This window comes from Panicum virgatum, chromosome 9K (genome assembly GCF_016808335.1).
Source record: "Panicum virgatum strain AP13 chromosome 9K, P.virgatum_v5, whole genome shotgun sequence".
NCBI lineage: Eukaryota > Viridiplantae > Streptophyta > Magnoliopsida > Poales > Poaceae > Panicum > Panicum virgatum.
The window spans coordinates 48,503,284-48,645,639 of NC_053144.1; the positions used below are offsets into that span (position 1 = coordinate 48,503,284).

Sequence of the window (142,356 nt, forward strand, 5' to 3'; positions counted from 1 at the left end):
CTTATTTTTTGGCATGCTAGCATCACCAAAAAACAGGGGGGCATATGCTGACGACCAAAATTGACACTGGTCGAACAGACCGGTCTGACCGGTGCTTTTGAGCGATCTGACCGGTCTGGACCATGTAGCCAGTCTGGCAACACCGACCGGTCTACCTGGAATCCGAGTACAACTAGAACTCTTTGTAGATTTAGATCTGTAATAGGATTTCTTGTGGGATAAGTCCACCCCACCCTATAAATATAAAGGGTCACGGCCGATTAGGGCATCCAATCGATCAAATCAATACAACTTTTATCTTTTTATTTTTCTTTTGCCCTAGCTTTTCCAATCTACTATTTATTGTTCCTCCGTCGTCTCTACGTCGATTGAGGGCGTTCTAGGTGGCCTGCCGACCCTAGAACAATCCTACGTGCGTCTGTCCCGACGGGTCTTCCCGGGCTAACGTTCGTAGGCTTCGTCACCGATCTGCCGGTGGCGACCGGTCTGACCGCTCCAAGAGACCGGTCTGACCGGTCTACGCAGGAGGCGCTGCAGTGAGCTGCCTCCTCGCGCCGCACGTTCGAGTGCATTCGTGTGTTGATCCTGAAAGGCGTCAACAGAACCGTATTTCGAGCCCGTATGTCCCGAGGGAAAAGAAAAAAGGGAAATCAGAAACGCGTCACCAATCACCATTGACGGACGATGCCCTGACCTCTGCGTGCGGCATAGTTTCCGTTGCCGGGAGCTTGTCGGTGTCGCAGTGATGAAACAGACACGCGCAGCTGCATGCAGTGGGGCCTTGGGGGCACCGAGCGGCGGATCCATGGAGCTCCTGTGAAGCTGTGTGCATCGTACGTGTGGATACTGTCAGCAATTCAGAACATGTGGTGGCCACTGGAAAAGCTAGCGGAGAGTCATGCCTTTTTTTTTTCTTTTCATGCGACATCTGTCTATGATGAGTACTCTGTTAGGTTTCTTAGGATCTCTAGCTCAAATAGAACCACAATTAAGGATCGGTTGGATCATATCTTATCTTTTAGACCTTCCATCTCAATTTCTCTTGTTCTTAGCCTCTGTATATGAGTGTTTGGGCATGCCAGTGAAGCTTCCCGGTGGTGGCAATGGGCAGGCGATCGGGCAGCTGAACGGGATTTTAACCACTGTATTTATAGGCCCGTTGCTCATCGGAGAACCGACATCTCTTAGATCAGTTTCCACCCCCCATCAGGGTGGAACGGGATGGAAACATCACGTTCTTCTTATCTTTTGCATTTATTTTCTTCATTAATTGCTTTACTGTACATTCACTGTTAATCTTACTGTTTAAGCTTTACAAATCATCATCTAACATTCTCCCCCTTGATCGTAAGGCTTAAACTTATAAGTCCATTTTTCAACAAAATGACGTACCAAGACAAAAGCATTACAATGGTGAATCACATACCATTGAACCCAGTTGCTATAGTATGCCACCTCATATCAAATGAACTTTTTTAACTTAGGAGCTCCAAAACTTATTTCTTATGCTTATACAAAACTTACGGACTCACTTTTCAAAAGATGGTACACCAGATCAATCAATCACCGCAGTCAATTAAGTACCACGAGACTAAGTGACCATGGTTCTCATTCAAAATCAAAGTGACTCCTCTTAGACTTATGGGGAGATGGGGTTATAATAGTCTCTGAGTGCAGTTGGTTTTCTTTATATATATATAATATATATACATTTATTTTTATATATTTATTCTTATGTGCATGCACCTTTTAAAAGAGGAAAGAAAACCAACATATTTCCAGAATCATAACTTGTCCCTTAGTAATAGGCTGCCTTTTATTTCTTATGCCGGCAATTTATTAGGCAAGCCTCTAAACATGATGTTCAATCTTTAGGACTTATGTCACATCACTTAATGTTTACATATTGAGCACCATAATCTTAGAACTTATTTGATGCTCAACACTTATGACATACTTAATTTGTGAAGCACCACTTAGTCTTAAAACATAGTTCATGTAGGCCTTGAATATTCATATTTGATTCTGGATTCAATCTTTCACAATGTCTTAGGTCTGGAAATACCTCTCGACATGTTACTCGATCCAAAATTGCACTTTTTCATTTAATAATTTTCAGGATAAATTGCTTAAAGCAATTTCTTATCTTTAAAATGATATGGATCAGGGACACAAATCCATATTTGACGGTGTATAATTCAAAACATGCCACAATTTAACTTGCATCTTTAATGATGCCTTTATGGAAAGTATTGGTTGAAGCCTTCCACATATGACTTTTCCCACAAGAGTGTTGATAATACTTTATGTGGAATTTTTCTTAGTATCAACACTTCTTGTAGCATGATTGTTCAAAATATTGGACTCTTTACTTGTGGGCATGTAACATAACACCTTTGCATTTATGCCAATAAGGCAAAGTGTTCTTAATTGATTTTTCCAGGGGTCCAGTCCTGGACTTATTTCCTAGATATCCCGGTCCTTTTAAGGATACTTAGGGCCTTTTATAACTTAATTAAACACATAATACTTACGTCTGCCACAACATAAGCAAATGTATTGCCCTTAATGGGAATCAACCCATTTTCTTGACAATTATCTTGGTGAACATTATTATTCAAAACTTAAGAGATATCACCAAGACAATCTTAGTATCCAGATAAAAGAAAATCTAGATTTTATATACACAATATCCCTATTGTTTAAAATTTAATTAAATAACTTATTTATCATTGTACTTATGTATCACTTATGGACTTCAATAGTTTTTCAAATGATGAGCAACGAGTGCCATCCCTTTCATTTTAAGTAGGATTGATCAAAGATCTTCATGTGGGCACAAAAGCACCACAAGGAGCTAAAGCAAGTATTCATAAGTGAGCTTAGCTAATTTTCTTTTAATTTTATTCTTCCTTGCTTTAGAGCTTCCATCTAATTCTCAACTTAGTGACATTGGTGGTGAGATTTGGTACTGAAATGGTATTTAGTTCTAAAGATAGCATATAACTCATAATAAAAATAACATTTTCAATTAGATGATACATGATAAACTTATCTTAATATTTTTGTCAATATTTAATTCTTACTTGACATAAAGAAGTGGAAAATACTTTCTTAATGAAAGTTCCACTCTCCCCTTCGAAATGTGGACTATGCAATAATACCATATTTCGAAGAACTTTCATAGCCTTTTGTTAATATATGTTTTAAGTAAAAATTCCTATTCCAACATATAAGAACAATATGAATGTATACATTGGAAATAAACATAATTTTATACTAATAGAATCTAATGACATTATCTTCTTTTTCATAAATACAATTCTTTAGAACTTAGAATTTTTCTCACTTAAAGACTCATCTCATTGTCTTATCTTTGTCTTATTTCTTTGAGCTTAATTATGCCCAGAGGCATATCACATTATCTTATCCTTATTGATACACAATGAGGGAAATAACTCACCACTAATATCAAATGTGCTTTAATAAATACTTATCTTGGGGATAACTCCCTCTGACTCTTACATTTATCTAGAATTGAGGGATTGCTCCCCTTTATTTTGATATTTGTCCATAAGTGACTTATCTTAATATTTTCCCATTAGATATTGATGATCAATAAAATCATTAATTTCTCATCAATATCCTCAGTATTGAACTTTTTTAATGGGAACTACACCTCTTATGACACTTGTATGTGCCATCTTAGTTATGATCTTAACAACTAATGAGGTGCAGGTACTTCACTTTTGATTGTGGTATTTAAAACAACTTTATTAGAAACTAACGACTTAATTAATGCTTATCATCAATAGGGATAATTCATAAGTTTGATTTTGCATCCACAAACGAATGTTCTTTCCATGAGGCATAGTTACTCTCATTTAATTGCTTAGTGCCACTTATTAGTTTTAATCTTTAGAGGCATTGGACACTTTATTGAATACTTTAGCAAGCATCAGCACAAATTTCTTCTATTGAACCAGTCCAAGTCAGCTTTGGACACAAATGGAAAAGAACAACAGAATTTGGTGAACTAGTACTTATTCATCAGCTTTGGCTAGAAGAATAAGTACAAGGCACACTTAATATCATGTGCATAAAAACTTCTTTTGTTGAATCATAACCCAAATTAGCTTTGGCCAGAAGTGGATTAAGACCAACAAAAGTATTGTGGACAGGTATTTATCAATCAGCTTTGGCCAGAAGATGAATCGGAATAATAAAATTTTGCAGTCACACATTCATCAATCAGCTTTGGCCAGAATGATGAACGTATGCCACACTTAATCAGAGTGTTATTTTTTTGCAGCGGAAATTTTATTGAAAATGACCCATATGCCTTGACATAATTTCTCATTATTCATTTCAGTCAGTGTTAGCTTAATATGATAAAACTTAGTTTATGATTATGCCCACAATTGCTTAAGAGCTCGCAACTTAGTAACTCAATTAATCTTAGTGACACATGACCATAAACAACTTTGGTCAGTATATAGTCATGAGTCACAAAAGTAATCATAATCTTCGAAGTGAGAATGACATATGACTACAAACATATGACTCAATTAATCATGATATCCCGAGACTCTTTTAAGCAAATATGCATTTATTAGAGGACATTTTTATTAAAATAAACTCAATTTGTCCTCATATATTACTTTAATATTCTCATCAATATTATTTGTGGCTCAATTAAGAAAATATTCAAAAGACAACTTTAAGATTTATGTCCAAAATTGAACTCACTAAGTATGCATGGCTTAAGAATAATATACTTTATTAATAAATTAAATCATGATAATCCATGATTGTAAACAACTTTGGTTAGAATACAACCACGAATCACCATTGAAATTTTGATCTTGAATAAAAAATATCCCATTGGATTGATCCCAATCTGGGACAATTATAAGTTAAAGCCACTTAATCATTAGAATTTGTGCACCCAATCTTTATAATAAATGATTCCTTAATGGTCTTATTTATGGGATGCACATTTTTCAAACATAAGCAAAAGTATTAATGACATCAAATAAATATGGCCCATTATTTAATTTCTTAGAGGACTGGCCATTAAAAGATGTCAGTATTTGATTTTTCCCAAAAAATGGGTCTTAAGCATCATGCTTAACTTACGGACATATCAATTCTTGTGAGTAAAGCATGCTCACATAATTGATAATAATTATGGGTCATAAGATGCTTCATTATTAAGCTTCAATTCAAGTGGCACATAAGTACGTGGCAGATAACTTAATTTCATAATGAAAGCAATTCATCATCATAATTGGACCATAAACATTACAAATAATGCTTCAAATAGACTTAAAACTGAATCTAAAACTTTATTGAAAATAATCCCAATATAAATGGGGAGTATCTCATGATTTTCAATTGTAATATAAATTGTACTAAGGCAAAACATGAATATAATAAAATGCTTTAGAAATAAAGTGAAGTATTAAAACATAATGAGAATGCTTAATCATAAACATAAGGAAAATACTTAATCATTAATGGAGAAAATTTTCAAAAAGTATTGCCCAAAAAACAATATTATTTAAGTAAAAAGCCAATTATCTATGACCACATAAATTTACCATAATTTGCTTAATTTTGGCCTTACTTAAAAAGAGAATTAATTATAACACATAAAATAATAACTTCAAGTAATAGTCATAATATAAATATCATAAAAATTAAATGAACATGAGAAAATTTCATTATATAACAAAACTAATTATTATTATTCTTATCATTATTTGCTAAAGCACAATAAAATATCTTCAAAATTAAACATGAAATAATATACATACTCATAATACTTAAAAATCAAAATCATATTTATGGCCTAAAATGATATTATCTTAGCCCAAAGGCTCTTTAAAGCCCATTACTATGCAGCCCAAAGCTTTTAGGCCCAATATTATGCAGCCCAATTTATATATTTTTAATTTCCAGAGAAAATACCAATTAAATTCGGCCCATCACTCAATTCCGGCCCAGGCCGTTTTTGGCCCGGTCCACTTTGGCCACCGCCTCCCCCTTCCCGGACCCCAGGCCCAAAAACCTGGGCCTGGGCCGAGAATTCGCCGCACCCACCGGCTTCCTGCCGGCTCGAGCCACGGCCACGCGTGCGAGCCGTCGGATTAGATCCGACGGCCTGGGCCGCTCCCCCCGCCGTATAAAAAAAGCGGTCGGCCGCGCCCCCCTTAACCCTAACTTCATTTTTCTCCTCCCCTTCTCTCTCTTCACCCCGGCGACCCGAGCGAGCGAAGCAAGAGCGACGGCGGCGAGCGGCCCGGAGCGCCTCGCCGGGGCGGAGGGAGGCCACGGCGCCGCCGAGCTCCGCTCGCTGGAGGTGCGCGCCGCGAACGCGTGCGCGCAGCTCCGTCGAGCAGCGCTCGTCGGTGCCCTAAGGCACCCGCCGACCGCGCCTAGATCTGGAGTGGCGGCGACGGCGGTCAGCGGATCCAGCGAGCGGCCGGTCACCTTGGCCTCATGGTGTGCTCGAGGGGTCGGCGCCGCCGGTGCGGTGGGCCGCGAGGCCGCTCGGGACCAAGTCCCGAGCACGCGCTCACCATCAGTGACGGCCATGGCGGCGGCCATGGCGACGCCGGCCCTTCAGGTAAGCCCCCGACCTCTTCTTAAGATCTTAGGGTTAGGGTTTCCTAGTTTTGAAGATTTTTCTAGGGTTAGGGTTTCGGCAGTGGGGATTTGGGGTGTTGGCTAGGGTTAGGGTTTCGGGCTGCAAGATATGGACTTGATTTTGGCTTAATTGAACTTTACAGGGGCATGAACTTGCATGATTTAAGTGCTCAGGGTTCCAATTTGATACTAGCCTCGCTCTTGATGCCATTGTTAGGGTTTCTTAGGATCTCTAGCTCAAATAGAACCACAATTAAGGATCGGTTGGATCATACCTTGGTCTTTTAGGCCCTGTTTAGTTCCCACCCCATAAATCCCGCAAACGCAAAAAAAAAACATCACATCGAATGTTTCGACACATGCATGGAATACAAAATGAAGTCTATTTACAAAACTTTTTGCATAGATGGGCTGTAAATCGCGAGACGAATCTAATGAGCCTACTTAATCCATGATGTGCAACATTGATGCTACAGTAACCATCCGCTAATTATTAATTAATTATGGATTAATTAGCATCATTAGATTCATCTCGCGATTTTACAACCCATCTGTGAAAAAGTTTTGTAAATAGACTTCATTTAGTACTTCAAATTCGTAAGATTCCATCGCAAATTTTTTTTGCAAAACATCTAAACACGGACTTAGACCTTCCATCTCAATTTCTTCTCTTGTTCTTAGCCTTTGTATTTGAGTGTTTGGGCATGCCAGTGGAGCTTCGCCGGTGGTGGCAATGGGCAGCCGATCGGGCAAGCTGAACGGGGTTTCAACCCCTGTATTTATAGGCCCGTTGCCCATCGGAGAACCGACATCCTTTAGGTCAGTTTCCACACCCGATCAGGGTGGAAGGATTCTTCTTATCTTTTTTATTTATTTTTCATTAATTGTTTTACTATACATTCACCGTTAAACTTACTATTTAAGGTTTACAGATCATCGTCTAACATACTCTACCTTTGAAAGAGTCCTGTCCCGCGGGGAACCTGCACAGATGCCGCTGTTCCTGCGCCTTGAGACCGCCGTTCCCGGGGCGCACAAGGCGCGTCAATGGCGACGCTACCGATGGCTAGAAAATTGTGGCAGCTTGTGCTTTCGCTGTCACCTGGACCTGGACTCCAATTTCAAGGGGAGAAGGGGAAGCTAGTGCTACTAAAAGAGAAATTTTTTTAGCAGTGGCGAGTGGCCTCCATGGGTGAAACACTGCTCTCTGATCTCACCTCCAGTTCTTTTTATCTCACCTCCAGTTCTTTTTACTATACTCCATAGAACCCCTCTATTCGGCTTGTATGTTTTTTATTTCAACTTAGGGTCTGTTTAATTCATTTTGCAAAAAAAAATTGCAAATGAATCTTGGTCATTTGAAGTACTAAATGAAGTCTATTTGTAAAATTTTTTGCATAGATGAGTTGTAAATTGCGAGACGAATCTAATGATGCTAATTAATTCATATTTAATCAATAATTAGCGGATGGTTACTGTAGCGTCACTGTTGCAAATCATGGATTAATTAGGCTCATTAGATTCGTCTCGCGATTTACAGCCCATTCATGCAAAAAGTTTTGTAAATAGACTTCATTTAGTACTTCAAATTAGCAAGATTCCGTTATAAAATAATGTGTTTATGGTATTTTTGCGTGTAAACAGCTAAACAGGACCTTATTCTCTCACGTACGTAATACTATCGAATCGGTCGAAATTAGACCGGCGGAGAATAAACCGATTCGCCTCCCGTGAACCGTCTGGTCGTCTACCTATGAATGGCCTCGGACAGGTGCAGGCGCTGAGCTTACCTGGGCTGCCTGGTCCGGCCGGCGCCCCAGAGTTGGCCGTGTCAGTTCAACTACCACCAACCCCTGCGGTTTAATGCGAGAGAGCACCATCAATTCACTCACTCGCCGTCTCGCCTCGCCTTCTTTACCACCACCACCACCACCTTCCCGCGTCCAGACTCCTTCTGAGCCGCTGCCCTCCTCCCCCTCCACGCCCTGCCAGCCAGAGGCTCTTCCCTCGTCCCGGCGCCGGCGTCGCGGGGGATCAGATGGGCGCCGCGGCGCGGTCGGCATTGGCGTCGGCCGGGCGCGCGGCGAACGAGGCCGTGAGCCTGGTGGTGTTCGTGCTGCTGGACGCGCTGGAGGTGCTGCTCTGCGTCGTGTACAAGGTGGCGGACTACGTGGCGGAGGGCGCGTGGAGGCCCTGCTACTGCTCGCGCTCGTCCCCGGCGTCGGCGGCCGCGGGGGCCACGGGCAAGATCGTCGTGTCTGAGCGCGGCGGCTCCAAGGTGGTAAGCATGCTGTCGTCCACCAGGCTGCACCTCGAGGACATCTCCGACACGCTATACGCGCGCCCCTCCGTGCTCGCCTGCGCGGCGGCGTCCGCGTCGGCGTCGGCGTCCGCGGCGGTGTCCGGCGCCTCCCCGCGGCGCCCGGCGGCGGGGGTCGCCGTGCACTCCGCCATCGTGCAGATGCTGCGGGGCAAGATCGGCGCCGGCGCCGGCGGCAAGCACCGCCCGTACCCGTCGCCGCGGTGGTCCGACTGCCACTGCGCCAACTGCAACCCCGCGGACACGGGCCGCCTCTTCGTCCACGTCGAGGCGCCGCCGCAAGGTGCAGGTACGTACGGCGTCGCCGATCTTGTTCCTGTCACCGTCGTTCCGTTTGTTTCTGAACAAATCAAATAATAATAAATGCAGGCGGCGGCGCGGCGCCGGAGGAGGACGTGCTGTTCATCCACGGGTTCATCTCGTCGTCGGGGTTCTGGACGGAGACGGTGCTCCCGCACGTGAGCCCCGCGGCGCGGTCCCGGCGGCGGCTGTTCGCCGTGGACCTGCTCGGGTTCGGGCGCAGCCCCAAGCCTGCGGACTCGCTCTACACGCTGCGGGAGCACGTGGAGATGATCGAGCGCTCCGTCATCGAGCGCCACGGGGTGCGCTCCTTCCACATCGTCGCGCACTCGCTCGGCTCCATCCTCGCGCTCGCGCTCGCCGTCAAGTACCCCGCCGCGGTCAGGTCGCTCACCCTCGTCGCGCCGGTACGTCCGCTACCTCGCGCTCGCTCGATCAGCTCGCACATATTATATATATTATATATATATTATGTGTATATATATAGGAATTTTCCTATATATATATAGCGGTCACTGATATGATCGCGTCGCGCGCAGCCTTACTTCCCGGTGCCGCGCGGCGAGGTGGGGACGCAGTACGTGCTCCGGACGGTGGCGCCGCGGCGGGTGTGGCCGCCGATCGCGTTCGGCGCCTCGGTGGCGTGCTGGTACGAGCACCTCAGCCGCACCGTCAGCATCGTGCTCTGCAAGCACCACCGCCTCTGGGAGCTCGCCTTCCGCGTCTTCACCCTCTACAGGTAGGTTACCAATTGTCAATCCACTGTACTTCCTCCTCCTTTCTTCTCCTCCTGCTGGGAAAGAAAAGACCTTTTGGGGCAACAAACCTTTTTCCATTCTTCAGTAGAAACGAAGAACGGCCACGGAAATTGGTGAAATTAGGTCAGCGACCGGCTCAACAACATTTCCTTGCATCCTCCACCCAAGGGTTTTGCGGACTGGTTTGTGGTACGCCGGTTGGCCATCTTCTTCCATTGGTTGGTTGGATTTGCAGAAAACCAACGGGGATAGGATCTCATCGCATCGCATCGCATCGATAGGATAGGATCTCGACACAGGGTACTCGTACTCCACTCCACTCTCTTGGTACTCCAGCATTTAGGAGCGCCGGGTGGGGCCCGGCCTGCATCGCACTGCGACGATGTGATCAATGTAGGAGAGTTTAATAGGGGGCATAGGAATGAGTTGACCTGGGTCAGCCGCTGGGGTGCTCGGTGCAGCGGCCGGCGCCCATCCGCCGGTCCACTGCCGGGTGGCCAGGCACTCAAGCTGCAGTGCTACACTTGCCCAACTGACCAACCCCCAGCTACTCGGCCGATCCCACTAAAATTTTCAAAGAAGAAAGGAAAACAGAGCAAGCCGTTCGTTTCAATCATTGTGTTCGGCTGGCTGGTGTAGGTGGCTGGTATTGATTTTCTGTGAGAGAAAAGTACTGCTGTCTGGTGCTGGTTGGCTGGTGCTGGTTTTGTGTGAGAGAGAAATATTATTAGCTGGATGCAGTGAAGATGAAGCGAACAGAGTGAATGCAGACGAACAATAGATGCCTTTCGTGAGAAGGGTGCGCCATGGCATTAATGCCTAAAGTTATTGTGTGTAGCCACTCGTTCTTGTTAGCAGGATAAGCTTGCCCATTTAGCAGCATCAGAAGAAAAGGAAATTTCCATCAACTTTTCCGACACCCTAGGTTCCAAGATTTGGTGAAGGGTACCCCCAAAGGGGTGTACACAGTTATTCATCTTTCTGCATGTTCATATGATGCAGCAGCCAGCGGGGCGCATCAACAATAATTTGATACTGTACAAAACAAGCTAGGCAGGGTCTGTTTTGGGAGGGACGGTTTATAATTTTTTGTTTTTGCTAATAACCAACCGTTCGTCGTGCTGCGACGGGCAGGGTCCGGACCTACCTGATGGACGGCTTCTTCTGCCACACCCACATCGCGTCGTGGCACACCCTCCACAACATCATCTGCGGCAGCGCCGGCAAGATCGACAAGTGCCTGGAGGTCGTCCGGGACCAGCTCACCTGCGACGTCACCGTCTACCACGGCGGGGACGACGAGCTCCTCCCCGTGCAGTGCAGCCACGCGGTGAAGGCCAAGGTCCCGCGCGCCCAGGTCAGGGTCATCGACGGCAAGGACCACGTCACCATCGTCGTCGGCCGGCAGAAGGACCTGGCCAGGGAGCTCGAGGAGATCTGGGACAGGAGACGGTGAGGATTATTGCTGGGTAAATTCAAGTTTATAGGAAGGATGAAACAATCACAGGGAGTGTTAAGAACGCACCTCAGAATCAGGTTAGCAAAAGGGGCAGTCTTGGAAGAACCATGGCATGGCTGCAAACTAGCAACAAGGTTTCTGGATGGAGGCGACAGGAAGTGTAAGGGCAGAAGGGCTCGAGAGAATTGTGAAGTTTACCTAATTACATTTTACCTTTTTCCTTTCTTTTCCTCCCCCATTGTATTTTCTTCTCGTTCTCAAGTTTTCATATTGAAGGCTGAGAAAAATTCTTGCCTGGTGCTGTGTATAATTATGATAAATGACGACTTGTTTCGGCTGTAATCCATGAACAGAATGCGACATGATCCAATTTGTTGAGCTTGCACCTTCGCCCCGCTGGTTCTCTTCGCCGTACGTTCCTGTGCTTCATGAGATAAAGCATTATTAGTATTGTAATCGACAATGAAAATATAATTGTCGGCGTTCCGACCCGTGGGGCCTGAATCCCAACTAGTAAATGCTGCGTGTTTCCTCGTCTCAGATGATGATGCAAGAGGCAATCACAGTAACGCACGGTTTTATCCTGGTTCCGGCCGCGGGGCCGTACGTCCAGCAAAGGGGGTGTGCGAGGGCACTGTATTATCTTGCACCCGAAGTGCTCGCAGTAGGGGACACAAGCGAGGCGAGAGAGGGAGAGAAGCTCCCAAGTCTCTGCTAGAGGTGGAGTTGGTTGAGATGAGTGCCCAGTCGTGCTGAGAGTCCTCTGAAGGGGAGTTCAGAGAACTTACTTCCAACCTTTGATTGGAGAGAGTCGATCAGCCCCTCCAAAAGGAAGCCCACCCTCTCCTTTTATAGTTGTAAGGAGGGGCGGCGTACATGAGTGTAGGGGCGCGGAAGTCGTCGTTTTCCCCTGAATCGCGGGTACAGTGGTCGAGCACTGTAGGAAGTGTACTGTGGGAAGGCGACGCACGTCGCCGTCATCCTGGGCTCCGTCCTTGGTCTCGTGGAGATGGCGGCGGCCGTCCTGCAGAGTCCCAGCGGTAGTAATGGCGTGGGACGGTCCCGGACCCCCTGGTCGGGGTGCGAGCGTGCGCACTAGAAGGTCCGGGGGCGCGTGGAAGTCCCGGACCCCACAAGAGGGAGGTCCGGGACCGTCCGCGCATGCGGAGTGCCCCTCCCGGAAGGGCACGTGACATCGCCAGATCCCCTCCCCAGGGGGAGGTGTGTTCGGATGGTTGATGTCGGCGTGACAGTAACGGGGGCGGCGCCAACTTGTCTTGTACCGCGTTGAATGCTCCACAGTGCTGCTATAGCGGCTGGGGTGGCAGAGCGGTGCCCGGGGTCAGTGGACGGGACGCCGGTCACATCCACTGCGGGAGCGGCAGTCTGACGCCGCCCGTCCTTTGAGCCGTGGCGGAGTAGCTGACCTTTAATGCCTTTGTACGGCGGTCGGTTGGGCGGCGGGGCCACTTGTCCCTTGTGCCGAGAGATGGCCTCGAGCGAGGCGGAGATTGGCCACCCGCTCGAGGGCAGGTCCGCTGTCCTCGAGCGAGGCGGAGACTGGCCACCCGCTCGAGGGCAGGTCCGCTGTCCTCGAGCGAGGCGGAAATGCGATTGCGCGGTCGAGGGTCCGAGGGGAGCCCTCGAGCGAGGCGGAGATGAGTGACCCGCCCGAGGGTAGATTCGCTACCCTCGAGCGGGGCGGAGATTGTTCGGTGGGCCTGAGAGGGGTGCGAACGGGCCACATGCTGGGCTTCTTTGAGTCCTTTCCTCTCTTCCAGATTTGGAAGGAGGCCGGGGGCCTTTGTGGGCCCAGTTGCCTTAACATGTGTTTGTGTTTTCGAAAGTGGTTTTAGTACTCCAATTAGGGTGTCCCTAATTGTGGCACCCGACAGTAGCCCCCGAGGCTTTGGTCGAGTCATGGGATTCGTCCTAAGGGTAATTCGGCGGTTTCTCTCTCGACGTGTTTAGTCAAAGTCGCGCACCTGCTGGGCGCGCCTGAGCGCGGGCCCGGCGGGTGCGACAACACGCCGGTCGGGATAGTACGCCCGTGGGGGGTGTACTTCGAGGTGCGCGCCTCTTTGTTTGTTTGTTTGAAGGACAAGACGTGTCCGCGCACTGAGGGGGGCCAGGGCGACGGTGGCACCCGCTGCTTGGCAGCTGGTGCTCCCATCGTGCTGTCCCGTCTGTAGGGCCTTGGCCCCAGCGTTCCTGGTTGCTTTACGGCGCGCCGTTCGAGGGCATCCGGCCAGGGCCGATGCTGCACCGCTTAGCATCCAGGGACTCAGCTCCGCTTTATTTCGTTCGGTCGTGTCTCGGCGCAGGGACCGAGGACATCCTTTGCTCGTGGAGCGCCGCTTTGTCACGGGCGATACAAGCCTCCGCTCTTCGGAAAGCTCGAAGCTTTGTGCCCGGCACAGCTATAAATAGGGGTCGTGGGATTTCCCTTCTTCTCCAGCCTTCCGACTCTTTCTTCCAGCATTGCCTAAATCTTGTAATGTTTCCATTGCCTTTTTGCGACCGGCCCCCAGATGGGGTGGCCTGGCTTTTTTAAGCTTTTGGCGCTAGAAGAATGCTTGCGAGCGGTTGGGGAAGACCGGAGTGGGCGTGCGCACCATCCCTCAGCTTCAGTGGGATCAGCGGAAGAGCATTGGGCCCGTGGGATCCTGCTCCTGCGATGTCCCCTAGCCTGAAGGGGGATGGAGACGCCTGACCGGGGCGCTGGCGCTAGGAGATGCAAGCACTAGAATCGCTGAAATAGAACTAGAAGAACTGAAGACGAATTTCTGATCTCTTGCATGTTCGATGCTTCCCCTGCTGCCCACCATCCTACCGAAGAACCTACTCGATGAAAAGGGATCCAAGGAACCATAGCCCATAGGGAGATTGAACACTCACTTTATTTTCATGTCGTGGCTGCCAGTGCCAGTGGTCGGTCCAACTCAAACCTGGATTTCGGGAGAGTTTCCGCGTCAACCTGCAGAGATTCAGAGCAAAGGTAAGAACGCCATACCTTGCTGTACCCTCGTCAGGCTGGAGCTGGAACGGTGTGAGAGAAAAATATTGTTGGGCTGGCTGGAGCTGGTGACTGGAGTGGTGTAATTGGAAAATACTGTTGGGCTAGAGCTGAACCTGGCTGACGAACGGAGTGATTTACCGTGTCTTAGAAATGCATTGTCGCCTCAGTGGTTCCCATAAATGGTGCATAACTACATATAAAATTATGAATGGAGCCAAGGTGCTCCCAAAAAATATACGGCATAGCAAAATCAATACACATGCGCTCTGTCCATTTGTCCAACTCCTCCCCATCAACTGTTCACCCGACTTTCCCAATCTTTACGGAGATCATAAGGAGCTGCCACAGAAGGACGACAAGTCGATAAAGATAAACGGTACACAGTATCCCAACTGGGCCGCAGCTTGCTGTACTTGCGCAGAGTTATTGCAGTTTACAGCTGCCTCTGCCTGCTCAACAGAACGGCTTATTCTAAGCTGTGTTTGGTTAGGGTTGTAAAAAATTTGATGGAAATTTTTTACAACTTTGATCACTAATTAGAGGTATTAAATTAAGTCTAATTATAAAAACATCTCCGCAATCATAGGCACTGTAGCAATATTGTACCTAATGAGGTCTTTGACCGCATAATTTGATGAAGATTAGAGTATGGTCACTGTAGCATTACTGTATCTAATCATGTATTAATTATGTTCATTAGATTCGGCTCGCAAATTTGCATCCATCTCTAAAAAAAAGTTTTACAAATAGACTACATTTAGTACTCCATGCATACAAGATTATCTTTTCGCGAAATTTTTACTGTTACGATCAACACGGCCCAAACAGCAAACAAATCTCCGATCTATCACACTTCGTAATGGCACTGTCTCCACCAACTTAATTTACAGTGTAATCAGTGGTCAAAGCTGGCAGCCATGCAAGATCTCTAACGTGCTACAGTGAGATGAAGCCTGCTCATCTCTTAATATGATTCGCGCACCAAAAGAAGCCCAGCCAGCGCGGCCACGTCGCCTGCAATTCCCATCCATCGGATCGGGCTCGCGAACGGTCCAGATCGTCTGTTTTCCAAAAATTTTCTCGAACGGCCTCGAACTTTAGTGAAATTAACCCGCAGTCCTCGACACGGCCGCCGCCCCGCCCCCCGGTCCCGCACCTCCGCCGCCTCAGTCCCGCATCGCCGCGGTGAGGCGGATCTCGTCCTCAAGCGGCGGGCGGAGCTTTCTCCCCGCCGCCCTCTGCTCCCCCCCCCCTAACAGCTCGCGCGAGCCGGGCGCCGACGGGCTTCCAGCGTCTTCTTGCACTTCGCGGTCGCCGCCCAGGCCAGCACCCAACCCCGGCCGGTCAGGAAGCGCCCACTGCTCTCATCCCCGGCCCCCGGCGAGCGGCAGCCGCCCTCGGCCTCCGCCCCCAGCCAGCGGCCGCCGCCCTCGGCGGCCGCCAACTACTGTCGCTTGCAACTGCCGGGCGCCGGCTCCCAAGAGCGCGCGACGCCTACCCCCAGCTAGCGACCGCTCCGGCCGCCGGCCATAGACCGCGCCACACCGCCCGCCCGCCTCGCAGCACCTGCGGCGACCCTCCTCCGCGCGCTCGCTCCGGTCAATCCCCGCGCCTCCGCTCGGCGTGCCTCCTGCTCCTGGCCACGCTGCGCCACGCCGGCGCTGGTGCGGGCTGCGCCGCCCACGCCACCGGGGCTCGGCGTGCTCCTGCTCCTGGCCACGCTGCGCCACACCGGCGCTGGTGCGGGCTGCGTCGCCCACGCCACCGGGGCTGGCCGCGCCGACCACACGCCAGATGGGCTGGCCGCACCACGCCGCGCCGCGCCCGCGCTACCTGGCGACCCCAGCTAGCGGCCGCCGCCCTCGGCGGCCGCCAACGACTGGCGCTCGCGACTGCCGGGCGCCGGATCCACATGCCACCGGAGAGGGGGAGATCATCTTGCTGGTGCTCAGTTTTGAATCTTGGGATGCACACAATCTGTTTGACTAAATGCTTCAGGTTGGAGACGATCACGGTGGCTCCAGTGCTGGGGATCGCAAGAGCTCCTTGGCATTTCGTTAAGGTCAGCACACTGCTCGCTTGATTTTTTTCAACTATTACAATGGCTAGTATTTTTTTTCAGCATGTAAAGGTTTATGCGCGATCTTCCTGATATGTTCCTGGTAGAGCTATTCCCTATATTCCTACGGGTAAGCCAATCAACGATTCACAGATACTATATGCTAATTCTACAGGCAATCTGCACACAGTGTCACGTAGGTGTTTGTTGGAATGCTTGTCTGAGGATTGCATTACATTAAGGTCAATTAAAATTTGGAATAGGACAGAGCGAGTTTGTAGCCTTGCCACATCTACCATTATATTTCAGCTCCCAGCATCTCGAACTTCATTAAGTTTGTCGGATACTGAACTGAATTTCCTTTGCATTAAGGCATGCTAGACTGTTCCATTTACAATAATGAAGCAATCCGATTCTGTGCATTGATTATTCCGTACTTAGTCTAATATAATTTATTTATACTATCCATATCCAATTTCAGTCGTGTACTTTTCTTGTATGGGCTGAATGCCATGGAATGGTCACCAATTCACCACTATGCAGCAAAAGGACTGATCACGTTGAGCTATACTGATTAACTTGACATTCTCTGCAGATTTTTGTGTGCACAAACACTGAATTAGGATATGAGCCAGTACCACAATTCTTTCAGAAGTGTGGCATTATCGCAACTCAAATTAATTAACTACAATCTAAAAAAGAGAACTGCCCAGTAGTAGCCTAAGTTTATGCCCAGTGTCCAGCTTCAGGCTAAAAACAGCAGCAACATTTTCAACTGCATATAGCACAGCTCCTGATAAATAAAAGATAATATAAACAGAGATGTCAAATCAAGCAGGTAAATAAGTCTATATGCTCTCTTACAGATAAAACGGAATGTGTTATAATCGTTCAATAAATGATCACCGCAGAGATTTTAAGGACTTCTAATTTGTTGACACAAAGTTACAGAAGTGTGTAATTTTACATGAGAAAAGCACACAAGGATTGCCTTCTTTAGTCATAGACTCTGCATAAATGCACAGACCTTGTTGTGTTGTCCATGAGGAAGGAGTGGGGAACAGGAGCCGGCGCCACAAGTTTCACATGTTATATGGCTCAATGTTAGTCCATTGCTATAACAAAATGTGGTCACTCAACTTATATAATAGGACAGATTAATACATCTTATACTCCAAAAATACTCTTTTGAGCAATGGTCGTCTTCTTGGCCTCTCCAGTGATTATTGTTCCTGCAGATTGTAAAATCTACCTATAAATCTTCCTGTCAAACCCGAAACAGTTCGCATCACAAAGTATATGTGCATTATGCTAAAGATAAATCTGTACCGATGCTGTTAAGATGACCACAGTTAACCCAAAATTAATGTTGGCACTTATCTGAAACAATTACAATTCTTATAACTTTGAATCTTACATTCATTTTCAGAACATGGGCTGAGAATGACAATACAAACAAAAGGAATTTTAAAGACTTCGACAATAATCAGCATGTACAATATATATCTTTGTCCTAAGTTGTTTCTATACAATGAACTATACAAAATATCGTGCCATGTATCACTTATTGTTTGCTTGCTTACACATAGGACTCGAATGGTAGTAGCGATGATGACAAATTGACAATACCCCTTTGAAACAAACTAAAACAACACGCTCATAAGGGAAGATCAACCAGTAAGGTATGCACACATTCACTAACCTGTCCACAATCTATGCTACATATTATTACTAGTATATGAAAGATATCACAATTTTATTAAACAAAAATTTAATTATTTCATCACAGGCTATCTCAATCTATGATTCTCCCTTCAAGATGTTCATTCAATTCAATCTTGTTGTTGCCATGTATTTTATTCATTAGTTCGAAACTATGTTTCTAGCACCATATTTTATCTTTATCAACAACCTGTTCTAGATTCAAAACATGAGATTGACTTTAATTCATTTTTTAAAAATGCTTCACAATGTAAAAACTACATATCAAGTGGATTGCTTTTGAACAGGAGCTAGCACCAGCTATGTCTACATATGAACAAATAGAAACTATCTTTTGTTGTATATGACGCCTCTGAGAAGAATGGTTAGACGAGCTGGAACTAATATCAACAATGTGAAAAAAAGGTGGATCTTTTGTTATAAATACTCCCTAGAGGATCAGTTTCCACCTCATCTGTTCTCGCTTTTGGACAGAAACTATCTTTTGTTGTATATAACAGCTCTAAGAACAATAGTCAGAGCAGAAGATCCTCACCCTTTTATTATAAATATTACATATTGCCAATCCTACCGTTTCTGGAACTGATATCAGCAATGTCTCAAAAAAAGGTGGAATTTTTGCTGTAAAATACTTTTTTAGTACTCTTGAGAATGCTGAAAAGATCATCTTAAAAAAGATGCTCATTAGTAACTGCCGATCCACTTGAATATATCAACTAAATACACAGTGCACAATTCAATTGCATGTTCCATGATAACATGACCACACACTGGCCAACCTCAGTACGGCGCAGCAAAGCTGCGCCAAAGATTCTAGTTCAATACAAGTGCTGCCCATTTGAGGCGTTCCATCAATCCTCCCGTGCCCACCACCCCAAGCAAGCAGCGGACCACGGCACTGGACGGTGGCCACGTGTGCGATCTAGGGTTCCTCCCTGCTATTCAAGAACTGCCTGGACAAAGCAGGCCAGCGCAAGAAACAAACAAGCAATGCTGTAGCCATGCCTCAGCTCGGCTAGGCTTGTTGGGAATTGGGGATGGTCAAAATTGAGATCCGTTCATGCCACTTGCAGCACCTACTATACATGCCAAACCAGTCATGGATTGATTTTGCATCCTGCACAATAGTTCAGACGGCAATGATATCAGTTACAGAAGGAAAAATCATTTGGATTGGACCTGGTGCTTGGAAGGTATACCTGGACTCCTATGCATCTATGCAAGGAGTGGAGTGAAATGAAGCCCTGTTGAAGGCATCTCCTGGATATCTCTAGTCCCACCAGGTATTTAATCAGTGAAGAGCACACAGGATGCACGGGAAAAGGCAGAAGTTACCACAGTAACAAAGAATAATACAAGAAGAGAAATGAAACATCTACCTGCAGAATAATTACAAGTGAAAATTCACTGGACAAAACCCAGATACCGGATCTGAAACCGGAGACAAGTAATTAGTATATCAGATACACGAGGGGAACAGAAAGTTTAAGGAAAACGTCAAAACTTTAAAGAATGGTATGGAAACACACTGGCATAGCTTATATTGATAAACATACAAACAAATATGTAGTTAGAAGTTAAAACAAAAAGCTCATGTAGTTACTTAAACCTGCTGCATGGTATTGTAAACATCCTGAACTTGCAGATCTGAAGTACCGAGCCTTGTTGCACATATGATATTCAAGAGAGGAGATAGTAATGCTCTATCGTGAGCTCCAGGCAAAGAATACAGAAGAATAGAAACATATGGCTCACAATATTAAGGAATCCACCAAATATGTTGGAACACCATGGCAGTGTATCCCCCTTGAGTCATACAATCATCATACGGAAACATACAAACATATGGAGAAGGGCAAAAATCAACCAGAGAACTTGGGGGGGGGGGGGGGCATCTTTTTTTTTTTGCAATCATTTAGCATTCAATAATCATCAATGAGCCACATTATAAGCAGCGAAGGATATACAAAGGGCTGCAAAGCTCAACCTTCTCTGCCAATGCAGCCTTTCTAACCCGACCAACTATAAGTTAAACCCTGTTAGAAACTGCAAAAGAACTGTACAACAAATAGAGAAGAAGAGGATCTACTTTGGTGTAAGTTAACTCTGAACAACGAACAGGATTAATCTGCTAGGGTGGACTGAACTACCGCCATGTAAGGCACAAGAGCCCACATTGCATATGAGACCACGCTGAATCCTAGATCTCTATATGCCACTTCATCAAGCCACAGAAACTCAACTTGGCATCCAAGCTACTGCATGCACAACATGCTTGTCGAGTGCACAGAGGTCTAAGCCTTTGGCTGACCTATAGCTACGATAATGGAAAGATGCCTAACTAAATACAAAAGTAAATGTGCTGATCTGGTCAATGCTTTTCTGGGCCACCCTGATAGTCTGGGTATTAGGTACCCTGCTGATCTTGTTGGCAGCACTGGTGAACCATGCCAATTTCCGAGCTGAGGTCTTAGTTCATTTGGATTGGAGCACGATCACTGAGTGAGAGCTTGGTGTTTTAAAAGAGCTTCCTTTGCACACAACACCACTGCGAATGTGAACCTTATGGTTTGGCAGGTTTGTTAACCACATGCAAATGCCTGTCAAGCATCTTGTCCACAAAGGATTCAATCTGCATTGATGGTAAACAACCGTGAGTTAAAACACATAACATTATTCCAATTAAGTAAAAGAATTATCAGATGAGACTATTAAGGCGTAGAATGGCTCCTGCCGTCAGAATCCCAAGCCATCAGATAGAAATCAACAGAATAATAACATCATTGGTTTGGTTGAGAGCTATGCAGTATTATAAGGTAGGGTCTGGAAAAAAGTATAAAACTTGGGTAAGAAGTGAACATTGCTGCACCTTATTTTTCCTTTTAACATCAAGAAACTCATGAGTGGTCATCAATTTCTCTCCTTCCGAGCATGTCTCGATTATCTGTTGGGCAGAGAAACAGAGACACTGTGAGTCTCGTTACTATAATATTAATGACCTAATTCACCAGGCAACAGTAAATATATCACAGAAGGATGATGGAAATAACATGATAAGAAAAACGAGCAACATATGCAGCTCTACATGGAAAATAAACATTTTAAAGTATGAACTAACTACCATAAAACAACTGCAAAACAGAGTATGAAGTTACATTTTCAAGTTGATAATCCAATAAAAAGATACAGGATATAATACCTTGTTAACAGCTTTCCGCATGATTGTTTTGTACCCCTCGCGATCAATCTTTTTTCCTCTGTATAATGGCATCAGCAGCGAGGCTATGAAATTCACAAGACCCTGTTTTATATGCTCCACGCCTCTTGATTGCCGTTCAGATGCAGGTTTGCTGTCGGCACCCTGTGAGGCAGAGCTACGGCATGCCTGCTTCTGACTAGTTGAATCTTCTTCGTCAGGTATGCGTATCCGACTGTAAAACTCTTTATCAGCTTCCATTGCCTGTGCTTGCCACCTCTCTATGGCTAGAGGATCCTTCACACCATCAATGCAGATTGTATCAGTATCCACCCATGCCCGACCGTCTAAAATACCAATGTCTGTAGAATGATGCCTAGTATTTGCCAGGCAAGATTTCTCGTTTGAGTGGCTCCTCTGTGTGCCATTATCACCAGACATTTTCAAGCTGTCCACATCAGCGCAGTTAGCATTGTCAGGTGAGTTCTTAGCTTTGCCATTCTTGGAACCATTTTCTGATATGCACTCAAGTCTCCCAAAATTATCCTTCAGTGCTTTTTTTCTTGTATCAGATTCATCCAAATGGTGATCACGCATCGCAAAAGTATGAAATGACGGTATCTTTGGAAGCTCACGAGGCACATTTATCTCTGCCTCTACAGATGCATATGCCTATGAAACACACAAAAAACATACATGAGTAAGGAGTTGGACAATTTTCATTTTTTTAGAACACCGCAAAAGTTTATTTATTTTGGACTAACATCACCAACTAGAATATTTCATCTACCACTCTGATTCTAATTGGAGCCTTAATTACCATAATTGGCAATTGGCTGCCTTAAATTTTATCAAATTTCTATTTTTTGTTTAATCTAAAGTCAGAGTCAAAACTGTTTACAAGTTTGAAAATTCTAAGCCTAAGATTCCACGTTTCGATTTTTAAAGTTTCCATCAGATGTTCGATCACACGTGATCAGTGGCAAGTAGTTTTGCTCTAAGCATTGCACAATACAAGGTATGTCCCAAATACGTGCACAAAATAAGGTCATCAATTTTTAACGAAAACATGGAAAGGACCATAGGCTTCTTGGAAGTACCGCAAAGAAAAACTTCACTCAGTGATAAATAAAAAGAAAGAAGAGCAACAGGTTATAGATAAGGAAAAAATTGAAAATGTCTTGATATTTTGCATTCACAACTATAGTTTGCAGAAAAATATATGCCCTAGATTTTGCAATAAAAGAAATAAAGCTTAAACTAGAAAAATTATGTGCAGATTTTGCAATAGATGAAAAAGCTTAAAGTAGCACAAAATTTCCAAATCTGCAGTGCCAGGTAATGAAATTATGACAATATAGAGAGGCATATAACAAGCTTTCTCAGTTTTTTGTGAATAACAATCATATGAGAGCTGATCAGGATGCTCAATGGTGAAGATTAAAACATAGCTAATTGGGGGAAGAAAAAAGTTGATCAAAAGAAAACTTTAGTCACAGACCTGTGCAGCTGCTATGGCAGCAGCTCGAGCAGCCTCAGCAGCAGCAATTGCAGCAGCTTCTTCCTCAGACATAGGAATGCCATGCTCCACCTTAGATTCATTACAATGTTGTTGCTTTTGGGAAAACGAGTTGTCATCGGACCTTCCAACAGTCCCAGTTTCCAATTTTCTTTCCTTGTTCTCAAAGTTCTTGCTTGCCTTTGGTGGTGAGTGACTACTTGTGAATCTTGCACGCTGGCGCTGGGAAGCTACTTTATTATTGTCCGAAGATTCATTTGGTACACGTAAGCCAGGCTTTCCTGATTGCAAATCCTTACTCAATTCAATTGACGGTGTTCGACGCAGCAATTTGAGTCCACCATTGCTGGCCTTTTCTTTACGAAAAACTTCAATCCAAACACTGACCAATTGACGAGCTATAGCACGAATATCTCGGCTTGTGTGCACACAAACCTTTTCTTTAACAGTCCTCCCAATTCCTGCATGAAGTTTAAAGAGAAGAATCAGGTTTTGTCACCAGGCTGCAATAGCAAATAATTTATACAAGCATCTATAGGCGCACTAACTACAACAGACAGAGATCAATTCAGTAGTGCACACATATAGTAATAGGTATTTGCTTATTTGTTTTCCTTTTCATCAACCTAGTGAATGAACAACCATTATATAAAAGTAAAACAGGAAGGGGTTTGCTAAACTGGCAAGGTAAATTAAATTCCTAAGAATAAGAATGTAATAACCCAATAACTACAGCAGACAGATCAATTCAGTAGTGCACATATATAGTAATAGGTATTTGATTATTTGTTTTCCTTTTCATCAACCAAATGAAGGAACAACCATTATATAAATTAAAATAGGAAGGGGGTTTGCTAAACTGGCAAGGTAAATTCTTAAGAATACGAATGTAATAACCCAATAAGCTTGGCAGGATTCACAAGGTAAATTAGATCATTGAATTTAAAGGGATCTGGAACTTTGTATATACCTGACAAGCGCACAGCTACCAGATCAGTGGAAACAAGCACAAGCAAGCGAACACAGTGCCGCAGTAGTTGAGTAGCATTTTTCCCAAGTGAATCCTGCCAAATTTAGATTGCAAACATGAAGATTTTTTAATATAGGAAAAGTACTGGTACTATAATTGCTTAAAGAAATAACTCGTTAACCAACTTACAAGTATCCAAGAGTTCAGTTTGCTTAGTCCTTCTTTAGACCCAGCAAATGATTTAAGAACATCTGTAGGAAGCTTCAATAACTCCTTAGCCAAATGTAGGCGCCCTGATGTTGTCTTTGCACTGAAGAACATTTCTTGCAGTAAAGATTCCTTGCTAACAATTGGATACGTCAAATCAGATGAGGTTTTACTTAGAGCAGTAGAAAGTTCATATGCTTCAAGTCTATTTGACATGTCTCTAACTTCATTTCTTTCACTGTCTGACTGCATTTGGTAAGTTTGTAGAGCTTCTACCTCAGCTATATAGTCATTTCTGGTGTTTACTAGGTCAATGATGCGAACAGCTTCTCGCAAACCACTCAAAATTGCACCACCAACAGTATCTGGATGCTCTTTGCATGTTGCCTCACCAGCAAAAAATAAACAATTTGCAACTGGCCTTCCGAGAATGTCATAATCTCGCCCTGATGCTCCAACTGCAACATAAGAGTAAGCACCTCTACTAAAGGGATCAAGGCCCCAATTTGTCACAACAGATGCAACTGGATCAGGTACAGAAGCATCCCTAAAGAGCTTTCGGAGAACCACCATAGCATTGTTAACATGAACATCAGAACTGATGCTTTGCCCATCTATAGCAGCCTTCCCAACAAGTAAAGCTATCAGAACTGGTGCCCCAACAGTCTTTCTGAGGTTCCAAAACATAAAGCACTGTCCTCTTAAATCTGTTTCTTCTGCAGTTGCACCAAAGTAATCCACACTATCATCCCAAAATACCTCAGGGAACTCCAACACTATTTTGTTTAGAACACCAAACCCAAGCTTGTTTATAGAAGATAGTTTCCAATCTGGCAAGGAGGGCGTAAATTTAATTGTCTGTGCTTTCAAGCAACCAAGAGGAACAGTGATTAACACAGCATCTCCAATAAATTCGTTGCCATTTGAGGTGGAAACCTTGACATGTTTCCCATCCTTAAAGCTAGCCCCCAACTCATCAGATCCATACAGTACTTCAGTTACAACATGATTTAACCTAATATCAAGTCCTTTTGCAAGGCTGCACAGAACATTGTCATAGCCGCCTTTTATCATGCAATGAGGACCACCGAATCCTCCATATACATCATCCTGGTTCCAGTATGGAAGGGATACAGATTTTAGCGTTGCAGCACAACCATACTCTAAATGTGCAAAGTGCCAGTTCATAACCCTTCTCTCAAGAGGACTGAGGACATCGACCTTATCATTCTTCCCACAATGAGCTATCTCCTTTTCTGTTGAAGCACTTTTGGAAATGTCTATAGCTCCATCATTTGTAAAACTTTTCAAGTGATCATCAGCTGCACGATGCTTCCTAAGAGCATACTCCAGACCATCCTCAAGGGATAAACCAACTGCACTGTCACCATTTTGCGCAAACAGCAGTGCCATCTCCTCACAAAGGCCATTATATTCGGCTTCTAATTCGTTATCCAGTGCATCAGGAACCTTGTTACCAGTTACTACATCATACAGAGGGCAAGCACTATTCAACATAATAAGTTCAAGACCAAGCTGAGAACAGATCAAAGAGGATGGATCAGCTCGTCTTTCAGTAGCTATATCAGCCTCCACTCCTGTAATAATGCTAGCACCCAAATCTACAGGAACCGAAAGTGACGTGCGATCTGTATAAACACGACCACCAATCCTATCTCGTGCCTCAAGAACAGTGATCGAAAAACCTTGGCGTTGCAAATGGCGAGCCGCAGTTAAACCAGCAGGGCCAGCTCCCACAATGATTATCCTTTTGCGATATGCACCTGGTTCAACCGTATCACTTTGATGGTTGTTTCCACAAGTTTCAATTTCTGATGCTTCTGGTTGGTGAGAGACTTCAACTTTTCCAACAGAAGTGTCCAGATATGACCTGCCTTGTATATCCAAATTGCTGGATGGCAATGATGCATCTCTACCTTCAGTTGATACACCGAGATTCTTTTCTTCAGTTGGCTGTTCTTCAGACTTCAAGTGAGGTAGCAACTCCAAAGCATCACAGTCAACAGCGGGACAATCCTTGTCATTTGATGCTTCTACTAAAGAACACTCGGTATTTTTAACACATTCAGTTCTGCAGCATTCAATGCCTGTGCCATACTCAAAATCCCCGTTCTGGAGTGGTACAGAGACAATATCATCTTGAATGCTTACTGATTCAATTTTATGTGATTCATTTAGCTTGGGTACTTCCACAACTTCAGAAGGAGTGCCGTGCTCTTTTGCCACCTTATCCGATGCAATTCCAGCATTTATGTAGCCCTGAAATTCATGAAGTATGGTGTGTTATCATTCAGGTACTCTTTTGCAATTAAGAAAAACATACTGACTAAAAGAACAAGCTGATTGCGTGTAAAGGAAATGAATGCTCAAGTGTGATAGTTGTTTTTGGTTTGGAGCTACCCGGCGTGTGGCGTTGTAGTAAACTTATTGCTTTCCTCTTAATGAAACACATGCTCAGGCACGTTCTCGAATAAAGTAAAAGGAAAAGGAGTGTTCAATGGTTCAGAAGGTCATTGAGCAAGTCATCAAAAGAGGTCGGATAGGTGCAGCTATCCTAGGTGGAAGTTGACAGCTTAATCTGGTAAGGCCATATTTTGGAAAGTAATGAAACCTGTGTTATGAAGCCTGACCAAAGAGTAACGGTGACTCAACTTACATTTTGGTCTAAGAACAAATACACATCACGAATAAGTGCTTGACGTGGCAACTCATCTTTCAAAGGAAAGACGGAAACACCAAATTCTGCAAGATTCAATAAATGTTTAACATCCTTGCTCCAGCGACTTAGTATCATATTCCTGGAATGCAAAAAGAAACAGACAGAAAAACAATGATGCAGGGTTAATTCCACCAAAATTTGATATTAAGATGGTAAAAAGAAAATCAGGGTGCAAATAGCACAAAAGTATAACCTACCTGCACTCTAGGTACTCCTGAAGGCCGCCCTTGTGCTTCAAGACTTCCTTGAACTTTATCTTCTCAATTGGTGTAACAGCCTTTGCCTTCAGGCCAGCACGTACTGCAGCAACACCATTATCACCTCCACCCTTTGAGGTTTTAATTTTATCTTTTGATTTTACTGATTGGTCCGCAAAGCCAGCTGAGGGGTTCGAGAACAGCCCCTGCTCTTGCATTAGAGTTTCCCAATCAACATCACCCTCATATGCCATGTCACCATGTTTGCGTTTTTTGGAACTTCGTGTAACACGTTTCACCTTTGATGTGTTATCCGTGCCTTCATAATCCAAGGGCACTTCCACATCAGTCATATCCACATCATTTGCAGGTGCTGGCATGTCATGCGAAGAACAGGAATCGTTGGACCCCAAAACAGCCAGCTCACCGAAATTTCGCTCTGTAAGAACAGCTGCATTTGGTTCAATACTTTCTGTTGTTTCAGCTGGTTTACTATCAGCATCAACAGATGATAATGCCTCTTTTCGTCGAACAGGTTTCCGGGGTACCGGTTTCGGTTTTAGACCAGTTTTCCTTCTTATGATTGATGTTGGTGACTTGCCTTGAGAACAATCCACATCATCACTGCTGTCCTTCCCTAGTGTTTGAGAACATGTGTGTGCATCAGAAACACCAACATTGATTGTGTTCGCGGCAGTGCAAGATGTTTTTTCAGCAAGCTTTCCTGAAGAAGGTTTCAACCCAGGGTGATTGCTTGCCCAAGCTGAGATTTCAACGTGATGAGTAGCCCCATTGGAAGGGTTCCTAGATCCATCCTTCAGTACTTTGCTGGCTTCCGCATCTTGCAGAAGCGTTTCTCCTAATGATCGGTGGCATAATCCATCATCTGCAGCCTTCTCTTTCATAAGAGACTTATCTTCCAGGTCAGGAGAAACAGAAGATAATGCTCCCAATGTTTGGTGAGGACCAACCGTATTGTGTCCAGTAGACTTGCTACCATTTGCCTTGGCCTTTGCCTTTCGGGGTAATGAGGCTTTCCGATCCTGCACAGCAGCATTCTTCATCTCCTCCTTTGTGCGTCGCCTTCTCCTTTTAGTGCCCTTGGAAACTATATCTGGAACCAAAGCAGATCCCTTGTCAAGACCTTCGTTGTCATGTTGACAAGAAACTTCAACACCTTCTGCCTCCTTCTCTGAGACCTGCCGAGACTTCCGACCAGATCTCGTAAACAGCACGGACAATGAGTCTTCCAACCCCACATCATCCACATGCTGAGCGCCATCCCCAGCAATTTCAACATCCCCCAATTTTACGACACTCAGATTGCTCTCCTCAACATCATTACCTGTATGAACACCACCCTGCACATCTTCCTGTTGAACCAATATTTGCACCTCAGCTCCACACTCAGCCACTGCACCGAAATCATTACCATCCTTGCCCTTCCTCTGCTTCAACTTCTTCCTTATGATAGCCAAGGTATCATCCATGTCCCCTGGCCACACACCCTCCCCTCAGCCACCACGAGCTCCACAAGGAGAGGACTTCACTTGGGTCATGGGGGTTCAGTTGAACCCCCAAAATTCTTGGAAAACTGACCACACCCTCACCATAAACAGGTATGAGCAGGTGCTATCTTGTCAACTAATACCGAGATGAAAAACCTAATCGAACCATGGATTGATGGATTGTGTAAGTAGGGCATCAGGGGGCAAGCAAATCAAAAACCAGCTCAATGGAGAACACAAAAAAAAAACCCTTAGACCAGAGGAATTCATCGAGACAAGAAGGGATTACTCACCAAAACCAGAAGGAAATCAGTTCCCTCGCCCTGATGGATCTCCACCCCACACTACGAGAGAGAACCAGCCCTGCAGCAGTGGTAGCGGAGGAAGAGAGGTGGGAGGAAAATCCTGCGCAGAGAGACAGAGAAAACGATAGAGTAAGCGCCCGGCGGCGTTGTGCTCGGCGACGCGCCGCAGGAAGCTAAAGCCTCGTGCGACGTCTAGGGCTGGGAGGCACATACACGGGGTTTCGGCGGGTCGGTAAGGTCCTATTCCACCCCACCGGCAGAAAGATTCGTGCGGGCACCGGGCGAGGCAGCTGCGGCGGCGGCGCAGGCGAGGTCGGCCGCGACGGGGAGGGCCGGATGTTTTTTGCTCGGAGAGGGGACGGGGACGGGGACGGAGGCGGGGTGTGAGTCGGGAGGAGAGGGGGGATTAATACGGTTTTATGCTGGGCTGGCTGTTTTGGTTTTTCACCAATTCTGTGTGCAAACATTAGCTGTTTTCTATAAATTCTACCAACGTTCAAATGAAACATGTGTCTGATTTTGTATGTATTGGAATCGTATAGAAATTTCTAGACATGGCTTGAAAAAAAATTATTACTGGCACGTGTATTTCTACTAGAAAATCATTTTCTAAGTGTATGGTAATTCATGTGTGAAAATTCAAAAAAAAAATATTAGCATCATGTTTCAAATGTTACAAGGATATCTTTTTTCCTTGTGAAGAGTGTCGTCTAAGATTGCTTAGAATAATATTTCGGTGGAAGATGTTGATTGAGCGTGTTTAACTAGTTTTGCATGGGCATGTAGTAAAGCGCGGGAAAAGACGGGTGATAAGTGTAACAGCTAGTGGTTAAATATGTTAATCCAATAACCAACATACACTAACTTATAAAACAAGTTGATTGGGGTTTTATAGTATCACGGAAAAATTTAATGCTCACCAAAAAGACATGCGTAAACGACAAAAAGATAAATAAACGAGCAATCTAGTGACGACATCAGTGTAGGTGGCAAGTAGAAAAAGTTAGTAGCTAAAGTTTGTTAAATTTCATAGTAAACGTACACTAAGTTATAAAATACAAATGTCCTAAGCAATAGTCATAAATGGTACGTTGAAAGCAACCGAAAAATGGTATATCGACACTTACCAAAAATCGGATAAAATTGCAAGAGAATGAGTGCTAATCTAACTAACTTTAAGGCTATATTTTATTGCAAAAGTATTGCACGGCATAACATTACGAGGGTTGCCGACCAACACGTGACATTAGGTCAAATAATCATGAATTCCCTTTTTCCTTTATTGTAATATGTTTTGTTTGTCATAGCCAAAAACGGCCAAGATCTTATACATATCTATATATATATACTTATTTGTTAGGCATAGTGCATTTTACCAAAGATACCCTAGGACATCTTATGCCTAATTTGTACAGATAATATTCTATTAAAGAAAATCACAATAAAACCTCATAATTCTCTTCTGGACCACAAGCATCACAACCGCATATCCATCACCATCAATCTTGCCATCGATGTAGAGAGGAAACATTATGCAGTGAATCACTGCACAAAACACATTGGACATTATTTAGTAGTAATTTGTTCTATATATTGGATATCATTTTGTTTTCACGAGTATTATGTTGGGTACGTAGAAACACATACACACACAAGGGTTGCTTGTGTCTTCCATGATTTTTAAAAATCTATTTACATTGCTATGGTGGAGGAGATGAACGGCAAAAATTAATGATCAATCCAGCTACTAATAGTAAACACTATGTATAGATTTTTTTTAAGGTGTCAATTACGTGGAAGGTTGCTTCACTGAACCGAAGGATGTTAATGTGAATACAATTTTTGTTCACAATGTCATCTAGGAGTGAAGACTTGAAATTAAGGAGCGGATTATCTTGTAACTCAATGAAAGGCGCAATATGTTAAAGTGCCAAAAAAAGATATATAGCAGTAAATAATTACCTAGAAACTATGTGAGAGGCACAATATGAGGTAGTACCAAAAAAATGTATCATATACCATGGTCAGCTCATTAATGTTGAGCTACTTGATTCGCAAAACCACCCAAATCAAATCTTTGTGAGGAGATATATGCACATTGATGTGGGGGGTGGGGGGTGGGGGAGAGCCTTCGTTCAGTTGTTTTGAGATACAATTCATAGCCATAATATTTTGTCTCCATGTAGTATATATTTAGAAAGAATACTAATTAATAACTACATACAGATATGCTATAGCCTATAGCTATAGCCGTTACTCCTTAATGGCAGTACATCACAGAAAACTTTTTTCTCTCTTTTTTTCCCTTCATCTTGCCATATTTATAGCTCCATCTGGAGCCTTTTTTTTTCTTTGAGATGTAGAGCCTTTTTTCAATAAAAAGAGGGTTGGTAGCATGAAAAACTCTTAGTCCGAGGAAAATACCAAAGCTCTCAACTTCTTTCTCGGAGATGACCCGATGCAAATAAAAAATTATTACTTATGTACATAAATTTGTTTTTCTAAAAGAAAGCGAGTAAGTGAAAAGGTGAAAAATTACATTCTTTGGCTTGCATTCCAGAGAGCGAAAATTACATGGAAGAGAACAAATTTCCATTTTAGATGTAGATCTCACCCCCTTGAGGATACAGCAAACAAAGGCTATGTGGCCGGACTGGCCCATCTACACCTCCAGAGTCTTCTTCGGCCCTTCGTGTAATTGGGCTTTAATTGGGCATAATGGTGCCAGTACTCCCAGGGCGTCGTCATCCTCAACGCCCTCGTCAAACTCGCGCACTCCCGGTCAGGTCTCCGGCCAGAGTTTGGAGCTTGAAGACTTTGGTCGATACAGCGGCTGCAAAAGCAGCTCGAGTCGCGCCGCAACGCCGTGCCCAGCTAGCCTTTTCAATCACGCACGATTGGATCGTGTCTGCCCGTGGCCAAACTCGTGGCAGGAAGTTGGCTGCGCTCAAAACATAAGTAGGAGTACATAATAGTTCCAACAGAGGGTGATCTCGGGAGGATAGAAAATAAAACCTTAATAACAAACCTACTCCTGAAACTGGTGGCCCAGGAACTCCATTATTCCATTACAAACTTAGCAACCAACACAGCTGATAGCTATATTGGTATTCAGTGTCACAGTATAGACTGATGAGGTTTTTGCCGCCTGCAAAGTTCCAGCTCTTGCCATCTACATTTTTTTTGGATTAATGCCACAATGCCCAGCTAACTGAAGCGAGTCCAACCACATGAAGAAAAACTTTCCTCCAGAAAATCAAACAACCCAGAAAATAATATTTCACTTCATACAAGACTCCTAGTGGAACATCCCACTTTTTATATCATTTTAAATACTACCAAACTTTTGGACCTTTTTGAATTTTTAGACCTTTTTATTTTACTACATAGAAAAATTAAAAGCATTTTCTTAATCTAAACTTGCATGAAAACCTAAACCTTTTTTTGCATATTGTATATCCATAAACTCGAATCCTACCCCCCAATATCAAAACTCTATTTGAATTTACTAATCCCAAAATAAAAAATTCTTCCCATCCAACCCGCTACAATTACTAATCCTTCCCATCCAACCTGCTACAATTTAAATAGTTTCCCTTTTGGCCCCAAAATTCAATCTGGTCCAAAAACCTTCATGCCCCTTGCTCCTTTCATCTAATTCTGCCCAATTTACCACCACTAGCCCAACTCGGCTCACTTCTCTTTTCTCCTCATGTCTACTCCAACACTACCTCGCCACGGTCCAGCTAGCCGCACATCCCTAACGACCTCCCTTTCACCCTCCTCCGTCATCCTATCCTACTATCATCACTCCTCAATCCTCCAATCCCCAAAGTAAAAACACCACATGCTCCTTCACCATCCTTGTTCACTTCCATCTCGCCATATCCGCACCTGCGCTTGATGATGCGTACGGTGCCAAAATCCTCCCCTCTCATGCACGCCTACACTAAGTACATTCACTAACAGACGGTTCTTCTATAAAATAAGAATCAGAGACGGACCATCCATTGGTAAGCTTTACCCACAGACTGTCCATTGGTACGTAATATTGCACTTTTGCCGACTGACTTCCGTCATTAATTTGATGTTGTGTTGTAGTGTACACACCGCAACTATACCTAATCATGGGCCATCCGACCCGACAAGCCGGACCTAACCCGAATCCACTAATATGTGGGTCGAGCTTTGGCTGAAATTTACGATCCGTAACAAAAAATTGCCCCATGCCAATCTCAAAACCCCCAACATGAACCAAAAATTGTACATAAAAATCAGGTTTAACCTGACCCATACCCAAAGTTGACCTGACCCGACCACATGGCAGATCAGGCCAGGGTTAAAAAATCCAGCCCAATGGTCGGCTTAGGCTGGGTTCGGGCTGCAGAAAAAATTAATAGCTTTTTATCACCCGACCCGATCCGACCCACAATCAGGTCTACCTTGAGGCGAACATGGCAGACCCACAATTATTCCTACCCCTCGAGCCTTGTAGTTGAAGGTGGCGAAGGCGATGCAATCGAAGCCAAAGTAAATGGAAAGCTCCTTGAGGCTTCATAACTATTTTAGCTACAATGCTAAACGGAGATGCTGACAAACCTTTACCACTGATGATGAAAACAGTTCCCATCGTATCATATCTTCACCTCAGTGTCCCTGTTTGGCCGATTGGTCCATTTCCCTCCTGTCGGTACCCCAGGACTGGGATACCCCCTCTTGCTGTGTCAAGGCAAGGGCCTTGTAGTTATCCTTGACTGCGTCCAAATAGCCGGACCCCTGCGGTCCGGAGTCCTGTTCCCCCGACAACGGTCCTGGACCTGTCTCACGGCTGGGAAAGGTCCAGGAACACCGCGTGTCCCGGAAGAGGCAGGCGCTCAGCCCGAACAGCCGGGGCTCCGGACCTCCCATGGAGTCCGGACCCCCGCGGAAGTCCCGGACCCCTCATAGGGTCCCGGACCACCTGTATAGTAACCGGACCCCTCACTAAGGGAAGAAATCAACACCCCGCCTCGAGGGGGTCCTGAGCCGACACGTGTCTACAAGCACAGACACGTATAAAAGGTCGCTTGGTCTCCATACTAAGCCTTACCCACCACTGCATTCATTGCGGTAGGTGGACGTCCACATTGATGTAGCAGAAGCCGAGGCGATTCTTTGACCAGGGGACACTATTGATCGCGTATTACCAAGATAGTGGAGCTGCTGGCGCCGCCCACACCGCGCCTGCCAGACTGCCACAACAGATGGATACGACGGCTCGGCTTCGCCCATTATGACGCCTACATAATAGCCTCCACAGGTCACGCCGCAAGCTACGTTCTGCCAACGGGCACCTTGCTGACGCGACCAGAGAAGACCTCCCTTCGTCAGAGAGTGAGCAGGGCATGAAAGCATATTGGAGGAAAGATTCGCTACCACTGTAGCCGTTTCATTACTCTACGCAGTACGCTGCACAGTCACATTGGGCCCACCTATCGGGGCATCAACGTCCTATGTATCCGCACCCCTTGGTCTATAAAAGGGGGGCGACCGCTAGAAGAAAACTCAGGCTGGGTGAAAGCCAAGACCCGGCAGAGGATAGGTTCATACACAACCAAGAACAAAACTTCTCCCAGTGGATGTAGGGTATTACGCTCCGGCGGCCTGAACCACTCTAAATCGTGTGTTCTTGTGTGCTTGTCCCAAAGCTAGATCAGCCCAATCGGCAAAGTACTTCCCCGAGTCCTCCCTCACTGGGAATAGGCGGGTGCGCTCCGCCACCCGGCTGTGGGTACCCTAGAAATCCCGCAACATTTGGCGCCGTCCGTGGGGAGTCAGGCGCTGGTTGGATCTTCGGGCTTCTGGGGCCGTGTTCATCCTCTGCAACGACGAACGAGAAGATGAAGGAAGGCAGGGCGTCACCCACTCCGCGTGCCGTGGCACTGGGGCACCAACGCCCACGGTGCGGTGGCGCACGGCAGCGGCATCTGTTTTGCGTCGCCACGGCAACACCTCAGAGCCGGCGCGGCAGCGCACAGCGGAGGCGCCGCTGGGCGCTGCTACCCCTACGTCGACTCAAGGGAGCCTGGAGCCGACGGCTATCCCGGAGGAAGTTGACCGTGTCGTCGTGTCGTCTCCGGCACCGCCCCGGCTCTTGGTGCTGCTGCAGACAGGACCCCGCCACCAGGCGCGAGCACCAAGGACAAGCCGGCGAACGACCGCCCTTCCCCACACTCCGTGCTCGTCCACACGAGCACACATTTTCCCACTGCGCCAGGGCGGAAAGCCAGCTCCTGCCGCAGCAGGGGGTGGGCGGCTGGCTCCCGGGGCGGACTGCGGCGGCAGGGGGCCTCTACCATTCAAAGCCAAAGAATTTGTCTCATGCTACCTAAGCATATGACAGCTCTTAGGCAAGGAGTGACCCCCCGAGCTCCCGAGGTGATGCTAGATGATGCAGTTCAGGCACATCTAGGGCGCCTTCGCCTCCGACGACTATGAAGAATTCAGGAGTGGCCATGCCACTTCCAACCGGAGAAGAACACGCTGTATAGCATGCAGCCGTAGGTTACTCCTAAGAAAAGATTAAGAGAGTTCATCCTTTGTAATAACGTGGCGCCTACGTGTGTGTCCAGAGCGGTCGAGGTCTGACCTTGTAAACCCGACCTCTGGCCCTATCACACAAACAGGCAAAAAGCGGTCCGGAGCGGTGGAGATCCGACCTCGTAAACCCGACCTCTGATGTATACCGTGATAACCACAATAATAAAGGAGATTTATTTTCTTAGTCTTGTCTCGTCTCCACCCTGATTACATTCATTCGTTCTGGTTGGCTATTTCTTGGTTAACCGTCGCTTCCCCCCAAACAGAGTCTTTTCTTTTGTTGCTAGCAACCCAAGTTAAGTTGCCGGCTTGAAGTCAGGTGAAGACGCCCCTTCTAGCTGGAAGGCAGTCCGGACCCCTAAGGACCTGCTCTGGAGAAGTGGTACTCGTATCCTGGGGTAAAGGAGCTCCGTGTAGCTTAGCCTGGTAATGTACCCTAAGTTCACGTACTTCACTAACCTGTTACAAGTACTCTAGTATCCGAGACTGCTGTCTTTAGGGGTCCCGGGCTCCCTTCTAGTATAAGGCTTGGTTTCTTGCACCTTACTGAAGGGTCCGGTGACATTTTTTCTTGGTTTCGTCAGCAATAACTCAAGCCCGCTCCGGCGGAGACCGCTCGCCACGGTCGACTCAAGTCCACTCCGGTGGTCCGCTCCGGCGGAGACCGCTCGCCACGGTCGACTCAAGTCCACTCCGGTGGCCGGCTCCGGCGGAGACCGCTCGCCACGGTCACTCAAGTCCACTCCGGTGGCCGGCTCCGGCGGAGACCGCTCGCCACGGTCACTCAAGTCCACTCCGGTGGCCCGCTCCGGCGGAGACCGCTCGCCACGGTCGACTCAAGTCCACTCCGGTGGCCCGCTCCGGCGGAGACCGCTCGCCACGGTCGACTCAAGTCCACTCCGGTGGCCCGCTCCGGCGGAGACCGCTCGCCACGGTCGACTCAAGTCCACTCCGGTGGCCCGCTCCGGCGGAGACCGCTCGCCACGGTCGACTCAAGTCCACTCCGGTGGCCCGCTCCGGCGGAGACCGCTCGCCACGATCGACTCAAGTCCACTCCGGTGGCCCGCTCCGGCGGAGACCGCTCGCCACGGTCACTCAAGTCCACTCCGGTGGCCCGCTCCGGCGGAGACCGCTCGCCACGGTCGACTCAAGTCCACTCCGGTGGCCCGCTCCGGCGGAGACCGCTCGTCACGGTCACAAGAGCCAGGTCCGGGAAGTAGTGCTTACTCCCTGAGCGATCTAAAGTCTGTGTAGTCGCCTAGCTTGGTTCCGTACCCTAAGCCTACACCTTCGTCGCCATGTGGAGAGCACTCTAGTACCTAAACCTGGCAACAGGTGTACCGGCCTCAGGGGTCCGGGACACCCGCTCTCTCCATGAGCACACCAACGCAATCAAATTGCGTAGAAACACATCACGATAGTGGCCCCACCCGCGGGTTCGTACCTCTCCCGAGGTGGGCCCGGGGGCCACTGTCGGTACCCCAGGACTGGGGTACCCCCTCTTGCTGTGTCAAGGCAAGGGCCTTGTAGTTATCCTTGACTGCGTCCAAACAGCCGGACCCCTGCGGTCCGGAGTCCTGTTCCCCCGACAACGGTCCCGGACCTGTCTCACGGCTGGGAAAGGTCCAGGAACACCGCGTGTCCCGGAAGAGGCAGGCGCTCAGCCTGAACAGCCGGGGCTCCGGACCTCCCGTGGAGTCCGGACCCCCGCGGAAGTCCCGGACCCCTCATAGGGAAGAAATCGACACCCCGCCTCGAGGGGGTCCGGAGCCGACACGTGTCTACAAGCACAGACACGTATAAAAGGTCGCTTGGTCTCCATACTAAGCCTTACCCACCACTGCATTCATTGCGGTAGGTGGACGTCCGCATTGATGTAGCAGAAGCCGAGGCGATTCTTTGACCAGGGGACACTATTGATCGCGTATTACCAAGATAGTGGAGCTGCTGGCGCCGCCCACGCCGCGCCTGCCAGTCTGCCACAACAGATGGATACGACGGCTCGGCTTCGCCCATTATGACGCCTACATAATAGCCTCCACAGGTCACGCCGCAAGCTACGTTCTCCCAACGGGCACCTTGCTGACGCAACCAGAGAAGACCTCCCTTCGTCAGAGAGTGAGCAGGGCATGGAAGCATATTGGAGGAAAGATTCGCTACCACTGTAGCCGTTTCATTACTCTACGCAGTACGCTGCACAGTCACGTTGGGCCCACCTGTCGGGGCATCAACGTCCTATGTATCCGCACCCCTTGGTCTATAAAAGGGGGGCGACCGCTAGAAGAAAACTCAGGCTGGGTGAAAGCCAAGACCCGGCAGATGATAGGTTCATACACAACCAAAAACAAAACTTCTCCTAGTGGATGTAGGGTATTACGCTCCGGTGGCCTGAACCACTCTAAATCGTGTGTTCTTGTGTGCTTGTCCCAAAGTTAGATCAGCCCAATCGCCAAAGTACTTCCCCGAGTCCTCCCTCACTGGGAATAGGCGGGTGCGCTCCGCCACCCGACTGTGGGTACCCTAGAAATCCCGCAACACCTCCTGACTTGCATTGTTGTAAGTAGGCAAACAAAAAAAAACCCAAGTAAGCTTGTCACTTTTTGTTTCTTTCTAAATCTAAGTTCAGTGTAGGAATAATGTAGGAATAATTTCCAATTCATGAAAAAGAGGTTCAGTGAAAAAGAAACACACGAAACGGGGTGACAAAAATGCTCCGGCGACATTCGTGATTACAATTTGTGAAACTATATATATCGTATCTTACATATATACGCATCACCATTATAGGCACGGGAACGGCGATGACGATGGACGAGGCTACGGCCATCGCCGGTGATCCCCCAGACAACGCAAGCACGCGAAACGAAAACGACCGGCGGACGCGACAACGAATGCCAAGTTCAGCTACACGAATATACAATATACATGTATATATGTATAGTGTGCAGTGTGCTGCTGCCACCTATGGTTCCTGCTGGCCGGCAAACCTCGCCGCGTTCCTGTGTAGGCACGCGGGGTCGGCCACGGAGCCCAGCAGCCCGGCCTCCTCGTGCCGGGCGGCGCCGTCCAGGAGCAGCAGCGCCACCATGTCCGTCGCGTCCTGATCACTGTTGTCCACGGCGTGCGCCGCCGCCCCCAGCGGCGGCGCCTTGCCGCAATAGTACTCCTGCTGCTGCTGCAAGCCCTGCCCGGCGGCGGCGGCGTGGTCCTCGTCAGGAGGGATGAGCTGGGACGCGACGAACCTGTCGAGCGCCCTCCAGTCCGTGGCCGCCGCGGGATCCCCCTCGCCGTCGGCGGCCGAGGCCCGGTGGCGGCTCATCTCCTGGTTCGGCAGCGGCGGCGGGCTCTCGAGCTGCGGGAGCTCCGCGAGGCGGCTGGAGTAGTGCAGGAGGGCACAGCTGGCTGCGGAGGCGGCGGCGGCGCCGCCGCCGTCCAGCTCGGGGGACTCTTGCTTGAAGCGCGCCGCGCCGGCGAGGACGGGGTCGTGGTAGTAGGGGTAGCTCGGGTCCCATGCGCCGGCGACGCCCCGCGGCGGGTGCATGGCGCGCTTCTTGAACGCTCGGCACACCACCCACCCTTCTTCCTGCATAATGAACACAACAAGCTTGCTTGCTTCAGAAATACTTGTCGATAGTGGTCCTTTCAACTAGCTAGGCGGGTGCAGCAACTTGACGAGCAAAAACATAATCCAATTTCGGGAGAGAGAGAAAAAAACTCTTCCGACTGCATATTTTGTATCGCCACTGCATTCTCTGAATTGTTACATATTATATGCTAGCCTCGTCAATTATTTCTGTTTCTGCGAAAACATTCTTGCAACTTCAAACAAAAAAAAAATCTTGCTCGTTCATGATTGGGCCAAATCTTTTAACAGGTCTGAAATCCCAGCCCAACATAGCCTAACATGAGCAATTTGTAAATGGGCTGGCTAGAATCTGCAGCCCAACATAGCCTGGAAAGCCCAACAGCCCATCCTAGGAGCAATTTGTGAGAGAACCAAGTTAGCTTTCCCCGGCCGAGCCGGCCGGCATCCCCGCGCCCTGCTGCTGATCTCGTCGCCGCCGGCGAACAGTGGCGTCGGCCAGCGCTGGAAAGCCACATGCGCAGAGCAGCAGAAGACTAACTAGGATGCAGGGCATGATAGCATGGACATGAACGAACGAACTCATGAAAAAGAGAGAGAGACGGGGATTGGAAAGGGAGCAGAATTGAATTGAAGGATCGGAGCTTAGCTAATCCCAGGAGCGGATGAGGGCTAGGGAGGTCTTGCCTGAGGCGCGGCGTTCTCGTCGGTCTCGAGGCGGTACTCGTGCATGATCCAGTCGGTCTTGCGGCCGTTGGGCGCCCTCCCGGTGTAGAAGACGAGCGTCTTCCGCATGCCGATGAGCCCGCCGCCGTGCCCGTGCTTGCTGTCGCGCACCGCCTTGTCCCGCCCCGTCGCCTTCCAGAACCCCGTCAACGTCGCCCGGTTCGTCCGCGTCCCCGTCGGGTACTTGCGGTCCTTGTAGCTGAAGAAGTACCAGTCGCTCTGCTCCTCGTACCCGATCTTGCAGTGCTCTTCGATCGATAGATGAGCATATATTCAGATGCATAGTGGATCAGATATTCAGATGCATGCAAATAAGCTGACGAGCGAGTGATGAGCACCTTGGAGATCCCATGGCTCGATGCGGTACAGGTCGACGTCGCGGATGACGTCGAGGTCGATCTTCTGCGAGGCCACCTTCTTCCGGAGGTAGTAGCCGACGAGCTCCTCGTCGGTGGGGTGGAACCTAAACCCTGGAGGCACGCATGACTCCATGATCACCAGCAGCACGTCAATTCAGCCAATCAGCCTGCATCAAATTCAGCAGCTCCTCAATGTATCTCACTCTTTCCAATCGGCCGGAGATAACGAAACAATTGCTCCAATCTTTCCAATCTACAGTACTCCTACTATGAGCTACGCATCATGCATGCATTGCAGGCCAGCATTTTTTTTTATACGATCAGCTAATAAGCTGCAGTTTTGAGAAACCAGACAGAACGAGACACGATACTGCTAGCTTGACTACTGGTGGGCTATGAAGGAAAGTATGCAAATGCAAGATGTGTGTGCAGATAGAATGATAGATGGGCATGTATGTATGGGTTTCCAGTGCTTTTGAAAAAGTTTAACGCAGGCACCATGCTGGGGTAGGTCTCCAGGTCAGTCAGTACGGTGAAGCCTGGGCATTATTAGTATAGTACAGGGTACGGTAAAGCCTGGGCAGCAGGCCGGGCCAAAACACAGCAATATTGCAGGCAGGGAATGATGGTGTCGAGGTCACGATCAGGAGCATATTGGGCGCCGTCAGCAGGGAATGATAGCTGCCACAGTGACATGGACCAGCCACCAGGGCACAGTAAAGTTTAAGCAGAAACCAATGTTATCTCCCAGTCTTAGATCTGTCAGTGGAGCTGATACCAATGTTTAAACAAGGTGTTTCAGATCAAAGCTTTCTGCAAAGAAGTGCAGTTCACCTTAAAAAGAAGGGACATGCTAGGAATGTACTAGTATATATAGCAGCAAATTAAGTAGTACGCTATTCCAGATTTTGCAATTGTTTGCATATATCTGTATACATAAAAAAAGAAGAAGTTGGATTACGTTGGTGCAAAACCAATGACGTTAGCAATGCGCCATGCAGAGAGCATGCGTGCTTGTTGTGGGGATGCATGCATATGAGTGAGGAAAAAAAGTAATGGAGATGAGCAGCAGACGGGAAAGATGTCTTTTGGATGATCAGGCTTGCTGCATGCCTGCACCGGAGACTGGAGGGGCTAGAAGGCCAGGGCACAACGATTGGCTCCTTGCACGGCCTCTGACCGATCTGTCCCTTTGTCTAGGAATTCCATGGCAAAGCTCTGGTTCTTTCACTTGTGGCCCCTCGAGGGATGCACAACTAACTTGTTGCAGGTCTATTCCATAGCCCATACTGCTTCAAGCCTTGTATGTATGTGGCAGATAAGACAGACATATAAAGACTCCATATGTGCATGCCAAGGTGAAAACTCTCAAAGGGGATTTAGTTGGCACCAAAAGTTTTTTTTCTTCAAAAAAAGCCATCAAAAGCTTCAATCAAGGAAAAATTTCTCGGCGAGAATTTTCCGAAAAAACCGAAAATCCTGTTTCTCGGCGGGGTCCGGTTTTTTTACTTATCGCCCGAAATTTTCGGCCCTTTTGAATCTCCGCCCAAACCAAATTGGTGCAGCCAAATATCAGGCCACCCCGCTACCTCATAACACTAAATCCTATTCATATTCCATTCCCCATCTCTCTTGGTCCCTCCATGACTTCATAGGAAGCCATGGCGATAGCGGTGGCCATATTAAACAGACTGTTTGTTGTGGCAAGAAAGTCATATTTATATGCATTGTTGTATCTTGTTTATACTATTAGATTGTTTGGAAATAATCTAGGTTACTTCCTGCATAAATTGAGAATTTTTTTCTAAATTTCATTCGAAATCACAATGGCAAATCCAATAATTTTCTGAGAAATCCGATAAACACGTTTCTCGCTGACCTCCGGTTTTTTTTCCTTACCGGTAAGGAAAACCTTGGCTTCAATACGAGTAATAAGGCAATAGCATCCGCACCAATTTCAAGCACTTTTCTCTCTACCTTCCTTGTTCCCTGCCTCTCTCCTCCTCGGGACACATCACCATTGCTGCCGCTTCCATACGTGCTCATGACCTCCTAATGTCGCCTCCATCCTTCTTGACCAACTTCTCTCACAACCTCTCATTGGCACTTCCTGCAAATAACCTCCATTTACCAGTGTTGTGTCTCACACCCATATATGTCCACCCCCATCTCATTAGTGGCCAAGGTTGATTCTCCAAGGTAACAAATGATAGATCTGGATCGGAATAGCAAGCACAAGCAGTGGCAGATGTTTAATTTTTAAAGACGAAGGGATCGATAAAAAGATTTAGGAAGTACCCCAATATTTGGGATCGGAAGAGGTTTCACTAACAACTCTACAACACAATGTTGTCCTGCACCAGGCATTGGCAGCATATGGTGACTACCATCTTGTTGACTTTCCATCTTTCCCTCTAAGATAGTTCTCCTTGCTTGTTTGGCTAGCGCTATGCCACATAAAAATGAGCCTACACATTTTGCAAATGTTTCCAATAATGTGGCTTGAAGCTAGATGCACTCAAATTTGATTGCTCGACCATTGTAAATGGTAAAACAAGGTTACAAGAAAAAAGGGATCAAAAGGAAAGGAAAGCAAATATATACTTCATCATTGCTCAGAAAACTGTATATCTAATTATTAAGGTAAAAATCATCATTTGTATCGAATGTGGAAAGTCACTCAATAAAAAAAGAGCATTATTTAGAAAAAAAACATGATTCTAAGAAGTTCTTACTGCTCACTGGACATATAGATGCAAAAGATCTAGTTTTTTGGTCAAATCATCATGGGATTTATTCAATCACATATGAGTTTATTAATGTATCATTTAAGCGGACACCAATTTGATTACTTTGGAATTTTGGATCAGAAAGAATTATAGGACCCAGTCATCTACGCAAGCAAGAGAACCTAACATTTTTAGCAACATATTAGTGCTTGGGACTTAATGGTGTCTTGAAGCATATTGTATTTTAGGAGTTATATTTTTCTTTTTCATAAATAACTATACTAGACTTCGAGATATCTTTGATGTACATATACTAACACAAACATCAAGGGAATCAGATTAATTGGTATTGAAAAAAAAAACTTCTTTGTGTTCATATGCATCCAATCAGTATGCGATCAATAAGAGAAATGCAAAAAGAAAGGAGTCCAAGATGAATTTAAGTACAACGTTCTTATCAATCATCTCAACTGCAGAAAGGTTGCAATAAATATTGAACAGCATATTGAAGATCTTCCATTCTCATAGCCGGTGAAAGAATTTTGTTTTTTTTTGAAAAAAAAGAGAGAACTCTGAATCTCTGATATGTATGGCAAACAGATGCACGCATACAGCCCTGAAAACAACTGCAAGAACGATACTTTTCAAAAGTGGGGAAATGCAAGAGCAGATAAAATCAAACATGGATCCTGCTACTTCTCCAAATTCATCAGCATCAGCCACAAGTACTAGCTAGTATCTTCAACTCACCTAGTCACCTCAGAGGGTCAATTATTCTACACCACAGGGACTAAAATTTTTCTTCTTCAGAGGTTGGGGGCATGAGAAGAGAGGCCGGGAGAGCACTCTGTGAGAGAGGAGAGGGAGTGTGTGAGGCTGTGAGCCTGTTTTAGAAAGGTGGAGGAGGAGAAGCAAAGGAGACGAGAAAGGTGGCTGGTGTTAAAAAAGGGTGGGGAGGCTCTCTTTCCTTCGCGCGTGGGTTGGAGGAATGAAGCCCCATGGGCCCTAGGGGACCCTTTTGGCCACCAAGCTGATGTCACATTGTCTTCCCGGCAGGCCTCTTCTTTCCATTGATATTTCCACTCCCCAGTCTTCATTGATAAGTCACACAACACTGCTATTGCAATTCTATAAGTGGTTGTCAAGAAACTGTGTAGGACGCGTGCTCCTGATCGATATATAGAATGCTTTTCGAGAACTACCAACACTGCATATTGAAGACCGACTATAATTCATGGATCGGTGATGGTTTCTGCTAAGTAGTGCTCCTATATATAACGCTGCCTCTTTAGGACGACAGCTATCTAGCTGCTACTGCTACTGCTACTGCTACTGCTACTGCTAGCCAATTCATTCATCATCAGTGAAGTGAATGAAGTTTGGGAGCCCGTATCAAGTAGGTCTTGAGTTCTTACAGTGACGCAGATAATGAAAAGCGATTGAAATTGAGGAATCAAGTTACCATTGTGTCTTAATTATTTTCTCATTTCTATGTGCAATTTTCTCATTACCAATCTTAAGCTAGCTATAGCTAGGGGATTAATAATCCTGCATAGTTCCATGTGCTGCCATTGCTGTATATATATCTCTCTCTGCTAAAATACAAGTAAACTTTTCAGACAATCATGATGAGATCAAAAGCACAGACGGCTTAAGAACAACTGTTGCAGTCTTAATCACTCAAGTCATCTCACTGTAGTTGCTTTTTGAAACTTACTGCACGACCACTCCACTAATAGGTAGCTTTGTACACCAGAATCCAACTATAACTACCGGTATAATGACCATGTAAAGGAACAAAAAGCTACGGGAGGAAATAATGTACATGGAATAGTATGACATGATTAAGGATGATTGCTAGAAACAATACATTACTGACCAAATTCTTATGCAACACAACGCCATGCACCGTTCCCCAAAAAAAATTGGAACCGAATGAAACTCTGAATTGAATCGATTTGCAAACTGTACTTGTGTTCATAGGTTGATTGCCAGCCGAGACACATGTAGTAGACTTCTTTTTTGGATCTCGAGACATCCAGAATTATCTTATCTATTCCTGGTAGAATCAACTAATATGGGCTGCAAGTGGAAATTTTATGCAAACTGAAAGGTGTATATGCATGTCACCAGCACTCAACACACCGGACGGAGACGACTCAGCAGTGCACTGCCGACTATCCGCCGGGCGTGCCTCTCACTCTTGTGGCCTTTTTCTGCTCACAACGACTGCTAGTACGTAGCTCTCGATCGGCCAGTCTCCAGCTGCTGCTGCTAATGATCGTGCATCCTCCAGACAATTTTCACGCGCACTGATCCCAAGGCCTACTGCTTTACGCGCGCGGACACGGACGCACACACTACTGGAGCGCGGCGACACTAATTACCCTCTGATCGCTTTTCTTATCCAGGCGACACCGCTCGCTAGCTTAATGATGAAGATGCAGTGCCAGGTCTGTACTTCAGTCAAGTGTGCGCGAGCACTGAACAACATGTGTCGTTTACACTACGCGGACTGCAATAGTTTCCAGGGAACGGAATGAAGCCTGACGAGCAATGAGGCAGTCTATCCCTTTAGATAATGAAAAAAAAAAGACTCTGCGCATCAAACTAAAGATGTATATGCCTATATGGTGGCCGAGCGAGCTTTTGTACTCAGTTAGCAGGCTACGAACTGTGAGCTTGGACGCATGTCTTCTGAACAAAACCAGCTTTTATCTTAGTCGTGTACTCCGTACTCGTGTTTCCAGTTCCAGGTCCACTACCCCCGCCCGGATCCATCTCTGATCTTGGAACATCATGTACTGCCATGGGACTCGTGGTAGTGATCGATCGAGCACGTACCGCAAGTCAAATGCTTTGTACTCAATTAGAATGAGTGATTTGATTGGGGTCCAGCTTCCATATAGCCAATCGATCGGGCACATACACTGAATATAATTGATCCAGGTCCTGATGAAGCCCACTAACTACGTGGCGTCGTGTCAGTATAATTCGATGATGCGATGGCGCCGGTGAGATGAGGTGACTACACAGACGCGAAAGGGCCGAGCTGAACCTCTACGTGTAATGGGGTCTTGGTGCTCTCCCCATTTCAGCGTGTTTCATGCCACTGCCAATTTGCCATGCACGGGGTCTATTTCAGGCTTCAGACATCATGCATCGACGCTTTACGTCGCTGATCGTGGGCTCGTGGTCGCAACTCGCAATGAGATGGTGCCTGTGAGTACATGCACCGATAGATGGGTACGGCGGCGGTGATGCTGGCTGCTAGCTAGCTGCAATCAGCGTGCCGATGCAGAGTGGTGGGGCGGCGGCCGATCCGATCCGGCGGGGGCATACGGACGTCGACGCCCGGCGCTCTCGCCGGGCCCGTGCGCATCCCCGATCCGGCCGGCAGCGGTCGCGCGGGTTCTAGAGCCAGGCGCGCGCGGCATCGCTCCGGGCGCCCGGCCGGCGCCCGTAGGCCCCGCGCGCACGCCCACCACCGCCCCCGTCCGGTCGACCGGCGGCGCACTGAGCGGCCGCCCCCCGGGCTGCTTGGCCAATGCGCCCGCCCGGCCGGCGCGCCGACCCAGCACCGGCGGTTACTTAGCTTGTGCCCGCGGGATACAGCGTCGTCGGCGTATGCGCAACCGGGCGGGTTAACCACGGCAAGCAACAGCTCGATCGATCCCTTTCCCTCGATCCATTATTCCCTGGAAAATGGATGCCCTTTTCAGCTCCCGTCCCCTTTGCATTGTGTTGTTCGGCGCGGAAAGGTACGGGCGCGTGGCGAGCGATCTTGCCGCTGCCGGCACAGGGAAGAAGATCCTTGGCGTAAGCGGCAAAAAGGCTACGAGCCACGCCCGGGAGCCTGCAGCTCCGTGCTGTATGCGCGCGCACCATATGGAGCGCCCATGGCAGGAGTAACGGTGCGCTCTCACCTTTCCCCGGAACAAAAAGTTGCAAGCTTTAGCATGCCGATCGATCGGCCGTCGGCAGCTAGCGCGAGATTCCGTGCTTGGTTGATACTACAAGCATGACAGGGCATCCCACGGTGGTGGAGCGCCATGAGATTGTTCTTGTTGCTTACGTCGGTGACACTCCTCGTTAGATCGAGCTCGTGGCCTATTGTTGATCCATTGCTAGCTGCTCCTTGGCATAGGCACACCAGAGGCGATCGAGCGAGCGAGAGAAGGCTGCTGTCACGCCGGCCAGGGGCCGGTGGTCCAATGCAAGAGATCTAGCTAGCTACTGTACAGTGTACATCGCATCGATCGTTTCGTCACTAGCGCTATGGCACACTCAATTTTGGGCATGGATAGCTAGTAGGTTGGTAGGAGGGACTAGGGAGGCGGCCGGATGGGCGGATGGCACACACCACGTTGGCCGTCGAAGAAAAAAGGCACGCACGGAAACACGCGTGCGCGTACAGGTGGCGCAGCAAGTATAGCCGCAGGCGGCCCGATAGCGTACCATGATTGTATACGCGGCTTGTCGCGCACTCTTGTGACACCATGTGAGCCTCAGAGCACGCAGCACGGCAGCAGGGTTCCTTCCTCCTTTTCCTATCCCTACCGCCTGTTCCGTGCGTGCACGGTGGCGCCGCCGCGCCGCCGATCATCTCCGGGCCGGCCGCCGGCGGCCGGCCGGCGATGCCGAATGATAGCTCGATCGGCAAGGGTGGCCGTCCATACATCCGCGGCCACGGTCGCGTACTTTCATCTGCCGATCGACGACGCCACGGGTACGTACGTCTCCTTGACCCGCCGCCGGAGGGGAGCTTTATTTGGTGCGAGCACGGCCGCCGCCGGCGGCCGCCGTCCAGCGATAGATATGATTTGAGCTAGCCCCCGCGTGCGGGCCGATGCGCGGTAGCGTGTGTGGTTATTTGCCCTGCCAGACCGACTCGATCGTTCACCTTTTGACGGCAGGGATTGTATGGCTCGCCGGTTGCCACCACTGCGGCTAGCAGCGATCGTTCACAGGGCAATCTCCAATCTAGTTGGTGGTGGAAAGCATTCTCGCCGGTGGCACGCACGCTCTGCTTTCTTCCCCGCGACTCCTCCTCGCGGCAATTATTCGTGATGCGCAACCTGTGGCGTGCTGCCCTTTTCACCGCTCCCTCTACCTGAGTCGAGTGCTTAGGAAGTCAGTCATCAGGAGCTAAGATGCAGCACGAGAGAAAGAAAAAGGGTTAGATTCATGGGCTATCAAGATGAGAAAAGGGATTGCGCCTCCCTCCACGTGACCGGCCCATGGTGAGCTTTGCTTCGGCATCCTTCGGCCTGTGGGCTGAAGCCTATTTATTTTTCTCTCAAAACACGAACTGGCCCACGCGGCTCACCGTTCGTTCCGCGCCCGGAACACGGCCCGTGAACAGCCCACTTTTTGGTTCCGCACAATTAAAAACCCGCACGCGTTTTGCAACGAAGAACCGCGAATGTTAGCAGTAACGCGCGCGACTGTCAGAATTTTTTTTAGCACAATACCTGCTGTCACATAAGTGCGTGGGCGCGCTAAATGCGCTGATTTTATTTTGGGAATACATCAGATGCAAACCAATTTTTTCGTGCAAATCATGTAAGCTTCAATCTGAGCTATCGAATCAACATTCAAGGGGAGGGGCGCAGGAGGTGGGAGGAGATTTGAAAAAGTATAATTACCCAATTCAAAGGTGGACGGTTAAGTGTAAAATTACCCAATCCCCTATGCCCCTTGGATGTTGATTCGGTGGCTCAGATTGAAATTTGCACGATTTATACCAAAAAAATTAGTTTGCACTTGATATATTCCCTTTTATCTTATGTGGTCTGCTGCTACGGCCCATGTGCGTAGCTGGCCGTTTGTTATTTGTCTGTTTGGCTAGCTGGCCCTATTCCTCTTTTAGTTCTATGTTTTATTTTCTATTTCTTCCTTCTATTTCGTTTTCTATTTGTTCATAGTTTTTTATTCTTCTTTATACTTCTGTGTTTTCCATGGTCTCTTTTTATCTCTTCACTTTTAATCTTGATGTATTCTTTCTTTTCTTCTTACTTAGTGTCCTTTATATTTCTTCATACTTTTCTTGTCCTTTTTCTTCCATTTCAAATTCTTATTCTCTTATTCTTATTTTCATCTATCCACTTATTTTATTATTCTAATTTCATTCTTTCCTTATTTCACACACTAAAATCTATAGATTTACTCTTTTCATAGGTTATATATATTATATGCTCGTGTCTCCTCGGATCTAACAGACACATTTTGTTCCAATAAAACAATTTATTTCAGTGGGACAATTTTTCGTTCCAATTGTAAGATTGGATCCCATTGAACAAATTCTAATATTTGTTCTGATGGAACAATTTGTTTCAATGGTACTATTAGTTTCAATTGAACAAATACTAATATTTGTTCCAATAGTACTGTTGGATGCAACAAATTCAAATAACAAATTATAAAATTGGTTCCATTGTAACAAATTTTACATTTGTTCCAATGAAAATTTTTATTCTTTTCTGTGACGCAATAATTTTTTTTTGTTCCAGGTTAGGCTGTACGTTTTGGTTGCTGTCACGTTTTTTTTTTATCATGTACTAATTCATCTAAGAGAAATATGAGCTTGGGGGCCTGCGGCCCGAAAAGAACGAAACAAATTATCAGCCCAACAAAATTAATTGTCGTGAATTAGCACCGAACAGCTTCTACTATCAGTCTCATCGCAGTAGCGCATGTTACGTGTATTGAAAGAGAAGGAAAATCAATATGATCTGTTTGAAAAATGATTTTGCGAAACACCGTGAACTGGTACAGAACTCTAGTCTAGATATATAAGAGCTCGGTTTAGATTCTTGTCATATATCTCTCCGTACTCCTGTCATTTCTTTGGTCTCTGCACTCCCATCAAAGAAACATTGCTTCACGTAAATGGCAAGGCCAACGTAGATGGAAACACGCACCAACAATCCTTTAAGCCTACAGACAGATGCATTTTTACATACAATAAATAAATCATCAGTACATACATGCATGTAGTAGATCGATCAGAGATCTAGTCGTAGCTTAGAAGAGAATTTGTCTCCAAATTTAAACAAAGCAGTGTGTGTCTATATATATATATATATGTTTTGCTTGATCGATCTGTTACTAGCAGTAGTACTTGTATTTGAGTGTGGTTGAATTTAAACAAACAAGGTGCTGCAACAAACGCATCCGCCTATCAAGGATATTGCTTACCTCGTAAAGTGTCAGGAAGCCACACTGTCTTTGCAAGAAACATGGCCTTATTAGACCATTATTTGTGATTTTGGTGTTTGAGTGACAACATAATTAATAAAACTAACAAGTTTGTGAGATTATATTTGTAGGATTTTTAGGTCTCATGGATATATAATCCAACATGTCCAATCTACCGCTGAGACGCCAAGTTCAATCCATCGTCAAGACGCCATATCCAATCCACCGCCGAGACACCAAAGTATAGAATATTTTTTAGGTGTCCAAATGATCACCGCGACGAATTGGACAAAGGGATGCAGAGATAGCTGGCCCAGTTTAACCGACGACCCTACACCGTTTAAACCGGCCGGCATCGGATAGACTGACACAAAAGCATCAGTGCAATTGGACAGTGCGCATTAAGACTAAACGAAGAAAGTCAGTAGCACCGGTTGAACCGACGGTGCAACAAGGAGCGTCGGTGCATTCACTTAGTTATTGCCCAAAGAGCATGGCAAACGACCAGAGCCGAATCTTTAACACCGGTTAAACCGACAGATCACTTAGAGGTGTCGGTGCATTGATCGGATCATTATCCAGAGAGCATGCAAGAGTGCAGATGAGAAGTTGTTCAGGACCGGTTAAACCGATCCTGAATGCGTCGGTTAAACCGACGGTCGGCACGTCTGCAGCAAGCGCCTGTTAGAAAGCGCAACGGCTTCCTCAGAGCTCAGTGTGACTGGTTTAATCGATGGTCTGGCACCGGAAGAACCGACGCCCACGCAGAAAAATGCTCAACGGCTACAAAAGGCTACTTCAAATTTGTGGGCTATATATATGCCATCCCCCGACTATTTGAAATTTGCTGGAGTTCCAAGACATCACACCCATACCCAAAAACACCTCCAAGCCATCCAAGAGTTTAGTGATCACATATTTAGTCCTTAGCACATCTTTGAGAGTGTTAGTGTCAGGTTAGCTCTTAAGTGAGTGAGAGAATAAGGTGTTGTTGCCTTGTGGATGGTTCTATAGTGAACAAAATCTTGTATCTCGGTGTGCCAGGCTCCTTGGAGTCTAAGTGGCTCGCCGGCACGTCTTCGACCCTCCGGCTTGGTGTGGAGCGGTGTCAACGACATTGTGCGGGGTACATGGAGACCCCATCCTGCATGGGCAAGCTCCTTAGTGGAAAACGGGATCAAAGTGACCGTGATTGTGTTCACAGAAGAGACTTGATTACCGGGAAGCGATACTCTTGATTGAGTGCTTGAACAACGTGGATGTAAGAGAGACTTAGTGTCAAACCGAATCACGGGATAAATCCTCATCCCTATTTTACGTTTTCGCATTTCATATTGTAATATTTGTCCCTTTACTTTCATAGAGTAGTGACTTGATAGGATTAGCTATAGGAGTATAGGTTATTAAACTCTTTTGGGATGAGGGTTTTACACTAGACGAATCATAGTTGTACATTTAGATAACATGTTTTAGTTTAAATTTTGTGCAAACTAGACGAGTCATAGGTTAAGGTTTTTAAGTTGCATAATTCACTTCCTTTCCCTCTTAGGCTTGAGCGTCCAATCACCTTTTGTCATGCTTGTACCTGCTGCATCTGCAGCAGGTACAAATGAGAAATCAACCGCTTGGTGCGCCTCGAGGAGCTCTCTGTGTCGAATCGGTCTATGATCTGTGTGGACTGTGGACACAATCTGCATCTTCCCAAGTAAACCAATGCAAAGTACAAGACTGAATATTTTCTTCAATCTAAAAAGAAAAACCAATGCAAAGTAGTGTCACCTGGATGCTGAAGATTGTTCAAGAAGGTAACTGCAGTGATGAGGTAGATAGAATGCTAGATCATCCTTATGAAGACACAGGATGATCAAAAATGCATGCAAGGCGGGTGTCAAGAATCTGACTGGTATCGATCTCAAAAAAAAAAAGGACCTGACTGGCTAGTATCTGCAAGCCGACAGTTGTGGGAAACTGAAGTAGGTGTATGGGTCAGTTGGTTTCGGTGACGACGTATGTTAGCTGTTCATCAGTCGGCAATAAGATAGGAAAGAGGTGACAGGCTGAGGAAGAATAAACGGACTGCCAAATTTGTCCAGTGTTATAGTAAATCAGTTGGGGGCAAAGAACCTACCTCAACTTTGCATTTTGCCAAGTAAACCAATACAAATTACAGTGTGGTAGTTTTCTGAGCAAGTGTGCTGCAAAACTGTAGTATGAAGATGAAGCAACGCTAAACTCAATTGGCAAATCATGACCCCTGTGTATTCCTATTTGATGGCAAAAACGCAATGCCAAACAACTCCTCTACCTGTATTATTCGCATTCAATGGCAAAAAGGGTTAAGAAAAAAAACAATGGGAACAAGGACTCAAGGAAACAAAACAAAATAAAACAACACAAATCTAGCTGCAGAGAAGCAGCAGGGTTCACAACACACACCCCCAACCCTCATGTGCACGCAGGCCTTGAAAAAGAATCCCCCACCCCACAAACTAAACAAACTTTCAGAACCAGAACACAGAAAGGCCTTTCAGCATAAGCAATCAGGAACACAGACCTCTCCATGCAAAGACAGAAAAAGCAGGCACCGAACATAAGCAATCAGCACTATGAAAATGATCACAATAACATGGTACTCAAGGCAGTTTAAGAACCACATTCAGCATGCCATACGATGAAACCGTTTGCTCAAGTGATGTCTGAGATGTCAAATCCATCTCTACCGTATAACACCCAATAGTTTGTCGTAATCACATTAGTTTCAACTAATGGGAATGTTCATGTTCAGCGAGGCTTAGCTGCTACTGGATCTGCCTGCTCTCTAATAGGAGCTGCCAATGCTCTTCTCATTCTCTTTGGTGACTGGTGAGAAGAAGCCCCATGTGTGGAATTCTTTTTGATGAGGGGGGCTGCGAAACATCAGAGCAGCAAGATTCAGGCCTTCGAGCACAGCAGATTGATCAAGAAACAAGCGATATGTAATACTTGAAATCAAGCTAGAGGTCTAAACGAGAATAGCAGGGGCTATGACTTGTCAACAAACCGCTTATAGATCACTACTACTACTACAGCAAACTCCAGCGACTTATAACCTGTTAGATCACTGCTACTAGCACTGCAATACTATGTCAGTACCGTGATCAATTACTTTTTCACAGTGAAGATAAATTAGAGGATCACAACTTCTTTACTACAAGGTCTATCACCTCTTCCAAATGAATGTTCACAAATTAACCAGGATACTGTATGAGCCGAGTCACCAATCACTCTTAGCAAGTTCGAGTCACAAGAGTTATCATTGCATAGTTCAATCAAATTAACTACAAATTTGCAGTATAAGAGTAAGAGTAGTTCGCCTTACCTAAAACCAAATACCGAAGAATCTTAGAATGGTCAGGACATCTCTGTTTTAAGAATAGCTTGATCAGCCAATGTCTAACAATGTAATAAGAATAACAAAAATACAAGGGTATAGAACTCACATCTTGCGCCCGAATACAACAAAAGTTCCCCAAGACGGTTTCTGTTTTAGTTGGTCTGAAAGCTCAGCAAGTTTCTCCACGTGCTCTAGTACCTTCTCCTGGGTCTTGGCATACAAATCCTGCTTCCGCTCGAACCGAGAAATGCCCTAAACATCAGAAAAGGCACTTAAGTTTCAAGTAAATCCGAAAGCATAATCTAAAACAGGAAATAGCAGATTCACACCTCCATGATTTGGAAATGTAGGGATGCACCAAATCTTTTTTGGTAAGCTCCCCGGAACATTAACTCTTCCTCTGAGTTTAATAGCATCTCATTCATCAAATTGATCACATAACGAACATCCTACGAAAAGCAATTTGTGAACAACTCTTCTTTGGTAAGCGCTTCCCTGAACATCATCAGACTTAAGTTTTTGCGTATTGCGTAATGCGTACCGGGGGCTTGACTTCTTCACCGAAGCCTGCTGTGCCTGTAGGCATGTGACGGGAGCTCCACGGGTAGCCGACGCGGGACCCGGCGATGAGAGTCGCACGGGCAGCAGAAGCTCCAATCGGATCATGCAGCGAGGATGGGTCGGGGCAGGTGCTGATGTCGGCTGCGATGCGTGCGGCTGCGGCCGTCGGTACCACCAGCGGCGAGGAGGAAGCGAAGTGCGGCGGCAGCGGGGAGCAGGACGGAGGGTAGAGCTGGCCGTACCTCTCGCCCGGCCGTACAGCCGCCGCGGTATCGCCGCGCAGCATGTCTCGGATACTCATCTCACTGGGCTCCCATGGCGGAAGGAGAATCTCATCCCACGGCGCCAGCAGAAATTCTGGGGAGGCCAAGTCGACACCGAATCCCACGGCCGCGATGGCCTCGGAGCCCAGCGCGTCGGAGGAGCACAAGTAGTCGTCCTCGCCCGAATGGGTCGCCGCGGGGGAGGCGATGCGCGGTGGCGCAAGCGTCGCGGGATCCGACGCGCCCCCGTGCTGAGGACGAAGGGCGCGGGAGGTGGCGGCCCTCGACGCGCAGGCGGCGGCGTGTTCGGCCGCGCGCTGAGCGGCCGCGGCGTGGTCGGCCGCGCGCAGAGCCGCGCGCATTGCAGCGGACGCGTGGGCGGTGTGCGCAGAGCCCAAGGCCGCGCGGTCGAGCAACAAGCGGCCCGTGGAGGAGGAGGCGGCGAGCGCAGCGGCCGCTGCCTTGGGCAGGTAGGGGGCCAGGGCTTCTAGAAGCCCCGCCATCCCCGCGTCCGTGAGAGCTCTTCGCAAGCGCGAGCGGAGGGAGGGACTGGGGAGACGAGAAGGGGGGAACGATTTGGATTTGGGGGGAAGACGAGACGGGACGGGGGGATTTGTCTGGCACGGCCCGTTCCGTTGGGTTTTGTGGGTCCCACACTCCCACGCGCGGGGGAAGCAAAATTCGGTTAGTTTGTGGGTCCCGCGAGACGAAATCGTGATCAACGAGAGAGTGGAGTTCATCTTTTTTTTAAAAAACAGACACCAAATTTGTAGAAAAAACAAATTAGTAGCACCGTATTAGCTTCATTGTTAAATCCACCATGAAATATGTTTTGACGTTGCATGTTTTTTTTTGTCCAGCACGAAAAAAAGTTACATATAAATTTTTGGACAAACAAAAAAAATACAAATTCTTTTGCCAGCTACAGTAAAAAATTTGTCCACCATGAAATATGACATGCATGTATAATCAAACGCAAGCATAAGCTTTTGTTACGATAATCAAGGTCTCTATATATAGGTATGCCCTCTGAAGGGTCTAAGACTCTTAAGTGCTCTCGCTCTTCGCCTTGTCCTCTTGACTCGCACCAAAGAATTGTTTTTTCACGAAAACGGCAATGCCGATGAAGAAAAGACCACGCACCAACACTTTTCTACGCCTGCAAACAAATCAAACATGCGTAATCAGTATGATGCGCTAAAAAGAGAATTATTAGGATGTGTGTGTGTGTGTTTTGATAAGTTACCTGTCACGCTTGATATTCTCTCGCATCACATCTTCGATTCGCTTTAAACTAATAAGCTGTTTTTCAGAGATTTGGTCTAATTTGTCGAAGTTCTTGGAGATCCGTTCTAGTACGGTTGCTGGCGACCGAATGATCTGCAACACGTGAAGTTTGGTTTTATTAGAATTCTGATGTACAACCGTTAGTGCAGATTGTTGTGCATGGTATGTAGGTACATATTAAGGCTGTACCCCAACGCATGTGTTTATTTCTTTTCAAATTTAGTAGCTGCTACTCTTTATTCCAAAATACAGGTCATTTTAGTTCTATCTGAGCCAAACTTCTTTAATTTTTACCAAATATATTAACATTTGTAATACCAACTAAACCCACTAATAATACACATATAAGTAGTGGATTTAATTAGCAAAAATGATTTAATTCGTGTAGGCGTTGGCACAATTTTCCATAAAATCAGTCACAGATTGATAAGTTTGACTTAATAAAAAAACTAAAACAATCTCCATTAATTGAGATGGAAGCAGTATCTATCATGGGTATGCATACTACCGTCAGGGGAGAAACGCTAAGTTTGCAATCTAGCTATTAATTAAGGTTCTACCAATTATCACATACGTAGGGAATGTTTGGTTGGAAGCCACCCATTACCACATGCAAAGTACTTTCGCCACGGAACAGTATTTTTTGAGGCAGAGGAAACGGCCGCCGCAGACCTGTGGTGAGCCACACCGTGGCGTGGTGACCAATGGTCGTAAACCAAACATCCCCTTAGTTTTATAAAACTAGGAATACATCATTTACATGGGTACTCCCCCCATTCCAGATTATCTGTTATTTTGATTTTTTTTCATACACATAATTTTAATTATGTATCCAGATGTAGCATTTATCTAGTAGATGTATTGTAAAAAATATGAATCTTGAAAAATCGTAACGACTTATAATTTGAAACGTGGAGAGTATATATGTTTCAAGTACATCGTTGATTTTTTGTGGTAGATGGCTAAACGGTCATCTGTTGGGAAATTAAAGCAAACATTCTAAAGATCATGCATAAGTAGAAGAGGCCGGGCGCATGAACGAGCGCGACACAACAAAGCATCAAAGAGGAAGAAATCGATCGGCTACGGACCTTGTTCACCTCGGCCTTGATGACGACGCCGTCGGAGCTGTAGAGCCGGCGCGGGGTAATGTTCTCCACCGGCGGCGACCGGCTCATCATCTGGGGCTGCTTCCCGAGGAGCGCGTGCGGGAACGACGAGGAAGGTCGCCGGAGCGCGCGGCCGGCCAACCGGCGGAGCACCGCCGCCGCAGCCATGCTTACTGCTGCCCTTGCCAGATAATGTAGCAAGGCGCGCTCGTTTTTGGGACGGGACGCGACGCGACGCGAGACGAGACGAGACGAGCCGACGACGACTTTACTTTGGCTTGGCCGTCTTCCTTGCGCTTCAATCTGGGGGGCCAGCCATCTCGTGAATAAATAGGAGCCTCCTTGGGCCGTCAAACTCGATCGGAGTCGTGACGGGATCGGGATCGGGATCGGGGTCGGGGTCGGATAACGTCGTCATTACGTATCCGATCAGATCGAGTGGTTTGGTTAGCGCGTCCTGGCTGCGGGTGGCTCCTCTCGGGTCTCGGCCGTCTGATCGATCTGGTGGCGAATGGAACACCGGGCGATCGAGCAGGTGGCGAACGGAACGGAACGCCGGTTGGAGAACTATATCATCTCGATGCACTGCCAGAAAAAAGAAAAGGCGCCAAAGGAATGATGGAGCAACAAATGATCTATCTGAGCTGCCATATGAAATTCAGATACTTTAATCTCTACCTCCAGCACATGCCATACGAGGTACCACATCTGCTTAAGAGACCTCAAAAATGGCAAATCATCGTCAAAATATAACAACAGCAATGCCAAATTTCAGGAGGTTTTGTTTGTGAGACTTTTACCTATATATTCTTATGTTAAGTGCTCTTGACCTCTATATCTCTATTTTTTCAGTTGCACATGTATGTCCTACCGCCCACTTATCTTTACCCATATACACTTTTGGACGGAATTAACACTAACGGTGGCTAACGGAGATGGAAAAAGACAATTTTGCCCTTATGTAGAGGTGTTGCATTGAAAAGTTTTTATCCTGTATATCCTTATGAAAACTGATGTTAACCTGTGTACCTTGGGAGGTTTTAAACAGTTAGAGTCTGAGGTCACTGCCGGTCCATTTTTTTGTTTTTAATTTCAGATCTAATAAAAATAAAAAAACTCTAACCATAAATAAATAAAAAAAGGAAATCAGCCCGTGAGGTCCCGCAGCTCCTCCGGGTCGCAGAGCAGCGGCGGCAGCGCCTGTGGCGTGGCCAGCGCGGCCTCGAGGATCGCCGCGCCCTGCTCCCGCAGCGCACGCGCCGCCTTGAGCTGCTGCTCGGTCAGCCCCGCGACGGGGCCCGCGGGGAGGAAGAGGTACTGCACCAGGCGGACCACGTAGAGCTGCCGCCGTCGTGGCGCTCCTTGATGGACGCCAGCTCGTCCTGCGCCTCCTGCACGCGCCGCAGCCACGCGCGCACGGGGTCCGACGTGGCGGCGCGCAGGCAGGCGCGCGGCGAGCGGCGCGCGGAGGGGGCGGCGCTGCGGCGGCCCAGATCTGGGCAGAGCTGGTCCGGAGGAGGCGAAAGGCGGCGGCAGAGGGCGGCGGCGTCGGTGCGGGAGGTCGGGCCGATCCGACGGGGAGGGGAAGGCAAAGGGCACATAGGCAATATGGTCATTTCCATTGCTCAGACCCACCAGTCAGGTCTTTCCATCCATCATCTACTAATGGAATCTGGACGGAAGGGTACAGAGGTAAAAATAAGTTGGCGGTAGGACATACAGGTGCGACTGAAAAAAATAATGGTGTGAAAGTCAAAAGCACTAAACATAAGAATATACAGATAAAAGTCTTTTTTTTTTCTACAAGTGTTTACGGACATTATTTAGTGATCGAGGCTCACTGCATGCTGCTGGCTTCACCAGCTCCTGAACACAGATCACTGGCTGTCACTCTGATCTTCCGTTTGATCGATGAGTACCTGCAACACTTAGACAAGAAGCAAGATATCAACAGATTGTCTCGAGAAAAAAACCAAAGAGCATAGCTAGAATATGTATATATGGCATCAACGTATCTCCTAAGCATTTTAATTATCGTCGCAAACAAAAATAGATGAGTCGCTGCAAACCTGCAACAATTCAAATACGCACTGAATAAATAAAAAAAATGCAACCACGGCATTTGTTCATCCAAACAAAATATGGGCAGAACTGAGAAATCAATATTCCAAGATGCAAAACCAGTCAGCACGTTTCCCCCGAAATTGCTGAAGATCTCTGTTACGTGGGTTGGAGCAGGGCTGGATATCGAGCCAGTTGGCTCGGCTCGGCTCTACTCGTGGAGGACGGGAGGCAGATCACAGCCAGCGATCGGGCGGACGACTGGACGAGGACGAGCCCGTCCAAATGTTGAACTGTAACATCCGCCTTCTTTTAGCTCGCGAGCCAGCTTTTAGGAATGGTAAGATTTTCTAACGATCCCAGCCGAGTCAATAATGATCGAGTCGTGCCGTGCCGAGCAAGCTATGCCACGAGTTTCTTTATCCAGTTCTAATTGGAGCCATGCTGCCCATGCAGCAACTCTAGTCTGAACTGTTTAAGTACTCAGACTCCAGATCTAACTTAAAGTTTGCAATCAAAGCATCAAAAAGTTCAAAATACAAATTCAGAAGAAATATTAAAAAACACAGACCTCTTTGATTTGCAGGTCCATCGCCTCTTTGAAAAGCCCAACTTTCTTTTACAGAACCTTCAGTATGTACCTCCACTGATCATACTGAAAGTTTTGATATTCGAGGTAATTTCCAATGTTAGCAGCACTCTGAAAACAATACAGCACATGGAAATTGGCACTAAGCATACATGTTTGAGAAATTGAGCATAAAACCAAAAGCAAACTAATTAACTTCATTAGAGCTAACAAGGAGAGCAAATGTTTTCGCATTGTTAGTTCCATACTCACATATTGATGACGAACATTAATTAAGCAACATAATTGGACTTACAGTAATATGATAAAACTTCTCATGAAAGGCCTGTTTCAGCCTCCTCTCGTTCACTGTGGTTAATTCCACTTCATTCAGCAGCCTAAGAAGATCACAGACATCCTGCAAAGACACGAAGTTAGTTAGGCAGTGAGAAAGATGTTTTAACATGCTAAATTTGATGGTCAAGTTAGCTCATTGAGACATTAACTCATTTATGCTACATCTGCTAATACACACGGCGGTAAGATAACTAGCAGCTATGATGAAGAGAGAAGTTTGTAGCTAAATGTACACGAGTTGCCGGATCTACTGAAGTTTGCAGCCATGGCCTCTTTGTACACAAATTGTTGATAATTGATGCTAATACATACTGCTAGCTGGCTGTGGCTGGTAGCTGATGCTGGTTTGGTGTGAAAGAAAAATGTTGTTGGCTGGTTACAGCCGAACAGAGTGATTGTGTATTTTTTTTATAGAAAAAACAACATAAAAAAGTACAGGGAATAAATAATCTTATGGCCATCAATCCTTATCACGAGATAGCACTGATGTTTATAGTGATTCATATTTTTTGAAATAAAGATTGAGAACAATTGAATGTTTTTAAATTTAGCTTGAATATTAATTTAATTTAATTTATTTTAATATATTGTTGGAATAAAATCTAACTAAATCACATGCGTGTCGCACGTGCGTCTATGCTAGTTTTAGAAAAGCTCTTGGAAATGTTTTTATAAAGAAAAATGTTAACATTTTCTTTCCATCCGCACTATTTTCTCTTCCATTGTAGTAACCTTTTAGCATAATATAGCTTTCTAAAAAAATATCTTATCTTCTTCGTACGAGATCTGTTTTAAATTCCGATTGCACTGTTGTATTCTACGTGATAAGACGATTAAAACTAGATCTCACTTGCATATATTTTAAAGATGTTTTGTACTGGTAGCAAGTTGCTATATGTTATACACATAAATTGACACAAACCAGAATGTTCCGTACACATGAGTTGCCACACATATGAAATATAAGTTGCCACATATATAAGATAAAAGTTGGCATAAAAAATATTTATAAATTATCATAAAAATAAAGTTGCCAAAAAAAACTTAATCGATTATAAACATAATTTGCCACAAAACAAAATCTGTCATATAGATAAGTTGTCACAAACACAAAATGTCATACACATAAGTAATAGAAAAGAGAATTAGTATCAAACTCACAAGTTTATATATAAATTATCATAAAAATAAAGTTGTCACATATATAAAAAAAAGTTCCACAAAAATAGAATCTATTATGCACATGAGTTGCCACATATATAAGATAGCACATATATAAGATAATAGTTATTAAAAATATTTATAAGTTGTTACAAAATAAAATTGGCACAAAGCATGATTTGTTATGAACACAAGTTGCCACAAAAATAGAAATCGGTTATATACATAAGGTGCCACAAACATAATATGTCATACACATAAGTATTAATAAAAAGAGTAAGTTGTCATACGCATGAGTTTATATACAAATTGCTGCAACAATAATTTTTTCACACATGTAAAATAAAAGTTGCCATAAAAATAATATCTATTATACATACCAGTTACTGCAAATAGAATTGATGTTACACTTATACGCATGAGTTGATACAAAATAACAGTTGCTATACACTTAAGATGTCACTACATTAATATAATATACACATAAGTTGCTACATAAAAAAGAGCAAGTCATCATATAATTTGTTACTTGCGTAAAACACAGTTAAAACATATGCCAGTGGATCTAATTTTGTTCATCTCGTCGCTTAGAACACATTGGTGCAATCGATTTTCGAAACGGAGGTAATATGAAGTAGATAAAATATTTTTTTTAGCTAGCTTCATCGAGAAAAATTCTATTCCTCCTCACCCACGCGTGGGCATGCAAAATGTGACAGCCGTGGGCACATGGGATTTTGGGCCGCGAATGCCAGAATTGGGCCGGCGCGCGGTCGCGCACTCGCGCTGACACGTCGCTTACATTTTTTCCATTCCTCCTCACCCACGCGTGGGCATGCAAAATGTGATAGGAGCACAGTATTCTGGGCCGTGGGCGCATGGGACTCTGGGCTGCGGATGGCAGAATTGGGCCGGCGTGCTGACGGGCGACCAGGCGTCGCTTAGATTTTTCCTTTTATAAAAGCTTGGTTCCTCACGTGGTCGCGATTGAAGTAAACCGGGCCTTGGAATCTCGGCCCATAATCTTATTAGCGCTCCTGCCGCCGAAGCCTTCTGCGATCGATTGAATTGAACTCACACGCGCTATTCCTAACAGGCCCCCGATGAACAACCCATGATGAATGACACATCCCTTGCAAAAAAGAAAAAAAGAATGACACCGATCCTTTTGGCCGGCACACACGGGCACATCACCCCAGAGTCGCCCCGACGCTGCCACGGCAGCGTGCCACGCCATGTGGTTCTCCTAAACCACCAACGGCGAACTTGCCGAGTGCCGACCCGCCAGGCGCCCACGGGCACCGACCGCCGCGCTCCGTCCCGCCCGCGGCGAGCAAGCGCCCGGAGGCCGATCGAGGCACCAGGTCCCCCGTCACGGGTCACGTCCGTGCATCCCCTCCACGTACGCCGGGTCGCCGTCCTCCATGTGAGGCGGGGACGCTGGGGCGGGCGGACGGGCTCGACGGCCGGGCCGGCGGGGACTCGAGGTGCTCGCGCACCGAATGCCACATGACTCCGTGCGCGCCCCGCGCCCCCTCGGCCGAACATATGGCGGAGCTCAGTTCGCAGCGGGCAGTGGACGACGCGCACCGGCTCGGCCTCGGTCTGGTCTGGTCATCTGGCGCGAGCCCGCTTTGATTTGTGGCGGCGAGTCAGACCGCTCCGCGCGCGCGCGTCGCTGTCGCGCACCCTGCCTGTTGTTTTGGGCTCGAGCCCTGAGCTTAGCATCAGGTGTTATTCAGGTCCACAAATTTCTAAAATACACGTCTAAACCTCTAAACTTGCTAATTAGTTCACGTGAGATCCAAATTACCGTTAAACTTGTTAAACCACCGGCATGTCAAATTGGTTGGGTGTTGACGTGGACCTGACATGTGGAGCCCACACATCAGATCCACCTCCTTCCTCTATATCTCGCATATATCTCCTGCTCGAGCATGGAGGAGACTAGTGACGAGCGAGTCGCACGGCCATGGCCTCGCCGGCACGGGCACGATGCCGCACGGCGGCGGCAAGGTTGCGGCGGATGAGGCGCCAGTTTTCTGCCTCTTCCTTTTCCTCCCTTCTTCCTCCTCAGGCAGAATCGGTCGAGCGTAGCGAAATTCGCCTCACTCCTTCAATCGATTTCAAATCGCCTCCACTCACCCTTGCGCGGCACCCCAAGCACCTCCCCGTCGCCGTCCATGGCCTATTGGGCTGGGGGCTGAAGGTCCCCGCCTCGCCATCGCTGCCGCCCTCCACCGTCGACCCCTCTCTCTGACCATCCTCCTCTCCCACCGAATCGCAGCCCTCCTCGCTGTGCGCTGTCCCTACACCGGGCCGCCGGGCACTCCGATCGCGGCCCCGCCCTGTCGGAGCGCTGTCTGGACTCGCGATGGTGTTGTGTAGATGGGGCCGAGCCCGCGGCACGAGCGAACGACGGTGACAGTGGTGGACATGCACACACAGGGGGCGAGCCCGCGGCTCGACGGACGGGCTCGACGGACGGCGGCAGCGGCCGAGCGCCGGCCTGAGCAAACAACGGTGGGAGATCCAAGCGAGAGATGGAGGACGGAGGTGGATCCGACATGTGGGCCCCACATGTCAGGTTCACATCAACACCGAGTCAGCTTGACATGCTGAAGTTTAAGAAGGATAACGGTAACTTGGACATCACGTGAACTAATTAGCAAGTTGGGGATACAGATGTGAATTTTGGAAATTTGGAGACCCGAATAACATCTGCTGCCAAGTTTATGAGCCGGCGGTTCATTTTAGTCTTTGGGCTCGCTGCGAAGGGACCTGGGCGGCATCGGTCGCTCCACCATTCGCGGGGCGGGGGCGGGGGCGGGGGCGAGGCCGCATCACGCCGACCCGTTGTCCGTGGCGATCCAGCTGGGGCGAAGCACGCGCCCGGGCGGACGATGCTCGGGGGGGCATGGCAGCATATGCAGGGGCCTCGGTTTGTCCCGGTCCGCGCCGGCCCGGGCCGGTATCCATCGCCGTCACGTCACGAGACTTTTCGGATCGTACCCAGCCCAGCTGCTGATCCGCTTGGGCTCCTGTCCCAGGCTCTCCCAGCGTCACGAGGCCACCAGGTCGCTACGTGTTCGTGCCAAGAATTAAGCTCCGGTTAGGGTCTTGTAAGCTACTCCAGTCGCACGGCATCATTGTGCATCGAGAGCGCGCGGACAGAGTGCTGCCTGTGTCCGCGCCCGCCCCCCGCGTGCATGGGCTCCACACGGTTTCCCAAAGGCCAAAGGCGCCCTTTTCTCCCGGTGGCGGCCCTGCCTTTTCCAACGATGGAAGAGTACCTGTGCTCCTTACCTGCGCTGCCCAGAATCCTGCGTCGCTCCGTTTCCCGGCGGCTCCTGATCCGCTGCATGTGGCTTGCACGGTAGGGGTATGCTGCGCACGGTGTGAATGCCTGAATGGTGGCCGAACTGCCGGAGCAAGGAGGCATTCTGGCCTTCTGGGTACAGATTCCCGTTGCTACCTGCCTGCTGTTTGGCCTGGCTTTTGTAGCCGGGTTCCTTTTAGTCACAGCCGTCCGATGCCGGATGCTTGTATTTCCGGCGGCGTGCTAATTGCCTAATAATAATAATAATAATGATGATGATGATGATGATGATGATGATGATGATGATGATGATGATGATGATGATGATGATGATGATGATGATGATGATGATGATGATGGAGCAAAGCTTAGAGCACCGACGGCACGTGACCTGTCGCTCAAGAGACTCGGAGAATACTGAGACTGGCAGGCTAGCCGACTATGAAAAGCGGGAACAGGATGCAATCCGTGTTGTGCAATGAATTGGACCATTGGAGGAGGCCTTAGGCTCATTCAGTTTTCCCGAGGAGCAGCACTTGGTAGTAACACACACAGGGGAAAGGAGCACGAACAGCTTACGAGCGAGAGACAGCAATCCCTGTCCCCAGTGGGAGTCCTGGTGGTTGAAAGCTAGCTTGTCTCAGCATGTTAATGGCCAAGTGGTCGATCAGATCCCGCTGGCGCTTCAGAGGTTCAGAAGCAAGGCTCGTGAGACGCCCACCGACAGTGTACTATCCCAGTCAACGACTCCGGCGCGCCGGCCGTTGCAAAAATATACTACGGCCTTGTTTAGTTGCCTTCAAAATTTCAAAATTTCAAAATTTTACAAAATTTCTATCACATCGAATGTTTCAACGCATGCATAAAGTATTAAATGTAGCTAAATAAAATAATTAATTACAAAGTTTGTCTATAATTTGCGAGACGAATTTTTTAAGCCTAATTAACCCATGACGGAATAATAATTATCAAATACAAATAAAAGTAATATAATATTTTACACCAAAAAATTTAAGCATCTAAAAAGGGCCTACATGGCATAGTAGCACTGCAATGATGGCAAACATGGCTGGTCTTTCTTTCCGACATGTCACCGTGGGCTTCCCTGTGCAGGATCGCTACAGTCTCGCATTACCATCAAGCTCAGGTTTTTACCTTTTGGCCCCTGAGATGGCAGCTCGCTGTGAAGCACTTGCCCAAGGGCATGTACAATGGCCATTAATACGTCGTCTTTATACAGTTAATTGTGATTAGCGAGGCTCATTAATACTGATTTGGGACCGAACCGCGCGGTACCGCCGTCTCGCGAGACGACGGCACCGGCTCGTGCTCCGATGGCTTACGGCCCGCTAGACTCGCGTTGTATGACGCCGCCTCTACTTGCCGACGGCGCCTGCGATCCGATGCGGGAGCCCTGCGGTTCCCCAGCAGCGCGCCAAAATCCATCTATGGCGGCAAAACGGTTGATGCCAAGAAGCCCATGACAGCGCTGCAGGTGGGAAGCCATGGCACACCTGCATCACCTTGCCCCCACACTGACCGCTGCTGGGCCGGCCCGCTCCCTCCGCCGCGCCCGTTAGAGCTGGACCCATGCCGCGGCGCACGCCAGATCCGGATCCAGGACGCTGCCGCGCGCCTTGCCGCCACCGCGCCGCGAGAGGCATGATAGTTGGAGAGAGAGCGCGAGAGAGATGGGAGGAAGATGGTCGCCACCGCCAACACCAAGCCGCCCGCGCTGGGCCAGCTTTGTCGCCGCCCGCGCTGGGCCAGCTTTGTCGCCGCCCGCTCCTTGTGCTGAGAGAGAACGACAGAATGAGAGATGAGATGCAGAGAGGTCTGCTAAGAGAGATGAGACTCAGAGATCTAGAGAGATCGACAGACACGGTCAGGGATATTTTGGTATTTTATAATTTGATCCTTGGTATTTTCAAAAATCAACCCAAATGAGATTGTATTGTGTCCTACTGCATACAACATATAACAAGCAACAATATGGCACACAAAAATAAATTGTATGATTGATCACTATGTGTTTATGTGTCCATGCATGTATTAAATACCTAATAGATACACTAACAGGCATCCTATTATACAAGTTGTCAATTTTATTATCTTTGTGTGATATTCTAGACACTTATAGACAGTAGTTATCTACACCATTGTACATGGCCTAATGAACATCCTCTGATGAGGGGCGTGCGATCCAGTCAAGCGGCACGTTTCCTCCCCGGGCGAGCAGACCGAAGATGATGCTGCGGCTGCCGGCGCCCGGCGGATTCCCGGAAAGACATGGGGGGCCCTCTGAACTCAACCCCCACGCCACGCTGCCAAAAGGCTCTCCCTCTATCTTCCCCTCCAGCGCTCGGCGGCCAGCAATTAAATACCACCCTTCAAATCGCGTACAAGCACCGCGCGACACAAACCCCGATCGGGCAGCACCGCCACAGCCACCGCATCCTCACGAGCCACCTCGCTCGCCACACGATCGGGTCGGCGGCGGCCGCCACAGCCCACAGGCCAGCATGAGCACCGCGAACGGGAACGGGCTGGCGGCGCACCACCACCACGTCCAGGCGCCGATGCCGCCTCCGCCGCCGCCGCACCAGAAGCAGCGGCCGGGGCTGCCGCCGACGCCCCCGCCCTCCGCGCCCGGCTCCCACTCCCTGCACCACGCCGGCGCGTGCGTGGACGACGGCTCCTCGGCGCAGGCGCGCAGGGCGCACCGCCGGTCCCGCAGCGACGTCGCGTTCGGCTACTTCCAGCCGCCGCCGCCGCCGTCGCCGACGCCCAAGGCGGAGGCCGGCGGCTGGGGCCTCGCCGGCGGCGCCGCCGCGGGCGAAGACCTGCTCAATGCGTACATGAGCATGGAGAGCATGGACGGGCTCAACAACAACTCCGACGGGGACAGCCGCGGGAGCAGCGGCATGCGCACCAACGGCGCCGACAGCAGCGAGAACGAGTCCGAGGACTACGGCGGCGGCGGCGGAGACAGCCAGTTCCTTCTCTGGGCCGACGCCGGCAGGAAGAAGAGGAATGCCGCCGGCGAGCCCGCGCTGCCGCCGCCGGCGCGGCACGCGAGGAGCTTGTCCATGGACAGCCTCATGGGGAAGCTCAGCTTCTCCGCCAATGGGGAGCCCGGCAGATTCAGCCTCGAGTTCGGCGGCGGCGAGTTCACCCCCGCCGAGATGAAGCGGATTATGGCCGACGAGAAGCTCGCCGAGATGGCGCTCGCCGACCCCAAGCGCGTCAAGAGGTAGCCTCCGTTCCAAACACCCAAATTACTACTATCCCCTACCATAAAAGCCCGGATCCTCACATTACCGCCGGATCCTTCCATATACTCTTGCCACAGATGAAAAATAAGTTGATCACAATGTAACTCATCAAATTCATCGTTCTTGTTGTTCGCGCGCGCTGCAGGGTGCTCGCCAACAGGCAGTCTGCGGCGCGGTCCAAGGAGCGGCGGATGCGGTACATCGCCGAGCTGGAGCAGAAGGTGCAGATCCTGCAGACGGAGGCCACGACCCTATCCGCGCAGCTCACTCTACTGCAGGTTTGAGCACATTCCTACAGCGTTTTCAGACAGCGTTCTTGCTCGGTTTCAAAAAGAATCCATGACCTTTAGTCGTCTCAACTCCGTTCTCTTTTCGCGGGCAAGATGCAATTTCAAGTATTTTTGGTGACTACAATATTTTGTATGGGCCAAATGGAGTAGATTTTTTTAACTTTAAGTACACATCTAGCGCCATAGATAAACCTCTGAAGAGTAGTTTTGGTTCTATATATAAGTGGCTACAGCGTGAGTTCCGTATTGATCCGGAGACACATGTGATGACCGTCCAGTCTCTTATTAATTGGGAGGTAGAAAGTTATTTATGGAAATTGATGATGATACACAGCACTGATGACTGGCAGAAGTACATGCAAGCAGCTCTAGAGCGTGGGTGACCTCTGGCCATTCTTGTTCAAACCCGGGAGAAGACACAAAATGAAATCCAACATGGTGCAGATCAAGCAACTCCGAGTATTCGAAGAGAGACCAACTATATTGAGCAAGATGAGTCAGAAGAGATAGAGAACCAAAACATCGGACCACAGGGCCTTGCTGGTGAGGGAGAGATGATACATAGCATTGTGGACGAGATGGAGGTAAAAGACCAAACCGCAATGGAGATGGAAGAATATGAGGGCTCATCTGATGACGAGCAGTACTCATTGCCAAAAGAGTGGAAGGAGCATGATTTTGGCAATCATGTCGTAGAAGACGTACGAAATCAGGAGTGAGAGTACAGAGGGGATGAGGTAGTGCAAGGTGCAACATATCCAAACATTGAAGCCGTAAAAGATGCTGTGAGACTATGAGCAATATCATTGAAACGAGAATTTAGAGTCGTAAAGTCTGGCAGTAAAAAATATGAGGTGAAGTGTGTGAATGATGGATGACCATGGCGAGTACATGCATTCAAGGGAAAATGGAAGTCGAACTGGAAATGTTCCATTGTAACAGAGCACACTTGTTTGCTGTCAGAAGTTCTTCCCTCGCATCGCAATATATCATGCGACTTTGTTGCAAAGCAAATATATGGGTTGATTATGGACAACCTAAATTATGAGCCAAAAATGATTCTTCGACACATTGAAAAGACTTACCAGTACACAATTAGTTATTTGAAGGCATGGCGGGCTAAACAAAGGGTGTTCGAGATGCGGTTCGGCACATACGAGGCATCATATGATAAACTAACTCGTATGTTATCCTAGGTTGCTGCTAGAAATCCTGGAAGCTTTTATGACACATACCTCGTACCAGCCATGACTAGGGGGCAAAGCATTCTGCAACGAGCCTTCATTTGCCTAGGTGCCTGTATTAGGGCATTTCAGTGTTGTCTTCCGGTGATCTGTATTGATGGCACATTTCTGACTGGAAGGTATAAATGTCAGATAATCACCGCAATCGGGGTAGATTGCAACAACCAAATAGTTCCGCTCGCATTTGCATTTGTTGAGAATGAGAACTTAGACAGTTGGTATTGGTTCTTGAACGAGTGAAGGTTCATGTTGTTGCTGCACGTCCAGATGTGTGCCTTATTAGTGATAGGCATGCAGGTCTGCTACAATCAATACTGAAATTGCAACGTGGAACTCCGACAACGCCTCCATTGTGGCCCGATGTACAAAACAGGTGGTGCATTAGACATATAGGTGCAAACTTTTATGACCACTTCAAGAACAAGGATCTTAAGAACATATTTAAGAGGTTGTGCACCCAAAATCAACAGAGAAAATTCAATGCATTATGGCAGATGCTTGATCAGTTGACTGCAGAGCTAGTGAAGGTAAGGGCATCAGGAACAAGCACGAGTCAGGCTGCAGAGGCTAGGGATTCAATTGCGAAGCCATTTTCACACTGGATTCGAGGTGCACCTAAGGAGAAATGGTCATTCCTTTATGATACCAACGGAATACGGTATGATATTCAGACAACGAACCATGCAGAGTGTTTCAATATGGTTATGTGTTTTTGTCGTGTCTTTACTCTTGTGGAAATTGTTGAGTTCATCATGTATGGGTGCATGAAGTATTTCAGAGAGCGTTATATGGCTGCAAGTATAAACATCAGCAACCCCCAAATTCAGTTTTGCACAATGCAATAGAAGATTGAAAAGGCCAAACTGCACCGCGTCATATCGACAGGTACAATGTATCATAGATTTGATGTTCTATGCAAGGATAGAACTGGTCGTGGTATCCGTAGAGATAGGGTGGTACATGAGAGTTTTATTACAGTAGATGGCAAAGCCTTTTGCTCCTGCATGAAGCCTAAGTTATAGATTATGGCATGAAATCATCTAGGTCGTCATCCCAGTTGACAGATGGTGGTGCTGCAGGTGGTGTAGTATGTGTGGCAGAACCGCCTAAATTATCCCGGCTCAAGTGCGCAGGCCATCACCATAAAGGCAACATTAGCTTAAACGCACTTCAAACGGAACAATTTTTGGTCTGTCGGGTAACGTCCCGATACAACCACCGATTCTCGGATCGAACAAGCATACCCCGCACGAAGGCGAGTTCAGAGATATTACAACCACAATTTTACAACACAGGCATAGTAAAGATTACAAACCAGTTCAAATGATTATTACAAAACCAACTTAAGTAAAATAGTTATACAAGCCATAAGTGTAAAGCTTCAGGGTTTAAACAGCGGAAGATAAAACACGACGGCTACAACACGTCGCAAAAAGGATACCAGGCTAGCCCAAGCATGGCATCACTCGTCATAGTCATTGCCGGCCGAAGACGTATCCCACTCTACGGACCAGCCAGGAGGCAACGAGCAAGGATAGGTCAAACTAGCGATCTGATCCTCAAAACTCATACCTGAAAAGGGTTTCAACAGCAAGGCTGAGTATTCTAATACTCAGCAAGACTTAACCGTCAATGGGTATAAGTAGCCCACCTTAGCTAGACTATGCAAGGCTTTGTGAGGCTCTGGTTTTCTTTTGCTGAAAAGCAATAAAGAGTATGTCCTTACTTTCAAGTTTTAGCTTTCAAGATTCTAGTTGATTAACCATTCTATGTAAGCAACTACTATCCAATCATGGTAGAAATCTAAACAAACATCAAGATTGATTAAAGTATTGTTGCTCTTCTTACTCTGTGTGGCAAAGAGATTAAGCAGTCTCATTTCATCGTGAGAGGCGGACGATTCTGAATCGAAATTCAACCTTGCAAGGAAAACCTAACACACACGTTTGGAACACCGTCGGGTCGTTTCCAAACAACCGTTTGCCTTTCTTTCCGGCTCGTGGATAGGAACACTCTCCCCGACTACAGGGCTCCAAGGTCCACCCGTGCCCGGTCCACCCTTGTCCCTAGAAGTCGTAGTGTTGCGCAACATAATATAAAACCTATCTCTAAGAGAGAGTGTCAGGTATATCCACTCCCCGGTCCAATCGGTTACTAGGCTTACCGTGTACCATATTTACGGCATGTGGCTAGTACGTTCAAAAACTTAACCAGCGCTACCACACACCGCGACCTTAGCAAGTTCATCAACACAGACGGGGTCTCTCATAAAGTCATGCTGTCGAACATAACCCCGTCCGTCGTCCTTATATTGATAACAGAAAGTAAACAAGTAATTCCTATAAAGCTCGCGAGTGACAGGCAATCACTCGAGTTTTACCGGTCCTATAAGCTTAGCAATTATTCGAACTCAGGTCTAGTGTTCAGTACATAGGTTCCTAGGATTATGCATCTAGGTTTCAATTCAAATCCTAAAAACTGTAAGTGCACAAGTAAGTAATACAGTAAATGATAATAGTTTGAAATATAGGTTATGTCCGGGGCTTGCGTTCTCGGTAGTTGCTAACTATTTCAGCTCTAGGCTCTTCCGAACTTTGGTCCGGGGCTTCAGTTAGTTCAGCAGTGTTTACTTGAGCTTCGAGATCACCTCCGTCAGATTCCGGAATCAGCTCGTACGTCCCGTCCGATAAGGCCGTCGTGTCTATATGTAATGCAAGAACAACATTATAAATACACACATGGGCAATCGTTTATAGAGTAGTTAAATAACAAATTTAACTACACAAGGCATCATGATCAACAGCACAAGCAAGTTATACTAACTTCATTAACAAGTGGGGGTTGATTCCCATAGCACTTAACTCAAGGTTTGCTAATTAAATAAACAACTTAGATCACAAATAGCAATAAATCTAGCAAAAATTACCCTAAACAGAACATGAACAGACTAAGCTATCCTACAAAAATCATGCCAATACATGTAGCCATTTAATCACAATAAATCATTCATGCAGATAACACCTAGAGCAAGATTGAATTACACAGACTAAAATATAGCAAAGTAGAAACTCAATATTTAACAGGAGATCTACACAGTGAGTATCTAGCTACTGTGAATTTTTCATGATTTTACCTACGCAGAATTAATTCTGAGAAAATAAACAAAACAGACATCAGTTTAGCAAGATTAAATTTTAGCTCCTGTTATATTGATGAACTAAAGCTCAAACTTCCTAGACAAGCTAATATACTCCAGATGAACACTCAGGAATAATTTCAGGATTTATCAAGAACAGAAACTATTTATCATAAATAAAGTCTAATAAACAAGGATTAAATCAAATAAATAGCTACACAAGATAACTAATCATGAAATTTTTATATCAAAGCTAGTGTTACATAAGTAAACTTCCATAAAAGTTTCACTACAAGACATGGCTTTATGCAGTAGTTAAGAAAAAGATGAAAACAACTAACATTTATGTACTAGAAACACAAATCAAAATCTACAGCAAAAACTTGCAACTAAAGCCTAACATATTATGGTTCTACTGCATAGAGCTCTTCAAGAGGATTCCAAAACATCAAGATTTGCTATTTTACGAATTTTCTACAAATTGATATTGAATTTCAAAGATCACAGCAAACTATTACAAACAAGTCCTTAGAGCACTATTCCTCTGAGTCACTGACTACGCAGATAACCTCCTGGGGTTTTTCAAATTCAAACACCGACGTTCCTGGCCGGGTCAGAGAGGGGAGGCGGGGTTTGACCGGCCGTTTCCCGGCTAGGGGGTCGCCGGCGGCGAGGGGAAACAGGAGTGGGGGCTAAAGGAGTCCAAGGCGCACCTCTGGGTGCTTGGAATCGAGGCTAGGGTGGTCGGAGATGGGGTGTCGACGGCGAGCGGCGGCTTGCGGGCTCGGAGCACGGCGGCGGGGTAGCTCCGGTGGGGTTCGGGCGAGGGGAAGTGGCCTGGGAGTTGCGCGAGGACGAGGCGCGGCTAAAGGTGGGGGCTGTAGGGGTGGAGCGGGCCTGCAGTGGCGGCTCCGCGGCGAGGTGAGCTCGCCGGGGTTCAATCGGGGCGGCGGCGGTGTTCTGCGGTGTGGGAGCGAGGAGAGGGCAAGAGAGCGAGGGGAATGGGTCTCTGGGGTTCCCTTATTGCCCGGGCGCGCGTGAGGAGAGGGCGGCGGGCTCTGCCCGTGGCTGTCCACGGCGGCGTCGCGGTGGCGGCCGCCGGGGTGGTTCTGGAAGCGGCGGGGATGCGTGGCACGGCCGAGGAGCTCCAGCGCGAGGCAACAGGAGGGGGAGGAGGTCGTCCGCGACGCGTGGGTGCCAGCGCGCGGCGAATTAATGGCCGGAATGGCCGGGAAGGCGTCGGCGGCGAGAACAGAGCAGGGAGGTGGGAGATGGTGATAAGGGCGATTCTGCAATTACCAAGAATTCCAGGGACTAAACTATAAACCAGTGATAACTTTTAAACCAAAGCTCAAATGGAAAAGTGCCCAACATGAAAGTTGTTCAGATTTTCAAGATCTACAACTTTGATGTTGTGCAAAAATTTATTTGACCAAAGATTCAAGAGCTAAAATTCAAAACATAGAAAGGAATTTGAATTCTAGGAATTTTGTCTTTTTCAAAGCAAATTCACTTCAAACATAGACTTAAAAGTAAATTTTGCTGCCATGCATTAAATGCATTGAAATTTTGCAAAAACACCCTCCACAAAAGCTATAACCAGAATTAACTAAAGAAAAGACCCTGCATAAAATCATAACTACACATATAGCCTTTTATAATTACAAAAAGATCCTTTTTAAGCAATTCAAGCACATGATGCATATCAAACATACACAATTACTGTGCAGACACCTATTTAATTACTGTGCAGACACCCGGGGTGTTACAGCCTTCCCCCCCTAAAAGGAATCTCGTCCCGAGATTACAGGATGAAAAAGGATGTAATGACTTGGTACCTGGATTGGTTCTAAGAAAGTCGGGAAAGTTTCTTTGGAGAAAATTTTCAGTTTCCCAAGTAGCTTCTTCTACAGTATGCTGATTCCACTAGATTTTGTACATTTTAACTTTCTCCCTTCTAGTACTTCTTTCTTTGGTGTCAAGAATCTTGATCGGATACTCCTTATAAGATAGATCGGATTCAATCTCGATATCTTGTGGTTCAAGGATCTCAGTAGGTACCCTGGTACACTTCCGGAGTTGTGATACATGAAAGACATCATGAATGGCAGCCAACTGAGATGGAAGACGAAGTCGGTAGGCAACGGGTCCACAAGTTTCGATAATTTCAAATGGTCCGATGTATCGGGGTGCTAATTTCCCTTTTACGCCAAAGCGTTGAACACCTTTAGTAGGAGATACTCGCAAATATACGAAGTCCCCTACCTCGAATTGTAAAGGATCTCTTCTTTTGTCTGCATAACTTTTCTGTCTTGATTGAGCCGCTTTAAGATTAACCTGGATAACTTTGACTTTCTCCTCTGCCTCAGATACTAAATCTGGCCCAAAAATTTTGCGTTCTCCAGCTTGTGACCAATTCAAAGGAGTTCGACACCTTCGACCGTATAATACTTCAAATGGTGCCATTTGCAAGCTGGATTGATAACTGTTATTATATGAAAACTCTGCCAGTGCTAGGCACTTAACCCAGTTTTTGCCATATTGAATAGTACATGCCCTCAACATGTCTTCAAGGATTTGATTGATTCGTTCAGTTTGCCCATCTGTTTGTGGATGATAAGCTGAACTACGAATCAATTTTGTTCCAAGGGATTCCTGCATTTGCTCCCAGAAACGTGCTATAAACTGAGGCCCACGATCAGAAATAATCGTCTTTGGAATTCCATGTAAACGAACAATCTGATCGAGATAAATCTCTGCGTACCTCTTGGCAGAATAAGTGGTGTGTACTGGAATAAAATGAGCGGTCTTGGTGAGCCTATCAACGATTACCCAAACAGAATCATGCTTATGAGGAGTAGTGGGTAAACCAACGATAAAATCCATACTGATGTCCTCCCATTTCCAGGATGGAATGGGTAAAGGTTGGAGAGTACCAGCTACTTTCAAGTGACTAGCCTTAACTCTTTGACAAACATCACATTCAGAAACATATCTGGCGATCTCTCTTTTCATTCGAGTCCACCAGAAATTTTGTTTGAGATCATGGTACATCTTGGTACCACCGGGATGAATCAAAAACTTCGATAGATGTGCTTCATCAAGGATTTGCTTTCTAAGCTGATGATCCTTAGGTACCACCAGTCGAGATTCAAACCATAGAACTCCTCTATGATCCACTCGGAAACATTTATACTTTGCTTCACCTTGTGATAATTTTTCCTTGATGATCTTGATACCCTCATCATGTAATTGCCCCATGATGATGCTATCATGAAGTGTAGGCTCAAGGGATATATGGTTCAAACTTCCTTGAGGTACCATTTCTAGGTTTAACTTCATCATTTCCTGGCATAGAGTTTCATTGAATGGTTCTACAGATAGACAATGGCATTGTGACTTGCGGCTGAGTGCATCCGCAACCACATTAGCCTTTCCTGGATGATAGTGCACTTCTAGATCATAATCCTTTATCAACTCTAGCCAGCGTCTCTGCCTCATGTTGAGATCAGCTTGAGTGAAGATATATTTGAGGCTCTTATGGTCAGTGTAAATATTACAGTGAGTTCCCATAAGATGATGTCTCCAAATCTTAAGAGCGTGAATGACAGCTGCTAACTCCAGATCATGGGTTGGATAATTCTTCTCATGATTCTGGAGAGCTCTTGATGCATAAGAAATAACCCGGTTGTCCTGCATAAGCACACAACCAAGTCCCGTACCCGAAGCATCACAATAGACATCAAAAGGTTTGGTACTGTCCGGTGTAGCCAATACTGGAGCAGTAGTTAATCGTGCTTTGAGAGTTTGGAAAGCTTCTTCACACTTATCATTCCAAACAAACTTCACTCCCTTCTTCAATAACTCTGTCATAGACTTGGCTATTCTGGAGAAATCAGTAATGAACTGACGATAATATCCAGCTAAACCAAGAAAACTGCGAATTTGATGAACTGAAATAGGAGATTCCCAATCCATCACTTCTTGTACTTTAGTTGGATCAACAGATATACCATCACTGGAGATAGTGTGGCCTAAGAATTTCACACTGTCCAACCAAAATTCACACTTGGAGAATTTGGCATAAAGATGATGATCTCGTAATCGTTGAAGAACGATACGCAAATGCTCAGCATGATCTTCTTCATTTTTGGAGTAGATCAAAATATCGTCAATGAATACCACGACGAATTTATCCAGCTCCGGCATGAAGACTGAATTCATCAAGTACATAAAATATGCTGGGGCGTTGGTAAGACCAAAAGACATAACCAGATATTCATATAGTCCATATCTGGTAGAGAAAGCAGTCTTTGGAATATCACAAGGCCTGATCTTTATTTGATGGTAGCCAGAACGAAGATCAATCTTAGAGAAAACCTTAGCTCCAGCTAACTGGTCAAACAGAATATCAATGCGGGGAAGAGGATACTTATTTTTAATAGTGACCGCATTGAGTGGTCGATAGTCAACACATAGCCTCAAGCTGTTGTCCTTCTTCTTCACAAACAGGGCTGGACATCCCCAGGGTGAAGAACTTGGACGTATAAAGCCTTTGTCAAGAAGGTCTTGGAGTTGGACTTTCAATTCTGCTAACTCATTTGGAGGCATTCGGTACGACCTCTTAGAAATAGGGGCGGTACCGGGTTGAAGCTCAATAACAAACTCGATATCTCTATCAGGGGGCATTCCAGGCAAATCATCTGGAAATACATCCGCATACTCCCACACAACAGGGATATCTTCAAGTTTAATTTCTTTTGTGGCATAGGCACAAGAGTTGAAACACTCTCGTTGTGGTAGATAGAGTATGGTGGCTCCTTGATATGGTGAATCTATCTCAATAGCTCGAGAAGAGATATCTAACAGTACTTTATGTTTAGTCATCCAATCGATGCCCAAAATAACATCCATGCCTTCTAAATTCAACAAAATCAAATATGTCTTTATCATTTTGCTACCCAACTTAAGGGGTACATGTGTAGTGATTTGATTGGAAGCTATCTTCCCACCAGGAGTTATTATCACAAAAGATCCCTTAGTATGACAAAAGTCCACTCCTAATCTTGCTCCAAATTTGGCACTTATAAAACTATGCGTTGCACCAGAATCAAATAATATGACTGCGGGTTTATTGTGGATAGAGAAAGTACCCGTCATAACTGGTGCTCCTGCTGGAAGGTCTGCAAGAGTAGTGAAATTAACTCGCCCTTGCCGGACTTGCACCATTTGCCTCTTGCCCTTGCCCTTGTTGTTGTTGTTGTTGTTGTTGTTCTGATTGGAGTTTTGCCCTGGATTATTCCTTCTGGGCTGCGGACAATTTTTGGCAAAATGAGAAGTACTGCCGCAGTTGAAACATCGATTATTACTATTCCCACTATTGAACTGTGGAGCATTCGGCCTCGGGCTAAATTGCTGCTGTTGCTGCTGCTGTTGCTATTGCTGAGGCACTGGAGGTCTGAATCCTCCTTGTTGCTGAGGCGGCCTAAAGACAAACCTACCCACTGGGGTATTTCTTTGTGGAGGCCTAGGTGGAGTATTTTGCACCAGGCGATACCTCGGTGGCTGGGCACTCGAGGGTCCCGTTGGTGCCTTCCGCTTTTTCTCAGCACGATGTGCAGCAATACAATCTTCCTGTGTAATGGCCATATTAACCAGCTCATTATAGGTATTGGGCTGAACCAAGTTTAAACGTTCCTTGAGCTTAGTATTGAGGCCACGACGGAAACGATCACGTTTCTTGGCATCAGTATCAGCATGATGGCCCGCATACTGGCACAGATGATTGAAGGTCTGTGCATATTGTAGAACAGTGCGGTTTCCCTGATCTAGAGCCAAGAATTCATTCAGCTTTCTTTCAATTAGTCCATCCGGAATATGATGTGATCTGAATGCAGTTCTGAATTCCTCCCAAGATATGATATGTTCAGCAGGCTGCATTGCACAATAATTATCCCACCATATACGTGCAGGACCGCGAAGCTGTTGGGCGGCAAAGGGGGCCTTGTTTGCATCAACACACGGTACTGCTAACAAAGCAAACTTGGAATTGATTGTACGGAGCCAAGCATCAGCGTCCAGTGGGTCATCAGCTTTGCTGAAAAGTGGAGGTTGGGTACCAAAGAATTCCTGGTAACCCGCTGGTTGTGCCTCCCGCCCTCCATACTGTTGGCGTGGTTGATTTTGTTGCCCTTGGACTAGCTGGCGAAGCAACTCTGTTTGCATGGCCATTAACTCGGCCAGATTCGACGGGGGTGGCGGTGGTTGCTGAGATCCACTGCCAGCTTCACAACCGAAACCATCAGGCGTTCCGCGAGTATGACCAACCATCTGTAATTATGGAAGACATCCATTAGATACATATTTCTCGCTTCCAAAATCAATGGTACGTGCAATGATCATACATTGGATAAAACAAAATCAGCAAAATTTAACTAGATGTGGTGTAGCACAATATGCACAACACATAACTGTGCAACCCACAAAAATCAAAACTGGTCAGCCGTTAGATAGCTTCATGCTCCATCGTATAGAGACTCAATGCTGAGAGCAAAGGGTAAAGAAAAATAATCTATCTAATCGCTCTTCATCGCTATGTGCTATGCTATATATCAACAGAGATCATAGAAGTGATTGGACTAAAATTTAGTCTCACAGATTAATAGGCTAAAAATTTGATGAGCACACATGCCGCAAAATTTTTGCAACATCTTGTATTCATCAAACGGCGTGAACATGCACAAATGAAGAGATTGGGTAAGTAGGAAGATCCTGATTTCCAAACTGGTAGTCGCTACTTATATTACATCCAAAGCAGCATTTTTCTTACAACCTAACCTCACTCACACTTACCACATATAATACAACAAGTGGTATTCATCCCTAGGGCTATCTTTCAACATCTCTTTACTATGTACAAGCTACAACAAGAGAAAACACGAACTATCTAGGACTAGTCTAAGGCGCCTAGAAGTCGTCGAGGTTGCCCACCGAAGAGGCACTGCCGGAAGAAGAGTCGTCCGGCTGAGGGTTAGGCTCAACAAGTGCGTGCTCTGAATCTAGATCAGAAACTCCCTCCATCTCCTCGGGGTCCTCATCTGCTGCTGCAGGCTCAGCTGGAGCATCTAGTTGCCCCTGAAGCACACCAATATGGGCTAAAGCATCATCCCAATCTGCTTGCAGCTCATTCACCTGCGCCTGAAGGAAACCGATAACTGTGTTGCGTTGCTCTAACTCAGCACCATGCTCCATAGCCTGATGCTCATACTGTGCAATGGTATTATCCCTCCCAGCAACGGCATCCTGAAGTCCCTCAATCTGAATATCCCTCAAACGAAGGCCTCGCTGAAAACTTTGGGCCAAGTCTATCACCTGGTCCATGTGTCGCTGCTGAAGTATCTGGTAGTGAGACTGAGCATTCATATATCTGACTACTGCCTCGATAGTCTCATCCGCTACATCTCCAATCAAGTCCCCAAAGTGTGTGACCCTGAACAGCCACTCTGCATTGCCAGCACTGACTGCTGGAAACAAACCAATAGGATATGCTGCTACCTCCTCGGGATGGTGCTCACAAAAAGTGGTGATAGCGTTGAGAGCTGCTTTCTCAAAAGCATCCACAAGACGGTACCCAATCACCTCAATCTCAATCGGTGGCCACTCCAAGGTGGGGTGCTGAGGAATGGTCATTTTAACTCTGTTCTTCTTAATTCCATCCTCCGAAAACTGACGTCCAGTGTACTGGGGTGGATCTGGGTAGTGGAAGATACGAAGTGAATCCCAAAGAATCCTCGGAAAACCCTCCCAGTACAGACAATCGGTATGAGCATTTCCCTCCTCATCCCAAAAGACCTGGGAACAAGTCGCCATCTGAATCAAAAATGATTCAAATGTGAGTAATGTGATTACCTCAAGACTTCTCAAATAAAGCTTTAAGAAGACTGCGGAAAAACAAATACGATTCTAAGTCAAAAGATAATATGGTTCCAAACTCAAAGAATAATAAACCACAATCGTTACTGGTTCATCATTTGAGATTCTAAGGAATGAAAAGATCCTTACGACAACAAGATGGGGCTTAGGATGAAGGCACGACTTAAAACAAGCATGCTCCTAAAATCGAAATTTTATTCACTCATGATTTAAGCACACTACACTTATCTATTAGGATTCATACTAGAAATTCCTTAACAAGATTATGTAACAACTTCAAATATTATGAACCAATCAAACATCAACCAGATATGTATGCACGTCCTGACCGTCCTCACAAGATAAACAAATGCCAACTATCGTTGGGCTTACGTAGTTAGCACGGTGGTATACATAAATACGGCTCTCCCTATATAGCTAGTCGATACATTCTAACCGTTCTTATCTTATCGAATCGTGGTTAGTGTACCTGCATAAGATTGACAGAACATATATATATATATATCCAATGAACCTTTCATGCCAGCACTCATGAAAGCGTCCCCAAATATTACCGCTCACTATAGAAGCGGCAGCCATACAATTTCCGCCGTATGGCCAACGTTAACATACGCTACTCAGAGACGTATTCACAAGTTCCTTTACTCCCAATATAGTCGACCGAGATCGATATATTGGCAGCAGCTCAAGTAGGCCACTGCTTGAGCGCAGCGTTCGGTTCGCATCGACGACGGGAAGGTCAGACTCCCTCAGCTGACTGAGCACACTTTACTTCCAATATAATCAACTAATAGTCGGTATATTGGAAGCACCTCAAGTAAGCCACTGCTTGAGGGCAGCGTTCGGCTCGCATCACCGACGGGAAGGTCAGACTCCCTCAGCTGACTGAGGATCCTTAACATCTTACCTCACGTAGGTGCGTCGTTACAAGAATTAAGAGTTGCTTGTGAGTATGGTTTAACAAAATGTAAATTGCTGGAAGTCAGATAACATAAACCATACATAAATAACCACCTAGTAATTCCCATAAATTTCCTAGGACTTTACGTTCTATGCACAACTCTTAACGAATCCAACGTAGTTTTCCGAAATTCTTTATGGTTCCAATTTTATACGGAAAATGGTTTTTAAGGTTCCAACACCTCTGATGTACGCTTGCAGCTCTGATACCAGCTGTGGCAGAACCGCCTAAATTATCCCGGCTCAAGTGCGCAGGCCATCACCATAAAGGCAACATTAGCTTAAACGCACTTCAAACGGAACAATTTTTGGTCTGTCGGGTAACGTCCCGATACAACCACCGATTCTCGGATCGAACAAGCATACCCCACACGAAGGCGAGTTCAGAGATATTACAACCACAATTTTACAACACAGGCATAGTAAAGATTACAAACCAGTTCAAATAATTATTACAAAACCAACTTAAGTAAAATAGTTATACAAGCCATAAGTGTAAAGCTTCAGGGTTTAAACAGCGGAAGATAAAACACGACGGCTACAACACGTCGCAAAAAGGATACCAGGCTAGCCCAAGCATGGCATCACTCGTCATAGTCATTGCCGGCCGAAGACGTATCCCACTCTACGGACCAGCCAGGAGGCAACGAGCAAGGATAGGTCAAACTAGCGATCTGATCCTCAAAACTCATACCTGAAAAGGGTTTCAACAGCAAGGCTGAGTATTCTAATACTCAGCAAGACTTAACCGTCAATGGGTATAAGTAGCCCACCTTAGCTAGACTATGCAAGGCTTTGTGAGGCTCTGGTTTTCTTTTGCTGAAAAGCAATAAAGAGTATGTCCTTACTTTCAAGTTTTAGCTTTCAAGATTCTAGTTGATTAACCATTCTATGTAAGCAACTACTATCCAATCATGGTAGAAATCTAAACAAACATCAAGATTGATTAAAGTATTGTTGCTCTTCTTACTCTGTGTGGCAAAGAGATTAAGCAGTCTCATTTCATCGTGAGAGGCGGACGATTCTGAATCGAAATTCAACCTTGCAAGGAAAACCTAACACACACGTTTGGAACACCGTCGGGTCGTTTCCAAACAACCGTTTGCCTTTCTTTCCGGCTCGTGGATAGGAACACTCTCCCCGACTACAGGGCTCCAAGGTCCACCCGTGCCCGGTCCACCCTTGTCCCTAGAAGTCGTAGTGTTGCGCAACATAATATAAAACCTATCTCTAAGAGAGAGTGTCAGGTATATCCACTCCCCGGTCCAATCGGTTACTAGGCTTACCGCGTACCATATTTACGGCATGTGGCTAGTACGTTCAAAAACTTAACCAGCGCTACCACACACCGCGACCTTAGCAAGTTCATCAACACAGACGGGGTCTCTCATAAAGTCATGCTGTCGAACATAACCCCGTCCGTCGTTCTTATATTGATAACAGAAAGTAAACAAGTAATTCCTATAAAGCTCGCGAGTGACAGGCAATCACTCGAGTTTTACCGGTCCTATAAGCTTAGCAATTATTCGAACTCAGGTCTAGTGTTCAGTACATAGGTTCCTAGGATTATGCATCTAGGTTTCAATTCAAATCCTAAAAACTGTAAGTGCACAAGTAAGTAATACAGTAAATGATAATAGTTTGAAATATAGGTTATGTCCGGGGCTTGCCTTCTCGGTAGTTGCTAACTATTTCAGCTCTAGGCTCTTCCGAACTTTGGTCCGGGGCTTCAGTTAGTTCAGCAGTGTTTACTTGAGCTTCGAGATCACCTCCGTCAGATTCCGGAATCAGCTCGTACGTCCCGTCCGATAAAGCCGTCGTGTCTATATGTAATGCAAGAACAACATTATAAATACACACATGGGCAATCGTTTATAGAGTAGTTAAATAACAAATTTAACTACACAAGGCATCATGATCAACAGCACAAGCAAGTTATACTAACTTCATTAACAAGTGGGGGTTGATTCCCATAGCACTTAACTCAAGGTTTGCTAATTAAATAAACAACTTAGATCACAAATAGCAATAAATCTAGCAAAAATTACCCTAAACAGAACATGAACAGACTAAGCTACCCTACAAAAATCATGCCAATACATGTAGCCATTTAATCACAATAAATCATTCATGCAGATAACACCTAGAGCAAGATTGAATTACACAGACTAAAATATAGCAAAGTAGAAACTCAATATTTAACAGGAGATCTACACAGTGAGTATCTAGCTACTGTGAATTTTTCATGATTTTACCTACGCAGAATTAATTCCGAGAAAATAAACAAAACAGACATCAGTTTAGCAAGATTAAATTTTAGCTCCTGTTCTAGTGATGAACTAAAGCTCAAACTTCCTAGACAAGCTAAGATACTCCAGATGAACACTCAGGAATAATTTCAGGATTTATCAAGAAAAGAAACTATTTATCATAAATAAAGTCTAATAAACAAGGATTAAATCAAATAAATAGCTACACAAGAGAACTAATCATGAAATTTTTATAGCAAAGCTAGTGTTACATAAGTAAACTTCCATAAAAGTTTCACTACAAGACATGGCTTTATGCAGTAGTTAAGAAAAAGATGAAAACAACTAACATTTATGTACTAGAAACACAAATCAAAATCTACAGCAAAAACTTGCAACTAAAGCCTAACATATTATGATTCTACTGCATAGAGCTCTTCAAGAGGATTCCAAAACATCAAGATTTGCTATTTTACGAATTTTCTACAAATTGATATTGAATTTCAAAGATCACAGCAAACTATTACAAACAAGTCCTTAGAGCACTATTCCTCTGAGTCACTGACTACGCAGATAACCTCCTGGGGTTTTTCAAATTCAAACACCGACGTCCCTGGCCGGGTCAGAGAGGGGAGGCGGGGTTTGACCGGCCGTTTCCCGGCGAGGGGGTCGCCGGCGGCGAGGGGAAACAGGAGTGGGGGCTAAAGGAGTCCAAGGCGCACCTCTGGGTGCTTGGAATCGAGGCTAGGGTGGTCGGAGATGGGGTGTCGACGGCGAGCGGCGGCTTGCGGGCTCGGAGCACGGCGGCGGGGTAGCTCCGGTGGGGTTCGGGCGAGGGGAAGTGGCCTGGGAGTTGCGCGAGGACGAGGCGCGGCTAAAGGTGGGGGCTGTAGGGGTGGAGCGGGCCTGCAGTGGCGGCTCCGCGGCGAGGTGAGCTCGCCGGGGTTCAATCGGGGCGGCGGCGGTGTTCTGCGGTGTGGGAGCGAGGAGAGGGCAAGAGAGCGAGGGGAATGGGTCTCTGGGGTTCCCTTATTGCCCGGGCGCGCGTGAGGAGAGGGCGGCGGGCTCTGCCCGCGGCTGTCCACGGCGGCGTCGCGGTGGCGGCCGCCGGGGTGGTTCTGGAAGCGGCGGGGATGCGTGGCACGGCCGAGGAGCTCCAGCGCGAGGCAACAGGAGGGGGAGGAGGTCGTCCGCGACGCGTGGGTGCCAGCGCGCGGCGAATTAATGGCCGGAATGGCCGGGAAGGCGGCGGCGGCGGCGCTGTCGGTGGCGTCGGCGGCGAGAACAGAGCAGGGAGGTGGGAGATGGTGATAAGGGCGATTTTGCAATTACCAAGAATTCCAGGGACTAAACTGTAAACCAGTAATAACTTTTAAACCAAAGCTCAAATGGAAAAGTGCCCAACATGAAAGTTGTTCAGCTTTTCAAGATCTACAACTTTGATGTTGTGCAAAAATTTATTTGACCAAAGATTCAAGAGCTAAAATTCAAAACATAGAAAGGAATTTGAATTCTAGGAATTTTGTCTTTTTCAAAGCAAATTCACTTCAAACATAGACTTAAAAGTAAATTTTGCTGCCATGCATTAAATGCATTGAAATTTTGCAAAAACACCCTCCACAAAAGCTATAACCAGAATTAACTAAAGAAAAGACCCTGCATAAAATCATAATTACACATATAGCTTGGGTGACAGGGGTCCTGTCGCCCCCTGGGACGGGCGACCGGGGGCTATTTTCGAAATTTTTCAAAACGGACATATATTTTTGAAATTTTTATTTTTTTAAATACAAAAAAGAAAAAGAGGCTCCTTCGGCCTGTGTGCTGAAGCTTATTTATTTTTCTCTCAAAACACGAAATGGCCCACGCGGCTGACCGTTCGTTCCGCGCCCGGAACACAGCCCGTGAACAGCCCACTTTTCCGTTCCGCACAATTAAAAACCCGCACGCGTTTTGCAACGATGAACCGCGAATGTTAGCAGTAACGCGCGCGACTGTCAGAATTTTTTTAGCACAATACCTGCTGTCACATAAGTGCGTGGGCGCGCTAAATGGGCTGATTTTATTTTGGGCTGATTTTATTTTGGGAACATATCAGATGCAAACCAATCTTTCCGTGCAAATCATGTAAGCTTCAATCTGAGCCATCGAATCAACATTCAAGGGGAGGGGCACAGGGGGTGGGAGGGGATTTGAAAAAGTATGATTACCTAATTCAAAGGTGGACGGTTAAGTGTAAAATTATCCAATCCCCTATGCCCCTTGGATGTTGATTCTGTTTTTCAGATTGAAATTTGCACGATTTGCACCAAAAAAATTATTTTGCACTTGATATATTCCCTTTTATCTTATGTGGTCTGCTGCTACGGCCCATGTGCGTAGCTGGCCGTTTGTTATTTGTCTGTTTGGCTAGCTGGCCCTATTCCTCTTTTAGTTCTATGTTTTATTTTCTATTTCTTCCTTCTATTTTGTTTTCTATTTGTTCATAGTTCTTTATTCTTCTTTATACTTCTGTGTTTTCCATGCTCTTTTTTTATCTCTTCACTTTTAATCTTGATGTATTCTTTCTTTTCTTCTTACTTAGTATCCTTTATATTTCTTCATACTTTTCTTGTCCTTTTTCTTCCATTTCAAATTCTTATTCTCTTATTTTTTTTGTTCCATTATTCTTATTTTCGTCTATCCACTTATTTTATTATTCTAATTTCATTCTTTCCTTATTTCACACACTAAAATCTAAAGATTTACTCTTTTCATAGGTTATATATATTATATGCTCCACATGTGATGATTTCACGTGTCTCCTCGGATCTAACAGACACATTTTGTTCCAATAAAACAATTTATTTCAGTGGGACAATTTTTCGTTCCAATAGTAAGATTGGATCCCATTGAACGAATTCTAATATTTGTTCTGATGGAACAATTTGTTTCAATGGTACTATTAGTTTCAATTGAACAAATACTAATATTTAGTCCAATAGTACTGTTGGATGCAACAAATTCAAATAACAAATTATAAAATTGGTTCCATTGTAACAAATTTTACATTTGTTCCAATGAAAATTTTTATTCTTTTCTGTGACGCAATAAAATATTTTTGTTCCAGGTTAGGCTGTACGTTTTGGTTGCTGTCACGTTTTTTTTATCATGTACTAATTCATCTAAGAGAAATATGAGCTTGGGGGCCTGCGGCCCGAAAAGAACGAAACAAATTATCAGCCCAACAAAATTAATTGTCGTGAATTAGCACCGAACAGCTTCTACTATCAGTCTCATCGCAGTAGCGCATGTTACTGCTAATCAGACCCAAATCCCTAGCGCCTATGGAATTTTGCAAAGTTAGTTAAAGCAAACTCATGCTTACTGATTCTGTAATTTTCAGACTTCTTTATGATGCTCGCGGTTAGCAAGCAGTTCTGAAATGAAGTTACCGTCTTTTAGGTTTTACTCAGAAAAGCAAATGAAATCAGCACGTGTATTGAAAGAGAAGGAAAATCAATATGATCTGTTTGAAAAATGATTTTACGAAACACCGTGAACTGGTACAGAACTCTAGTCTAGATATATAAGAGCTCGGTTTAGATTCTTGTCATATATCTCTCCGTACTCCTGTCATTTCTTTGGTCTCTGCACTCCCATCAAAGAAACATTGCTTCACGTAAATGGCAAGGCCAACGTAGATGGAAACACGCACCAACAATCCTTTAAGCCTACAGACAGATGCATTTTTTACATACAATAAATAAATCATCAGTACATACATGCATGTAGTAGATCGATCGATCAGAGATCTAGTCGTAGCTTAGAAGAGAATTTGTCTCCAAATTTAAACAAAGCAGTGTGTGTCTATATATATATGTGTGTGTGTGTGTGTGTTTTGCTTGATCGATCTGTTACGAGCAGTAGTACTTAATATAATCATACCTGTCATACTTGATCTTGTCTTGTACAAGGTGCTGCAACAAACGCGTCCGCCTATCAAGGATATTGCTTACCTCGTAAAGTGTCAGGAAGCCACGTTGTCTTTGCAAGAAACATGGCCTTATTAGACTATTATTTGTGATTTTGGTGTTTGAGTAACAACATAATTAATGAAACTAACAAGTTTGTGAGATTACATTTATAGGATTTTTAGGTCTCATGGATATATAATCCAACATGTCCAATCTACCACTGAGACGCCAAGTTCAATCCACCGTCAAGACGCCAAGTTCAATCCACCGTCAAGACGCCATATCCAATCCACCGCCGAGACACCAAAGTATAGAATATTTTTTAGGTGTCCAAATGATCGCCGCGACGAATTGGACAAAGGGATGCAGAGATAGCTGGCCCGGTTTAACCGACGACCCTACACCGGTTAAACCGGCCGGCATCGGATAGACTGACACAAAAGCACAGTGCAATTGGACAGTGCGCGTGAAGACTAAACGAAGAAAGTCAGTAGCACCGGTTGAACCGACGGTGCAACAAGGAGCGTCGGTGCATTCACTTAGTTATTGCCCAAAGAGCATGTCAAACGACTAGAGCCGAGTCTTTAACACCGGTTAAACCGACAGGTCACTTAGAGGTGTTGGTGCATTGATCGGATCATTATCCAGAGAGCATGCAAGAGTGCAGATGAGAAGTTGTTCAGGACCGGTTAAACCGATCCTGAATGCGTCGGTTAAACCGACGGTCGGCACGTCTGCAGCAAGCGCCTGTCAGAAAGCGCAACGGCTTCCTCAGAGCTCAGTGTGACTGGTTTAATCGATGGTCTGGCACCGGAAGAACCGACGCCCACATAGAAAAATGCTCAACGGCTACAAAAGGCTACTTCAAATTTGTGGGCTATATATATGCCATCCGCCGACTATTTGAAATTTGCTGGAGTTCCAAGACATCACACCCATACCCAAAAACACCTCCAAGCCATCCAAGAGTTTAGTGATCACATATTTAATTCTTAGCACATCTTTGAGAGTGTTAGTGTCAGGTTAGCTCTTAAGTGAGTGAGAGAATAAGGTGTAGTTGCCTTGTGGATGGTTCTATAGTGAACAAAATCTTGGGCAGGTAGGAGGAGGCGGCGGCGAGCGCAGCGGCCGCTGCCTTGGGCAGGTAGGGGGCCAGGGCTTCTAGAAGCCCCGCCATCCCCGCGTCCGTGAGAGCTCTTCGCAAGCGCGAGCGGAGGGAACGATTTGGATTTGGGGGGAAGACGAGACGGGACGGGGGGTCTTGTCTGGCACGGCCCGTTCCGTTGGGTTTTGTGGGTCCCACACTCCCACGCGCGGGGGAAGCAAAATTCGGTTAGTTTGTGGGTCCCGTGAGACGAAATCGTGATCAACGAGAGAGTGGAGTTCATCTTTTTTTAAAAAAAACAGACACCAAATTTGTAGAAAAAAATAAATTAGTAGCACCGTATTAGCTTCATTGTTAAATCCACCATGAAATATGTTTTGACGTTGCATGTTTTTTTTGTCCAACACGAAAAAAAGTTACATATAAATTTTTGGACAAACAAAAAAAATACAAATTCTTGTGCCAGCTACAGTAAATTTTTTTTGGTCCACCATGAAATATGACATGCATGTATAATCAAACGCAAGCATAATAATCAAGGTCTCTATATATAGGTATGCCCTCTGGAGGGTCTAAGACTCTAAGTGCTCTCGCTCATCGCCTTGTCCTCTTGACTCGCACCAAAGAATTGTTTTTTCACGAAAACGGCAATGCCGATGAAGAAAAGACCACGCACTAACACTTTTCTACGCCTGCAAACAAATCAAACATGCGTAATCAGTATGATGCGCTAAAAAGAGAATTATTAGGATGTGTGTGTGTGTGTGTGTGTGTGTGTGTGTGTTTTGATAAGTTACCTGTCACGCTTGATATTCTCTCGCATCACATCTTCGAGTCGCTTTAAACTAATAAGCTGTTTATCATAGATTTGGTCTAATTTGTCGAAGTTCTTGGAGATCCGTTCTAGTACGGTTGCTGGCGACCGAATGATCTGCAACACGTGATGTTTGGTTTTATTAGAATTCTGATGTACAACCGTTAGTGCAGATTGTTGTGCATGGTATGTAGGTACATATTAAGGCTGTATCCCAACGCATGTGTTTATTTCTTTTCAAATTTAGTAGCTGCTACTCTTTATTCCAAAATACAGGTCATTTTAGTTCTATCTGAGCCAAACTTCTTTAATTTTTACCAAATATATTAACATTTGTAATACCAACTAAACCCACTAATAATACACATATAAGTAGTGGATTTAATTAGCAAAAATGATTTAATTCGTGTAGGCGTTGGCACAATTTTCCATAAAATCAGTCACAGATTGATAAGTTTGACTTAATAAAAAAACTAAAACAATCTCCATTAATTGAGATGGAAGCAGTATCTATCATGGGTATGCATACTACCGTCAGGGGAGAAACGCTAAGTTTGCAATCTAGCTATTAATTAAGGTTATACCAATCATCACATACGTAGGGAATGTTTGGTTGGAAGCCACCCATTGCCACATGCAAAGTACTTTCGCCACGGAACATTATTTTTTGAGGCGGAGGAAACGGCCGCCGCAGACCTGTGGTGAGCCACACTGTGGCGTGGCGACCAATGGTCGTAAACCAAACATCCCCGTAGTTTTATAAAACTAGGAATACATCATTTACATGGGTACTCCCCCCATTCCAGATTATCTATTATTTTGAATTTTTTTCATACACATAATTTTAATTATGTATCCAGATGTAGCATTTATCTAGTAGATGTATTGTAAAAAATATGAATCTTGAAAAATCGTAACGACTTATAATTTGAAACGTGGAGATTATATATGCTTCAAGTACATCGTTGATTTTTTGTGGTAGATGGCTAAACGGTCATCTGTTGGGAAATTAAAGCAAACATTCTAATAAGTTGGCGGTAGGACATACAGGTGCGACTGAAAAAAATAATGGTGTGAAAGTCAAAAGCACTAAACATAAGAATATACAGATAAAAGTCTTTTTTTTTGTCTACAAGTGTTTACGGACATTATTTAGTGATCGAGGCTCACTGCATGCTGCTGGCTTCACCAGCTCCTGAACACAGATCACTGGCTGTCACTCTGATCTTCCGTTTGATCGATGAGTACCTGCAACACTTAGACAAGAAGCAAGATATCAACAGATGGTCTCGAGAAATAAACCAAAGAGCATAGCTAGAATATGTATATATGGCATCAACGTATCTCCTAAGCATTTTAATTATCGTCGCAAACAAAAATAGATGAGTCGCTGCAAACCTGCAACAATTCAAATACGCACTGAATAAATTAAAAAAAATGCAACCACGGCATTTGTTCATCCAAACAAAACATGGGCAGAACTGAGAAATCAATATTCCAAGATGCAAAACCAGTCAGCACGTTTCCCCCGAAATTGCTGAAGATCTCGTTACGTGGGTTGGAGCAGGGCTGGATATCGAGCCAGTTGGCTCGGCTCGGCTCTACACGTGGAGGACGGGAGGCAGGCCATAGCCAGCGATCGGGCGGACGACTGGACGAGGACGAGCCTGTCCAAATGTTGAACTGTAACATCCGCCTTCTTTTAGCTCGCGAGCCAGCGTTAAGGAATGGTAAGATTTTCTAACGATCCCAGCCGAGTCAATAATGATCGAGTCGTGCCGTGCCGAGCAAGCTATGCTACGAGTTTCTTTATCCAGTTCTAATTGGAGCCATGCTGCCCATGCAGCAACTCTAGTCTGAACTGTTTAAGTACTCAGGCTCCAGATCTAACTTAAAGTTTGCAATCAAAGCATCAAAAGTTCAAAATACAAATTCAGAAGAAATATTAAAAAACACAGACCTCTTTGATTTGCAGGTCCATCGCCTCTTTGAAAAGCCCAACTTTCTTTTACAGAACCTTCGGTATGTACCTCCACTGATCATACTGAAATTTTTGATATTCGAGGTAATTTCCAATGTTAGCAGCACTCTGAAAACAATACAGCACATGGAAATTGGCACTAAGCATACATATTTGAGAATTTGAGCATAAAACCAAAAGCAAACTAATTAACTTCATTAGAGTTAACAAGGAGAGCAAATGTTTTCGCATTGTTAGTTCCATACTCACATATTGATGACGAACATTAAGCAACATAATTGGACTTACAGTAATATGATAAAACTTCTCATGAAAGGCCTGTTTCAGCCTCCTCTCGTCCACTGTGGTTAATTCCACTTCATTCAGCAGCCTAAGAAGATCACAGACATCCTGCAAAGACACGAAGTTAGTTAGGCAGTGATAAAGATGTTTTAACATGCTAAATTTGATGGTCAAGTTAGCTCATTGAGACATTAACTCATTTATGCTACATCTGCTAATACACACGGCGGTAAGATAACTAGCAGCTATGATGAAGAGAGAAGTTTGTAGCTAAATGTACACGAGTTGCCGGATCTACTGAAGTTTGCAGCCATGGCCTCTTTGTACACAAATTGTTGATAATTGATGCTAATACATACTGCTGGCTGGCTGTGGCTGGTAGCTGATACTGGTTTGGTGTGGAAGAAAAATGCTATTGGCTGGTTGCAGCCGAACAGAGTGATTGTGTATTTTTTTATAGAAAAAACAACATAAAAAGTACAGGGAATAAATAATCTTATGGCCATCAATCCTTATCACGAGATTGCACTGATGTTTATAGTGATTCATATTTTTTGAAATAAAGATTGAGAACAATTGAATGTTTTTAAATTTAGCTTGAATATTAATTTAATTTAATTTAATTTAATATATTGTTGGAATAAAATCTAACTAAATCACATACGTGTCGCACGTGCATCTATGCTAGTTTTAGAAAAGCTCTTGGAGATGTTTTTATAAAGAAAAACGTTAACCTTTTCTTTCCATCCGCACTGTTTTCTCTTCCATTGCAGTAACCTTTTAGCATAATATAGCTTTCTAAAAAAATATCTTATCTTCTTCGTACGAGCTCTGTTTTAAATTCCGATTGCACTGTTGTATTCTACGTGATAAGACGATTAAAACTAGATCTCACTTGCATATATTTTAAAAATGTTTTGCACTGGTAGCAAGTTGCTATATGTTATACACATAAGTTGACACAAACCAGAATGTTCCGTACACATGAGTTGCCACACATATAAAATATAAGTCGCCACATATATAAGATAAAAGTTGGCATAAAAAATATTTATAAATTATCATAAAATAAAGTTGCCTAAAAAAACTTAATCGATTATAAACATAATTTGCCACAAACAAAGTCTGTCATATAGATAAGTTGTCACAAACACAAAATGTCATACACATAAGTAATAGAAAAGAGAATTAGTATCAAACTCACAAGTTTATATATAAATTATCATAAAAATAAAGTTGTCACATATATAAAAAAAGTTTCACAAAAATAGAATCTATTATGCACATGAGTTGCCACATATATAAGATAGCACATATATAAGATAATAGTTATTAAAAATATTTATAAGTTGTTACAAAATAAAATTGGCACAAAGCATGATTTGTTATGAACACAAGTTGCCACAAAAATAGAAATCGGTTATATACATAAGGTGCCACAAACATAATATGTCATACACATAAGTATTAATAAAAAAGAGTAAGTTGTCATACGCATGAGTTTATATACAAATTGCTGCAACAATAAATTTTTTCACACATGTAAAATAAAAGTTGCCATAAAAATAATATCTATTATACATACCAGTTACTGCAAATAGAATCGATGTTACACTTATACGCATGAGTTGATACAAAATAACAGTTGCTATACACTTAAGTTGTCACTACATTAATATAATATACACATAAGTTGCTACATAAAAGAGAGCAAGTCATCATATAATTTGCTACTTGCGTAAAAACACAGTTAAAACATATGCCAGTGGATCTAGTTTTGTTCATGTCGTCGCTTAGAACATATTGGTGCAATCGATTTTCGAAACGGAGGTAATATGAAGTAGATAAAATATTTTTTTAGCTAGCTTCATCAAGAAAAATTCTATTCCTCCTCACCCACGCGTGGGCATGCAAAATGTGACAGCTGTGGGCACATGGGATTTTGGGCCGCGAATGCCAGAATTGGGCCGGCGCGCGGTCGCGCACTCGCGCTGACACGTCGCTTACATTTTTTCCATTCCTCCTCACCCACGCGTGAGCATGCAAAATGTGATAGGAGCACAGTATTCTGGGCCGTGGGCGCATGGGACTCTGGGCTGCGGATGCCAGAGTTGGGCCGGCGCGCTGACGCGCGACCAGGCGTCGCTTAGATTTTTCATTTTATAAAAGCTTGGTTCCTCACGTGGTCGCGATTGAAGTAAACCGGGCCTTGGAATCTCGGCCCATAATCTTATTAGCGCTCCTGCCGCCGAAGCCTTCTGCGATCGATTGAATTGAACTCACACGCGCTATTCCTAACAGGCCCCCGATGAACAACCCATGATGAATGACACATCCCTTGCAAAAAAGAAAAAAGAATGACACCGATCCTTTTGGCCGACACACACGGGCACATCACCCCAGAGTCGCCCCGACGCTGCCACGGCAGCGCGCCACGCCATGTGGTTCTCCTAAACCACCAACGGCGAACTTGCCGAGTGCCGACCCGCCGGGCACCCACGGGCACCGACCGCCGCGCTCCGTCCCGCCCGCGGCGAGCAAGCGCCAGGAGGCCGATCGAGGCACCAGGTCCCCGTCACGGGTCACGTCCGTGCATCCCCTCCACGTACGCCGGGTCGCCGTCCTCCATGTGAGGCGGGGACGACGGGCGGGCGGACGGGCTCGACGGCTGGGCCGGCGGGGGACTCGAGGTGCTCGCGCGCCGAACGCCACGTGACTCCGTGCGCGCCCCGCGCCCCCTCGGCCGAACATATGGCGGAGCTCAGTTCGCAGCGGGCAGTGGACGACGCGCAACGGCTCGGCCTCGGTCTGGTCTGGTCATCTGGCGCGAGCCCGCCTTGATTTGTGGCGGCGAGTCAGACCGCTCTCCCGCGCGCGCGTCGCTGTCGCGCGCCCTGCCTGTTGTTTTGGGCTCGAGCCCTGAGCTTAGCAGTTCGTGTTATTCAGGTCCACAAATTTCTAAAATACACATCTAAACCCCTAAACTTGCTAATTAGTTCACGTGAGGTCCAAATTAACGTTAAACTTGTTAAACCACTGGCATGTCAAATTGGTTGGGTGTTGACGTGGACCTGACATGTGGGGCCCACACGTCAGATCCACCTCCTTTCTCTATATCTCGCATAGATCTCCTGCTCGAGCGTGGAGGAGACTAGCGACGAGCGAGTCGCACGGCCATGGCCTCGCCGGCACGGGCGCGGTGCCGCACGTCGGCGGCAAGGTTGCGGCGGATGAGGCGCCAATTTTCTGCCTCTTCCTTTTCCTCCCTTCTTCCTCCTCAGGCAGAATCGGTCGAGCATAACGAAATTCGCCTCACTCCTTCAATCGATTTCAAATCGCCTCCACTCACCCTTGCGCGGCACCCCAAGCACCTCCCCGTCGCCATCCATGGCCTATTGGCTGGGGGCTGAAGGTCCCCGCCTCGCCATCGCTGCCGCCACCAAAGCTCTGCCCCCCACCGTCGACCCCCTATCTCTGACCATCCTCCTCTCCCACCGAATCGCAGCCCTCCTCGCCGTGCACTGTCCCTACACCGGGCCGCCGGGCACTCCGATCGCGGCCCCGCCCCGTTGGAGTGCTGTCTGGACTCGCGATGGTGTTGTGTAGATGGGGCCGAGCCCGCGGCACGAGCGAACGACGGTGACAGTGGCGGACATGCACACACAGGGGGCGAGCCCGCAGCTCGACGGACGGCGGCAGCGGCCGAGCGCCGGCCTGAGCAAACAACGGTGGGAGATCCAAGCGAGAGATGGAGGACGGAGGTGGATCCGACATGTGGGCCCCACATGTCAGGTTCACATCAACACCGAGTCAGTTTGACACGTTGAAGTTTAAGAAGGGTAACGGTAACTTGGACATCACGTGAACTAATTAGCAAGTTGGGGATACAGATGTGAATTTTGGAAATTTGTAAACCCGAATAACATCTGCTGCCAAGTTTATGAGCCGGCGGTTCATTTTAGTCTTTGGGCTCGCTGCGAAGGGACCTGGGCGGCATCGGTCGCTCCACCATTCGCGGGGCGGAGGCGGGGGCGAGGCCGCGTCACGCCGACCCGTTGTCCGTGGCGATCCAGCTGGGGCGAAGCACGCGCCCGGGCGGACGATGCTCCGGGGGGGGGGGGGGGGGGGGGGGGGGGCATGGCAGCATGTGCAGGACTGCAGGGGCCTCGGTTTGTCCCGGTCCGCGCCGGCCCGGGCCGGTATCCATCGCCGTCACGTCACGAGACTTTTCGGATCGTACCCAGCCCAGCTGCTGATCCGCTTGGGCTCCTGTCCCAGGCTCTCCCAGCGTCACGAGGCCACCAGGTCGCTACGTGTTCATGCCAAGAATTAAGCTCCGGTTAGGGTCTTGTAAGCTACTCCAGTCGCACGGCATCATTGTGCATCGAGAGCGCGCGGACAGAGTGCTGCCTGTGTCCGCGCCCGTCCCCCGCGTGCATGGGCTCCACACGGTTTCCCAAAGGCCAAAGGCGCCCTTTTCTCCCGGTGGCGGCCCTGCCTTTTCCAACGATGGAAGAGTACCTGTGCTCCGTACCTGAGCTGCCCAGAATCCTGCGTCGCTCCGTTTCCCGGCGGCTCCTGATCCGCTGCATGTGGCTTGCACGGTAGGGGTATGCTGCGCACGGTGTGAATGCCTGAATGGTGGCCGAACTGCCGGAGCAAGGAGGCATTCTGGCCTTCTGGGTACAGATTCCCGTTGCTACCTGCCTGCTGTTTGGCTTGGCTTTTGTAGCCGGGCTCCTTTTAGTCACAGCCGTCCAATGCCGGATGCTTGTATTTCCGGCGGCGTGCTAATCGCTTAATAATAATAATAATAATAATAATAATAATAATAATAATAATAATAATAATAATAATAATAATAATAATAATAATAATAATAATAATAATAATAATAATGGAGCAAAGCTTAGAGCACCGACGGCACGTGACCTGTCGCTCAAGAGACTCGGAGAATACTGAGACTGGCATGCTAGCCGACTAAGCGGGAACAGGATGCAATCCGTGTTGTGCAATGAATTGGACCATTGGAGGAGGCCTTAGGCTCATTCAGTTTTCCCCGAGGAGCAGCACTTGGTAGTAACACACACAGGGGAAAGGAGCACGAACAGCTTACGAGCGAGAGACAGCAATCCCTGTCCCCAGTGGGAGTCCTGGTGGTTGAAAGCTAGCTTGTCTCAGCATATTAATGCCCAAGTGGTCGATCAGATCCCGCCGGCGCTTCAGAGGTTCAGAAGCAAGGCTCGTCAGAGACGCCCACCGCTCAACAGTGTACTATCCCAGTCAACGACTCCGGCGCGCCGGCCGTTGCAAAAATATACTACGGACTTTTAGTTGCTTTCAAAATTTTACAAAATTCCCCATCACATCGAATGTTTCAACGCATGCATAAAATATTAAATATAGCTAAATAAAATAATTAATTACACAATTTGTCTATAATTTGCGAGACGAATATTTTGAGCCTAATTAACTCATGACGGGATAATAATTATAAAATACAAACAAAAATACTATAATATTTTACACCTAAAAATTTAGGCATCTAAACAGAGCCTACATGGCATAGTAGCACTGCAATGATGGCAAACATGGCTGGTCTTTCTTTCCGACATGTCACCGTGGGCTTCCCTGTGCAGGATCGCTACAGTCTCGCATTACCATCAAGCTCAGGTTTTTACCTTTTGGCCCCTGAGACGGCAGCTCGCAACGAAGCACTTGCCTAATGAACATCCTCTGATGATGGGCGTGCGATCCAGTCAAGCGGCACGTTTCCTCCCCGGGCGAGCAGACCGAAGATGATGCTGCGGCTGCCGGCGCCCGGCGGATTCCCGGAAAGACATGGGGGGGGGGGGGGGGGGGGGCTCTGAACTCAACCCCCACGCCACGCTGCCAAAAGGCTCACCCTCTATCTTCCCCTCCAGCGCTCGGCGGCCAGCAATTAAATACCACCCTTCAAACCGCGTACAAGCACCGCGCGACACAAACCCCGATCGGGCAGCACCGCCACAGCCACCGCATCCTCACGAGCCACCTCGCTCGCCACACGGTCGGGTCGGCGGCGGCCGCCACAGCCCACAGGCCAGCATGAGCACCGCGAACGGGAACGGGCTGGCGGCAAACCACCACCACGTCCAGGCGCCGATGCCGCCTCCGCCGCCGCCGCACCAGAAGCAGCGGCCGGGGCTGCCGCCGACGCCCCCGCCCTCCGCGCCCGGCTCCCACTCCCTGCACCACGCCGGCGCGTGCGTGGACGACGGCTCCTCGGCGCAGGCGCGCAGGGCGCACCGCCGGTCCCGCAGCGACGTCGCGTTCGGCTACTTCCAGCCGCTGCCGCCGCCGTCGCCGACGCCCAAGGCGGAGGCCGGCGGCTGGGGCCTCGCCGGCGGCGCCGCCGCGGGCGAAGACCTGCTCAATGCGTACATGAGCATGGAGAGCATGGACGGGCTCAACAACAACTCCGACGGGGACAGCCGCGGGAGCAGCGGCATGCGCACCAACGGCGCCGACAGCAGCGAGAACGAGTCCGAGGACTACGGCGGCGGCGGCGGAGACAGCCAGTTCCTTCTCTGGGCCGACGCCGGCAGGAAGAAGAGGAATGCCGCCGGCGAGCCCGCGCTGCCGCCGCCGGCGCGGCACGCGAGGAGCCTGTCCATGGACAGCCTCATGGGGAAGCTCAGCTTCTCCACCAATGGGGAGCCCGGCAGATTCAGCCTCGAGTTCGGCGGCGGCGAGTTCACCCCCGCCGAGATGAAGCGGATTATGGCCGACGAGAAGCTCGCCGAGATGGCGCTCGCCGACCCCAAGCGCGTCAAGAGGTAGCCTCCGTTCCAAACACCCAAATTACTACTATCCCCTACCATAAAAGCCCGGATCCTCACATTACCGCCGGATCCTTCCATATACTCTTGCCACAAATGCAAAATAAGTTGATCACAAATTCACAATGTAACTCATCAAATTCATCGTTCTTGTTGTTCGCGCGCGCTGCAGGGTGCTCGCCAACAGGCAGTCTGCGGCGCGGTCCAAGGAGCGGCGGATGCGGTACATCGCCGAGCTGGAGCAGAAGGTGCAGATCCTGCAGACGGAGGCCACGACCCTATCCGCGCAGCTCACTCTACTGCAGGTTTGAGCACATTCCTACAGCGTTTTCAGACAGCGTTCTTGCTCGGTTTCAAAAAGAATCCATGACCTTTAGTCGTCTCAACTCCGTTCTCTTTTCGCGGGCAGCGCGACTCGGCGGGGCTCGCCACCCAGAACAACGAGCTCAAGTTCCGGCTGCAGGCCATGGAGCAGCAGGCGCAGCTGCGCGACGGTGAGAAACGATCCCGCCCTCTTTGATTGATAGTAATACTAACTGTCGACCGGAATCCAGAGTTAACTGCATGTTCAGACTTTTAGTTCAGTGTCCATTTGCTGCTTGTTCTGAATTCCCAATATGTTCACACACGGGCGTGGTGCTGGACGTGATCGCCGCGTTGGCATCTGGCGCCACGCGCAACGGCAGTTAGTCGTTGTCATGTTGCGCCGATACGCCACCAGTTCTCCTCACAGAATTTGGCTAGCCCCCCCCCCCCCCCCCCTCTCTTTTAATCCAACCATCGCTGTTCTCTGATGCTGTTAGTCGCCAGCATGTCGGATGAAACGATCAGAATGTACCCGAAAAACAAATGATCAAGTGGCGCGGCGACTCCGTCAGGCATTGGCGACGTCGCCCCGTTTTGGATTCTCGTATCAATCAAAACACCCAAGTGGTTTGTTGATGCAAAACCCGACACCGCATTGCCTAGTTCGTGTCGCGGTGCCGGTGGGCACTACCCCTGTCCCAAGAGGCCGGCCGTCTTTAGATAACACACAAGTGCCGCAATTAGTATCTTCTAAGACTGTCAACAGCAATGCTTGTTTATGCTTTCTTAATCTCGCTTTCTTGTTAATAATTAAAGAAGTCCACAGTTGCAGGAGCATCAATCAACCAGCTCATGTATGCCAACAGTGTAGCATAGTAGCACAACATGTGCGTCATGCGCTGCGAGTAAACACCTTTTTTCTGAAGAAGAAATCTAACCAGTTTGTTCTGACGACCATACCTGTTTATCTAACTGAATGAACAGCGCTGAACGAGGCACTGACGACTGAAGTCCAGCGCCTGAAGCTCGGAGACACCAGCACCTCGTCCGGCAACATGCCCCAGCAGATGCAGCAGCTCCGTTGCCAGAACCAGATGGTGGAGCTGCACAGGCAGCAGGGCGAGCAGATCCCGTTCTACCAGCTGGAGCAGCGCGAGCAGAACGGCGCGCCCAGGAACCATGACCCGAAATGAAGACGGTTCAGAAGGACATGCGTCTACATGCGCTGATCTGCTCTACCTCTACGGGGAAAAATGTTTAGTACCTTAGGTGATACGAAATTTACGCTTCCTAACCCATTTGTTTGGAAAAGTGATCCTGTTATACTAGTGTACTACTAGTTTATACTGTGTCTGTCAGGGCAAGGACCCCGTACGTTTCTGAATGTTTTCGTTCTTGCAGAACCATGATTGTTGTTGGAGTTACTGTAATGAATTGAAATTCTTTTGTAGCAGCTTCACTTCTGAATTCGTTTGAGAATTACTCACCTGTTGCATTGTAGAAATCCGACCATTTTTTTCTTAAAACTTCGCGAAGTACTGCTACTTCGTGGCCGCCTCTCCTCGTTGACTGAAAAATTGTAGACTGGTGGGCGTTGTTGTCTTGTTGATTGAGGTAAGCGGGCCCTGGGCTTGGATGGATGGCCTAGCCCAACTTGCTCGGTAAGTTCTTTATGGGCCTGTTTTGGTGCAGAAAGTTCAATTTAGTTGCTCACGAGGAAAGGCCCAACGGCCGAAATGACTGTTTCATGATTTGTGTGAGCTTAGTTCCAACTAAACTTCGCATTAATATAAAAAAACTAAATTTCACAAAAAATATATTAAGAAGTTAATTTTTTTGATTTGAGATTTATGGATTTTTTATACAGAATTAATAACCAAAGAAAGGAAGGAATAAAAAATTAAAAAAAAACGCTAGAAGGAGGGCTTGAACCTCCGACCTTGTGGTTAACAGCCACACGCTCTAACCAACTGAGCTATTCCAGCGTTGGTGTTAGCATTTAATTCTAATTCTATTTAGCAGTTCTTACTACGTTTCAAACGCCATGAAAATTTCCGTCGTTCACTTTTCTTTGGACTGCGCGGCCGGATGCGTGCCTCCCTTTATAATGTTTGACGTACTTATTACACTGAACGTGCCCACTGGCCAGTGTTCGCTGATGAGAGCGATTCGTGGTTTGAATGTGACGGGATCAGGCGTGCGTGACTGTAGCAAGTATAGGAACTAGGCAATCTGGAGAACCTGATCTGCTCGAATCACGGCGTGTCCCCGTTGTGGACAGCAGGGCCCAGCCGCCCAGGGCTTTATTGTCAAGGTTTGGAAATTCGGCGCCACGGCGCTGTGCGCTTCGATGTTCCTTCCGGACGACCCGATTGCGCCAGCACTTCCGTCACTAAAGGCTCCAAGCCCACGCCCGCATGGATTCTTTGCGGTTGTTGCGCACTAGATTTGTGAACTGAGGACTTCAGCACTCACTCGAGGGGGAACAAAAAAAAAACACAAGCAACATAAACATCGTTTGTTACAACACTAGTACTGTTGTACGTTTGTTTAGAACACAGTTTATTGAGCAATAAAGATGCTATTTACTGAGAGAGAAAAAACATGCAAGCTACGAGCAGCATAGACATACTGCAGCCCTTGTTACAACAAAAGTACTGTTGTGCATTCGTCGAGCACATACAATTTATTTATATTGAGCCAAAAAAAAAAAGGTGCAGGAACCGACTGTCCCCGGACTGACGACAGACGACGGGCCGAGCTCACTTATTCGATCCAATGGCGAGCAGGGTCTGCAGGAACGCGAGCACCTTGTCGACGTCGTCCGGCACGACGCCCCTGGCCGCGTCGGCGGCGCGGAACCGCTGCTCCCACGCGGCAAGCAGCGGCGTCCTGGCCGGGTCGATCAGCTTGCGCCCGATGATCCTGTCGATGGCCGCGAACCACCCGAGGTAGCCGCCAAGCACGACGTCGACTAGCTCGATGCCGTCGCCGCCGAAGAAGGGCTTCTCCCCCCCGGAGCACTCCCCGAGCGCGCCCTCCAGCGTCCGGAGCGCCTCGTCGGCGCGCGCCACCGCTGCCGCCCTCTCCTCCTCGTTGCGGCACCGGAACAGCATCCCCGTCCACGCGGACCCCACCTTGTCGTCGACGTAGGCCGCCCAGAACCGCGCCACCGCGCGCTCATAGGGGTCGCGCGGCAGCACGGCGGGGCCGGACCCAGCCCAGACCTCGTCGATGTACTGGATGATGACCTGGGACTCGTTCACGGGGCGGCCGCCGTGGAGGAGCACGGGGACGGTCTTGTTCACCGGGTTGGACCCGAGGAGGAGCGCGCTCTTGTTGCCGAGGTCCTCCTCGGCGTACTCGTACGCCAGGCCCTTCAGGTTCAGCACGATGCGGACGCGGATCACGAACGGGCTCGTCCACACGCCCAGCACCTTCAGGTCGCCGCCGCCCGCCATTGCTGCCTGCTCTAGCTTAGCCTGCGAGTCTGTGTGTGAGGAGATGGAACGCTGGGGCTTGGGCCTCTAGCCTTGGAGGTCGTGGTGTGCTACTCTGATCTGTCTGAAAGGGTGTCAGGCCATTGGGCCTTTTATAGACGTGAGATGCTGGCTGCTGCCATTTGCGTGGCGCCACAAGGGAAGCTTCGTTTGTGAGTTGCGACCCGGGAGTGTGTCCCGACTGAGACATGTACCTGGCCGTCTTGACAGGCATGTTCTGCTCTGCTCCGAGCAGAGTATCTTCGGTCAGGTATGGTGTCGATCGAGAATGCCGTCAGCATGGTCGTCAGTAGGAACAACGACACCTTGTTCGTCCTAAGAAAAGTAGTAGCAGCAGCCACCATGGCTTTGAGCCTTTGACGCCCTTTCGTTGACCAAGATGCTCTCCACACCACGCCTGCCTTTCCTTTGCTACAGGCAACAGCAGTTTATGCCACCAATTAGCATTTTGCTACTCGTTAGCACTGAATAAATATTAGTGATGCACTAGTGCGCAAATGGTTCATCCTTTCTGTTTAGCTTATTGTCTCAAACGCATCCTTCATTTATGATGAGGGACCTCTTCTTTCAAAAAGTAACAAGAAATGGATTAGTGTTTTTACCTTTTAGGATCCATATCCATAGGATTTAGTACAATCTTGAACTAAATGTTAAAAGCGCCTGGCTAAATCCTACGTTCCAAACATGCCATTATTTGGAGTAGGTAACCTACGACCTTCACACACCATAAAATGTTTAAGAGTCACCTCCATTTGACCATTTCCGTTACTAACCGAGCGACAGGCTTTAATATGTTCTATGATTTTTTTATTTACGAATCATAACTAAATAGAGACTCCTTTTGGTTCCTCTATGCACTGTGCACCAAATATGCTGGAAAAGAAGATAATTTTAGAACATTCCTATCAGAAAAGAAAAAAACATCTGACGTCAGTTTCGACATTGAATTATTGATGGTAATAATGGCCATTTGATCTAATTTGTTCCAAAGATACCTAGCCCCAAATAACCCATAAATCACACTTGCACACTGTTGCACGATTAACATCTAACACAATTTTAGAGCATCTCCAGCGGTTCCCCAATAAACATCTTCCAATAAAATGGTATTGGTATGTTCCAATATCACTTTCATATATTATCGGGAGAGATGATTGTTTGAGGGGATTATTGATGGTATTGGTTCCCCAAAATTTGATCTACTTATCAAATATGTCATGTGCATGTATATCTTAGGTTACATTTGTCTAATAATGAATATTGGACTTAAAAATGTTGATCAGTCGATACATGTTTGTTTGTTTGGTATTGTGCTAATGTTTGGTTTCTTACGTAAACATTATCCGTTCTCGAGCGATTTTTTTCTTATAATATCAATGCCATATTCTTTTTTGGCTATATCGTATTTGATTTCATTTTTAAGATAAAAAATGTGATACACAAATACATTTTAGTCTATTTAATTTTTTTCATTCCTACACGCAACCATCACACAGCTCTAAATAAAACAGTTGAAAGCACTTGTATATGTGTAAATCTTGGACACATGTAGTTCAACCGTAGAGGTTATTCCAAAGGATTTCCGAGCCTCGTCAGCAAATTAGGTGACCTTTTTATTTGAATCAAATGTGTAGAAATTATCGAAAAAAGGTCGATGTCTTTACATTAATTTACAACATTTCAAGAGAAGAAAGCTTTTACAAGACCAAAGAATTTTAGTAGGCCATATTTGAAACCCGATCAATTTGAGGTAATCTTATTTATCGCGATAATTAATAGCCCAGCAAAGGCAACAAATAACCAAATGGTGGATTGGTGGGTGTTCAACGCCAACCAAGATGAAGCACACCGACGGTGAACGCCGTCGTCTAGTAATTAAGCGAAGAACGCCTTCAGGAACGCGAGGACCCTGTCGACATCCTGTAGCAGGATAACCTCGGCCGCGTCGCCCGCGGCGAACCGCTCCGCCCACGCGGCCAGCAGCGGCGTCCTGGCCGCATCCAGGACCTTGACGCCGACCATCCTCTCGAACACGCCGAACCACCCCAGGTAGCCGCCGAGCACGACGTCCATGTAACCGGCGCTGTCGCCGCCGAAGTAGCGCTTCCCCCTGGAGCAGTCCCGGAACGCGCCCTGCCCTCCAGCGTCTCCAGCGCCGCGACGGCCTGCGTCGCGCCGCGCATCTTCTCGTCCATCTCGCCGGCGAACAGCATCGTGCGCCATGCGGACCCAACCTATGCATCGATGTTATTGATTTGCGGTTGCAATGGTGGGTGGATCAAATGGAGGTGAATTTGCATTGCAAGGCGCGATGCATTTGCATCGCCAAAGGTACCTTGCCGTCCACGTACGCGGCCCAGAAGCGGGCGGTGGCACGGTCGTAGGGGTCGGCGGGGAGGAGCGAAGGGCCGCCGGGGAAGGCCTCGTCGACGTAGTGCACGATGACCTGCGACTCGGCGACCGGCTTGCCGCCGTGGATGAGCACGGGCACCTTCTTGTGCACGGGGTTGGAGGCGAGGAGGAGCGGGCTCTTGTTCCGGACGTCCTCCTCGACGTACTCGTAGCGCAGGCCCTTGAGGTTGAGCGCGAGGCGCGTCCTGATGACGAACGGGCTGGTCCACAGCCCCAGCAGCTTAGCTCGCCGTCTCCCGCCATTGGCCGCAGCTCGCTCTTGCGTTCGGACTTTGGGGGCGTGCAGCTGCAGACAGGATCGACGAAGATGTATGCAGGGCGTAGCGGTGTGTGCTTGTTTGGGGATTCAGGTTGTGGTTTTGGTTCTACTGTGAGCGTAATAGTACTGTCAGGGTGTGGATGTGATCTGGGGCCTTTAATAATAATCTGTGATGGATTAAACTGTATGCGTATCCCAAGTTCCCAAGTGGCCGTCTTCATGGGAACCTTCCCAAATTGGCCACTAATTTGTGAATGATTGGAATACTAGCTATATCAGTGCCCTGACTGGCCATCTTGATGGGAAGTTGGGAACGTTCCCGGCGGCCGGTGCATGCCTTTTTGTTCGGGAGTTCAGGTGATGCAGGGGTGTTGATTGGTGCCGTCAGCATGGTCATCAGCTAATAATCAGATAGCAGCCACACCTTTTCGTCCTGAGAAAAGTAGCAGCCTGCAGAAACTGGTGTTCTTCCTCTGACCAAGGAAGACGCTCTTCGCCGCCTCAAAGGCATGCGTTCTTTATTCTGAAGGGCATTGCTCGCTTCCAATTTCTTTTCTCCGACAACAGATCATGCATGACGCGGCGCATTATTGGAGTGCCCCTGTGACCTGCGTTAGCCATCTCGATCTACGCCTGCTCGTTTCAGTCGTAAGCCGTGTAGTACGTGCATGCAGTCGTCGTGAAGAATATGTTGTTTATTTGTCCAACAAACTTTGACGATTTCTTGCCGATCGATGAAGGCAAGCAACTCCCATCCATGGGCACGTAAAGAAATGCTACGATTGGGATTTTCTTTTATGAAATATCATCTCATATATCACTTAGAGCAGACACTCAGCCGGTTCGGCATGTTTTCGTTGATGTAGAGCTGCAACAGCCCAAGCTACTCGAGTGAAGTTTATCCTAGTGCTTCCTTGCGAGAGAGAGAGAGAGAGAGAGCATGGATTAGACCTACGCATCACGTTGAAGTGATTTTTTTTGCAAAGAATAATAAAACTCAGCATGAAAAATGTTTGAGCTCTAAGCAGTGGTTGTTTTGGTGAAATCCTCAAAAAATGTTAAAATTATACTCTGCAAGTGTTCGATAAAGACTACTCCCTCTGTCCCATGAAGAGTGCAATTCTAATTTTTTCCAGACAGATTAGTGGTTGCGTGAAAAAACTTTTATGCCCTCAATTGTTTACCACATATGATTAGTTTTGACATGCAATTCAAATCTGACCATTTAATTAGGCAGGTAATTCAGATCCAATCTCTATAATTGCACTCTTTGTGGGATTTTTTTTTCAAACTCAGGTAATTGAGTATATATTGACAGCTCCAACTTAATGAAATGACCCGGACGGGTTAAGCATGCGCGCACTGGCATGTAATCATTGTAATAGAATCAAGTAGCACGTGCGCATTGGCATTGTCGTTGCAATTGAAACAAGTAATGTTACACATTTTCAACAAAATGACATGAGAACTCAAAATCCAAGAACAGAGTCTTCGAACTCAAAATCCAAGAACTCAAAGTCTGGTGTACGTCTTCCTTAAATTCAAGTTAAGGAAGACGTACATAGACCAGTACAACTACAGATACGCCATACAAGGATACATAGGACAACTGTCCCACCAAACTTACACAATGGGCTTCAAGAAAAAAAATTACATGTAGGTCCCTGGACCCTTTGCTGGCCGAAAACTCCAAAAATCTCCGTCGCCGGGCCCCAAGCACCCCGCCACCTTCCTGCAGAACAGAGGGAGCCCCAACACATGAACGTTTTGAAAACGAGCCGCAGTAGAAGAGGCCACGCCGAGAAGCCCATCAGCCGGCGCCGTGCCCCGAGCACCCCCACTCCTGGACCAGAACTCGCCGCCGGCAACGATCGCCGCTGTGGGAACCTCAAGCCGATCCAACTTCCCAGCATCCGCAATACCAACAGCCACCTCCGCACCTTCAAAGCAAAAGGCCAGCAATTCCTTCTCCCTACGCAGACAACAAGCTGCCAGCGAGCGCGCTGTAGGCTTCTATGTTCCTTCCGAACAACCCAATTGCGCCAGCACTTCCGTCACTAGGGCAAGCCCAATGCATGTGGTTCGGATGGCATTTACAAGTGGGACCCGCTGCAATTGACAATAACAATAGTCCTCCACAATGGCAAAAGCCTTCAACGGAAATAATATGGGTCCTACTGGGTCCCACTTAGTCTAAAAAAAATCAACCGCCACTGCTGGAGAAAGCCACATTGGTACCAGCACGTTAGTGCCGGTCAACTAGGAGCCGGCACTAACGTGCCTGAACAGTACCCGGCGGACACGTTAGTGCCGGCTAGACACCCCAGCCGGCACTAACGTGCCATCCCCCAACGGTCAGCACCGCAGCCACAACGATCAGAAGACATGTTAGTGCCGGCTGGGGAGCCCAGCCGGCACTAACTTGGCACGGGCAAATTAGTGCCGGTTGGTGGTTCTAGCCGGCACTAAACGTCAACACTTAGTGCCGGCTAAAACCACCAGCCGGCACTAACTTGCCCCGTATATACCAAACACTCCTTTTTCCCCAGCCCGATCAATTCATTTGGCCGAGCTCCTTCTCTCTCTCATAGCGTGTTACAGGGGAGGTGCTGCCCATTTTCACCAAAATTTGTGAGGATTTCATCCATCCAATTGCACCAAAGGTTAGTACCTTCTTCCACTCTTCTTTCACGGTGCTTATTCTTTGTTTTATAATTTCTAGATAAAGAAAATAGTGATTTTAAGGTTGTTGGCGCTCCTTAAGTACCCATTTTATTATATAATTAGGAGTGGTTTTGGTAATTTCTTCGAGATGATTCATGTACTAACCTGCCACTTGGCACCCGAACTTGACCGTTTTCGATTTTGTCTTGAATTTTGGAGCATGTTGCATTTCGGTAGGAAATTGGACATTTTCGGAGATGTTTTGACGCAGGGTCAAGAAAGAGAGAGCATCCAGAGATGATTTCGAGAGATCCATTCGAGTTAGACACAAGAGAAAGGCGACACCGGAGGCCTCATCGTCCCTCGGCGCCGCTGCAAGTTGGAGGACAGCAAGGGATCCATCCCTTGCCGGAGATTTCGTCACCATAATCGACTACGCTTCGCCAAGCTTCATGGGGTAAAGTCCTCGTTTGTTCATGGGGTTGTAAGGAGATCTTGAGTTGTAATTGCCGAATCCTTTATGAGATTGATCTATCATGATTCTTGTTAATGATGCTTTGATGCTTAATAGGTCGCGACTTGGCTTTGGGTTTGCTTTGCTCTTGCATGGTTTACATAGATTACATCAACTATCGTGTTCTTGTTGTTTGTTACCGATTATCCTCGTGTAGTGACAGTATGCGGGAGGGAAAGGTTTTGATCTTGGAACACACCTTTGGTAGATTAGATCCATTCTTTGTTGCTCGGCGATTACATCTCTAGTGATCCTAGACCCTATAGACAAATGCTCTTCATATCTTGTGCAAATACCTATCATTGCTCACTAGTCTAGATTAGATTAGATTGGTTAGATTAGATCTATTTCACACTCAATCTCTCAATATGGATCTTTTACCAACATCATTAGTGCTTAGTTAAGCATAGTAGAACGCTTGTTCCGTGGATTGATAAACCTTGGGGGAATACTCTAAGGAAAAAGCTACACGATCTGTGCGCTTGCGGTACGTAAATTGGGGCTCTAAGGAGCGGCAACAAGCTTTTCTGGCGCCGTTGCCGGGGAACAAGCGATTTTGCTACGTTTAACTTTGTATTAATTTTATTGGTTACTAACACCTAACCTTTTCCCTAGAAATTTTTTGTTTTTGTTTTTGTTTTGATTGTCTAGATGGCCCTTCTCATTCAACACATGGAGGAAGGAGAAAAATCACTAAGGGATTATGCAGGCCCGCGATCGGAGGACTTCGACATGCAAAAATCAGATTCGGTGTTGCGAGCCACCGAGTACGAGGTCAAGCCTCAAATCATCAAGATGGCGGCGGCAAACCCCTTTAGAGGAGATGAGACGGACAACCCATATAGACATATCAAGTGGTTCACAATGCTATGCAACACGGTACAACAAGACGGAGTTCCGCTAGCTTGGTTTAGATGGAATCTCTTCCCATACTCACTTGCGGAAGAAGCGAGAAGATGGTTTGCACTTGCATCCTTCGAGGTAAAAGGAAATTGGGATGACTTGATGAAGAAATTTTGCGAGCGGTTCTTTCCGTTAAGCAAGGTTCAACATATTCGGAAGCAAGTGATCAACTTCGTTCAAGGAGAAAAAGAAGGGATAGATCAAGCATGGGATAGATTCAATGGATTGATTGAACAAGGACCGAAGCTTGGATTTTCCGGTGATGTACTCTTGCATACCTTTTATTTTTTCCTAACCCCGAGTGCATGCAATTTGTTCAAATGTGTGCAGGAGGAGATCTCATAGAGAAAACACTCACGGAAGCCGCCCAACTCCTACAAAAAATAAGCAAGGGTGCAGCCATGCGAAGAGATTGGGAAAAACGATGTTCGGCAAGCCCCGAGGAAGAATCTCAAGTGCATGTGCTTGCTGGAATTTTCAGAAAAGAGACATCGGAAGTGAGGGAAGAACAACCGAAGCATGGGAAAGTCATAGAGACAAACCACGATGAAGAAGCATCAATTCGGAGTGCAACGAAAGATGACCCGGAAAAGAAAGGAAGAACCTTGGGCACCGCCAAATCGCTAAGGGAATTCGAGCAAATGGATTGGATACCAATTGACTTCCGAAGATTGTTCGACAAAGCAAGACCGCATCCAAATCAACGAGGAATGGCGAAGGTGATAGCGGAAGACTTTCCGCCGGATAATCACATGGGATATACATTTGGCAAGGAATCGGCCGGTGATATTATTCAGAAACTTTTTGAAGAAAAAGAGGAAGAGATTGACTTGGACGAAGTGCTGGAGGTCAAAAGGATCATGGGAGTGAAATCGGAATCATCACCCTACGCGCACATAGCCCAAGTATATGCAATTGGAAGCAATCAAGGCGAAGGTAATCCATCACCCACACCTCGTGTTGATTGCATGATAAACGGAGTAAAATATTGCAATGTTCTATGTGACGTTGGCGCCCATGTTAGTGTGATGAGTTCCAAGGTTTATGTTGTGCTTTTTAATGAAATACTGAATCTAGATGCTACAATCATTATATTGATCATGGGAGATGGTAGATTAATCAAACCGCTAGAAGTGATTAGAAATCTAAATGTTGCTATAGCGGATAAAGATATTCCTACCGACTTTTTTGTGATTAATGCTAGTGATGATGAACATAAAAGCATAATCCTTGGAAAACCCTTTCTCAAATTAGTAATTGCTATTCTAGATGTTGGAAAAGGAATTGCCACTTTTGATCTAGATGGAGAGAAGCACACTTTCAAATTTCATTCAAAACCGTCTCGTGCTTCACCTCTACCTCTTGATAACGAAGGGGTAGAGAGCATTTGCTTCATTGTTTCTTTCAGGGATCCTCTCCAACGCGCTTTGGAGAATGGGGACGCTCAAGATGATCAAGATGGAGAACTAGTGGAAATAATGGAAGAGTCCCCTCCCCGAGGCTCATGCATCAAGTCATTCGGGAGACGACGCCAAGGAGCAGAGAAGATAGAGAAACACCTTTCGAAGAGCCGAGGGTCGTGCTAGTTGTCTAGGGGCTTCCCTAGCCGACGTGGGAACCTTGCAAGGAAGACCACGTCGGAGTTCTAGAGCTAGGATCATCAAGATCAAGGTTGGGCCCCGGTTGTGATCTTGTGATGTACAATAATTCATGGTGAAGTTACTTGTGATTCCGAATCTTTAGCGACTATGTTCTCTCTTTCGATTTCATTATTTTCTTTGGGTTTGCTTCATCCTAGATCTATTATCGAGATAGATCGCTTAGCATGATCTTGTAGTCGTGGTGGCTAGAGGTTCATGGCAGAACTACCAAAGGGGTTCGACTTGTTTATCATGCTTCGGGGTAGCTTAGTCCAAAAGGGGGCGTCGTGACAGGGCATTGCTTTAGTAGACGGGTTATCAAAGGATTGGATTGGAGATTTTGGTTTAAAGATGCTTTTCATTGAGATTCACATCTATCTTGCTTCACTACATCTAGCTTTGAACTACAACATGTGCATGATCTAGGTGATCTAGATTGGTTATCTCTAACATTCTCTTGCTACCTTCGGTGTTTGCCGCTTTTAGTAGATTAGATTCGTTTTACACCATCTCAACACAAAGGATTCTCTATGTTAGTAGATTATTTCTTGTATCTTTGGTTCTGTGGATTGATAAACCTTGGGGGAATACTCTAAGGGAAAAGCTACACGATCCGTGCGCTTGCGGTACGTAAATTGGGGCTCTAAGGAGCGTCAACAAAGGTTGAGGAAAAATGAGCATAATTTTTCGATTTGTTCATTAATTTAAGCAAAATAGAATCGATTTGTTACTTTTTAGAGAAGGTTTACTAGATAGTTTGACTATGACACATTTAGAGTAATTTTTGTGAATTATTTCACGGGGACATGTGTATTTGTTATTATGCAAAATTTTAAGGATTTTAAGGATGAAGAAAAATGAGCATGATTTATCAATTTCATTAATTTGAGCAAGGTAGAATTGATTTATTGCTTTTTAGAGAAGGATTACTATATAGTTTGACTGTCACACATTTAGAATGATTTTTTCGAATTATTTCATGGTGACATGTGTATATGTTATTGTGCCAATTTATTTTACTATTTAGTTTAAGTTTACTAGATAGGTGGCCTATGACACATTTACATTTTTTTGAATTACTTCATAGTAACCTATTTTTAGGGATAATGAGCATGATTTTTTTAATTTGTACATAAGTTCCACAAGAAATAAGTTTCGCCGATAGTTTGTATATTCTAGTTTCTTTGGATAATTTGTGTTGGATGTTGAGACATTTATTTGTGTACGTTCTTTTAGCGACAATTATGCCAATTTAAGATATGTAGAATTGATTGTTGTTTTTATACAATAATTAATTACAGATGGACTGGCAATGGATGCACGGAAGCCAGAGCACCTCGGCGTGGATTCAGGGTTTAGATTCTTTTCTCAAGGCGGCAATGGCAAATAGGTCGCCAAAGGGTTTAATGTGTTGTCCATGCAGTGTTTGCGAAAATAAAAAGGAATTCCGGAAAAGAGATACTCTATGGAATCACCTGGCCTTGAATGGTTTCATGAGTAACTATAGCCTTTGGACCAAGCACGGCGAAGTTGGAGTCATGATGGAAGATAATGAAGAAGATGATAATGGTGATAACAATCTTCCAGATTGGGCATGGGTTCATGAAGCAGGTGGCTTTCAAGATGAACCAATGGACGAGGGTGAAGCAAATGTAGCACAAGAGGAGCCACCTAACGAGCTAGGTCAGGCGTTGCTTGATGCATAGAAAGATAGTGAGACTGTGAAGGAGGCATTAAAGTTCGAGAAGATGTTGGAGGATCACAAAAGGCCATTGTTCCCTAGTTGCAAACTGGAGCAGAAAAAGTTGGGTACCACGCTAGAGATGCTGAAATGGAAGGCAACTAATAATGTCACCGATAAGGGATTTGGTGAGCTATTAAAGATTGTAAAGGACATGCTTCCTGAGGGTAATGAACTGCCGTCAACAACATACAAAGCTAAAAAGATGGTTTGCCCTCTTGGATTGGACGTGCAGAAGATTCATGCATGTCCTAACGACTGCATCCTATATCGCGGCGAATACGAGAACTTGGAAGCTTGTCCTGTTTGCAGCGCATTGCGGTATAAGATCAGGCGAGATGATTCAGGTGATGTTGATGGGCAGCTGGTAAAGAAGAGAGTTCCCACAAAGTTAGTGTGGTACTTCCCTATTATACCACGTCTGAAGCGCTTTCTTCAAAAACAAGGATAATGCTAAGTTGATGCGTAGGCACAAAGAAGACCGTAAGAAGGATCACATGATCAGACACCCAGCAGATGGGTCCTAGTGGAGAAACCTTAACAGAGAGTATGCTCAATTTGACAACGACCCAAGAAATACAAGATTTGCTCTAAGTGTGGATGGAATGAATCCGTACAGTGAGTTTGGCAGCTCTCATAGTACATGGCCCGTGATCCTATGTATGTTCAACCTTCCTCCTTGGTTGTGCCTGAAGCGTAAGTTCATCATGATGCCGGTGCTTATAGAAGGGCCAAAAGAACCTGGCAACGATATTGATGTGTTCCTGCAATCCTTGATGGATGATCTCTTACTGCTCTGGAAAGAAGAAGGCGTACATGTGTGGGATGAGTATAAACAGGAGTCTTTCAACCTCCGAGCTTTGCTTTTTGTATGCATCTCAGCCTGCAAGCGGTCCGGTTCGACCCTCTTTTGGAGTCGATCCGCTCCTGATTTTAGCCCACGGGCCGAAGCGGTGCAGCCTTGAACAAAAGAGGGGCGTTAGGGTATCGATCCGATTGACCCCAATCGACCCTCGGGTCGACCCGACCACGCCGTCCCTTCCCTCGCGGGAGCGCCGCCCCGCCGGCCGCCGCCCTCCTTCCTCACAGCAGCGGCACCCTGCCGGCCGCCGGCCACCAGCCTCCTTCCTCGTGGCAGCATCGTTCCACCTTCCTCTCGGCAGGTGCGCTTCTCCAAGCATCGCACGGGGATCTTCAAGAAGGCCTTCGAGGTCTCGCTGCTCTGCGACGCCGAGGTCGTGCTCCTCATCTTCTCCCCCGCCGACAAGCTCTACGAGTACGCCTCCGCAAGGTCAGTTCGGCCTCCACCCCCCTGAATTAGTTACTTGCTTGCTCGTCCAATCCAATCTAATCCAACCAGTATTAGTGAGCTAGAGGCTATCCATTACCGCGTTATTCATATCTCAATCAATTGATGTCCTATAATAGGATGACAATATTTATCACACACCAGAAAGTGATTGCATTGACCTATATCAACATGTGTGCATGGTAGTGGTCAGATTATGTATACTTGACTGAGCTTCCAGTTCAGACAGACATGACCTTATTCTAAAATGAGAATAATTCATTGCATATGAATAATGGAATGTCTACACATTCCTATCTTCTCCTTTCTTTTGACCTCTCATATCCCTACAATGTTATTGAGATATTAATCCTTGTAAATGGTTTCGAATTCACATCACCTAGTTCTGGCATATCTAACCTCTAATTTGCATCGAATTGTTGTCCTGCACCTCAGCGATGGAGTCATCGCCCCCAGCTCTTGGTCTTGGATCCCATCGTCAGCAAGGGCGAAGCTTGATGGCCGGACCTTCATTGCCATTGGTATTGCCTCCGAACCATTCAGTCCCGAGTCCATCACCTCGCCGCCACAAGGAGAATGCTCAAAGCTTGGATCCCACCCCTCTCCCATCGCATGGTGATCCATGGTGAGATATCTGCACAAAACTTTCCTTCAGATGCTAAATATGTCTTTTTCCAATAGCAGTTTCTTGATGTTTGGTTGCCCTGTATACTATGACCCACTATTTGCATTATATGTTTAAATTTTCAGTTCTTTATTGCACTAACAAAAAAAACTTTTTCTTCCAAAAGGTTCTCCGGACTACCATTCAATCGTGGGAGTCCTGATCTCGCGACAGCATACTGTGGGGGGTCCCCAGAGCCTGTCATTTCACCTACAACATCTGTTGGTGAGTATGAGCTATTTATTTATATACAAGTTGCTGGCTATATCTATTTATTCATTTTTGATAGATATGAACATGTTGTGTCTTTTATTGATAGGTTTTGATGAACATATTGACATGTGTGAGGTTGAGGCTGACAATAGCCATGGCCAGTCTGAGCGGATCAATCCATCAATCCAAGCAGCAATTGATAGGGCAACAAAAAATTTCAGATCCGCTTGCTGGAAAGAATTTGAACCAATAATTGAAGATGGGGTGGTTGTGCAAGGAAGGTGCAAACATTGTGATACTCTGATGGCTGCCAAACGTGGTGCAGGCACAAGTTCTCTTCTAGCCCACTTGAGAAGATGTAAGAAACGGAGCAGGGCTCTTAGAATAGTGCAAGACTTGAGTTCTACATTGAGGTCTCCTTGTGGCAGCAGTTTGAAGGATTGGAGCTATGACCCAGATGTATCACGGAGTCAGCTTATGCGGATGATATCATTACATGAGATTTCCTTCATCTTTACAGAATATGATGGATTTAGAAATTTTGTGGCAAGTCTCAACCCATTGTTCAAAGTGCCATGCCGAACTATAGCTAGGAATGGTTGCATCAAAGCATTTCATGAGAAGAAGGTTGCACTCAAAGAAACATTGAAAGATGCAGGATGTAGGTTCTCGTTGACTACGGATATGTGGACAAGCAACCAAACACTTGGGTACATTGTTGTAACTTGTCACTTCATTGATATGGACTGGAGGTTGCAAAAAAGGATAATCAAGTTTATCGATGTGAAAACACCCCACACTGGAAATGAGCTTCTGAACAATATTCAAAACTACATTCAAGATTGGTCAATAGAAGTTAAATTATTTGCAATAACACTTGACAATGCTTCAGCAAATGGTACAATGATGGACTTGTTGAAGCATAATCTGGTGGACAAGAAATTGATACCACCAGAAGGGAAGTTGCTTCACCACCAGCGTGCGGGGCATGTCATCAATCTCATTGTCAAGGATGGACTCAAAGTTGTGGAATCTGTTGTTGAAAACATTCGTGAAAGTGTAAAGTATATTTGTTCTTCACAATCACATAAACAAATGTTCAAGGAAATAATTGTAGCAGAAGGGATTACATGCAAGAAGAAGCCTAGTCTTGACATTACCACAAGATGGAACTCAACGCTGTTGATGCTGAAAACAGCTCTGAAGTACAAAGTTGCTTTTGAGAAGTTAAAAAGTGAGGATCAAAAGTACACATATGCTCCATCCGAAGAGGAATGGGAGAAGGCTGAGGTTCTCTATAGGCTGCTGAAGGTCTTTAAGGATGCAACAGATGTCATATCTGGTACCAAATATCCCACCTCCAATCTCTATTTCCATCTGATGTGGAAGATCAAGTTAGCTTTGCAACAAGAGTACTCAGGTAAAATTGCTGAAATTGTCACAGTGTTAGAAGCAATGAGGTCAAAATTCAACAAATACTGGAATAAGTCATATATAGTGCTCTGTGTACCTGTTGTGTTTAATCCTAGGTTTAAGCTAAAATTCATTGACTTCCTTTTCAAGGAATCATTTCCAAAGAAAGCCAAGCAAAGATTTGAAAGGGTTGAGAGTCTAGTCCGTCAGTTGTTTCAATCATATTCTTCTCAAGGAAAGGAGTCCAATGCAGCTGAACAAGGAATGATCCATGGGCTGTTTGGGATCGACAGCTTAGTAGTGATCTTCAATCCCAGATGACCACGGAGCTTGATAGGTATTTGGAGGAGAACCCAATACCACGTTCTCAAGAATTTGACATTTTATAGTGGTGGATGGGTAATTCAACCAAGTATCCAATTCTAGCCTGCATAGCAAGGGATCTGCTAGTCATCCCAGCTTCTTCTGTAGCTGCAGAATATGCTTTTAGCACTAATGAAAGAATAATTAGTGACTTCCATAGCAGCTTGACTCCTGAGGCTGTAGAAGCTCTGATTTGCACCCAGGACTGGTACCGGGCAGAAGGTAAATCAACAGAGTTTTCTATGGCATCCATCAATGACTTCATAATGGGCGAGATGGTAACTGAACTGCAATAAGGTAAGCTGTGCATTACTTCTTTAAAAATGTAGCTACTGGTTTGGGCTTTGTGCTGATCATGTTTGTTTTACCTGGAATCAGTTATCTAATTGATACTTATGTTATATTCTATTCTATCTCCTTTGCATTAAGATTACCTGCAAGAAACTAGTAGTTCAGCATATCTGTTTCATAGCAAAAATCTGTAGGTACTGGTTTGAGCTTCTGGTAAAAGAAAATTAAGCTGCTGTTTTTGTTTATCTGGGATGTCTACTGGTCCCTAGCTAGTACAGCCTGCAAATTTGCTTGTGATTGCTCTCAAGAACAGAATCAGCTGATAACAGTAAGAACAGAACCAGCTCAAGATAGCATCTTAAGTTTCTAAGATAGCATCTATCTTTTTCTGATGCATTTCGTGTGTTAGCAAGTATCCTTCCAAATGTGCTGCAGATTCCATTCTCTGTATTTTCAGATGCTGCTGCTCAAAAGGTAGCAAAGAACTTGAAACAGCCTTGCCATGAGATCTATATGTCTCATTTAAATTTTGGCCATCCAGCTTGCTGTTGTTAGAAATAGTTATTGGTTCATTCTGAAACTCTCTACGAACTACTGGAGCGCAGAATGTGGCCTAAATTTTATAGAGGCACGGTGTTCTGCATCCAAGCCAGCAGACTCAAAAGCTAAAGGAATGGGTCCTGACTGAGTTCGTGTCAGGCTAGAACGGCGGTGTGGCCGTGTTCTAGGTGTCGTAGTAGGTTCAGTCAGTTGGCGCGTGTGTGTGCTCGTGTCTTGCATCTGGAGTCGAAGAGCAGCTTAGAAATACTCTGCATAATTGCAATTCAGTGCATTTATACTCTGCATTTTTTTTACCTCAAGCATTTTTTTTACATGAAACAGATTCATTTTGCAGGATTCATCCAGGATACAAAATGATTGATGCTTACGGTAATAGTGACAGGCTGAGATCGATGATGTTTATCAAACAAATATTCAGATCCATGTGGTGCCTATCATCCGTTTTGATCATTTACTGAAACAATATGTGGTGTGTTGAAAGCTTGAACTCAGTAATGTAATGATGTATTTGACTAGTGAGACTTTGAGCTCCGTTTGTACTTTGTAATCCATGTCTGAATGTTATTGCTTTGGAGGTATTTTGATTTGCAATAAGGATTTTTCTTGAGGCTGGCATGTGCTTTGGAGGTATTTGTGGCTGCTCTGCGTCATTGCCCAGCGAGCATGCATGCATGGTGGAGGGGTTCGATGCATGCACTGCGCATATGCTTTGGAGGTATTTGTGGCTGCTCTGTGTCATTGCCCAGCGAGCATGCATGCATGGTGGAGGGGTTCGATGCATGCAGTGCGGAGTGGTTCGACCCCTGGTGCACCGCGGGTCAGTGTGGTTCTTTGAATCTGAGGTGCGGGTCGATCCATAGTCCGCTTTTCACTCTAACGGGTAGAGGGGCAGCAACAGGGGCGCTCCGCTCCGCACCCTTTGCAGGCTGATATGCATCAATGATTGGCCTGCACTTGCAAAACTTTCAGGACAGTCGAACATGGGATACATGGCCTGCACCCACTGTTATGATGAAACCGATAGCATTTATTTGAAACACTGTAAGAAGTGCGTATACATGGGCCATCGCCGATTCCTTCCTACCGATCACCCCCTAAGAACCGAAGGGAAGCATTTCAAAGGAGAGCCCGAAACTCGTCCTAAGCCTCTGTTCCGTAATGGAAAGCGTGTGTTCTCGATGATCAAGGATGTGAAGGTAGTATTTGGAAAGGGTCCCAGTAGCCAACCTGTTCCGAAGGATGACTAGGGACATGTTCCAATATGGAAGAAGAAGTCTATATTGTGGAACCTACCTTATTGGCAAGTCTTACAGGTTCGCAATGCAATTGATGTGATGCATCCGTCGAAGAATCTTTGCGTCAACCTACTAGGTTTTTCTGGGAGTGTATGGTAAGTCAAAAGACACTTTGGAAGCAAGGCGCGACATGTGGATGCTAGCTGGACGACAAGGCTTGCAACCCGAGAAGAGAGACAAAGGACACCACTATTTAAAACCTGCCAGCTATAATCTGAGCAAAGAGGAGATGGAAAGTTTGTTCAATTGCTTGAACAGTATCAAGGTCCCGTCTTGGTACTCCTCAAATATACAGGGCATAATAAATGTGAAAGAGAAGAAAATCCAAAACTTGAAGTCATATGACTGCCACGTTTTGATGACACAATTACTTCCGGTTATACTGAGGGGTGTTCTACCGGAAAATGTGAGATTGGCAGTTGTAAAGCTTTGTGCGTTCATGAATGAAATTTTGCATAAAGCAATTAATCCAAATAATCTAATAAAGCTGCAGAAAGACATTGTCGAATGTCTTGTCAGCTTCGAGATGGTCTTCCCACCTTCCTTCTTCAATATTATGACACACCTTCTAGTTCATATTGTGACAGAAATAACTATCCTGGGTCCTATTTTTCTACATAATATGTTCCCTTTCGAGAGGTTCATGGCAGTATTGAAGAAGTACGTGCGTAAATGTTCTCGCCCAGAAGGATGCATTGCTAAGGGCTATGGAACAGAGGAGGTCATTGAGTTTTGCGTTGACTGTCTTCCTGATCTCAATCCGATTGGGCTCCCCATGTCACACCATGAGGGGTGACTAAAGGGAAATGACACACTAGGAAAGAAAGATAATGTGAACATCCCTTGTAGTGAATTCAGCCAAGCAAACTTCACGGTTCTTCAGAATTCATCCAAGGTGGCTCCATATATTGATGAGCACATAAATATTATACAGTCTGAAAATCCACAGAAAAATCTTGCTTGGATTACACGCCAACATATAAAAACTTTTGACGGCTGGTTCAGACGAAAATTATTGGGCAACAACAAAGTTGATCAAGAACTTCAATGGCTGGCTAGGGGACCACCAATCACCGTCCAGCAATACCAAGGGTACGAAATCAATGGGTATACATTCTACACGAGAGCTCAAGACAAAAAAAGCACCAACCAAAATAGTGGTGTCCGTATGTGTATAGTAAACAGTAATGGAGAAAAGAACAACTACTATGGTGTCATAGAGGAGATATGGGAACTTGAATATGAACCCATAGTTGTCCCTCTGTTTCGTTGCGAATGGTGGCTGGAGGAGGCATAACGAAGGACCGGTATGGGATGACCATAATTGACTTTAAAAAGATTGGACATAAAGATGAACCATTTGTTCTAGCCAAGGATGTGACACAAGTGTTCTATGTGAAGGACATGTCGAGCAAACCGAAGAAGAAGTCGGATAAGACGCCTGAAGCAGACAAGGCTGGAAATGAGCCAAAACGGCACATAGTTCTTCCAAGAAAAAGAAAAGTTGTTGGAGTTGAGGATATTTTGGACAATTCGGAAGATTATAACCAGATTGATAACCTTCCTCCATTCTCAGTTGACGTTAACCCTAGCATCCTCTTATCCAAAGAGGACATACCTTACTTACGTCGTGATCACGCTCAAGGCACTTTCGTCAAAAGGAAGATTATCAATGTTCCAGTAGATAATGATAATAAGTAGTAATTTTATATAAGTTATATATTGTATTTTCTCATTCAGTGATGTAATGTAACGCACCGTATCGTATTTATCTCAATTTTCGATACTATTTGTCCAATTAGAACACAATATCATCTTTAGATAATATTATATTTTTGCATGGTATAAATATTATTTACGTTCACTAATTTTGCATTACTAGAAGCATTGAAACATTAAATTACAAACAAATAATCAAGTAATTTGCGAATTGATTACATCATTGTATATGCTACTATTGAAAAGTTTTTTGAATATTTTTGCATGGATGAAAATGAAATGTTTTCGATTTATTACGAATAACATAAACATATACACATATAAACCCTATAAGCTACCCATAATTGATAATGGTAGCATATTTGCTAATTTATTTCGATTACTACTGTTAGTGTGTAGATATAATTAACAATATGCTAAAAAAATTTAAGATATCAATTTTTCTAATATTATTCTAATTATTAAGCCTATTACGAATAACTTTTTGTTATATTATTGCAAATATTAAAAATTTAGTGTAAAATGGAATTTGCGTTGCCAAATTTCGGTTCCCGCCAGATGGTACATGTAAGTGCCAGCTGGTATTCCAAGCCGGCACTAACTTGAGAACGTTAGTGCCGGCTAGATTTACCAGCAGGCACTAACCTGTCCATGCTGACGTCATGGGGGCTGGTTAGTGCCGGCTGATAAGGCCAGCCGGCACTAACCATGCCACTCTGCCCCCAAAAACAGAGATCCGGCCCCTTCTTCCCTCACTTCTTCGCCCTTCTTCGGATCGACGTGCATCGCTCGCGCCGCCGCCGCCCTCGTCTCATGCTCTGTCGTGCCGGCGCCGCCGCCGTCCCCGGCCGAGGCCTCGTTGCCCCGACGCCGCCTCTACCCTACGCTGCCCTGCCCCGACGCGGACCTCGTCGTCTCGCCCGCGCCGCCGCAGCCGTCCCCGGTCGCGCGTGCGTCCCCTGCCGGCCCTCGCCCGCGTGTGCCGCCGCACTCATCTCGTCCTCAGCCGCGCCACCGGCACCATACCCGGCCGTGGCCTAGTTGCCCCGACGCGTTCCCAGCGCCGCCCTGCCCCGACGCCGCCCCGTCCCGAAGCCTGCCGACCCGGCCGGACGACGCCACCGCCCTCGTCTCGTCCTCGCACATGCGCGCTGCCCCGGTCATCCCCGGCCTTCTCGGCCGGCCCCGCCGCCCGGACCTCTCGCCCGCGCCGCCGCCGCCATCCCCGGCCGCGTGTGGGCCGGCCCTCGCCCACGTGCACCGCCCGATCGAGCTCGTTACCGGCGGCCGCCCCGACGCCGCGCGTCATGCCCCCGCTGTCCCGGCCGCCCCGACGCCGTGCACCCTGCCCCCGCCATCCCGGCCGCCCCGTGCGGCTGCCCTTGACGCGCGCCCCGACCTCATCGGCTCCTCGCTCAGGTATATGTTACATATGGCTTTGTGAGTTCACTCAAATTTAATTCATAATCTTGGTATATCTGGACTATGAATTATATGTAAAATTGCAATAATCACTGATCAACATTTAGTAATTCAGTCCATATGCTAAGACAATTCAGTTCCATATATTAATCACTGAATTTGCAAGCACTTTTCATGCATATATGAAAATGAAATGATTATGCCCATTGAGTTCCATTGTTATATTACCTGCAGCAATAGAATGTACTCACATTCACATAGCACCAATGGACCTAAATCTAAGGTCAACTGTGAGTGATGCCAGTAGATGGTATGTAAATTGGGAACTCTTGTTTCGAGGTTTTGAAATTAATCCAACTGCCATATGAAATAATTTCGTGTTATGAAATAATCTTGTTTCCTCTCAATAGCTAGCAGCCCAGCAGTAACTCACAGAGAACCTGAATCCTTCAGAACTGAGAAGATGTTGAGATAGAAAACAAAGTATATTGTTTTTTTCTTTACTTACACCTGAATTGATGCTACCTGCATAACCTTCAATGCAGGTTTATTAGTTTTCTTCTTCTTCAATCTTGATAGTTTTTTTTCTTTACTTACACCTGAATTGATGCTACCTGCATAACCTTCAATGCAGGTTTATTAGTTTTCTTCTTCTTCAATCTTGATAGTGTTTTCCTTCTTTTTTGTAAGACACCAGTATCAGTTACTAGTGCAGCAGTGTAAGGACTCACTTGGAAAATTCAGTGATTTTCCTATGAGGTGAACACTAGTTGGCTTGAGCTTAAAGTATGTGCAGAATGTATTAATGTGGGTGTACTGTTGCAGTTCATCTTTTTTCCATTTGGTAATACGAAGTGCAGCCATTATCTGGCTTGATTGTACATGATTATTGAATGTTGATCAGGTTCACTATGTACATAATATTTCAGCTGCTCGAGTACTTTGAAGTATGAACCAATCAAATTTTGCTTTCACCACATAAATGGGTTGCTCGAGTGGGCTGTTGTGCAGGTCGAGTCCATTTGGTTTCACTAACTGAAATATTGATTTAGGATTTACAAGGTAACAACATCGTAGACTGCAAATTAGAGATTAGACTGCTTAGTTCTTGAGGGAATTACATACTATATAACCGAGACCTGCAAGGTTACTGAGCTTGAATGCAAGGTTGACAGGAATAAGCATGGCCAGAATTTTTAAGTTACTTTAGGTACATCTAAATGCTATGTGCATGAGAGTCAGCTATGTTGTTATAGCATAGAGTAACAGAGTACATTGTATCTGCATTTTCATTCTACTTTCTTTACCACGCTCTTTATTCAGAATATGCAAATGCTTTCTTTAATATGTTTTGCCAGGTCTGTGGTTTCATTGTATGAAGAGAATCACACATTCACAGGCACTGAGTAGACCTTTTAAATTTTTTTCCTAGCATGGAAGTGTGGGACCTTTGGACATATAAACTTGACAACTAAAATTAAATAAAGTCAACTAGAGCTATTTATTTGTTCTAGACTCTGTACCTGATAGCAAACAAGTACCTAACTGCTAAAAACAGAGATTCCTAACTATTTTCTCCAATTCAAGTCACATAAAAAAACTATTTTCTCCAATTTCACATGTATCCTAGCATTCGCACATGAATTGGAGTCTTAAAGGTGGTCTGTACCTGTGTGCCGCTAAGAAGTTTGCTCGCACCTACATACCATCGGTTTTCACCGTTCATGCCTTAGCTGCCCTGACATATGACCCCGTCCAGTGGAAATATGCATCACTAATTTCTTATGATGCACCTAAAATATACTTTGTTTTCTAAGGAGAGGCCAAACCTTTTACTGCCAAATCCCATCAATTCTTGGCTCCCTTTAATTCCTAGAAATAATCTTGTATCATGGAGCAACCTTACTTCTCCCTTGACACTACTTAAAGTTCTGGCATGCACACGTCCTGTATGTCAGAATGAAAAATAGTAATCCTTCAAATCAATCTGCATTGGTTGTATTATTCAGTGTAGGCCTTCTAGGCCACATCATCAACAAAAGACTGTGCCCATTTGTCCCTTTAATTTTGTCCCATCATCTCTCTATCGTCGAGAATACTAAATATTTATTTTATTGTTTCAGGTAGTGGAAATGGATCGTACGGACATCCATGACGACTTAATGCATGAGCTCATTCGTGGCAATACCGAGTACATTGCTCCAGAGTTTGATGAGGCCGAGAATGATGGCACCCAATTTTTAAACTTGCATTATCATGGCGACGAGTGTGAAAATACTAATAGGGAGGAAGAAGAAAATCTCAACGAAGCCGAGGTATAAAAGTTTTGTCAATATATATGTGATTAGAATTTATACATATACGCGTGGACAACTTGTATTAATTTTTAGACATTCTTTCAGGCATCAGGATCGACGAAGCCTAAACGGAAACGTGGCTCCAAGAGGAAGATGGTAGGATGTACGACCATCACGGAGATCGACGAAGCAACCGGCAAGCCACTAGCCACTGGTCAAATTAAGACGACATTTGTAAATCAATTGGGATATCTTATTAGAGAAAACGTCCCCATAAAGTATAAGTTTTGGAAGAGAAATCAAGTCTCTGATCGACCTGAAGATATCGTGCCAGATTCAGAGAAAGATTTGTTATGGAAAGAGGTGTCGTTGCACTTCAACTTTCCCCCAGGCAAAGCTGACAAAGTAAAGGGATGGGCATTTAAGAAGATGGCAATTCAGTTCGGCTCGTTCAAGAAAAAATTGGTGGCAAACTTTGTCAACAAGGGCCTCACACCAGATTTTGATAAAGTCTGGAAGAAGCAACGAGAGTGGTGGAATGAATTCGTGAACTACAAGCACAGTGCTGACAACATGGCAGCCACGATTCAAGGCAAAATGAATGCTAGCAAAAAGACAAACTTCCATAGACTTGGGCCTGGAGGTTATAAGGTTGCTGTTCTGAAATGGGAAAAGATGGAAAATAATTTAATTGCAAAAAGAATCGTACCGCAGACCTTGAGTTGGCCCAAACGAGCAAGGTATTACTTCTATGCTCATGGAGGCACACTAGACCCCGACACTGGAATGTTTGTGACTAGCGATGTACTAAGAGAGGCTGCCCAAAGACTCGACGACGCAATGAGGCGTACAGAAGAAGGAACCTTCCAGCCCAACAGAGAGAATGACGAGCTGACTTACGCTCTTGGGAATGCGGAACACACTGGACGGACCCGAGGCGTGGACGTAGTTCCATGGAAATATGGCTTTTCTGGAGATCTCGAAACCTACCGAAGGCGATGTAGAAGCAAGGCAGTAGTGGCAGAGAAGATCCGTAGCCTAAAAAACTGGATAATGTCACTTGAGGCAACAGTTGGGCAACGCTCGGACGAACCAGCTGCCAATGTGGAGATCAGCCCCCCCTCTCAGCGTCGTAGCAGTGTTGCTTCCACGTAGCACCCTAATTTGGGTGCCGACAGGCCGAGGGACTCCATTGACGACATCACCGTTAGGACCCAATGTGAGCTTCTGGTTCTTTATGGGAAAAAACTCAAAGTTTGTGCTGAGGGTTATGCGGAAGTCCAAGAAGAAGGCGGGACAATACATTGCTAGCCGATTCCTGAAGGATTCACCAGAGTCTTTGTTGACCGAATTACTGAAGAACGCTGGGAAGACATGGACCTACCGATCCCTATAGGTCCTGAAGAAACAGAACTACAACATGCCGTACACACATGGATCGCATGGCCAAAGCGCGACATAAGATTGGTGCAAGCAGCCACAGATTCCGCTCAGTGCTCAAGGCAAAGATCACCAACGCCAGCTGACAGGAATCCTAGTGTTTGTCCACCTTCTCCACCGCTTGCACGGGACCCCAGCATGGATCCGCCATCACCAGCCGCACAAAGCGAGCCCAGTTCGGCATCATCACCAGCCGCACAACAGAATCAGAGTCAGCGACAGAGGGCATACACGGTACCTTCGGTCCAGCCATCTCATAAGCAGCAAAGAAAGAAGAAAGCGAAGGCTCCAGAAGAGGAAGAGGCAGAAGAATCGTTTCAAACCTTCTTATTGAAGCGCAAGCTACTGAGGGAGGCTGCGAACAAGAAGCCAAAAATAGATCTGGTTGCAAAGGCACACTTCATTAAACACTTCATTAAAGATCCCACCAAGGAGAAAGAAAGGGAGTCGGATTATGATCGGCAGATTAGAAAGTGCTACAACAACCCTAAGAATCAGCGGATTAATGCAAAGACCGTTCCCCATCTCGGAGAGCAGTCCAAACAATCGATCCCTCCGTTGATAGTGCCGCATGAAGAATGTCCCGATGAATCAAGAGATCCATTGATCATGGCTGGGATGATATTGCAAACTGATCTAACAAGGGCTCAATTGCTTGGGGAGGCCCTACAGAATGACCGCAGCAAGAAAAAGTTTGTACTTGGTGAACCTTTGATATGTCCAGAGTTGCTACCATTCGTACCAATGAGAATGGCCGAGTTACACAAATGGTATGTCGTGCAATCTAAAGCTACTGAATTAGAAATGTTCCCAGCTCGGATTAAACATGAGCATTTCTGGTGGGGGGGGGGGGCAGATGATGTATATGTCGAGTTTGCAGCACTTTACGATTTATACCATCAAGATGCCCTTCACAAGTCCCTCATCAGTGTATGGTGCATGTAAGTATTGTCTCTCATTTCATTATTTTAGCCTTGTGTGTTGACTGATCCCCGCTTTTCTTGTGTCCCGTAGGTCAAAAATTCAAATTTGCCGAAAGAAGAACTTCCATAACGTCGGGTTCTTCGACCCCGATGTTATACATGAGCAATCAGTAGCGCAAAAGTCTGAAGACGTAGCCAATGTTATATAAGGGGATTGCGTAAGAATAGCATGTGTCCCTTCATTCTCTTGCCATACAACCATCAGTGAGTCGTTCTTCGTTAGCCTCTTTTTTTCAATCCCTTCGTATTAATAATACTATTTAATAGCTATTATCATCAATATTAATTGGTTGTGCGTATGTATATGCACAGCTTTCATTGGATATTGCTTTGTATTCGAATTGAGGAGCACAAGGTGTTGGTGTACGACTCGTTAAGGCAAGATAAATCAAAGTACCAAGATCTCATCGAGGTGGTAAATATTGTATGGAGTCGCTACATCCGCAAACATATAGGCTTGCCCATAGGTGAAATCGAGCCTCTTCGTTGGTTCACTGATTTTCCAGTATGAATATACTCTCGCTACTAATGTCATTCATAATAAACATCAGGAAAATTCTATATCGTAACCCACATTTGTACATAGTGTTGGAGACAGGACCAAGGAAATAACTTATGATGATACTACGTATGCGAGTGGATCAACTCTTTTGCAAGTGAAAAAGGGCAAATGACAGTGGAGGCATTCAATGTACGTGAGCACAATCATATCTACTCATTATTTTAATTCATTATTTTTTATTCTCATGTTTTTATCGAAAAATGTGACAGCGTTGGTGGATAAAAGAACTCATTGAAATGGCTCGGGTCAGGGCAATTCAAAAAGCTATGTGCGGATTCTTGCCTGATGAAGTCATAAATCCTAAGGGCGAATTTCATGCCGATCTCCGTACAAGCGTCGCCAAAGAAGATCCGACAATGAGGAAGCTGATACGTTACTATAGTTGATGTGCTTAATAATTTCTAATATCTCAAGTACTTTTGAACTCCTAAGTGTTCCATACATGACGAATATATATATATATATATATATATTAGTGTGATATTCGGTCCTAATATTACTGTGCAATGCAAAGAGTACGAATATGTAGTCACATATGGTAGAAATACGCATAGCCATATGTATAAAAATGAAAAAGAAAAGAAACATAAAGAAGAAAAAAACATTTAGTGCCGGCCAGTTATACCAGCCGGCACTAACCTTGTTGCCAGGAGCCGGGCGGGGTCGGGCACGTTAGTGCCGGCTGGTATATCGGACCGGCACTAATATGCGCACGTTAGTGCCGGTCAGAGTAGCCGGCATTAACGTCTGTCACGTTAGTGCCGGCCATAGGGACCAGCACTAAGCCGTCCTGTGACCGGCACCGATGTGCCTTTCTCCAGCAGTGCACCAGAAACATCTGTGAACTCTCATTCGCACGAGAAAAATCCCCATCCGCTGTTCCTCCGCCCGATCCCCGCTTCCACCGGCGGCGCTCACTTGGTTTCCACGGTGGCCATGCTAGATCCCGCAAATCCAATCCATCCCCTACCTCCACCACCCAACCTATGATTCATGGAGATCCTTCTGTTCATGGATTGCTCGTCGCCCGGGGGTATGCCCCTCTAGCACTGGCGCCATATCTCCTCCGTGGTTGGATTCATGGCGAGCCATGGCAACGACGAATCGAGGTGCCGAACTGGTACCGCATCCCTGAACAGGCGTGCACCCAACCTTGCTCCTACGGCAGATCCTTGTGGTGGAAGAGGATCCTGGGGTCTGCATCTATGACGATGGTACATGCGAACAATAGGTAAGAAAAGTTGCTTACTAGCTCTTCCATGCATCCGTTGCTTCCATTAGATAATACTCTATTCACTGATAGAAATTATACATCAGAAGACTTGGTTGAACAACTTAATTTCACGGTTGAGACAATGGTACTAGTACATGCTTCAAGTAGGAACAAGCAAATTAGATGACCTGAATAAACACTACTACAATATAGGGTTCATAACATACTAATAAACTCTAGTTTTTGTTGTGGCTGGCTACCAAATTTTTGCCATATGTGCTCCACCAAATCAGCCTTGAGACGTCGATGGATTGTTCGATCACGAATATTTGTGTCTTGCTCTAGTACCTGTGCAATCCATGGATTGGGCCTCGGGCAAGTCATGTAATTTGTGCAGATACTTGCGATTGTTCGTATGTGTTGTCATCAGGTATCTCATAGGAGTCCCTCTCATCCTCAATTATCATGTTGTGCAAAATAACACGTGCATACATAATATCAGCTAGCTGTTCTCTTTCCCAAAGTCGTGTTGGATGATGGATGATGGCCCAACGTTTTTGCAAAACCCCAAATGCATGTTCAACATCTTTTCTTGCTGATTCTTGACATTGTGCATACAATTTAGCCTTGTCATTTTGAGGTCTAGTGATCGACTTGGCAAACACAGCCCACTCTGGATAAATTCCGTCAGCTAGATAGTATCCCATGTTATGTTCTGTCCCATTGACCGTAAACTGAATGGTAGATCTTCCTTGTAGCACTTCAGTGAATAATGATGACTGTTGGCGCCTACCAGCGTCACAACTGGGAAAGCAGCGATGACGCCCGCAGACGCCAATTTAGGGTGGCAGTATTTCATGGACTGCGAATAAATCCGCAAGCGCACGGAATATCGCTGTAGCATTTTACCTGGGAGTATACCGGGGTGTCATTTATATTTCCGCAGGGAAGGCGGTGAGTGAAGAGATATAGACTAGTTGATGAACTTTATCAAGATTGGATATTCTCATGCATAAGGAGGGGTAAGATATATAATATGGTAGGAGGTAGTGTGACACACACAAACTACCCTCTGGATAAATAAATAAAAGAAAATAAAAGATGCTTTAGGCCGGGAGCAAGACAAAAGTTAGAGCTCGAGTCAACTGTGCTGGGCTAGCTATATCTATTCCATCTTATGGTTAGATCGTTAGAGATTAAACTACACAATAGTGAGACCGCTATCGAAGCAACAGGAGGAGCCCATATACCTCGGCGGCTTTATGCACCTCCTACCCCCCATACCGAACATGGAGGATTACTAGGGCTCGAACAGGGCTGTCACCACCTGCCGACTACCTCTACAAACTGTGGGTATAGTTGACATCCAGCAACTCTTAGCTAATCTAGACACCATGTCTACACTAGTAAGCGATACTCTAGTGTCCCGCGCGGAGCCCCCACCCTCCGGATGGACAGACATCACACTAGAGCAAACATACGAATACTGGAGCAGTTGATAGAGTTCTAAAGCCGATATGTTAACCATCGCAAGCACAGGGCGATCATACAATGCAAGCATTGAACAATAACACAACCAGATCAAGAAGCATATATCCGATAACTCAGAACATACTTCGAGCAGATAACGGTAACCATAGTATAATTCTATTACAAACAACTGAATATTACAAGAGAGAGAGCTAGAGATGAACCCATACCAGAACTCCCGAGCAAATCCGGCGACTGGATGACTTCTAGACTTCTCCTAAACTCCACTAAGCCTAAAGACTAAGCAAGAGGTGAGTGAGGTGAGGTGTGTGTCCTATTCTCCACCCCCCTTGCATTTATAGCAAGGAGCCACAGGTGAGAAGCTGCCAATCCTCAGCAAACCGATGTTGTGAGCCAATGAGACGTCGCCACGTAGCAAGCTTAAGGCGGTGGGGCCTACTGGCCGGTCGGCCGACCAGGCTGGTCGGCCGGCCTGCCAGTGGCGCCAACCGCCCCCAACCTCCTCTGGTGGGTTGTTCTGGGCTGCCTTGTCTGGTCCATGTTGGTCCTGGCCTGTCTTGAGTGGCTGGTCGGCCGACCGGCCAGTGGCGCCAACCGCCCCCAACCTCCTCTGGTGGGTTGTTCTGGGCTGCCTTGTCTGGTCCATGTTGGTCCTGGCCTGTCTTGAGTGGATTTGGTGTGGTTCTTGGGCAACACTTAGTCCAATTGAGCCTGAATCGCCGCTCTGATATTTTCTGTGATTTTATGTCAGGCCAAAGTGTGCTTGCAATCTGCATATTAGCTCAAAAGCACAACTTGCATTTTTCTAGAATGTGCAATGTGGTTTAGGGACTTTATTGGATAAAGATGCGTGTAAGAAATGCAAACTCTTATGATTTTCTGATCAAGTTGACGCCTAGAAATGGTCGTTAGTGAGCGTCAACAGTGACTGTTCCAAAACATTAATATCATTGTTTGAACCAGCAACACCAAAAAAGGCATGCCAAATCCATATGTCCGCAGAGGCTACAGCTTCAAGCATGATAATGGGTACACCAATATCACCATGTGTGAATTGTCCCTTCCATGCAACCGGGCAATTTTGCCCCTCCCATAGCATGCAGTCAAGACTACCCAACATGTCAGGGAATCCACGTGCCTCTCTTTGTTCAAGTAAACATTGAATATCTTGTTTGGTAGGTCTTCGAAGAAACCGCTGTCCAAATATATGCCTCACACCTTGAACAAAAATGGTCATGCACTCTATTGTTCTGCTTTCTGCCACCCCAAAGGCCTCATCCATAAGATCAGCTGGTGTACCATATGCTAACATTCGGATGGCAGCTGTACATTTCTTTTCTGCAATGGAGAATGACCAACCTTGCCAAATGCATCTCATCTTAAATGAAAATAAGGAGACCAGCTGCCTAGAGCTTCCACAATGCGCAAAAATAGATGCTTTCTCATACGAAATCTCCTACGAAATTTGTCATCGGTATACAAAGGGTTGTCAAAAAAGTATTTTGCAAACAATCAGTTGTGGTCTTCTTCATGATTTCTGTTGATGATGTACCTTCATTTGTAGCCCCTACGTCGTTTAGACGTACCAGCTTGTTGTGCTTGTAGGTGCGCTTGTAGTCGAGTTTCATTATAATTTGAGCCTCAATCTTAGCTTTAGTCTCTGTCTCCATTGGATCATTGATTTCTTCTCACATTAACTCTTCAAGGTTGTCACTAGAGTTGGAATCATCTGACTAAGTAGACTGATCTTTTGACTCGTTGGACATTTTTTCATGAGAGTGGGAAGGCTCTTGGGGTGAAGCTGAAGAAAGTGAGAGAGTGGAAAGACTCTTGGGAAGAAGCTGAAGAAAGTGAGAGTGAGTGGTGTCGCTGAACTGCATACTCTACGCCTTCCAACGGCTACATCCCAACAACTAGTTTTGCCAGGTGCTTTTGTCCGGTTTACATCAGCCAGCAAGCTTTTGCTTTTGTCAGTTTTATAGTAGGTATCCTTTTCTTTTATCAGATTTATTTCTCAGATTCACACACATATACAGTACTACATGGTAGTACTGAGTATGAATAGGTATTCAGTACCCGAGCCCAAACCCACCCCCGCCCCGCACCCGACTCGAACCTCCCTCGGCGCGCCTACCCCCACCCCCGTCCGTTCCGTCCCGTTCCCCCCGCCCGACACCCGACCTGGACCCCCGCTCGGCACACCTCCCCCAACCCCCGTCCGAGCGTCCGTGTAGATCGTGGGAGGATTCAGTTTCCGAATCAGCCTCCCGCCGGCGACCCTCTGGTGATGCGCTGCCCGGTTTCCCCCTCGCACCGTCCCGGCGAGGCCCTGCGCCGCCGGCTCCCGTGCCGTCCCGGCGAGACGTCCGCCCCGGCCACCCCCGCCTGCTCCCCGGCAAGGCGACCCTCAGGTGATGCGCTGCCCCTTCTTGTGCCGCATCGGCCCGCTGCAGACGTTTGAGCCGGGCTCCTGGTCCCCGTCGCGTCGCCCCATTGAGGCCCTGCGTCACCGGCTTGCATGTCCGTCCCTTTGCCGTGTGGTCCACAGCTCGTCCTCATCGACTAGCTCGCTGCGTTGAAGAGCAGCAGCGGTAGGTTCATACCCCTTCTTTCCTGCGGAATCCTCAAATTTGCTCGTGAGTTCCCCCTTCCGACCCCGATTGACTACAAGAGTTCGTCCTCGGTAGTGGCTCTTCCTATCCCTCCCCTTTGTCGTGGATTTCTTCAGATTAATGTGCTCTGATTCTTCCCCCCAGCGCAAAATGCCTTGTATTCCCTTCGTTGGTGCCGATGATTTGTTGCAATCTCGTAGTAGCGTGATTGGATTGGTAGAGCATTCTTGGCCATAGATTGTTGCAATCTTGTAGTAGCCTGATTCTTTTCCATGTTCCCTGTGATTACTTAGAGTCTGATTTTTCCATGTTCAGTTCCAATCTTCAGATGTTTCCTGCTCAGAGGTTGGTCCATAAGATGGCTACCAATCGAAGGAGGGTGGTCTTTGGGTGCACGTAGAATGTGTTTGAGGTTCCCCTCAGACTAGAACAGGAAGCACCACGTGCTAGTGATGCCGCACCTGTGCTGACTCATGGTCTTGCTTCGACCTGTGACTGTGAGAGGCCAATGCGTGTAACACATCAAGGCAAAAGGGAGCATGATGCAAAGGCTCGGACAAGTCTCCACAGATCGGAAGAGGAATGTTTCTGATGAAGCTGTTGGCGTATGGTGACTTCGTTGATGATCATCTTTCCCGTATGCCAAATAAATTGTAGTTCTTTTTTATAAAAAAAATTGCAGTTCTTCCCAAGGTTGAATCAGCAATCAGCAAATGTGCCTCTCTCCAATCACTGACTAGCCACATCACTACCTCAAAGAGGGAAGATGTGCAGGTATTGATAAAGTTTTTATCTTGTTTCCGATTGCAAATTCATTGTAATGATATGTTGAAAACAATAGGTGTAAGGGCATGATGCTGTGTTTTTCTCTGAACTGCTGGATAAAAGTCTGTCAGTGTGTGTGCATATAGGTAGCTGGAACATAGGGTCCCTAACGAGTAAGTTGCGAGAGCTAGTTGATGCAGTAATTAGGAGGCGTGTAAATATTCTATGCGTTCAGGAGACTAAATGGAAGGACCAGAAGACGAAGGAGGTTGAGGATACTGGCTTCAAGCTTTGGTACACGGGAGCAACTCTGGGTAGGAATGGTGTAGGCATCTTGATTGATAGGAGCCTTAAGGATGGAGTCGTAGAGGTTAGAAGGCAAGGCGACCGGATTATCCTAATCCGGTTGGTAGTTGGAGATTCGGTTTTGAATGTGATCAGTGCCTATGCCCCTCAGGTAGGCTTTAGTGAGAGCACTAAGGTGCAGTTCTGGGAAGATCTAGATAGCATGGTTAGTACCGTGCCTACCAGCGAGAAACTCTTCACAGGAGGAGATCTCAACGGCTATGTGGGTGCGACTAATGTAGGGTTCGAGCGAGTGCACGGGGGTTTTGGGTATGGTAGCAGGAGTCAAGAGGGGGAGGATGTGTTGAACTTCGCGTTAGCCTACGACTTGTTGATAGCGAATACCGTGTTTAAGAAGAGAAAATCCCATCTTGTGACGTTTCGCAGTGGACAACACTCGAGCCAGATCGACTTTATCCTTGCTAGGATGGAGGATAGACGTGATTCCTTAGATTGTAAGGTGATACCTGGGGAGTGTGTTGTCCCTCAACACAAGCTTGTGGTGGCGGACTTTCGTCTTCGGATACGTGTCCACCGGGACAAACGTGCCAAGATTGCGAGAACAAAGTTGTGGAAGCTTAGAGGGGAAGCGGCACAAGCGTTTAAGGAAAGGATGCTAGGTGAGGGGCCTTGGGAAGAAGGAGAAGACGCAGATGACATGTGCCTAAAGATGGCAACATGTGTTCGAAAGGTGGCCTCAGAGGTGTTTGGCGTGAGTAGGGGAGGCAAACAGGAGGGGAAAGACACCTAGTGGTGGAACGACGAGGTGCAAAGGGCTATTAAGGAGAAGGAGTGTTTCAAGCGCATCCACCTTGACAAGAGTGCAGCCAACATCGAGGGCTATAAATTAGCGAAGAGGGTTGCAAAGCGAGCTGTGAGTGTAGCAAAGGGTAAGGCGTATGATGACCTGTATCAGCGGCTAGCCACGAAAGAAGGGGAGAAGAACATTTATAGGTTGGCTAGGATCCGCGAGCGGAAGACAAGGGACATCAACCAAATCAAATGCATTAAGGATGTGACAGATCGACTGCTAGTGAAGGATGAGGAGATCATGGATAGATGGAAAGAGTACTTCGACAAGTTGTTTAATGGGGAGAGTGAGGGCCCTACCCTTGAGTTAGATGACTCTTTTGACGATACCAACAGACGTTTTGTGAGGAGAATTCAGGAGGTAGAGATCGGGGAGGCTTTGAAGAGGATGAAGGGAGGTAAATCGATGGGCCCTGATGGTATCCCTATTGAGGTGTGGAGATGCCTAGGAGATAGAGCAATAGTATGGTTAACTAAGCTTTTTAATCTCATTTTTCGATCAAACAAGATGCCAGAAGAATGGAGGAGAAGTATATTAGTACCTATCTTCAAAAACAAGGGCGATGTTCAAAGTTGTACTAACTACCGTGGGATTAAGCTGATGAGTCATACGATGAAGCTTTGGGAGAGGGTTATCGAGCATCGCCTAAGAAGAGTGACAAGTGTGACCCAAAATCAATTTGGGTTCATGTATGGAAGGTCAACCATGGAAGCGATTTTCTTAATACAACAATTGATGGAGAGATATAGGGAGCAGAAGAAGGACTTGCACATGGTCTTCATTGACCTTGAGAAGGCATATGACAAAGTACCGAGAAATGTCATGTGGTGGGCCTTGGAGAAGCATAAAATCCCAACTAAGTACATTACCCTCATTAAGGATATGTACAAGGATGCGACGACGTTTGTCCGGACATGTAATGGCAACACCACTGACTTTCCTATTAACATAGGCCTACACCAGGGGTCAGCATTGAGCCCTTATTTATTTGCTTTAGTGATTGATGAGGTCACAAGGGATATACAAGGTGAGATCCCTTGGTGTATGCTCTTTGCTGATGATGTGGTGCTAGTTGACAAGAGTATGGCAGGGGTTAATAGGAAGTTAGAGCTGTGGAGACGCACGTTAGAGTCGAAAGGGTTCAAACTTAGTAGGACCAAGACTGAGTACATGATGTGCGATTTCAGCGCGACTAGACATGATGGGGGAGATGTTAGTCTAGATGGGCAAATGGTGGTCCAGAAGGATACTTTTCGGTATTTAGGATCGTTGCTACAAAAGGATGGCGATATTGATGAAGATGTTAGGCATAGAATTTCAGCTGGCTGGTTGAAATGGCGGCAAGCTCCTGGCATACTTTGTGACAAGAGGGTGCCACAAAAGCTAAAAGGCAAATTCTATAGGACAGCAATTCGTACGGCGATGTTATACGGTGCTGAATGTTGGCCTACAAAAAAGCGACATGTCCAGCAACTGAGTGTAGCAGAGATGCGGATGTTGTGGTGGTTTTGCGGGCACACAAGGGGGGATAGAGTCCGGAACGAAGTTATTCGGGATAGAGTCGGGGTGGCACCAATTGAGGAGAAACTTACCCAGCATCGGCTGAGATGGTTTGGACATGTCCAACGAAGGACTCCTGAGGCGCCGGTGTGTAATGGGGTTCTTGAGCGGGTCGATAATGTAAAGAGGGGTAGAGGTAGACCTAAACTGACGTGAGATGAGTCGGTTAAGAGAGACCTTAAGGATTGAAATATCTCTAAAGAGATAGTTTTGGATAGGAGCGCTTGGAGAATAGCTATCAATGTGCCTGAACCTTGAACTTTTTTCTTTCGGGTTTCATCTCTAGTCTACTCCAACTTGCTTGGGAAAAAGGCTATGTTGTTGTTGTAGTGTGTGTGCATTCCCCAAACTGACTCTGGATCTAGCCATACTAGTTCTTTGGTTTATTTAAATCATAATTTACCATTGAATTCTAGAAGTATAAAACACATCCTATTCTACAATACCATTGTTGCACCTAGGGCTATTAGAATTGATGATCTCATTCCAAGAATCTGCAATTCTTCTATTATCTTGTCCATATAATTATTACATGATCATGTTGCTGCATTTTTATATATGTTTAACTTGTGCACTGTGATTGTATCCCCCCTGAAAGACCATTGTTGGATATCTGCAGTTGTTTACATGTAATTCTGCTCCCTCCTCATATGCAGTTTTGTATGCTTTTTATTTACCAGGTCTGCCAAAGTAAGAACACTATAAAGCGTTCTACTAGACTCAATGTCAGGTGCTTCTCACAATTCTCTAGGTTGGTCCACTGCTCACAATGGTGCTGATGCAATAGAAAGCAGGAAATTCCTTTGGTTCATGGATAAGATAAGATAAGATGAGTCCAAATGACATGAAAATCTGCATTGTATTGGCCCTGGTAAGGTCCTAATGATACACCCCGAATATCAGCATGGTTCTTGGATTGCCACATGAATAGCTAGTTCCGGGTCATTAGCTTTGTCGTGGGCTGATCTGTATAGCTAGTTCAGCTAGCTATTTTTTTATTGATTACCAGTTGTTAAGAGTATTGATCCACAATTTCATTATTTTTTTTGCCTCAGCATCCCAAATTTGTCTCGGAATGATGTGCGATTATATGCAATAGGTATATAGGTGCTGACGCTAATTTCATCAAGTTCCACATATTTCTGGTGAAAAAGGGCTATTGTTTCAACCATATTCTGCAACTGAACTGAAAATGTTTAGTTTAAGCAAAATGTCGGGAGGTTTTCTTTTGATTTTAGAAAGGATAAAATGATTTTTGCAATCTCGTAGTCAAATATGGGATTTCTTCCAATCTGCTGCACACACATGGGATTTATGCTGTCTCTGCAGGATGATGGTAACATTCAGCAGCCCACGGCTATCCCCAACCAACGAGTTATAGGAGACGAGCAGGTGCCTGATGATGTGCCGTGAAGCCCCAGACCTGTCCAGCTCCGACACGAACGCCACGTGCAGAGCACCTCCGTCCAGATTCTGGCCACTGGATATCTTCTTGCTAACTTCCAGGCGTTGAGGTAGATTTCTAACTGGTTTCCATTGTTATCAGACTGTACTTTAGCTCATGTTCATTTGTTTGGCTCTTTCATAAGATGATCCATCAAGCTGTTGTCTTCTGGGTATTTTTTTTATTGATTACTAATTAAAGTTTGGAGTAAAGAGTGGATCTAGAAAGTGTAAAATCCATAGTTTGTTGGCTGAAGGATACTTGTTCTTCATAGACCTAAATGTTTATTTCTTGGCCGAGAGATAACTATCAGATAACTAGATCTTCAATTTCTTACAAACGAATTGATGACTTTTATTTGTGAATATGACTACATGAGTTCCTGTTTAAGAATTTAGATGCACAACTTGATTTTGTTCAGAGATGTAAATGTTCATGACTAGTGGAGATTAATCACTTGTTCTATATAGTTCATTTTTCTATTCACATGTGACACTATTTGCGAAAATGTTCTCATGTTATTGTGTTCCTATTGCAGGCGGCAGTGACTAAGACGAGGTCAGAAGGAAACTGCAAGAGTGGATACACGAGCTTAGATTGCAGCGAGCTCAGCATGACATGTCTCTAACCACGAGGATAAACACTGTATCATTTTGGTGTGCACATTCATCATTTTGTTTTTTCTAAAAAAAGAATTCAGTTTACAAATGCCAATGTGTACGAGGTCAGAAGCTAGCTGAAAGAACGACTACAAGGGACAAGATGGACTTTGAGACCCATAGAGCATAAATTAGATTTATTGTTCAATTTGTATTCCTTCACTCACCTGGCAACAAATCTATTTGCAAAATACGTATGACCTGATTGTAGTACCGGCACTGCTCTATGGAATGGGAGTAAAGTACTTAATTTGTTGAGCAAAGCACCAGCACACAAGTAATAAACAATTTACACTTCAGTTCGTAAAAATGTCTTGGGAACGCAAACTCTGGTTTTTTTGGATCGGTTGGGCGCGGGCGCGTGCGGGGTGTGACGGTGGCTGTGGCTGCCTCGGCTACTGAATAATATTCAGCACCTAGGGTACCCATTAGCGAAGTCTTATATATATATATATATATATATATATATATATATATATATATATATATATATATATTATATATATATATATATATATAGGGGGCGCGTGCTAAATATGTATTTAGCGCGCCCCGCAACCAGATTGAACTCCGCGACCAGAAAACTTCCCCCGTGACCAGTAAATATGTATTTAGCGCGCCCCGCAACCAGATTGAACTCCGCGACCAGAAAACTTCCCCCGTGACCAGAAAATCGGCGTCATAACCGGAAAATGCTGAATGGGTGACGCAGGTGCCTTCCTGAACGGAAAAAGACTGTTTCCGTGACCGGAAAATGCTGAATAGATGGCGCCCGTGGCTTCCTGGACAGGAAAAACTATTCCCATGACCGGAAAATTTCTATTTTAACCGGAAAAAGTATATTTGGTAGCTAGAAAATTGGCGCCCGTGACTTCCTGGACAGGAAAACTATTCCCATGACCAGAAAATTTCTATTTTAACCGGAAAAAGTATATTTGGTAGCTACAAAATCGTTGCTTCAACCAGAACAGAGCGGACATATCATCCTCATGGCCTGAGTACTCTTACCTTGACCGGAACATATATATTGTTCAAACCAAAAGGTTGCATATGCGGTATGCCGTCCTATATCGGAAAAAAAAAGCAACTGGATAATCAAAGCTATCTCAACGACCGGAAAAGCATCAGATCTCAGTTTGTGCAATTAAAATAATTGAGTCTACTACGTAACATTATTCTTTTCGATCATATCGCAAAGCATCTAATTCCTAAAGGTGCATGGTCATCAGCATGTGCTCTGCGTCCCCATTCTGGTTTCCGGAGCTTCCCTGAGCACTCCATCTTGCGTTCTAAGAGCTCCTCTGTGTGCCATCATGCTTCTCTCAGATTGTAGAAGAATAGGAACATCTTCAGTTTCGGAGCACCAGATTGCAGCAGTGGCTACACCATTGGTATACCAGTACCTAATAAGTTGACCAACCATAAGAAATCAATTACAATTGCAATATCATACTTGTAACTTGAAATAATATAATATCAGGTTTTCACATCATTCAATATACAATTCTGTGAGACCAAAATTTTTCCAATCAAAATGTCTAAGATTTACATTCAAGATCAACTGAGAAAAATTTATCAGATAACTTGCATATTACTGAAAAGGATCAAACGTGAAATTAGCGCAAACCAACTGACATCAACTATGATGAAAATTATGGTAGATGCAAGCATGAAGTTACACAGACACCATCAAATTTACATTTGAGAACTATTGCAGACAAATGGCCAGACATGCCTAGCGGCAATTACAGATAGCTTATGTTTAGCTGCATAACCTACCTCTATCAAAATCACTGCAAGTCTGCAATGGCATTCCATCACACAATTCCTTCACACTAGCTCATATGTTTGATACAACAAACTGATTACATGGAACTGGATTTTCAGTTTTCAGTTAATAGAACAAGACATTGACACAAAAAAAACAGCAATCTGCACATATCAAGCAGCTACAGACAACATGAAATTTCAAATCCACATCCATTAATTTCACAAAGATAAAAGCACATGGGCAAGCTTGTCGGTAGCTACAGAGAGATTCATGTTTAATTGCCCATATTGCCTACGAAATTGGATCTGCTAGTGTGTCGCCCCAATCCGTACCTTTGAAGTATCTAAAAAATTTTTTGGATCTGCTAGTGTCTGACTAGCTACGAAATTGGATCTGCTAGTGTGTCGCCCCAATCCGTACCATGAGCAGAAATCAGGAGTTCAGGATAAATTGGAATTGCATGAATATATTAGATAAATATTACCACGTTGGTCTAGTTTTGATCTTCCCACCACGGATCCTAATTAACCAGTGTCGGTGCAGTAGAGGAGCACCAGACATCTGGACGGTGCGGGCGAACAAGGTAAGACAACTAGGCCACACACCCATAGTACCGTGGCTCTCCCGACCGCTCCCCCTCAATCCGCCGGCTGCCCCGGCGCCGCCGGCCCCGCTCTCCCTCTGCTGGTGCCCCGCCGCCGGGTACCACGGCCGTGGTGGCGGCGGCGGTCTGCATCCGCCACGCCCTGCCCCCGAGACGTGAACTGAAGAGATAAGATGCCTAACCTGAGAATAAAGCAGAGAATCTTCTGGTAGTTAGGGTGGGCATGGATGGGATATTCCACTATCAGTGCGCCCGAGGACTGAATGCTCACCGTGGAAAGTCCCGATGGGGATGTGCTGACGACTCAGATGAAGGAGATGCGAACAGCTCCGGCGAATGGGATGGCAACGACTCCGGAGAAGGGGATGCGATCGGCTGACCGGGGAGAAGACTCGAGCTGGGGAAGAACCGCCAGTGTCGAAGTGCGTGAGCATTGCCGGACTGGATCGACGCCTGCGCGGCGTCTTCGCGCTCGCGCGCCTCCGCCCGTCGCGTCCGAGGAAGAGGAAAGGACAGGCCTCGTGGCGGCGAATGCGGGGAGTGAGAACCGCTTCGCCGTATGAAAACAAAGGCAAAATTTGCCGCGGGACATGGTTAAAACTTTGGTTTTGCTACAGGCCATTAAAAAACGTGTCTTTGCTGGAGGACACCGAAAAATTAGATCTATTTGCTCACGGACACTGAAGGCACTAATCTATTCAATTCAATTAGGAGAGTGACGCAAAATGATAATATTGCCCTTGCTGCCTTATCCTCTCGGGCGTTTCCTTCTCCAGCCGAACCAACGCACACGGCACAAGCCTGGAGGAGCTCGCCGGCGGTCACATGTGCGGCTGGCGGCCAGGCGGAGCAGCTGCAAGAGCTCGCTACGCGGCCGGTGATGGTCCCATGCGCGGCTGAGCGGAAGGCGGTGGAGCGCGCGATGGAGCTCGGGCTCACGCCCCCTGGCAGTCAGTGGAGCGCGCGATGGAGCACCCGCCGCAGCTGTGGGGCGCTCCTGCAGTGGTTTCTCGTTCGCCGGTGGCCGCCGAAGCTCGCTTGCTCGCCGCGGGTGGGTAGCACGCGGTGGTGAAGATCCAATGCCGCACCCAAACTCAATCTGGCTGCACGGGACCCTGATTCGATCGCGTTAGACCTCGATTCAATCGGTTGGGCCTTGATTTGGGTGCAGGACCTTCAATCGCTGGGAGGGGCGCCGCCGGACTGGCGCATCGGTCCTCCCTGAACCACGGGAGAGGAGAACAGGAGAACAGGAGAGGAGAGATAAGTTAACAAGGGTAACACTGTCATTTTTCATCACTCTCCAATTAAATTGAATAGAATAGTGCCTACAATGTCTGTGAGCAAATGGGTATAGTTTTTCGGTGTCCTTCAACAAAGACACATTTTTATAATGGCTTCTAGCAAAAGCAACCTTTTAACGATGTTCTGTGGCAAATTTTGCCGAAAACAAAAGGCTCGGCGCGGTCCCCAAAAATTCCGGTCAGGATGATAATTTCCGGTCCGAAGCTTGTGTTTTCAGGTTGCTGGTGGATGGATGGTTGGACCATGGCAGGCTGGCTTGGGGCCTGACGAATCACGGTCGGACTAGGCAGACGGCCGGTGCGCTGAATAGGCTATTCAGCGCACTGGTGCTAAATAGTGTATATATATATATATATATATCCGCGATATATAGAAGAAAAATATATACTTAAAGATTCACATTACAAATAGTAGCAACCTAATATAGAATTCAAACTCGTACTACAACAATAAAATTGTAAAATAAACTTAATTTGTAGCATTAATGCTCAACAAGTTCTCTAGCTAATTGATCCAAGATATCTTCATGTCTCTTCAGATTTTTTTTCATTGTAATTAGATGTATCCTTCGCCAATAATTTGTAGTATTTCTTGTACTTTGCTACCCTTGCCGTTTCATTTTCTGATCTCGCCTTTTCTTTTTTTTTTTTTTGCTTCTGCAGCTGCCAGTGCTGCTTCCGCTGATTTTATCAAAGCGGCTGCTTTAGTTGACATAGCTTCATAAAACAGAATCATATTTTCACATGGCTTGTCCCCCAAAGGAGATGGTGAGACACATTTTGCGTTTTGCCTTGCTTTTGCTGCCTTTTGCCCCTCGGGGCGCTTCTCTTTGCACATAGTTTCCTCCTTAGTATCTTGGTTTGATGATGAAGTATATGCTCCTGATTCCGAAATCTTGTTCCCCTTGTTGTTGCTACCCTCTTCAAGGACCCTATGCCATTTTGGCTGATCTTTGAGATCTCTCCATATATACTCAAAAGTGAATGTTTTCTGTTTGTTGCGACTTTTGTACCACTCTCGGGTTTTCTCCATTATCATATCATCGGAGTACCCACACTAGTGAAGGTACTTCTATCTTTGCGACCTCTCTCTTAA

The 142,356-nt window shown here is 46.1% G+C and overlaps 7 protein-coding genes, 6 long non-coding RNA genes, 1 other non-coding gene and 1 pseudogene across 22 annotated transcripts; 7 read left to right on the forward strand and 8 right to left on the reverse strand.

Moving 5' to 3' along the window:
* The first annotated feature begins 8,470 nt into the window (after positions 1–8,470).
* On the forward strand, positions 8,471–11,875 carry LOC120651874 (probable lysophospholipase BODYGUARD 1). The gene is made up of 4 exons (XM_039929518.1): positions 8,471–9,260; positions 9,341–9,678; positions 9,811–10,010; positions 11,164–11,875. The coding sequence occupies exons 1-4, from the start codon at positions 8,690–8,692 to the stop codon at positions 11,483–11,485; spliced, it is 1,431 nt and encodes a 476-aa protein (XP_039785452.1). The 5' UTR covers positions 8,471–8,689; the 3' UTR covers positions 11,486–11,875.
* A 4,450-nt stretch (positions 11,876–16,325) lies between these two features.
* LOC120651876 lies at positions 16,326–18,808 on the forward strand. Of its 2 annotated transcripts, none has more exons than XR_005666344.1 (3): positions 16,326–16,569; positions 17,996–18,248; positions 18,356–18,808. It is a non-coding gene; the product is annotated as an uncharacterized LOC120651876 (long non-coding RNA). The 2 variants fall into 2 exon arrangements; XR_005666343.1 differs by having other exon boundaries at positions 18,576–18,808.
* Positions 18,809–20,191: 1,383 nt separating this feature from the next.
* Positions 20,192–29,320, reverse strand: LOC120651875 (lysine-specific histone demethylase 1 homolog 3-like). The gene is made up of 10 exons (XM_039929519.1): positions 29,144–29,320; positions 28,919–29,030; positions 27,118–28,781; positions 26,858–26,999; positions 24,163–26,460; positions 23,974–24,067; positions 22,986–23,464; positions 21,488–22,156; positions 21,158–21,232; positions 20,192–20,920 (listed from the first exon to the last, which is right to left on the reverse strand). Exons 3-10 carry the CDS (start codon positions 28,605–28,607, stop codon positions 20,852–20,854), a joined length of 5,316 nt encoding a protein of 1,771 aa, XP_039785453.1. The 5' UTR covers positions 28,608–28,781; positions 28,919–29,030; positions 29,144–29,320; the 3' UTR covers positions 20,192–20,851.
* Positions 29,321–38,209: 8,889 nt separating this feature from the next.
* Positions 38,210–39,099, reverse strand: LOC120651877 (NAC domain-containing protein 105-like). Its single transcript, XM_039929521.1, has one exon. It carries the CDS (start codon positions 39,096–39,098, stop codon positions 38,472–38,474), a length of 627 nt encoding a protein of 208 aa, XP_039785455.1. The 5' UTR covers position 39,099; the 3' UTR covers positions 38,210–38,471.
* Positions 39,100–39,743: 644 nt separating this feature from the next.
* On the reverse strand, positions 39,744–43,879 carry LOC120651878 (NAC domain-containing protein 37-like). Its single transcript, XM_039929522.1, has 3 exons — positions 43,657–43,879; positions 40,157–40,344; positions 39,744–40,066 (listed from the first exon to the last, which is right to left on the reverse strand). The coding sequence occupies exons 2-3, from the start codon at positions 40,308–40,310 to the stop codon at positions 39,765–39,767; spliced, it is 456 nt and encodes a 151-aa protein (XP_039785456.1). The 5' UTR covers positions 40,311–40,344; positions 43,657–43,879; the 3' UTR covers positions 39,744–39,764.
* An 8,807-nt stretch (positions 43,880–52,686) lies between these two features.
* Positions 52,687–54,866, reverse strand: LOC120648744. 2 transcript variants are annotated; one of them, XM_039925418.1, is made up of 5 exons: positions 54,021–54,866; positions 53,809–53,928; positions 53,586–53,731; positions 53,465–53,507; positions 52,687–53,012 (listed from the first exon to the last, which is right to left on the reverse strand). In XM_039925418.1, exons 1-4 carry the CDS (start codon positions 54,804–54,806, stop codon positions 53,465–53,467), a joined length of 1,095 nt encoding a protein of 364 aa, XP_039781352.1. In that variant the 5' UTR covers positions 54,807–54,866; the 3' UTR covers positions 52,687–53,012. The 2 variants fall into 2 exon arrangements, with proteins under 2 accessions (XP_039781352.1, XP_039781353.1); XM_039925419.1 differs by lacking the exon at positions 53,809–53,928.
* Positions 54,867–58,510: 3,644 nt separating this feature from the next.
* Positions 58,511–59,970, reverse strand: LOC120648745. Its single transcript, XR_005665071.1, has 3 exons — positions 59,645–59,970; positions 59,332–59,460; positions 58,511–58,618 (listed from the first exon to the last, which is right to left on the reverse strand). It is a non-coding gene; the product is annotated as an uncharacterized LOC120648745 (long non-coding RNA).
* A 6,444-nt stretch (positions 59,971–66,414) lies between these two features.
* LOC120648746 (bZIP transcription factor 30-like) lies at positions 66,415–67,763 on the forward strand. The gene is made up of 2 exons (XM_039925420.1): positions 66,415–67,418; positions 67,586–67,763. Exons 1-2 carry the CDS (start codon positions 66,415–66,417, stop codon positions 67,722–67,724), a joined length of 1,143 nt encoding a protein of 380 aa, XP_039781354.1. The 3' UTR covers positions 67,725–67,763.
* Positions 67,764–97,302: 29,539 nt separating this feature from the next.
* On the forward strand, positions 97,303–99,983 carry LOC120651879 (bZIP transcription factor 29-like). Its single transcript, XM_039929523.1, has 4 exons — positions 97,303–98,207; positions 98,383–98,515; positions 98,620–98,704; positions 99,501–99,983. Exons 1-4 carry the CDS (start codon positions 97,477–97,479, stop codon positions 99,707–99,709), a joined length of 1,158 nt encoding a protein of 385 aa, XP_039785457.1. The 5' UTR covers positions 97,303–97,476; the 3' UTR covers positions 99,710–99,983.
* A 444-nt stretch (positions 99,984–100,427) lies between these two features.
* Positions 100,428–100,501, reverse strand: TRNAN-GUU. Its single transcript has one exon. It is a non-coding gene; the product is annotated as a tRNA-Asn (tRNA).
* Positions 100,502–101,004: 503 nt separating this feature from the next.
* Positions 101,005–104,671, reverse strand: LOC120648058 (annotated as a pseudogene).
* Positions 104,672–113,267: 8,596 nt separating this feature from the next.
* On the forward strand, positions 113,268–114,373 carry LOC120651880. The gene is made up of 3 exons (XR_005666345.1): positions 113,268–113,440; positions 113,894–114,083; positions 114,250–114,373. It is a non-coding gene; the product is annotated as an uncharacterized LOC120651880 (long non-coding RNA).
* A 1,866-nt stretch (positions 114,374–116,239) lies between these two features.
* Positions 116,240–117,578, forward strand: LOC120651881. The gene is made up of 2 exons (XR_005666346.1): positions 116,240–116,408; positions 117,298–117,578. It is a non-coding gene; the product is annotated as an uncharacterized LOC120651881 (long non-coding RNA).
* A 9,936-nt stretch (positions 117,579–127,514) lies between these two features.
* LOC120651883 lies at positions 127,515–137,827 on the forward strand. 7 transcript variants are annotated; one of them, XR_005666351.1, is made up of 4 exons: positions 127,515–127,912; positions 132,313–132,771; positions 136,159–136,992; positions 137,461–137,827. It is a non-coding gene; the product is annotated as an uncharacterized LOC120651883 (long non-coding RNA). The 7 variants fall into 7 exon arrangements; XR_005666349.1 differs by lacking the exon at positions 127,515–127,912 and adding an exon at positions 131,537–131,976; XR_005666352.1 differs by lacking the exon at positions 127,515–127,912 and adding an exon at positions 131,537–131,796.
* A 733-nt stretch (positions 137,828–138,560) lies between these two features.
* LOC120651885 lies at positions 138,561–141,379 on the reverse strand. Its single transcript, XR_005666354.1, has 3 exons — positions 140,228–141,379; positions 139,837–140,138; positions 138,561–138,984 (listed from the first exon to the last, which is right to left on the reverse strand). It is a non-coding gene; the product is annotated as an uncharacterized LOC120651885 (long non-coding RNA).
* Between the last annotated feature and the right edge of the window lie 977 nt (positions 141,380–142,356).

Excerpts from the sequence above, each read along its gene's own strand:
- LOC120651874 (XM_039929518.1), top strand. The coding sequence starts at position 8,690 with ATGGGCGCCGCGGCGCGGTCGGCATTGGCGTCGGCCGGGCGCGCGGCG. Across the intron at positions 9,261-9,340 it reads GGCGCCGCCGCAAGGTGCAG|GCGGCGGCGCGGCGCCGGAG; the intron begins GTACGTACGGCG and ends TAATAAATGCAG. Across the intron at positions 10,011-11,163 it reads CGCGTCTTCACCCTCTACAG|GGTCCGGACCTACCTGATGG; the intron begins GTAGGTTACCAA and ends TGCGACGGGCAG.
- LOC120651875 (XM_039929519.1), bottom strand. The coding sequence starts at position 28,607 with ATGGATGATACCTTGGCTATCATAAGGAAGAAGTTGAAGCAGAGGAAG. Across the intron at positions 22,157-22,985 it reads CTGCCATAGCAGCTGCACAG|GCATATGCATCTGTAGAGGC; the intron begins GTCTGTGACTAA and ends TGTGTTTCATAG. Across the intron at positions 20,921-21,157 it reads ATGTTAAAAGGAAAAATAAG|ATTGAATCCTTTGTGGACAA; the intron begins GTGCAGCAATGT and ends CCATCAATGCAG.
- LOC120651877 (XM_039929521.1), bottom strand. The coding sequence starts at position 39,098 with ATGCAGGAAGAAGGGTGGGTGGTGTGCCGAGCGTTCAAGAAGCGCGCC.
- LOC120651878 (XM_039929522.1), bottom strand. The coding sequence starts at position 40,310 with ATGGAGTCATGCGTGCCTCCAGGGTTTAGGTTCCACCCCACCGACGAG. Across the intron at positions 40,067-40,156 it reads CGAGCCATGGGATCTCCAAG|AGCACTGCAAGATCGGGTAC; the intron begins GTGCTCATCACT and ends TATCGATCGAAG.
- LOC120648744 (XM_039925418.1), bottom strand. The coding sequence starts at position 54,806 with ATGGCGGGGCTTCTAGAAGCCCTGGCCCCCTACCTGCCCAAGGCAGCG. Across the intron at positions 53,929-54,020 it reads GTGAAGAAGTCAAGCCCCCG|GATGTTCGTTATGTGATCAA; the intron begins GTACGCATTACG and ends TGCTTTTCGTAG. Across the intron at positions 53,508-53,585 it reads GTTGTATTCGGGCGCAAGAT|AGATGTCCTGACCATTCTAA; the intron begins GTGAGTTCTATA and ends TTCTTAAAACAG.
- LOC120648746 (XM_039925420.1), top strand. The coding sequence starts at position 66,415 with ATGCTGCGGCTGCCGGCGCCCGGCGGATTCCCGGAAAGACATGGGGGG. Across the intron at positions 67,419-67,585 it reads GACCCCAAGCGCGTCAAGAG|GGTGCTCGCCAACAGGCAGT; the intron begins GTAGCCTCCGTT and ends CGCGCGCTGCAG.
- LOC120651879 (XM_039929523.1), top strand. The coding sequence starts at position 97,477 with ATGAGCACCGCGAACGGGAACGGGCTGGCGGCAAACCACCACCACGTC. Across the intron at positions 98,208-98,382 it reads GACCCCAAGCGCGTCAAGAG|GGTGCTCGCCAACAGGCAGT; the intron begins GTAGCCTCCGTT and ends CGCGCGCTGCAG. Across the intron at positions 98,705-99,500 it reads GCAGGCGCAGCTGCGCGACG|CGCTGAACGAGGCACTGACG; the intron begins GTGAGAAACGAT and ends CTGAATGAACAG.